Consider the following 114,017-nt stretch of genomic DNA (forward strand, 5'->3'; position numbering starts at 1 on the left):
CTAAAATTAATAAATTTGTGAAATTACTCTCTTAAAATTTATCTTTTTATAACACTGCTGCCAGTTATATTTTCATTCCCTGCATTTATTAAATAAAAAGAATAAAGGATAGAGATGTCAAATATTTAATTGTTTGATGCATTTTAATGTTGATTTTAAGAAATCCTTTAAACATTTAAAGAAGATAATGCTACAATTAGAATATGGATCATGAAAGTTTTAATATTTTCTTGAAGTACTATTATTTTTAAGATGTATCTGATTATCGTCTGAGAAAAGTGAGATGAATTTTTTTGGTTTTTTTCTATCACAGTGGAAGACAGATTATAGCAGCGTACTCTAAGCTATTATCTGTCTTCCACTCCGAATATTTTAAGTCAGCACAGTGCTGAAAACAGAATTTGTATCGACCAGTCAACGCTGGGATTAAAACCTGGGTCACCTCATTTGGAGGGGAACGCTCCCGAGTCACTGCGGCTCTGTAAATGATGTTTGTCCAACAGATTTATCCTGCTTAGTGTTCAGCCTACACTTGCTTCGTTAACCCTACACACCAGTAAGAACAAACATTCAAACTCTGTCCTCTAGTTCTCGTCATCTTTAATATTGAGGTATGTTATAATTTTAGTTTTCTTTTTTAAGGATAGTTTGTAAACACGTTTTTTTTAAATCCAATAAATTTTTCCATTGAAAGATTGGAAGAAATATCATAATTTTGTTTTGCTTTTTTTTAATCATAGAAAATAATTTTTATGTTCAAAAATTTTGTCAGTGAAAAATACATAAAAACAAACGCAATTTTTGAAAATATAAAAACCAAACTAAAAGATTTATAATATTGAATTACATATTTGAAAATGCTAATTGCATAAATGTTTTGTAACAATTTTGTAAGGAAAATGTGAATTACTGTGGGCCACCACATCTAATTTTGATTTAACAATTAGAATGAATACTCTAAAAATATAAGCGCAATGGAAAAAAATAAAAAGTTTAAATTATATATAATTAATTGCTTTAATACTTAGAGTTCTGTTAAAATTTTCAAGCTTCCAATTGAGAGAACGACACTTATGTCACTTTATTTGGATGAAAATTCTAACCTATATGTTGAAAATGCTAAATTCTGGCACCATTTTATCAGTAGTTATGAATAGATTTTGATGCTATATGTACTCTTTATTTCATTCGTTATAACTTAACATTGTTTTGTTTTTTTCTAACGAAAAAAAATTTATTTATTAATTTTAACAGAATTTGGTTTTACATAATTACTCTCATAAATTGTGAAATATATGTAAATTTTAATACTTTTGCTTTAATTCTCAAAGAAATACATAGAATAATAGTTCATTCATATTTGCATTTATAAATTTCTGTACAGAAATTATTTTGAAAAATTCTGAGCTGATTATTTCTTTGCTTTCTTCTGTAGTATGTGATTGAATAACGGTGAAAATAAAATTTCAAAACACTGTTGAGTAAATCAAGGTAAAAAAAACAAGCTAACAATAAAATGTTAATTTGTTTGTGAAAGCTGGGGAAACAAGAATAAAAGTGAAAGATGAATTGCTACTCTGCTAAAATTGACTTCCATTTACTTCTTTGAGAAGCCTTTAAGTTAAATATTTACCCGACAGATGACACTACCAGATGAGAAAGCCGAAAATAATTTCTCTGATTTCCTTCAAGTCTCAGAAAACAATCCAGAGATGGCAGCACCATATGCCTAAATAATATATTTTAATTTTTCTTTTATGTTTTTTAAAATAAAAGATTCGATTTTTTTCAATAAAAATTAAATATACGAAAGGAAAATCGTTATGTTTCTAAATTAATTATTAAAGTTTAGTGTACATTATTGCATTCCTGCTTTTCCTGTCAGTTATTTTATGAATTTGCATTATTACTCTATATAATTAATGAATTATTACTAGACCACGTTAAAAAATGTCGAAAAAATTTCTAGTCTATGCTAGACCCCATAAATTAAATTTCAGAAAATAAATTACCTGATGGAATACAATTAACATTTATAAACTATTCTAAATTTATTGTAGTTAATATTTCCTTTAATGAACTGATGAGAATTTTTTTTTTTTTTTTTTCGAATTTCAAAATTAAGCGTTTCTGATGTAAAGAACATTGGATTGGATATTCTGATATAACTAATTCCTAGTTTTAAATTTATTTAAAATTTTAAGTTCAATTGAATATATTTTATTTTACCTTTCTGTGAGAGTATAAAATTAAACAAATACATGTTGTTACTTATTCCATTTGTCAATGCAAGCAAGTTTGCTGAAACAAAACGAATTTAAAGCGGCTGGAGCGTTTCTTGTTTTTAAGTGGCGCCATCTATAGCCAAGAATACGAACTCAATCACTCACGTATCACAGCGGATCGTAATTTTGACCTGAACCAAAGAGCGATCAATCTGCAGTTCAGTACCTCCAGAGGTATCAATTTGTTACGGGAACTTGGAGTGAGAAAAATACTTAAAGATAGTTGCGAAATGTGAAAAGAAGTGATAGAGAAATTTTGAATCAGAAAATTTTTTCAAACACAATTTCAACAGCTCTTTTAAAAAATAATGATGTAAACCGGAAATTCTTTTAATATTATCAGTCATCTTTTAACAATTGATGAAAGATAGATTAGGTTAAAAAATAACTTATCAATTAGTTTATCATTATTATTAGTATTATCATTAGTCATTATTATTGGTATTATCATTTATCAATGAGTAAAACATGCAGATAGTTATTCAATTTGTAAAAACAAGTAGATTTTTAATTTATGGGACTCATAATGATTAAAGAATTTTATTTGTATTCAGTAAATACAACTATCAAATATGAAGGAAAAAAATCACCATTTTAATTTTTATCTCGAACATTATAATGTATTATATTTTAACACATACATGAGGTATTTAAAAGGAAAGAAAACAAGTCTACGAGTTTTGTAGTAAATTAATTTATCAAATTGCTTCCTTTTTTTATTGACATAATCCATTCCTTTGTATTCTCCATCATATTTTTATTGGTACCCTTTTTAATGAATTAGGGAATGATTGTCAAATAAAAATTATAAATAGCATAGAACTACAAAGCTGAAATAAAATATAATATGGATGAAAAAATATGCCTAAAATGATTTCCTGAAATTCGATTAAATGAATTTTATTGATAAAATTTGATTTGAAAATAAAATACATTTTATTTGATTAAATGAAACAATAAAACTACATATTTTTTTAAATTAAGGAAATAAATTAAAATTACTCTATTATTCAATTTAATAAATTTCTTAGTAGCCCTAATATACTCTTTGGAGAGAAAAAAGAAAATGAGGGCGAGGAAAGAGAATAAAAAATTAAAACCAGGATATTGTTTATCATTCGTAAATTTGTTAAACATGCAGATAATTATTCAATTTGTAAAATATGTAGATTTATAATTATTAATATGTAAAACATAAAGCAGATTTTTATGGTTTAGGCAAAATACTTTCGATTATGTTTTTAGTAAAATTGCTTTGTTTGATTTTTATTGCAGTTATTTTTTTCATATAAATAAACTCAGCTATTTTATAACTCAGTTATTGTAATATATATATGTATTTTGTAACATATACAAAACATTATAAAACAACTGTTTTTCCTTCTAATCTTCAAAAAATGATCATACATGAATTCTTGAAAAAATGAATTAAAAAAATACACATTATTATTTAAACATTTATCTTTGTTTTTGTAAAAAAGAACAGATATGTTTTAAAAATAATCATTAAAACGGTATAAAGATGAGTCAGATAAAGTAATGTAATAATAAAATATGACAACAAGGCATTTATGACAATAAAGTTTTTAATTAATTTTCTGGAATGCATACATATAATTTTCTTCACCAGCATCTTTTTTTCTGATACGTATATAACAAAAATATTCCATCTAGAGAACTAACAAAAATTTTCTACAAAAATATCGTATACAACAAATGCATCACCTAATGATTTTACGTATACAAAGTGACTAAAATGAACTTAAAGTTCTCAAAATAAATAATAAATTAATAAACCTATAAATTCATCTGACATGCAAATTTCTGCAATAATTCGTCTGATAGGGAGTTCGAAAATTCAACCGATAAATTTAGATAATAAAAAATGACATCACGAGAATGAAAACTTATCATGGAACATAAGAACAACTACGTTTTGACAGTGAAAATCGCGAAAAATTGATGGACGTGGGAATTGATGGATTGATGGACGACACGCACGGGATCCTTTTCATTGTCTTCACGTTCGCCCGATCTTAATGCAAATTTTTCTACGAATATTTTTTTTAAGGGGTCACCTGAACTCACAAGCTTAAAGCAACTATGTGGATACACTAGAGAATCTTATGTCGTTTACGCAGACATCAAATATCGAACTGGCCTCTGTAAAATCATCCGGGAATCGTTTTTATGTCGTTATACAATGTAGAATGGCGTTAACTGATGGCACTTTGAAAAACTCTTGTAATAATTAGCTAAATAAAACATTTTGTAGTTCTTTTCCAGCTTCGAAACATGCATGCATTGCCCACGATTTTAGCCTTCTCAACGCGTTTGGAGGTTCTATGTTTCCATGACTTTTACTACCCGTCAAAATTTGTCAGTTCGATTTTGGAACACCCTATGTGTGTGAAGCAATTGGATTTGACACCAACTAAATCCAATTTGAAATATTTTATTGTAGAGACATTCCTTAGAAGGAGCCGCAGCTTATGTTTGTTTTCTTCTAAATTTACTCTTAAGTTGTAATTAAATTGTTTCTTATGTTGTGGTAGGAAAATTTCTATTGGGAAATTTCAGTTTTCGCCTTAAGTTGTAGAAACATTTTTTTTTTCCTGGTAGGAAAAATAAATTTAGTTTCTGCATTAATATGTTGTTGAACTAAATTCTTTTAAATTGAGGGAGAGAAAAGAAAGCGAGAAAGGGGGTGGGGGTCATGATTCCTCTTTCAATTTAGTTTTTCTTTTTATAACGAAAAAAAAAAAAATTTGATTTAAAATATTTTTCTAAATTAGTTTTGGCAAGATAATTGTAACAATAATAACCTTGTTATTTCTGCTTTATTTTGATGTAAAGCTGCGTTTTTTAAAATACGTATAAGTAAATAAAAATTCAAAAAAAAAAACACTTCTTTTCGAATATTTATATCTGTAGTTAGCACTAAAAATGTTTTTAATTGAAATTCCAGTTAAGTAATGAATTAAAAAAATTAAAATAATTTTAAAAATTTGAGACATGTCTGCAACTGGTTAGAAAGGTTAAAAAGATATTGAATTTTGCAACTATAAAAAGCAGAGAAAAAAAAATTCACAGTTGGTTTAGATTAAAAATGGATTGAACTAAATTTTGAAATAAGGGCCTTATTCACAATCGCGAAGAATTACATAAAAATCAAATATTTAAATTACATAAATTTTACAGTTTTGTTATACAAGAAAAAAAAACTGCGAAATGATGTCCCCATGCATCTTCAAGGGATTTATATCGTTCGAAAGCTATACTGTTTACAAATACATGCTAAAAATCTAAAATTTATGCTATAAAAAGCTAGAACATAAAAAAAGCTGTAATAATTTAATCAATTCCTTGATCATAACTGTTTGATTAGAAAAAAATATTTGATTATTTACGATCTGTCTATCAAATTCAAACATGCAGTTTCTGCAAAGTTAGGCTTAGTATATTTTTAATAAATATTTTTATATACAATCAATTTTGTAATATGAATTATTTACATATTTTCTGTATTATATACAATTTCGGAAATTTCCAGAAATTTCCATATAAAATCCACAGCAAAAAATAGAAAATTAATAAATTTTTTAAAACATAAGGCAAGGAACTTTTTTATCGATTTCTGATGAATCTCGCAACATGGAATCAATCAGATATATAATATTCTTTTTGTGTTCTTAGTTTCAAATGGTCTGCAGGAAAACTTTTGGCAACATAGAAAGTCATCGAACAAACACATCCATACTGCATTCCTTAAAATCGAAACTGCATTTGAACGAGTTAATTATAAGAGGAACTTTCCACATAAGGTATTGTTTATTCATGATAACACTTTATCAGTTTAGCCTTCTTTAATATACTTTCAGAATAGTTTTGATGCTCTAAGAAAGCATATAAGAAAGAACAGCACTCGTATTTCAAAGCAATAAAACTTATATGAATCCATGCTTCCCAGAGCCAGCAATGTTTTTTTTTTTCTCCATCTGTTCCAGTTCTAGAACGATCTGCCCATTCCCGATAATAACTGTAAGATTCTTTTATTTCTGTATATACCAGAACTATCTTATGTAACTACTATGCGTAGCACCATTAGCACAATTTCAGACCATCTCCCGCCACTAATAAGTCGTTTTGCAATGAGAGTGGTTCCTTTAGATGTAATATTATTAGTCGTAATGTTTTGCACATTTCAATAACATTTGAAGACATGTATCATGAACCGGTGGGGGTTGTTTCTACTATTGTCACTGGAAATAATCATACACATTGATGCTGAGCGACTTTCTCAACGCATGTTTTGCATTTAACATCGCAACACCATTCAAACTTGCATTTGCAGACACTCTCCACCACTACAGTTTTCACTTGGATGTTATATCCGCAAGCTCTGCAGAGTGTTTTGCAACTTGCTCTCTCTGCGTCTGAGACATCACTTCCCGTTCTTCTCGAACATTGCCTTCCAGACACTCCAGCAACGCCAGCTGTTTTGTTCCCCACACAATAATTTGGTGAAATTTCATTGTAGATTAGCTGGTTCTTCGGCAACTTAGGCCTCTGTTGATAATAAATAGAATTTTCGTGGTGATGCCTGCGCCTCTTTACGGTTCTTATTAAGGCATTATCGTTGTATTCGACTGGAACTGCTGAATCATAAGCCTTTTTCAGAAGTTCCCCAATTGGCTTTAATTCCTGAACTCTCATCCAGCACGTCTTCATCTCACAGCTCCCTGACACTCCATGGCATTTGCACATTCGACGCATGTTTCGTTTAACCATCTAAAACAAATGATAATGATGATACATTATTGATGATGCATAATGATAATGATGATACATACATATTTAAAGGCTCACATTTAGTAAACATATGCACAAAATTAATCAGTGTACTCTTCCAATCATAATTCTGCCTACAATACCCTATAATAATTTAATGGATAGGAAGAATTGATATAACGCGGGAAAGAAAACAAAATTTAATAAGCTTATGGGTTCCCAAATTCTGTAGTTAAGCAAATAACCCTTCTGGACATTTTTTCTACAAAATTTTGATACACAGTTAAGGGTAGTTGTGTCCATTTCTATATCAAGAATATGTCCAATTCTGCTTTAGACAGTGAAAATGATTCCCTGATTCGTAAGCATTGCGCTAAGTGGTACCACGAGTGTTCTATGAGTTTTAGGTACTGAGAAGGTCAGAGAAGATGCTTTACATCTATAACTAGATACTTCTATTTGATAGAGACTATAGACTGCATGGCAAAAAGCGTTGTCATTCTAGAAATAACCTTTGTCAACTCCATAAAATTACCAGAATGTTAAATGAACTAGATCGCTTAAAAGACCTATGCAGACGTTGGAGTTCAAATTACTAGGATCAACTTACAACCATGCCCTGAAAACACGTCTAAACGTGCAGTCAGATTTGAAATAAATCAGCTGGTATCCGGTCCATTATTATAGGGTAGAGTATGAAAGCAAAATGGCACATATTTGAAAATGATTTAATGGTATTAAAAATGACCTTAACTAATCAACCACTCGCAGTCTTTTCTTCTTTTCTCTTTTTTTTTTTTTTTTCTCTTAATCTGAATGCTCAAATTATTTTATCACATCAAATAAAAAAAGTAGTAAAGTTCTAAGAATAGTATCAATATTATATGCTGACTGAAGTGTGAATTACAGTTTAAAAAATTTCATAATATTATATAAATAGTAATTTATAGTAAAAAAAATCTAAGAATCTGAGAACAATATTATTTACTGACTTAAATGTGAATTATAGTGGAGAAATGTGTTCAAATGAATGTGTTCAGTTCAAATGTGAACTTTTTTTTGACAATATTTTACCGTGTTAAAAACAGTTATCAAATGAATGCTAATTAATTTAGGCCAGCAAGGAGATAAAAAAAATAATAATAAGTTGCATTGTATGACGCAACAGAGAGAAATCTTACTCCTTGTCAAAATAAATGCCTACAGCTCTTAAAATGGTCAGTTTCGTTAATTTTTGCATTTATTGAATCTTCTAATATCTTTGCATACATTTTATTCATAAAAATATACAATTCACAATTCAGTTAAATTTAAACTTCAGGAATAAGAATAAGTAACATTTCAAAAGAAAAATGCATACCATTCTTCCAACTCTGTTGTTATGCAAATTGATCATGGCTTGTATATCTCTTCCATGTTCTTTACTGTCCATATAATGTTTGGCCATTTTGTTACCAATTTTAACATTGTCACTGCATCCTCCCCATTCCCATCCTGCGTAACCTGTCAGAATAAAGTAATTCCCATTTTAAAAAAGTATATTGAAAACAGACATTAATTCATGCTAGAAATATTGATGCTTAGGAATTTAAAATAACATGCAGAGATGCCAACTTGCTCCCGACAGCAAATATATATTTTAAAGTGGTAGTTTATCAATTGTGATTCTTGGTTAAATAAATTCAATTTAGTAGATTTTTATCCACCACTATTTCTAAATAATTCGTAGGCTTATATGATTCACCACTTTATAGTACTTATGTCATGCTATACCTTTCGAAAAGCGAGCAAAAATAGTCAAATATTTTCAAAATTTACTTTGTAGTTATTTACCGCTTATTTAATTATTTTGGAGTGTCCGGAGCAGTTGGCATCTCTGAACATGTGATAAAATTAAATTTTCGGACGAATTGGAAAATGAAATATTAATTTACGTAAAAGCTCTGTTTTTTCCTTACCTAAAGGTCCTTTTTTCGTTTCATCACATCCACATGAGTTAAAATGGCCCAAACTGCAATTCCGAGTCAGAGTTATGACTATCGAGGCACTGATCATAGCGTGAATGAAAGCCATTTCTTTTGTTGCTGTAAATAAAAATATTTATTTAAGTTTAACAGTACTATTTCATACCTTATAGAATAATGAAAAAAGTTTGATTAACTAAACAAATAGCACGTAGTTCAAATTCAAGACTAGCACATTAAAGTCGTGGGTTAATGTGTACGGAAATGATATATTAATTTATTAACATTCTGTTAGTCACGAAATTGTGAAGGCTTCTAACTTCCAGGATTTAATGTTCTTAAAACAGAAAGAGATTCCCTAATTGAAATAGTTTTTTTTTAAGATTACTAGATAGGTAAAGCAGTGAGTTTTCGAACGATGAGTAAAAAACTTTGATGCCAGTTTTTTTAGTTTTCTCGAGAGGTCAGCTATTTGTATTATTACTGATTAAGCTCGATATCGATTTAGAATTCAGTTTTTGATATTGACAGTATTATTGAATTGTATGCTGGCATGCTTTTACCATGTTTTGGATTTTTATTGCTCATGAAAAATTGTACCAAAATAAATTTTAGTTTATAACTAAAGTGTATTTTTGTAAAATCTTAGTGTTCATTTGTTTAATAAACTGATTGATTTTGGTAAAGTATACTATTTTGAAAAGTGTAATTCTGCACATGAAAATGAAAATTGTGAGAGAGTTACAGGATTAGAAAGGACTACGATCTGCGTTATAAGGTTTTAGAGATAACATTTTTATTGAAATGTTAGCGCAATTCTACATATAAAAATGAAAATTGTTAAAGCGTTGCATCAGTTAAAAGGACGACGATCTGAGTTTTAAGGTTTTAGAGATAGCATTTTTACTGAAATGTAAGTGTAATTCTACATATAAAAATGAAAATTGTTAAAGCGTTGCATCAGTTAAAAGGACGACGATCTGAGTTTTAAGGTTTTAGAGATAGCATTTTTATTGAAATGTAAGTGTAATTCTACATATAAAAATGAAAATTGTTAAAGTGTTGCATCAGTTAAAAGGACGATGATCTGAGTTTTAAGGGTTTAGAGATAGCATTTTTATTGAAATGTACAATTTAATTCTTGAACTTTTCTTTGATTCTGCCGGCAGTTTCTGTTACAAGTAAGTACTTGAGGGTTTCATATTTTAAAAGTGAATTATAAAGTGATTATGAAAATTATTCAGGGTGACATTTTGCTTAGCAGTTCAAATTTTATCAAAACGTTTAGTTTTCTTATTTATAAAAATGAACTGAAATTTAGGGAAAACATTTTAAATCAGAAAAAAAAAAAAACAAATATAGAAAACTAGCTTAATAATTTTTTTTCCATGGAAATTCCATTTATGCAAATAACAAATTACAGAACTGTATGAACATGAACAAATTAGGGTCTTAGAATACCATTTTACTCAAAATAAAGGGATCGGTTTTGTTTAAAATCCAGAAATTTTTCTATGTTGCCCTTCAAAATAAATTTTGACCTATATTGCCATTAAAATTTCGAATAACGCCCTTAGTGTTCATAGTTTAAAACTATCATTAGAGCACATTGCGCAAATTAACGCTTAGAGCTTTTCATAAGGAACAAAAGAACATCTTGAATGACTTTAAACGTAAGTGAATGTTTTCAGACAAACGAAGTCATTTTTCTGCAAAAGAAACACGGTTCTTAAAACATTTTTAAAAGAAACACCCATTTAGAAGCTTAAAAAGGATTCTAAGTACAATAAATTACAAATGTTTGCGTGTTTTGGAATGCGTTTTTGATTCTAAGGAGAGGTTGAGAATGCTTTTATCTCAAGAACTTTACTTTTTGTGGTGAAATTAAGGCAGTTGGCTATAACAATAAAAATTGTTATTTAATTTAAACTCGCTTGACTTTCCGAAAGAATTTAATTTTTGCAGTTCTTATCGTTAAATTTTTTGATCTTCTCTTATTTTAATTTTTTTTTCTTGTCTGTGCCAAACGGAGTATAAAAAACTAGATTATTTCTTAGCGTCCTGAGATATCAAAGAATTTTTTTTTCTGGGGAGGGGGAATGAGATAGTAAAAGCAATAGCAAGATATCGTTTAGGGAAAATGGAACAACTAAAGCAAAATTTCTTGATTACTTGATGCTTAGAAAAATTTAACAACTGAAGAAAAAAAAATTGTTTTAGAATATGCTACAAATAAGAATAAAATGTCTTGATTACTTGATATTTAGATATATTAAGCTACAATGAGATATTGATAATAATAAAATAATAAAAATAATACAATAACAATAATAATAATAAAATGATAAGCATAATAATAAAGTAATAATAATAAAAAAATGATAATAATAAAAAATAATAATAAAATATTAATAATAATAATTAAATAATAATAATAAAATAATTGATTATAACAATAAAATAATTACAACTTACCTGGATATTTTTGGGATCTTAAGAAGACGTTGTAACTCTCTTTTGGACAGCCCCAGGGCTCCCACCTGAATTGGTTTCGACATTCCTCCATACCTCTTTCTGCTGCAATAGCAACGCTGTCTGCATAGATATCCACAGCCTATAATAATAAGAAAAATTATAGCACCCAATTATTCAAAATCCGCCTTTGTTCTTTATCACTCAAAATTCTTTCTTAGAAAATTCATTTGATTTGAAATTTAAAGGAAAATATAAGTAAATAAAGAAAACAAATATATAGCAAAGAAAATAAAGTTGTAAGCAATGTAAAATTTCTAAAGTAAAGGAATACAATTTTATACTTGAATGTATCCAATACAAACAATAGGGTAAAGGGTTTTCTTTTTATTATCAGTATGAATGTACTAAAAGTGAATTCCTTTAAAAACACGTGTTTTAGTGATAGAAAAAGGTGAAATTAACGTTAAATATATAATTCTTTCTTTTTAAAACAAATAGCGGATTGATCGTTGCAATAGCTGCACACAATTAAGATGATACTTTGCAGACACATTAACAGGCTTTGTAGACTATTATGAAACAGGATTTTAAGTAATTTAATTTAGGTTAAAAACACAGATTTTTAATTTACAATTTTGAATTTGTATTGATTTTTTACCGTACAGTATGAGGTAATGCACGGAATAGCAAACCAAGAACGTTTCCTTCGAAGTTTTGCATTAGTCGCCATTCTTGACAATCATTTTGCTTAAATATAACCGAATTCGATGATGCAGTGTCCAATATTTCTTCGTATAAAGCGTGGGTGGCTAAAGGGCTTGTTGTCATAAACTTTTTTTTTTTAACAAAAAAAGACTTACGCTGTTAAATTACATGATTTATACTACTAACTCTGATTGACAAACTGGAAGCTATACGACTAAAAATACAAAAAAATTAAAATAGATCAGCTTTGTTTAGAAAAATGCCTTTCTTAAGAGCCAGTTTTTGCTCCGATGTCTTATGCGAAAACCTTGGCTGCATTTTATTGCACAATGGAAACGTTGGTAGAAATTATTGCTCAAATGGAGCAAAATTCTAATATTGTGTGAATTGAGACAACCTTCATGTCTTTAGAGAATTTTTCCATTAAAATTAACATTTTCTTACTTTTTGAAATAATGAATGGTGAATTCTAGAATTAGAATTCTAGAATCTTTTTTATGCGTTTAATCGGGTAAGATTAAATCCTCATTTTATGAAATCGTTATATTATGTTGACATCTTTAAATATTGTTAAAACTAGAAGAATCATGGCTGAATATTGAGTGATAATCAGGTAAATTATTAATATTTTTAAAAAACTCACAAAATCTACGTTTTAAAATCTAATCTTCCCGATACTTTAATTACAATTGATACTTTAATAAACCTTCAATCTCCTACCTCAGAGCGCCGTTTCACCACGCTTGTTACGTCTCTATTGTGAGAGATAAAAAAAAATAATAATCTCACATCTCTTCTTTGGAAAAGCCTTGCCACGGAAACAATGTTATGACAAATATCGCCGTCTTCTCAACCACTCGTGAATTAGTAATTATTACCTTTCAGTATGGGGGGAGGAGAGTAATCTACGTTACAGGAAGCAATGAAATTCCATTTCTGTCAGAAGAGAAAAGGAAGAACTTTCTTCAATTAAGACATCACATTTTTCCAAATCAACCACCGCCGACAGAATGGAAAAGAGGGTGGGGGATGTCAAAATAAAATACCAAACCCTGAATGGCAATAAAATAGGAGGGAGGGAAGAAAAAAGTAAAAGATATAAACGACTCGTAGCAGGTAACGTGTGAGTGTACACGGTTTGGGCATATCACGATTTTTTTTTAATTAACTACCTAGGCTAAAGAAAATAAAGTAAAAAAAACAAAAAATACTTCGAAAGCACCATAGCTTATAAAGACCTCCAACGTTGTGAGGCAACAGGTTTAGGCAGAAGAGAGCTAGAAGCTGGAATGAAACCTGGACTGTCCAACCAAAATGAAAAGCGCCGCAGGTAAATTAGGGACCGCACAAGTGTTATTCATTATGGGATAGACGGCCCTTTGGCGTTTATGGAATCAAATTATCTCTATTAGTGGTTGTGCGATCAAGAGTGGTATTACTTTATAGAATTTTTTTTACCACTCTTTTCTTTTCATCCTGTCTTTATGGAAATCGTTTTTCTAGACCAACGCTTCTGGTGGGCTGTTTTTAGCGGTGGGCTAGTAAGAAGGAAAAAAAGAAAAAAGAACGTGTTGGTTGAGCGTAAAAAGGCTGTATTTTCTCCGTCAAAAGTGAATTTTTTTTCACCCTAACCCTATGATTGTTAATAGAACGTGTGAAGGGGTGGTGCCCTTTTGATTGGAATTGGCATTCTGCCTCGTCGCCACAGAAATAAGGTTTTTCTTTTCTTTTTTTCTTCAGAATTATTTTCGTAACTCAAATATACCTCATCGTTAATAGCTCAGAGCAGCTGTATTTGATTTTTAGCTGTACCCTAGACTCTAAATAATCATTTAAGATTTCGCGTGCGTTGAATTAAGTGTGATGTGCTCGGCGATGATGAATTTGATATCTGTTTTTATTTAAGGGTGATCAACATATGTTTATACAAATCCAGAAATATTAAGATCTTGCTTTTGATTTTGGGCTCGCTTCATAAAACAATTTTGTCACGATTTATCTTCTTTATTTATTTATTTATTATTATTATTATTTTTGAGTGCAGTTAAGTATCAGAGTTTTGTCAATTTAGAAGGATATGTACTAAATGCCAGTTGAGGACCAACAGCGCGAGCTTAAAGGGCCTTAAAAATTAAAAATAATGTTTTTTTTCCCATTGAGAATTATCTATTAGAAGTTTGAGCTAGTGAAAATTGAAGTAAATATAAACTAAAATTCTCGTATATTATATATCATTCGGCAAAAGCATTTTGTACACAAGCAAGATGTTATGGTTTAAAGTTGCGATCAGGGAGCCCGTGGTGGGTGGTTCTGTGCCTACTGTCTTTGAATTTTTAAATAAGTCCCAAATCTATTTAAATATCTATTCAAACTAACGTATTGTAATGGGTTTTAAAGTTCTGCGATAGACCAAAATAAAACTGATAAATTTTTATTTGAAGTTATGCTCAAGTTGGTGTTACAATTGTTGTCGCCAATGATTGATTATTTTATGAATGAAAGGATATAGTATCATAGCTTTATATTTTATTTCGTCGTACCTCTGGGCATGACACTTTGCACTTTTATATTTAGTAGCAAGCGCCAGCGTAACGATCCTCACGTACCCAGAACAAGTCTTGCTCAATGTACTACTGGTCGTTAGCAAAGTTATAGGAGGTCTCTGTCATTTTTCTTAATAGAAAATTTAACAGAAGAAATACTTGTAGAAAAAATTTCATCAATCTTTATTTATTTACTAAATAAATCTGACCCCTGTAGCAACTTGAACGATAAATGTTCTTTGAATATCTGAAGTCATTTTCAAAAATCCGAATCATATTTTACAATAAAATATCGGAATCTTAAAAAACCTTTTCCAAAAAAAAAAAAACAGTCTTTCATGCCTGAACTTTGTTTAAAAACATAAAAAAGAATTTAATAATAAACAATAATAATTCAAATCATAAAATCATTCAATTAAATTTATTTCTTCTCCGTAATGAGAGAAAAAGTATGAAAAATCTAAAAGAGCACGATTAAATTTTGAGTGTTTCTGGCTTTATGGAAACACCAAAGAGCTCGATTTTTGCTGAAAAGCTTTAGTAAAATTAACAATAAAATATAGTTTTACAATATGTAAAAAAATTTAATAAATGAGGTAAAATTTTATGATTTTTATCATACTATAAAGCAATGCATAAAAAGCATTTATTCGGCTAAATTTACTTTTCAGTTTCGTATTTTTTAATAAATGTGGGGTAATAAGAACTATAATTTTAAAAACCAGAATTTCCTGTAAACTGTCACTAGATGAACGGAAAAGTTACCAAACGATCGGTTTAAGTACAGTATATTTAAGTTCTATTAAACAGAATTATGCTTCTTTTTTTATTTATTTATTTACTTATTTTTTTCTTTTACCAAAAATATCATTACTACATAGAAAGGTAACTCTACCAGAATTTTTTCTCTGTGCAGGTTTTACTCAGTTACAGCACAGAAAGTATCTTTTAACTATCAATTTTGAAGAACCTGGTTCAATATACTCGTATTAATGGGCGAGAATTTAGTGAGACTTCGTGTTTTTAAATAAGTGCTATTTCATTATATTGTATACAAGATTTCTTAGTTACCGGCGTTGACAAACTAAAACTGTTTTTAGTTACTTTTTGGTGTTTCGTCCATGGTCTAAAATTGTTTTTGTGGATGACAGTTTTAGGTGCTATCTCAGAAATTTAAAAACGTTTGCTATAAATAAAATAACAACTCTAAGAATTTGATTAGAAAAAATGAATTCCGCTCCTGGCTCGCACCGACCACAGTGCTGACATAAAATATCCTCATTGGTAGGGGGATCCTCGATTAAATTCCCCTGGTCGTCAGGCCACCAGTGGAGAGTTTTCGCAAGTTTTCCTCTCAATATAACGCAAATGCGGGTTAATTCCATCATAAAGTTCTAAACGAAGGCATATTTCTCCCAGTACTTGATCCAAGAGTTCCCATGTCTTCCAGATTGGATTCAAAATTACAAGGCTACAGAGTTCAACAATGGTAGTTGTATACCCAAAATTGAATCGGCTGTTTAACGACCGTTATAAAATTAAATAAAACGTCCTGGTATAAAAGAATGTGGATATTTTAAAAAGTACGTTCTAAGGTTTTGGTAATGTATTGGAAAATATAATTTAGCTGTTCCATCTTTATATCTTATAAATGTTTAATATTTGAACATTTAAACACGAGTTAAGTTAATCTTAGGTGCTACAGCAGAGAAATCCGATTTATTCTCTAAATAACGATAGTTAAATTTTTTTTAAAATAAATATTGTCCCATATACTTGTGAAATTTTCAAATTTTAACAGGGACCGAGGAACCATCTTTCACTGAGCTTTTCAATTGTGTTAGTTGAAAGAAAAAAAAAAGTTTTTTAAATCCAAACATTATGAAATGCTTATAATTATTGAAATAAATAAATAAATAAAAAAAGCAAAAAAAACATTGCAGTGTCTGTAAGGCCGATCACGGAATAAACAATTTTTAAATCTTTGACCTAAATTAGAAAGTTCAGAATGTCAAAGAATAGCAATAAAGCAGCTTTAATCATGTATATAATTTTTTCTTCTAATGAAGAAAAAATTAATTTATTAAAATAAATAAAATAATACCACTTAAGAGGTTTTTGTTATAAATTAGGCATTTATAACTTTATTTGAAAGCTTTTAAAATTAATTTTAGAAGGAAAATTTAGTTTTAATAAGGAAATTAATTGAACAAAAACGTACTTAGATCTACTTTTAAAAGAAATCGGCGAATGGTCAGTATTTCAATTAAACGACGTTTCAAATTAGAAATATTATTTTATTGTCGATGCTCAAGCATTAAAAAAAAATTAATTTTGAAATGCATGCAATAACTTATAATTAGAAACCTTATATTGATTCTTTAATATTCAACTAACGGTTTTTCAGTTGTTGTTTTTTTAAATGCACACTAGAATTCTGGAATACGTTGAGTTTCCGGATAGTTTTTCTTACACTTAATTACAAGAATCGTAATGTAAGTTTTTGATTAATCCTTCCTAAAATTTCATTATTATTCTTCATGGAATATCACAGCCTGGTTTACTTAAAAGAAAAATTGCTCCTAATATGACTATTTCATAATTAATAATCGTTTCTCAACCACTTGAATTTAAATTTAACGATCATAATTTAAAATTTTCTCATTTTAAAGCGATTTAAATTTTTCCCCCCCAACAAATTGAAAGTGCTAATAATTAGATTCGAAAGAAGAAAACTTGCAAAAATCCGGTTTAATTCAAGAGGTAATGACTTGTAAATTTTGTTCGCAAATCAGTCAACTCATTGAAATCCATATTCCACACCTATAATTTACATTAGGTTAATGTCCAATTTACACCTTCGCGTTTAGACTGTTTACGGAAAAGGTATATAATAGCGAGGGAAAATATTCACACCTTAAGTTCTTTAACAAGTTTGCGATAAGAATTAAATTATTTCATGAAATAATTAAAGTTTTGAGTTCATACGCAGTGAGTTCAACAACATATATCAAAAATAAATTATTTAATAATTACGTTAATTTTATTTTTTAAAGGATTATTTGATGAGAGAAACGTATTTTTGGTAAATTAAATTCAGCTAGCATAATCTTATTTACAACAGATAAGGAAAAATTAACAATATAAATGTAATTAAAAAACCTAATTTCAATTTCAGAAAAGGCAATATTATTTGCCAATAGCTTCTGGAGTTTAAAAGTTGTATTTAGAACTAGAAAACGGAAAGAAGTAAAGTCTGAGATAAAATCCCAAGCAGAATTAGAAAAAAAGTTTTTAATTTTTTTTAATTTTTATTATTACTTCTTTTCTTAGTTTAATCAGTTTCTGATGAGTTTCACTATTGTTAAAAAGATCTGGTTGAAATTATGTTAACTCTGAAGTTAAAAAAAAAAGGGGGGGTATTACTCTTATAAATGTATGGACTGAGAAAAAAAAATTTCTCTCATCATTGATATATATCTTCTAACATAAAGTCCTTCAAGAGGCAATGATGATTTTATAATAAACATAAACATATAAGTAAACATTAAATATTTAAAATAACAATGCCCTTCCAGAAAGAAATCCCATCAAAATTGATTTGTCACTGCTAAAGATACTTCAATATTCAAGTATCATTCCAAAGTTGAAAGGATCCCGACAGTTCTTGAGGAGTTCTTATACGCTTTCGGGGTTCTTTAGGACATGGAGCAGAAATAGCCCCATTGTTGTCTTCGAGGAAGTGTAATTTAGAGATTATCCTACCTTTTACCTGTAGGAATCTTAACAAAATACCTTTAATCCATCGAAAATCGCCAAAAATCTCTTCTCCAATTTCTTCTGTGTGTGTTCACTACACCTTCTCGCCAGACTTCATAAAAGTGATACTTTTAAAAGTGAATAACAGCCTGGGAGGTAATTCCTGATGGTGGACCCTTGAAACTTTTGTTGCTTATGTTTGCCTTTATATTGAGGAAAAATACCTCTCGTCCACCAAAAAACAGGAAGGGTATAAACATAATCGAACCTTTTTGCTCGTGCGACGTGAGTTAAGAGATTCTGAAATGCTCAAGGATTAAAGGCGTAGAATCACTTGGGATTTCCTAATTGGACATCAAATTCCGAAATGTCCATTCTTTGGCAGTGAATGGCGGTGAAATTTTACGGTTACTTGATTATTCAGCTTGCAGAACTCACACGTTGGCTTCCTGGGTCTGGCTTCATTGTCATTTGGCTCATACTTGGCAGTAAACGGTGCGTTGGTAATATGTTCCCGAGATACGAGTGACATTGGATTGTGATTTCAAAAGCCGAAGATTATTCCGCAAATGGTGCTATTTAGCTTTGTTGCTTTCCCAGGATATCTAAATTTGACTTGGATAAAGATATTTTGGAACTATTATATGTTAAAAAAAGGGGGGTCATGTCTGATTTGTATTAAGAAGATATCTTGCACTGAATTCTTGAATAGACTTTTTAAGACGGAAGTTGTTGAGATCCATAACAATGCATACCACGGGAGCCGCGATGGCTCAGGGGATAGAGCGTTTGCCCTCCAATGAGGCGAACTGGGTTCGAATCTCAATCGATACGAATTCCGCATCCGGCTTGCACCGATCACAGTGCTCACTTGAAATATCCTCAATGGTAGACGGATCATGGGTTAAGAATCCCCTTGCCGTCAGGCTAACAGTGGGTAGTTCTGGTGGTCTTCCTCTCCATGTAACGCAAATGCGGGTTAACTCCATCAAAAGGTCCTCCAAGAAGGCAAATTTCTCCCAATACTCGATCCAGGAGTTCCCTTGTCTTCTGGATTTGGTTCAAAATTACAAGGCTGCGGAATTGAATATTAGTAGTCGTAAACCCATGAAATTGGGTCGACTGTTCAACGACGGTTATAAAATAAAATAAAATGCATACCAAGGATGAACCTAAATTTAGCGTCTCGTAATTTTCTTAAATATCTATCAATCATGGTTGTTAAATCACATTTCGCTTGTAATTATGTTTCCAAAAGTAATAAATTATTATCTGCCTTCATATGCTCACATGTGAAAACAAACTATTTCACTTCAAATGATGTTTTAAACTATATACGTTATAGAATTTAATTTAAAAAAAATATTTTTAATGAAGTTCATATGGAGTTGAAAGGAAAAATTTGGCTCTTCGCAGGCTATATACTTGAGAATTTTTTTATTTAGCTTCATATATTTTATGACTCATATCAATGATGCCAAACACCTTATGTCTAGTGGGAAAATATACAAATCCTTGCTCAATCGGTTTGTTCGCAAAAGGATTTCACTTATTGTTATATGATATTAAAAAATCAATATAATTTATCCGGATTATTTTTCATTTAATTTCGCACAATTTTTTCATTTATTTATCGTTGGCAAGAATTAATATTTTTTAATAAAATGTGTTTTGCTTGCATTGCTGTGATAAAGATGTATCTTTTTTTTCTTTTTTTCTTTTAGTAGATATTTTTTCCGATCCAAAATATCGATTGCAATTTTTCTGTTTTAAGTAGGAAAAACTAAGCTGTAACTAAAATAGATTTTTAAAAAAAGGAAAAAAAAGGATATTAGCAAACTGAATATTTATAATTTAATCTCACTTAGTTTATTAAATCAGGGCATTTATCTTTAAGTTTGAAGTTTAGAACAGGTTTTATGTTAAGTGAGAAAATTGATAAAAGTAACTTCAGCTGTTCAAACTATTTTGATTGATAAATATGTTCTAGCCATAGTGTGGAAGTTAGGCTTAATCTCGATTCTCATAGATTGTTATCGAACTTTTTCTATAAAAAAAATAATTTAGTTTAATATTCCTTTAAATTTTACTGAAAATTTAGATAACCGCTATCTTAATCTTTATGATCATAATATGAAGAATATTAAATTTTCTGTTCGATAAGAAAACACAAAAACTTTTATGAGAATTTAGATATGGATTTATCCTCATCTATTTCGTATATATTTATCAGAGTTTAATCGATTTAAGGATAATGGATCGATGTTTGCGTTATTTTAATAACAGATGCTATATGAAAGTATTGGGGCAATATAGAGATAAGTTACACTTTTTCCGGTAGACACATTGGTGACATTTTTCATAGAGTGTAACACAGGAACACTCTTTGGAGAACACACATTTTTTTAATACACAGAAACAACTTTTTGTCTACACGAAAATTATGTTTTTCCCCCTCCCCCAAACACTTTCCAGAATAATTTGAAAATATCTCAAATAATTTTATTCTATGAAGCTTTCAGTTGAATTTAAGAAATTATATTGGAAAATATATTATATTTCATTAAAAATTATTTTTTATTAAAAAATTATGATAAAAACAGTGAGTGTTTTTTCAAAAGAAGCGTTAAAATGTCACAAGATTTAACATTATAAATCAGGAATTTGCTAGAATAATAATAAATATTTCTGAGTGACATAACTTTTTTAAAAAGTCGTGTTAAAATTTAGTTTTCTTAGCCACTCTAGTATTTCGCATGAAAGATATCAGTGCGTAATTGACAAAATTATGAACCAAATCAAAAGTTTTAAAAATATCAATCATATGCTTGGATTTTGAACATTTTCATTAAAATTTTATTCGAACAAGTACGATACACGTTTGAGTCTTAAGTTTAATTGAAATCAGGAAAATCAGGTTGACTAACTTTCGATCGAAATTAAAATTTATTTATTTTAGCTAGTACTTAAGTTTTTTTGCTTGAAAGATATTAGTGCGTAATTGACACAATTATGAACCAATTCAATTTATTTATTTTAGCAACTTTGGTTTTTTTTTTTTGTTGCAAGAAAGATATTAGTGCGTAATTGAACCAAATCAAATGTTTCAAAAATATCGATCATATGCTTGGATTTTCAATAATTTGTATTAAAAGTATATTCGAACATGTAAGATACACATTTAAATCTTAAGTTTAATTGAAATCAGAAAAATAAAGTTGACTTACTTTTGATCCGGACATCATTATGTTGCTGAGAGACCTGAAATAGATAGAAGAACTATTACCAATAAACAAATTTATAACTCAAGGAATTGTGATACTTTTTTTTATAATAAAATTCAATGTTAGAAAAAATGTTTACAAAATACAATTTTTGTTAAAAAAATTTGCTTCGAAACTTAAAATTTTAAGAATTTATTTTTTCTTTCATTCATAACATGCTCGTTAAGGAGCATTTTCCAAAGATTGTAAGTTAGAACTTATTTAAACGCGAAAGAAACAATGTTTTTTTTTTTTTTTTTTTTAAATACTTATGCGTATGAAATCGATTTTTTAGTTCAGGCCCAGTTATGAGTTTTCGACCTTCAATGTTCAACTCCGTAACATTTATTTTATTTTATAACCGTTGTTGAACAGTCGACCTAATTTTATGGGTTTAAAACTACTAATGTTCAACTCCGTAGCCTTGTAATTTTGAACCCAATCCAGAAGACAACGGAACTCGTGGATCAAGTACTGGGAGAAATTTGCCTTCGTGGAGGACTTTTTGATGGAGCTAATCTGCGGAGAGGAAGAACACGAGAACCTCCCACGGTTAGCCTGACGGCAAGGGGACTCTAATCCATGATCCGTCTACCACTGAGGATATTTCACGTCAGTACTGTGGTCGGTGCAAGCCGGATGCGGAATTCGTATCGAATGGGATTCAAACCCGGTTCGCCTCATTGGAAGGCGAACGCTCTATCCCCTGAACCATCGCTGCTCAACTCTGTAGCATTGTAATTTTTAACTCAATCCAGAAGACAAGGAAATTCTTGAAGCAAATATTGGGAGAAATTCGCCTTTGTAAAGAATGTTACGATAGCAACTGTTCAAATAAACTGTATGTGTGAATCAGTTCCTAAGGTTTTCCTACTTATTTTCATTTATAAAAATTTTTTTAAATAGCAAAAAGTATCATTATTATTTTCTTTGTTGCGCTTGTCATTAAAAATTAAATGCTTTTATATATTAGAAGCAAATGTTAATTTTTTTTATCTATAAGTTTAAGGAAAGAGCTGGGTAAAAGAAAATTATTACTAATGAAAAGTAATAAATTTAGGTGTTCATTATTAATTTTTAATTGTAAATAAACCTATAGGAACTAGTTCCTAAAGCATTTTAAATTCAAATTTTTAATATGATAATTTCTACAAGGAGGAGGAAAAAAACATTTTGGAATAAGCATTATATTTATCACTATTTTTTTCAGAGTAGTTAATATCCATGATTTCAACATCATTAGAAAGAAGTAGCAAAACGTAATGTAACGATTATAAAAGAATTTAAATTTCAAAAATCACGAATTTTAAAAAAAGTATTCTAAAAGAAACACTGAGAAAAAAGGTATGGTCAAAACTACCAAAATGAAGCTGGTTCTATGGGAACACGCAAAATTTGATAATTTTTACCGAAGTGTTTTGATAATTATTTTGGTAAAATTAACAGTAAAATAATGTCCTACAGTATAAATTCGATAAATGCGGTAAAATTTAGTAATTTTATCATGACACCTTAGAGCAATGCATAAAAACCATTTATTCGGACAAATTTACTTTCATTTTTGTATTTTTCACTAGAACTTTACTCACGTGTGGTAATCAAAACTATAATTTCGAAAGGAAGAATCTCCGGTAAACTATTACAATATGAATGGGGAAAAAATATTAAATTAATGGTTAAAACACCTTATATTTTTGTTTTACTATTGTTGTTTTTTTTACCAGAAATTTCATTACTATACAGCACGGTAATTTTACCATAATTTTTTTCTCCGTGAAAACAGATAAAATATAGATATATATTTTTTAATACATTTAAAGAGTATGCAATGAGCTAAATAAAGAAGTTAAACTTTTCATTTATATTGCAAAATATAATATTTCAACAACTCGAAAAGAAGCAAAAATTTTTTAATGGTGCAGCTTATTTATAGTTTTTAATTTTAAAGCGCTGCATTAATGATTTCAACTTAAACTGAGTTTATCAACATGAACTTGGATGAATAATTTCAATATAAACTGAAAGGAAATAGCAAAACGTAGTGTATCACGAAAATACTAGCAGTTGAGAACAGCAAATGAATAATTCATTGTAGAAGAAGTAGCGGGGAAAAGAAATTTATATCTATAAAAAGTATGCAGTAAAAAAATCAACCATTTATTTTATTTATTTATTTATTTTTAATGCAACATTCAACAGCGATCTTAAACAACGCTTAAGGAAACATAAAAGATTTTAGAAGAAACTGCTTATTATTACCAATAAAAATGTAACTTACATAATATATTTCAGTCTAAACAAACTTAATCTTATGCTTACAAGGACAGGGTGAAACACAACAATTTTGAAGACTACGTTTTCCAGAAAAAGCAGCAAGTAACAATGTGTACTTCACATGGTAAGATCTTAACATAAACTGACGGTATTTTTTTAAAAGGAAGAGTAAACAGTTACACTTAACCCCTCTGCCCATCAAAGAATACGAGGAAGAATACTTTAACCCTTTTCTTTGTTAAAATTCGGTGGCTATAAATTATCAGGTGTCAGTGTAAAGCATTGTTTGATCAGTGAGTACTCAAACAACAATACTTGAGAGTACAATAAAAATATCAACTCTTTGTTGAAAACTCATCAAGTACTCAAAAGTAAGTTTCTTTTAAAAAAAAAATGCAAAATCCTGTTTCTCCTTGAAGAGGATTACATCCTCATGGCGGGGCTCTTTGATACGGAAGTGGTTAGTGATCCAGGTATTTACGATGTAACAGAACCACCTTTAGTAATCAAGATATGCAACAAGGGGCGTAGGTACATCCGTTCTCATATTGTCAAAAAAGGCGCCAGGCCTGTCACCTCGCAGTTGAAGACAATTCTGTCTTTTGTCCCTAAATGGCTTTAGGTACGATATGGTTAGTAATTGCTCACACCTTGTCAGAGCGGCCACTTACAAGTTTAAAAGAGCTTTTTCTTTTTTCTTTTTTTCATGCGGCACCAGCTAAGCAAAGAAAAATCACTTATGCTAGTTGGCAATTCTAGACCATTGCCCATGGGCTTTCGAGTTCTTTTTAAAAAGGAAATGACCATCATGTTGCACCTGCATACGGAATGCACCAGAATGTTTACATTTCATGATGCTTGTTTCTGTGTATCTTGTTTACTATTTTTTTCTTTTGCATTTTAACTCTATAAACATGGTTATTATTAAAGAAAATGTATATATTTGAGTGTGAAAATAAAGCACTTGGGGAAAATTGCTCTTAGAAATAAAAATAAAAAGTGAAAAAAAATTTTCAATCATACTTCATTGCTGTTATAAAAGAAATCATACATGGAAATATAACTTTTAAAAATAACGAGTAAAAAGACAAGTTTTCTAAGAAAAAGTAACGATTAGAAAGTGAAGATAACAGACTTTGAAAAGTAATTAGTGAAATGTACAATTAAAAGTAGGTATACCGACAGAAAATGAAAAACTTTTTAATGCGAAAGTACTTAAAACAAATTTCACGCAGTAATTTAGTATTTAAAAGTACTGAAACGTAACAGGTAACATTTCAACGTGACGTAAAGGAAGCAGACACATAGCATTTCTAATAAACAACAAGAACTTAAAAAATCAATAATTTTCGGAAATTATGCTATTTTTTAAAAAAATTTTCCTTTAAATTAATTTAAAATTTGAATTAAGTTATCATACTTATTTAAAACTCAAGAATTAAAGAAAGAAAAATTTATATTGATTGGTTTTTAATGCCATAATAAATAACTTTTATAAATTTTAGAAAGTATTTATTTTAATAAAAAATTTAAATCACAATATAAATACTCAACTAAATATTTTATGAATGAAATTCAACTAAATATCTACATGTTTTACGTGAACCACTTTAGAAGAAAAAGAAGAAGAAAAATTCAACGAAATTAAATTTCCTAATTTTACAAAAAAAGAAATTTTTTTGTAAAAATTCCACAAAAGGAAAAGAAATAAATCAACAATCACACTGAGGAAAAAAGTTGGGTCAAAACTATATTTTAAAATTTATCATGTTTCTGGCTCTATGGCAACACTAAAAAGAAAATATATATTTTCTTAGTGCTGAAATGTGGTAAATGAAATAAAATTTAGTAATTTTATCTTGATAACTTTGAGCACGGCATAAAAACCATTTATCCAGCTTGAATTTACTTTACAGTTTTGTATTTTTTACTAAATGTGGTTTAATAAGAACTATAATTTTGAAAAACCAGAATTTTCGGTAAAACGTTATCAAATGAACGAAAAAATTACCAAATGAATGGCTTAAATACGGTAAATTTTGGTTTCATTAATCAGAATTAAACTTTTTTTTAACTATAAAAGTCATTACCATAAAATAAAACAATTTTGAAGGAATTTTTTTAGTTAAAATAAAAAGTGATAAAATATATTAGAACAAATCCCACTTAAACTTCTGGGTATTGCAAAAATATCTGTAAATCCAAGCGACTTTTATTATAAACATTTATTGAATCGTAATATGCAAAAGAAAAATAAAGGAAGAAAACAGTTTTAGTTTATCCATATCACTTTTATTTTAAATTTTTTTACAGTAAATATTACACAGAACGTAAGACATATGTATAAAATAAACGTTTTTTTCTTCTGAATGCAATGTTTCAAAAAGAAAAAAAAAAACTATAAATAACACCCTTTCTAACGCAGTTAAGAAATATTATTTTGAATTTTTTAAATAAAAAGAACTCTTTTCTTTATTATTAAGTTAACAACTTCAATTACGTTTTTTGAGAAGGGAATACTTTGTCATTATTTTATGTTAAATGAATTCATCTGATGACGTTTAATGAATGGATTATCTCATTTCATTCAAATTCATACAATTATTTTTATGCCCCAATTTCTATAACGACAGCTGAATTAAAACTTTTTTTATCTGACTTTTGTTATTCTTACGAATTAAACAAAAAGAACTTTTAAAAATGATAGCTCATAGTTAATGCTTCTGTCTTGTTATGAACTATACTTTTTATTTTAACATAAATATTATATAAAATTTTTTTACCTGCAATGTTATAACAGATTTTGAAGTTTATTATTCAGAAAAAGTTGTAGTAGTAGCAATAAATTGCTTTAAAAAAAAATTATTTTTTGAACTATAAAGGGAAAAAATATGTTCATTCAAATGAATTTTAGAAATTGTATGCATTATTGCTTTTTTCTTTCTGTTACAAGGAAATTTTGAAACAAAAACCACAGGCTCTTTAAGAAACATATTAATTCCTTTCTTTATTCATGATTTATGACATAATTATATCAGACATTTTCTACTATATGTTATTTTAAAAAAAAACTAAGTAACATTAGTAACATATCTTAACTAGGGAAAAAGAAGAGAACGTTTACTACGCACGTACCTAAGAACGTAATTAAGGAAAAGAAAAGAAAAACGAATTATATTTTTTCGTATTTTTACAAATGAAGGTTTCACATGTTTGACACAATTTATTTAACTATTTTTTTCCTTAATAATATTAACTTTCTTAATATGAATATTTTTTTGAATAATAATTTTGAAAAAAATTATGTCAAGGAGTCTTTCTGAAACACTTCATATGCTAAATTACGATAATTATTTCGATTATCCTTTACACTATAAAATGTTTTTGAAAAAAAAAATTAATAAATTGCTTATATATTATTAGAAACTTAATAATTAAAAAGAAAGGCTTTAAGAAAGGGAGAAAGAAGTTGAAGTAAGGAATTGATTGATGAACTGAAAAAAAATGTATGATCAAAACTACGAGAATATGGTGAAATTTACCGTGTTTTGGCTCAATAACAGCTCCAAAAATCCGAAGCACTTTGGTAATAATATTAGTAAAATTAACATTAAAATAAAGTTTTCTAGTATGTGATAAAATTAGGTAAATATGATTAATTTTGGTAATTTCATCATAATATTTTTACGCATGGCATAAAACCATTTATTCAATTCCATTTACTTTTCAGTTTCTTATTTTTTACTAAATGTGTAATATCTAGGCAAACCAGAACCAGATTTTGCACACCTAAATTTTCGGCAATGAAAATTAAGTAGTAAAATTTCCGGTAGTAAAATTACCAAATGAATTATTCAATTTCGTTTTGCTAAACCAGATAATTGGTTTTATTTAGTATATTTTGGTTTTATTAACCGGAATTACGGCTTTATTTATCAGAAATTTCATTACCATAGAATTCGGTAATTGTAATAGAATATTTTCCTCCGTGAGGGGTGAAGAAAATAAGTAAATGCGTAACAATTGAAAATAAATAATTGTGGAATAAAAAACAGTTTTGATCAATTATCACAGATTCTTTTGTTTATGTCTCTTATATTTATATAAATTTTTGCTGTGAGTCTCTAAAGGAATAAAAGAAATGGGGATAGATTGCAATACTGAATTAAGAAGATGAACGAGATTCTATTTTATTTTATAACCGTCGTTGAACAGCCGACCCAATTTTGAGTTTACGACTACCAATGTTCAACTCCGTAGCCTTGTGATTTTTAACCTCACCCAGAAGACAAGTGAACTCCTAGATCAAGTATTGGGAGAAATTTACCGTCACAGAGGACTTTTTGATGGAACTAACCAGCATTTGCGTTGCATGGAGAGGAAAATAAAAAATGCCTCCCTCGGTTATCCTGACACTAAGAGATTCTAACCCGTAATCCGTCAACCACTGAGGATATTTTAAGTCAGCACTGTGGTCAGTGCGAGCCCAGTGCGGAATTCGTATCGATCATCCATCGCTGGAGTTCGAACCCTGTTCACCTAATTGGAAAATGAACGCTCTGTCCCCTGAGTGACACCTAAAGTGCCGGTATTTAATACTGAAATTCGATTCGGGATTTCTTACAGTGCATTTAAACGTTGGAAAGCTTGATTTGTTTATAAGTATTTGTTTATATTGTAGGCTTGATTTATTTATGAGATATTTTCTCATATAGGCAAAACGATTTACTGATATATCGATCCTAGGGGGGAAAAAAGTCACGTTCGTCAAAATCAGGATCTGATACAATTTTTTGATGAAAATTTTTTTTTTTCTAAGTTTCGATTTTGTCTAGTTGATTTAATTAAAGATATAACTGTAGATCAATTATCTTAGAAAACGCTCCAGTTGATTTATTGCACATTCTATTAGTATAACTCAGTATAACTTATTCTATAACACCTCTTGATGAGTCATAATGGCCAACATCAATAGCCAGAAGCTTGCTACGGTTGCAAGGCAAAGAAAATCGTTTAAAGCTTTAAAAGAGACAATCTCATTATGCGTCAATAAAGGTTTATTGCATGGAACGGGAAAACAGGTAGGGAAGACGACTTTTGTCTGAGGTATTGCACCATTTCGATGAATTTTGGCCTACTTTTAGAAGGTAAAAATAAACATTTGTGGAATAAATGGCATCGGAGAAGTTGAAAGCGATTTTAACGGGAATAATGTCTCCAGAATTCACAGACACCATTATTTCAAGGACAAATAGTACAAGAATATGTTGCTACTTTTGTAATAGCAGTCTTAAATCAAACTGTAAATAAAAACGCTGACAGGACAAATTTTAAAATATGCTGCAAATGATTTAAACTATAGTGTATCCATCAAATCAGTTCTTGAATTTCTCGCCAATTATTTTTATTATCAAACTGGAAATAAAAACATGATCAGGGGAAATTTTAAAATCTGTCGTATATGATTTAAATTACAGTGGATTTCTTGCTAATTATTTCTATTTAATAACTGCTCTTTTATAACTTGGGAAAAAAATTTCCTGAAAAAAAAAATTCTTTTAAATTTGATTTAATTCAAAGATATTATTAAACAATTCAGATGAATTACTGTGTTGAAATAAATACCTACTATTTTTTTCTCTTTTATTTTTTCTCTCTATAGAACGGAAATATGAGTCCAAAAAAAATAAGATTAAAAAAGTAAACGTTACTTTTAAATTACCATTAAAATTCATAAAAATCTCTTCGGAAAACTTAAAATTAAAAAAATATTTTCCCTTATTATTGTTCACATTACTGATAATAGTTAATTACACTTAAATCAATGAATTTAACTTTTTTGAACCTGCAGGATCCAATGAAGTTAAAAAATTTTAAAAATCCTTATGCAGGCTCATGCATTTCATCAAGTTATCAGGAGACATAATTTCAAGATCTATAAGATTTCAGAGGCAACTTTATCACTATACAATAATATTCAGGAAGTTCACGCTCCTAACGGAACTACAAGTTTCAACTTCGAGTTTCTGAAATGTAATTTCATTCAGCATGACGTTTCATGAACTAGACATTTTAACGAACGAATAATTAATTAAATTTCAATTTTTTGAGAAATCAGAGGAAGAAAAAAAACGAAAGAAAAAAAAATTCCGTTTTGAAAGATAGTTTTATATTATTTTATGTTTTTTTAAAATATTAATCATTTTTTTTAAATTTTTTATTTGTTATTTTTCTTTGGAAAAAAAGTAAAGAAGAAATAACTCTACTATGAAGAAAAAATATATCATATAAAATGAAATTGAACAAATGTGTATTTTTTAAATTAAAACAACCGTATTCAGTTTCAAAACTTTTCTCATTTTTAATTATTAATTAAGGAGTATTTTCTTGACAGTTCTATAATTAAAATTTAAGGGTAGGTAAATGTTATATCGTTGTTTCCTTTAATTGATTTATTTATTTATTTATTTTTTTTTGTCTTGTTTAGAAGACAACGTTATAAGCAAAATTGTAACTAAATATTAAAAACGAGAAAATTGTTTTCATTTTTCCGTTACAATGATTAAGCTCGAATATTCATATGAAGAAATTTTACGATTTTATTTCCTTATAATGCCGATTTCGAAGCATCAGTCTTTTCATTTAATGTCTATTATTTGTAAATTTAGCTGACAATTCGGAAAACTAAAATGATAATAAATTGTCAAATGACACAATACCATGAGAAACTACTCAAAAAGTGGAAGCGACTGTCGATTTCTAACATTTCAGCGTGTGCAAGACAAAATTTTCTCTTTTATGTCTTTATAAGTTCAAATGTATATATATTATTTTACTCCCACTGAAGCGAAGTAGTTCCAACGAAAATTTTAGATAAAACGAGCATTAACAACAATTCTGAGTGAGTTAATTTACTTATACTTATTCTGTCGGATGTTGTATAAATATTAAAAAATGAAATATTTCATACTTAAAGCAATGTTAAAAGACGAGATACATCGTCTTTCACTTTCAACATATTATTGGTAGGCGTGCTACATCATCTTAAAATGCATAACAGGTAGACGAGATATCTCGTCTTGCAACTCATTCACACAATACAAGGTGTCTCGTTTTTACCCCATTGAGGAAACTCGCTTAGCGTGAAGGATTGTACAACAGATAAACAAAGAAGTACAAAAAAAAAAAAAAAAAAAAAGGTAGGGAGAAAAAAGAAAGAAAGGAAAGAAAAAAAAAAGAGAGGGACACTTTTCATATTATTTTACACATATTGAAATGTGGAAGATTTTATAATAAATTAAGTATAAAGAATTGAAAATTAAATTTGAAATGAAAAGGATTCTATAACAATGACTGATAGTTACAAGCGAAATAAGTCATATAACGAAACGAAATTACTCAGAAAATCAATTCAGCCAATTTGTTTCAACCAGATTTGGATAAATGAAACAATTATTTTTTTTCCCTTTATAGTATTGTGATAATTGAGTTACAAGAAAAATTTATATTTATTGCATGTAAGTAAATTATAGAGATAAAATGGTCTTGATAACAATATTTTGAATACAAATTAAGATTTAAAAACGACAAATAACTTTATTAAATTAATGGCGATGACGAGTCGTCAACAAAATTACGGGAATTATTACAACCACGCAACTGAAACATATTTACGGTAAGAAATTTAAGAATCAAAAAGTTATAGAAAGATTTTTGTTTTCGATTAGGCGCGGCAGTGAATTAATGAGTCTGCATTAGTAATGAAATAAAAAGTATCCGTTACATTGATCGATAAAAAAAAAGATTAAGTATTTTATGTTCGCTTTAAAAACTCTTTGATTTAATTTAAATATAATTCGATTAATAAAATAAATTTAAGTAAAAAAAGGCATTTTAAAAGTTAGAAAATATGTATTGCCAAATGCGGCATGACAATTATATATTAAGTCGATGTTGTAGACAAAATTTAAAGTTTCAGTATAAAGTTCAGTATAAGTACCTTTTAGTTTTTTATGCTTAAAAAAAAAAGCAAATAATTTTTTGCCCTTCAGTTTTTTTTTGTGGTGCTAAAACTGTTGATATATAAGTTTAAATAATATTTCAAATAAATATAAATTGCAATGAATGGAAAAATCACAGTTTAAATTAATTAATAAAATTACCAAGGCATAAAAAATAATATTATTTTGATGCAATATGTTTTACTTTTTCGAATATGATTAGAGAATTAATAGTTTAAACAATGTAATATCTTAAAATGTTTAGAATACAATTACCAACGAAATATATATATATATATATATTTAAAAAAATCGAATTCCATATTTTTGTGCTTATAAAATGATTTTCTTAAAATATCCTTTATATTTTTTAAGGAAATTAATATATTTTTTGTCAATTAAGAAATGCAGCTTAAGTTCTTTAGTTAAAATGAAAAAAAAAATTTTTTTTTATATAATCTTGATATTGCATAAATATACAATTATAAAAGAGAATTAAAATTAACATAAGCAGTTAAGCGCTTAAAATAAAAATGTTTTTTACACCCAAAATATTTAAGTTAGGTATACACAATTTTAAATTTGATTTCATAAATTTCATTGCGATATTTGAAAATTTATTTTATAAATGTTTCTTATAAATGTGCTCTTATAAATAAACAATGTAATTAATAAATGTTTCTTTTCTGAACGTGATAACTTATTAGACATATATTAGTTGAATTTATGATACAATTTTAAATGAATTGTAAAATCTATAACTCTTACCAAATAGCCTAAATTGTCATATTATTTCGTATAAAATACCGTAGCTATTTACACATTTTTCATTTTAAATTTGTATGAAAATAAACTAAAAATGTCATCGTCAAAATAATTTTTAATGAATGATTAATATGTTTTAAAATAAAAGAGTGTTAAAAATTAAAATTACATTAATTTTTGATCTAATGAATAATTAAAATGTCTTACCATGCTGCTGATTCCACCAATATTCCCAATGATGCTATTATCACTTCCGTGATTATCACATTTAATTTGAATATCCTCATGATTTTGAATTCACAGAGTCAAAATAACAGATGAACAGTTTTAAAAATGTTTTTGAGTCTTTTTTAGTCTTTTTAAATCACACGAAACAGAAACTTACTAGTCAACCACTCATTAATAGTCCAGTTTCGCTCAACTTTATAATCTTTTTTTACGATTTCAACCAGTTCTGTTATTATTATTTTAAAAAATCTATGAGCTCTGGAACGAGTTCATTTTCACAAAATCCATCTCACAATATGAAATTTCTTTTTTCTTATTCCGGAAAAGAAAGTCGCTGTTTGAAATTATAAATATATCTTCTCTGTTCTCTTTTCACTTAAAATTTTATAACTTTATTTAATCAATAAAATAATTATTATTCACTTTATTAATTCAAATTTTTAAATAATAAATACTTTAACTACAATTTTTTTTAAATGAATAAATAAAATATTTTTTTAAATTTAATATCAATTTTTTATGTAAACGAATAAGCTCTTATGTAGTGAAAAACAGTCGCGTTTTCAGTTTCGGTTTCTTTTCTCCGCTATAAATCCGAAATTAGCCGCCAACTAAACTCACACGTTGTTGACCACAAGACTAGAACCCCAGTAGTACCAAGAGTTGTAAGTGAGGTTTAAATGACAGATTCACACCGTTAAAACAGATTTTGTCAAGTTTCTTTACTAAGCCGACAAGATTTTACACCCTCCCCGGCCCCTTTTACCTTTTGCGGTATCTTCTATGGTTTTCTCAAGACAAGCCACACCTCAGCGGCAACGTCATCAACTATTACGCTGTTTGATTGGTCCGTTGAAGGAAAGGTAGGAATGATCACGCCTACATTTGCTTTAGGGTATTCTATCCTTATCCAAGCATGTGATGGGTATTTACAGGTACGCCGACATCACAATTGCTCATAGTTTACTTTTTTAATTAAAAGAAATCTTTCATGAGATTGCTTCTTGTTGGATCAGTCTTTGGCGATAATTTACTCATGCTCTTAGATCCTGAGAATAACATACTTGGCTCCTTTTTCCTTTTTTTTCTAACCGGAAATGTTATTACCATAGAAGTGTGGTAATTTCTTTTTCCATAATTCTTTACTCCGTGCTCATATATTGGGAAAACAGGCTCATGTCTTGACAGATCACGACTTATGCAATATTTTATTTTACCCTGACACTTGAAAACTAAAGATAAAATTGACTGAATTTTTTACATCACATTATTTATTGGATGTATTGAGAAAACAGATAATTGCAGTCATTTCAGCAATCCATTTGTTCATCGTTTAGTCTCTCAACTTCTTGTTGGATTATGTCTTTAGCATTAATTTATTCTGACTAGTGATTTGAGCTGCAGAGAATAAAGTACTTTACTCAATTTGTTTCACGAAACATTATTACATATATAGGGGAAACAGACACATTCCTAGTCAGATAAGGAGTTAAACGATATTTTAATTTATTCTTACTTCTGAAAATTATATAAGCTAATTCGATTGAATCATTTTCACCACATTATTACAATTATTAGGGAAGCAGATATCTGCAGACATCCAGTGTTCCATTTGCTCATAGTTTACTCTTTTAATTTAAAGAAATGTTTGTTGAGTATTTTTCGTTGTATCGTGAAAAATTGGATCTGAATTATCCTGATTGATGCTCTTACTTTCCCAGAATGATATACTAAATTAGCTCAACTTTTTTTTTCCAAATCATTATTAAATGTATTAGGAAAATATATTTGAAATTTAATTTTTTTTTAAAAAATAATTTAAGTTCAACTTTGATTTACATACATGAATATGCATCATCATCCGCATGACATAATTAAGTTAATGTTGCGACATTTAAAAGCAGGTGTTTCCCATTTATGGTACATGTAAATAATGGTGCCCTGGAAAGATCACACGTGATTTACAATTTACAGGATACCTGGTATAGTATGCCTGGTATACAGGATACCAGACCCAGCACTTCAAATGATCAAACTAAATGATTCTGTAACAAATTTTTAAGCTAAAAAATAATCTGTTTACTTTTATCCTCTATATATTTTATATTATTATACAGTTTCAGTATTTTTATTCATGAAATTAATTAATACATCAAATTTATTATGATAATATGAGTTATACGTAACTATAAAATGGATTAATAATATTATTGCAAATTCTACATGAAAAATACTATTTTCCTTAACTTTTATGTTAAGCCAGTGAGCTTTATATAGAGTTTATTATAATGCAGATTGAACTGCATTATCGTCTAAAAAGATAGCACTGTAATTGGTGCAAAATAAATATCTCGTACATTTATTTGAACAAATATGTGGATAAGATTTAGATATTTACTGGTGTACTTTTAAAAAAATCCATCATGCGTCGATGACAAGATGGCACATTAAATCGTTTGAATTGATTGAAGACACATTTACCGGATTTGGAAAAGGATAAAACTCTAGAATAGATAATACGACGAGTACACCATGTTAGAAAGTTTAGATAATAAATGGAGAACACAATTTTAAGCTTGAACTTGCTTGTACCCCCTCTAGGAATATCCCCTCTAGTTTAAATAACGTTCATTTTTAAAAGTAATTCGTTTGCGCCTGTTGTACTATTTCATGCTAAATTTCAGTTTTCATTTTGCATCTTAAAAACATATTTTAAGTATTCAGAGACAAATCTCTTCGGAATTGCATTTCAAAATCAAGCGTAATTTTTGAGCTTTATTTTAATACGTTTTAATATTTTAGTAACTCGTAATAACGTTTAGAACATCACAAATACCATCAGTCAATTATCAATTCTTTTAAAACTTAGTAAAGGTAAGTTACTTTAATTATATTCTATAAAAAATGGTAACCGATTTCAGAGAACAATGGTTTAATAGATTAATTATTTGCTTTAACAAATATCATTCATTTAAATCAACTGAAATTTGCTTTAGTAAATACTATTGAGTCACCAACTCAGATTATAGAAAATTTCAGGCCTGGACTATAGATTATTATATTATTTACCTTTAAATCAAGTACAAAGTTTCTATGGGATATATGATTTATTATATTATCAACATTTAATATTAAGTACAAAGTTTATATTATATTACGTTTTATATAACGGTATATTAAATCGAATGTAGTATTCTTATTTCTTCTACTGATTAAATTTTGCTAATTTGATGAATGTAAAAAGCGATTCTACATTAATGGCGTAAAATTAATAGAAAATATAAGCAATTATTGTTTACTGAAAAAACAATATGAGGACTTTTATTTCCATTCTTTCTGACATCTCAATAAACAAAAATATCTAATATAAAATATTTCCGTATCATATTACGGTAAAAAGTACCGACACACAGCGTACCGGTACTTTTTTAACGTAAAATCCATTCTTACTGAAAACATTTACGGAAAAAAAATTCTATTATACTGTAATTTTTACTGTAATAGTTACAGTAAAATCACTGTGAATCACTCTACTCAAATATGTATTACTGTATAAATTACGATGTAATAGTTATCGGTAAAGAAGGATTTTAGGGTACAATGGATTTTACGTTTGATGCCCCCAAAGTGCCAGAATTTCATACCATAATTTGATCCGGAATTATTTTACTGTGTAAAAAATTCTGCTGTCTGTTTGTCTTCCATGAGGAATTCTTCACAAGCGTGAATTTATTTTGTTCACCCCCCCCCGCTTCTTTTTTTTTCTTCTTTCCTTTTTTTTAAAAAAATCTTTGCGGCCAATAAAATACAAATAATCCAGTTCGATTATAAGAATGATTATTTTCAAAAGGTATACAAAAGCATTCAAAAGATCTCACTCTGACCTAGCAAGAAAAGTAGTGACGTATAATTCAGAAATTATTTTGTTGTTATAATAAAACGAAATCATTTTTATTATAGTAGGGTATATCATTATTTGTCCATCACCGTTCGTTTGTTGTTGATAATAAATATTGGTAAAAAAAGAAATTAAACATAAATATTGTTAATTACAGATGGGCTTATTTCATTTTGAATATGTTTTTTTAATGTTATCATTAGAATTAAAAGTAATTTTAATATATAAATTATGGTAATATTTTTATTTTAGCAAGAATTATAATGCCATTTCTAAATAAGTTACTAAATACCATATGCTTTTTTTTTATCTCCAAACTTTCATTATCATTATTACTGTTATTATTATTTTTGATGTTATTATTATTGTTATTACCAATATTTTTGAATATCAATTTAAGTCAAATATATGTATATAATCTACGGAATTCTTGATAATTGTTAAAATTTAAATAAATCAAAACACTATAAAATAATTTATGTCGTATAAAATGACTCTTTTCAGCTTATGTTGTATTTTTAGAACAGTCCTTAAAAAAGGGCGCTAAGTATTAATGGATTACTGTAACTTTAAAAATAAGAAAAGGGCTGTTTGTTATTGTTTTAATCTTTCATTAACTGCTTATAAATCAAGATGTCATCCCATGTAAGTTGTCAGCGAGTCAATAGTAGATCTCTTTTCGGCTGCTGTTTGTGCATTTACGCCTAACAATGCAACAAAAGAGGCACTTAGAAAGGGAAATGCCGACTTTTCTTCTGGAATTCGGAATTACACGGATCTGCTTATGCAGAGTCATTAGTTATTCCCAAAAGTGACAATGAAACACGTTTGTGTAAGGTATAGGACTGTTACAAGACTCACACTTAAGTCTCACCTCTGTATTCTTTACTTGAGTTTCAGTTTAGTAAAAGAGTTTTAATATTGAAGTTAAAAATGATTTAAAACTTAAAAATAATTTTAAAGTTAAAAATAATTTAAAAGTTAAAAATTAAATAAAAAGTTAAAAGTTAGAATATAATTTTAAAATTAAAAATTTACTTACAAATTTTTGACAAATTTACTAAGCACGAATTTTAAACTATTAGACTTCTTTTAAAATTGTGGAGAGCAGCAATATATAATAAATTTAAATATTTAAATTTTTTAACATTATTTAAATTTTTTAACATCTTTACATATTTAAATTTTATAATGCTTAACATTTTTATGCTTTCAATATTTTATTTCCATTAATAAATTAATTATAATCGGAGATAATGCTCATTCGCATTTAGAGATATAAGAAATTTTTTACCAATTTTTAACGTAAAAATAACTTATTTTCTGCAAATGAAAGTATATATTTTAAAAATTGAAAATTGAAGCAAGAACGTGCAATAATTAATAATGTAAAATAATTCTTCTCTGTATTGATGTTATGATTATTTAAAAGCTAAAAACTGTTTTATTTATCAATCAATTAGCTATGGATTAAATATTAGCATTTAAATCTCGCTTTATTTTAAATTTTAATTTCCATTTTTTTTCATTTGGCACTTTGCATGGAGTTATCAAATGAAATTCAACGCTTTTTCAGAATAAAATTTCTGGATATGTTTCTCTTTACTAATTTTTACGATGGTATCAGAAAATTTTGAATAAATAAGCAAACTATTGTAGAAAACTTGTACACAACTGCGCATTAGTAGGCAAATTAATATTCTTATTTCATTGTAATGTTAAAAAAATGAAGAATTTTAAATAATAAAACAATAATTAAATGATTAAAACAATGTCAATTGAGAAATCTAACTTTCCGATCGATTTTTTTTTTCTATTAAAAATAAGTATAACTAAGATAAGTTTTAAGAAAACTTTTTTAATTTTATATTCATGTTAAATCTTTAATAATTTTTTTAAAAATTTTTGGAGCTGTGATCATTAAAAAAAAAATTTGAAGATTAATTAATTTTACTAAAAAAAGGGAAAAAAATCTAGATAATTAGCGAATTTGAAAGATTAATTTCTAATAATGATTTAAATTCAAACTTTGAAAGTATTTACAAACTATGAGTATTTAATGCTTGAAATGAACAACATTGCACATTATTATAAAATTGCTTATAGCACAAAATCATTCTTAATCTTTAATCAATTTAATTTTATCGTTATCACCTTAACAACTGTATCAAGTAGACAAAGTAAATTTTACTGTGAGTTTTATTATATTTACATTTTATTATAATTAAATTCCAATATAAGTTTTTATATGTTTTATTATAATAAATTGAAACAATATGTCAATATGTTATTTAATAATAAAGTGCACATAAACCAATAAGTCAAATTATTTGTTTATTAGACTATGATACATTCAGCACATGAAAGTGCATGAAACATTTTGAAATAATATTATAATTTTAAATGTTTCAAAATAAAACTTACTAAAGCTAATATCATTTTCAATAACATTTCATAACGATGAACAAGTTAAATTTGCACTAAACTAAATATTATCAAAGTATTAATAATAAATAATAATTTTAAATCATATTAAGAAATTGCTTACTTCATATAGGATTTAAAAAACAGTCCGAATATGTCAAACATTAGAAAAAAATATTTTGATCATCGAAACAGTACAACTCTGTTTAGAACAAAGCTTTAATCGTGAAATAGGCTGAGTCTTCAATATCATATTACATATCTTTTTTTGATTCTTAATTATAGACCGATAAAAAGTTCAGTGATCATTCCAGTGAATCAAAGGCTATTGGTCAACTGTATGATAAGCAACAGCCACCAATAGGTAGACTCAGTAGAATTTATTTGTACAATTAGTTAAAGTTGAACACTATACAAATAATGATAATTTAATTTACATTAACATGATGGTAATGAAATAGCCTGATAAGCAATGAGTGATAAAGGAAATAATTTACGAATAAAATTTAATTTTGGGGATGTTTTACTTATGTATTTGAATGGTTAATTACAAAAATAATATTAATAATAACAGCAAAAATAAATAAATAAATAAATGAGAAGAGAAATTTTTTTCACCGACAAATTAAAATATGCACGTTAAAAATATAACCATCATTAATACAATTAAGAAAATCCTTAATATCACAATAGTATAAATAAATTAAAATAGCTTACTGCATAGTCAGTTTCTATAACGTGTAAAGGTTTAATTCAAAATTATGAAAAGAAAGTTCTTTTTTCAATCACATTATAGGCTTTAGCAAAATTTTAATTATTTTCTAGATTAGCACATGCAACATTTCAGGAGTCGATAAGGCATTTATCAATTAAGCTAAAACTGACCTTTTCGATGTACGTTTTCTAAGAAACAATTAAAGATATCACTTTGAAATTTTTTGGGTATGTTTGAGATTATAACAGTTGTGTGCTGTAGTAATGTTTTGGCATTAACAGGAGTACTTTTGTGTTATGAAATATTTTTGATCAAAATTTTGAAAAATTAAAAATTCTCAGTTCATAATTTCTTAAAAAACTTTATACCAAAGATATGAATTAACAGTTATCAGAGTGCAAGTATGTATATGTAAATATTCAGTGAAAAAAAAACAGAAGAAATATCTTATTTAGATGTTGAGAAAAGATACATCGAAAAAGGTCAGTTTTAGCATTATTGGTATATGCCCTACCGACTCCCTTCAGCGTGCTCTTTAACTCTTAAGTATTAACGCTCTGGTAACTTAAGACAACGCACGGAAACCAATTAAAGACTAACCCTAAACCATTATTATTAATATTATTATTATTTTATTTTGTTTGCATATTGATTTTTATTTTGGCATTCGTAAAAATCAATATGCAATAGGAGCTTACAGATTTATTAATTAAACTTACATATCAAACACAAAGAATATTTCCCTGTCCTGTTATTGTTTGCCTCTTTATCAACAACTGTTATGAAAAACAACATTAGCAAAAAAGAATATCATAATCACAGTTGGTAGTAAAAAGTAGGATTGTACAGATAGCTAACTTCGCAATCACAATTACTTTTTAAACATAGCACATTAGGAAATGTACCATTAAGATTAAATAAAAATATATTTTTTCAATATAAAAAAGTTATGATTATAAAATAAAAATTTGTAATGCAATGTTTATTATAATTCCGGAAACACGTTCCACCGTAGTAAAAGCTACGGAACGACGTGTCGACGCGTTCCGGTCACACTACAATGCTGAACTCCAAAGATATAAACTAATTTGTTTCAACATTGAAATTCGGGCTGTGAATTTTAGGTTAGAATTTTAGTAATCCGTTTAGTTTCAATAAACAGTCCTTAATATTTAGTGGTCATTCTGTGAGTTGTTAGGCGTGAATGTTCGATTATGCTTTTCAAGAAGCAAGAAAATAACTATTTTCTTTCTAAAATTATTTATTACTCTAACTCTAAATTTTTCTCTACCCTCGAACTCTGAATTTTTGATACTGAAGTCGAAGAGAGGGAGAAAAATTACCAAGGTTGTGCAATGTTTGTTATTCTTATGAGTAAAAAAATCATGAAAAAAGGATTTGAGAGAAAAATTACGGATCCTGACTTAATTTCATTTTAAAAATGACTTGCTACACTGTTAAGTGGACCGTAAAAAATGGATACTTAAATATCACGAAATTTTCTTCGTTTTTTGACGAAACCGTTTCCTAGTAAATTCTCCAAGTAAATTTTTCGTCTGAGTGATGAAACAACTATCATCACTTCTTCGAAGAAACGAGTTTCGTCAAAATTAAAAAAAACATTTCGCAATTCTACTTTTTTTACGAATAAAACAACAATTTGCAATGCCTAAATTATCAAATTTTTCTACTTATCCTTTTATCGCAAGTACCATATAGGTGAATCTATGACAACCTAATAAGACAAGAAGGACCGATAGATAGAACGTAGAAATGAATTAAACCCATGCATGAAGCGGGATTCGGTACCAACTCCTTGACCACTATACATCCAGTCGGCTAACTTAGTCACTTCATTTTCGATCGCCTAGCCTTCATTCTAGATCAGGGGTTTCCAACTGGCGGTCCGAGGGCCGCATCCAGCCCGCGAAGCCTTTTTTTGTGGCCCGCGAACTAAAATATATTAGTTGTCATTTTTTTGCGAACAATTTTCGTAAGGAATCTATATGGGTTTAAAATACTTTTATCATTAATAAAAACCTAATTTCTTCGTTTCTGTGAAATTTAACATACCAACGGTGCAAATAAATTTATTTTTCAGGTTTTGCATCCAAGAAAATATTTATTCAAATACAAAAATAATCGTGTATGTTGCTCGCTTTTTATTTCATTTTTTTCGTATTTTGTGAATATAATTTAGCATGTGCGTATCAGAAATTTTCTCGAAGAAATTCTCCGATTTAACTTTCTGAAACCACTCATTTTGGACGGAAATATTTAAACACACATTTGTAAATTTTAAATTTAAAATGTAAATATCTATTCTCTGGTAGTTGCAGCAGACAAACCTCAATTTTCTTATTGAATATTTTGTGTGCTGCTATGTAAGTTTTAATACCTTAACAATTAGATATCTGTCGCACATTAATTGTTCAATTGTGCACTTGAAAGTTATTGTAGCCCGAATTTTTATTATTTATTTAATATTTTTTAAAATATTATTAATAGCAATTCAATTTTTTTTTAAATCTACTTCTTATTTTAATTTGTAATTCAATACTCTTGTTTTGTACAACTTGATAAAATTCGGACAGTAATATTTAATGTTCCTTCAAACATAAAAGAGTCCTACAAAAAATTTTGATAAAGTTGCTGCCCACCATTTGATTAGTGTTTTTAATTGTGGCTCCCGTCCTCATGTAAGTTGAAAACCCCTGTTCTAGATGATGATGTGGTTTCGAGTTGAGGAAACTTTTTCGCCATATATTTGAGAGTTCGTTTTATTTAGAAGGCTATCAACTATGTCCTTGAATTATTATCTTAAAAGCGAGGGCATATACTACTAAATTAAGGGTAATTGTAATTAAAAAAGCAAAATTTTAAAAATTTCATCAGCTTTCTTTGAGAAAAAACATTCCTAAAATATGAAATTTTACTTTTTTCTCTAGGTCTGAAATTCAAAGTGTATGTGCTGTAATCATAGACACTCATGACAAATTGCAGACAATTATTTTAAGAACAACATGAGATATAATGTTTAAGGTGGTGTATAAAATGTGAGAAAAAAAAACTGATTTTGAGATAAACGTATTTAAATACTTAAATTCTATCCACTGTTAAGACCTTGCATAAAAACTGCTATAACTTTGCAAATAAATAGAGTATGAATAAAAGTAAAATATTTTTGGAAAGCTAAGAGTACATGAATTTTAAATATATTACAAAATTAATCTATAAAATGTTGCCCAAAATTATGTTTTTACACTAAGTCAGATACCTTAAAGAGCAAAACGAATTTCAGATCTACAATTCACACTTCCTAATTAAGCAAAATTTAAGTATTTGCGTAAATACAACAAAAAATTTGTTCCTCAATGACATCTATTATTCCCTTAATGAAAAAAATTACTTTAGGTTTTTAAATTACACCATATTTCCGTGCCTACAACATTTTTGCGTGCATTTAAACTTTCACTCTATTATTTGTTCATAATATTTTATAAAATTTTACCATTAATTGAAAAAAAAAAATTCTTCGCTTATCTCAATAATTTAACAATATTTTTAATTGCAATTTTTTTTATTTGACCAATTTCGTATATTTTTTTATTTAGTCAAGACCCACTTGAATATTTCCAGCAAAATAAACCCAATAAAGAAAGCATAATTCAAATAATAACAATAATATATGTATGAAACAACGCTATAATAAATTCTTATTAAATACAGCTCTAATTCCAAAAATATCAATTTATGTGGTAATGGCGTTCTCAAAAGTTCGTGCGTGCAAAGAAAGACTTACTAGTAGCGATATTCTATTACTTTTATATTGGGAATTGGGGACTTTGTAATATCATTAGGGGAGATTAAACACTGTAACAACGAATAATATATGTTAATCCAATGAAATAAGACAGGAAATGGACGTTTAGAATCTATGAGAAATATTACGCCAAATGCTATTATCATATTTAATATTTCCTTTTTCTGAGATTGCAATAATGTTTATTCTGGGTGGGAATTTTTTCTAAGTTTCGTGTGCGTTTTTTTCTATCATTGTTTATAAATTCTATCAATTTGTAAGTTCGTGTACATTTAAAATTTATGTAATTTCAAATTTTAAAAAAATCTTTCAATAATGTTTCAATAAAAAGGTAAATGTATATATAGAGGACTTTTGAAATATTTTTTAAAATAAAATTTTTCCATTTTAATAACTACATTGTATCTGATGAAAAGTTAAGTATTGGTTTAAAGGTGCATATTTTTTTTTTCTTATTATTATTCTTTAAATTGTTTAAATAATCCATGTACTAGTAGTGATACTTCGGTATCTTGATGACAGTTCCTATTTCTATCCAAATTAATTATTTATCTGCTATTATCATTAATATAAAATATTAATGATGCAAATTTTCTAAAAATAGAAATTCTAAAAAATAGAAATTCTAAAAATAGAATTTTCTAAAAATAGAAATTTTCTAATGATAGAAATCTAATATTTATCTGATGAAAAAGTTTCTCAAAATTTTTCAATGACGAAATACGAGTCGTATCTTTCGAGAAAATTATAGTAATAAAATCATTAAAGTTTATTTTAACCATGTCAGATGTCTCACTTTACATAAGGTTGTAAGGATTTATTGATTATGGGAGTGGATTTAAGGATCACATGAGACTTTCTGCCTTTTTATTAAAATAAAATGTAACTATTAAAGTAAAATTAAAATATTAAGTAAAATTTAAATATTTCATTTTAAATGATTTAGGACAGATTATGAGGTATAGTTATGTCTAGATCCAAAATTTGATTACCTAAAAAACCCTATAAATGCCATCAATGCAAATAATGACATTTAAAACGCAAAATCCCTTTAAAATGATAAATCTTTTCATTCATGTAAGAATATATAAAGCAATGCAACACACGATCTACGTTCATTAAAATTTGAAATAAGTGATGTATGTTAAAGTAACGTATCAAAGGAAAAAAATATTGACTCCTGAACATTTTCTCTTCGTACATAATTTTAGTGAACACATAAACTTCTACCCTTACTTCATATCAGAATAATAAAAAATGGAAAAAGGATACCACAAAAACTTTAAAAAAAATGACATAAAAACCTATAAAAATGTCCATAAAGAGAAAATATGTCCAAAAATGCAAATATCATAAAAATTCGGGTTTTAGTTATGTCACAATTCGCAATATATTAGAAAGTAAAATTATAGTCATGAATCCTTTGTTATAATTTCCTGAACTTTTATTTTTATAATTATAAGAATTACAGACGTTGTTTGTTACTTATTGCACTTTGCTTGAAGGACAGTAAAGTACCACAGTTCTCAAAACAGGCGACATATTCAAAAACGAAGGCGTTGTCACGAACTCTTTATGGTTACAAATTTTCAAGAATTCTATGCACCGGTCAAAATGCCACTTCTTCAGTTGACTACGGTTGGATATTAAACAAACGCTTTCCGTTTTTCCTTTTATTCTCATTTCAGGTTAAAAAGATAATTGTTTTTCTTTAACGCAAATGGCTTTAGGTTAATTATGCTTACATCATAAATTTTTATAATGGAAATACAAATGAAAACTCAAGAAAACTTTACAACAGTCATGATGACACTTTTACAGCTGGTAAATGACCATGGTCAGCAGGCATCTTACAAATAACTAAACCCCCTTTTAACTTTCCTTTCTTTTCTTACTTAAGTTGAAAAGATAATTTGTTATTAAATGCACTTTGCTGTAAGAATTGTAAAGTATCACAGTTGTTTAAAACAACAATACTTTTAACATGTAAAACTGTGGTCAAAAATTACTATTGGTTACAAGTTCTTAGAAATTCCACACATCCATTGCGGTGTCGAATTCCTGGTTGACCAGAGTTAAATTGTTTGCAAAGTCTTTCCATTATTTCTATTTTAAGTTCAAAGGAGGGTCACATATTTAATTCAACTTGCTTTACGACAGATAAGGGCTGGTTAGATCACAGCTGTCTATAATGGTAAAGGTAATGCAGTCAGGAAGACTTTACAGAAGCCATAACAACACTTTTAAAGCTGGCCATGGCCAGCTTACAAATAACTAAACCCTTTCCTTTTTCTTATTTAGTTGACGAGGCAATCTTCTATCTCCTACATCTAACCAGGGTTGCATTAGGACGATACGCCCATCTGCCACATCTAGACATTTGATATAGATATTCCACCCACCTAAGGAACACCTGCGACCCGGTGTCCGTGGGGGTCACGAGTTTAACACTTTAGGTAACAATAGAGACAGAGGCCCTTTTTATTCTGTACATAATGGGGAGAAAAAGGGCTGAATATGGTAGACAGAGAACATCATTTTAACAAGGTATGGGATTCTCAAGAATAAAGAATACAGAAATGTGTCTCTGTGTCCATCCTTTGTCCACTGAAGTTAATTCTGGGGTGAAGAGGCAAAATAAAATGATCTCTTGTGGGGAGATACAAAAAGTAAGTGACCATTGGTTAATTTAGATAGATGCCATGGGACTGAATGTCCAGAAGGCTATCAAGTAAATTTAACCCCTTCGAAGAAAATGAAACCAGAAATGAAGCGTTTTGCATGATATCATTTGACTGGAACATGTTTTTTTACTTTTGATCTTTTTTAATTTATTTACAGTAAATTTTTTGAGAGCATTGTGATTTCGAGCAATGTAAGTCTTTTTTTATGTAATAAATTGACCGAGGAAAACATTATACAGAATGTACCATCCTTCCAATTTTAATGCGAAATAAGACCTATTCTAAATAAATAGCTAATTCATGTTGCTTGTACATCTCCATAACGCTCTGTCCGATTTTGTTAATTTTCTTTTCATGACTTAAGTATAAATTTGTGACACCTCATATGTGAATTTACATTACTTCTTTTTCACGAGGATTCAAAAAATGCATTTTAAGGGTGGTGAGAACGGATCACCCTATATGTATGATTATTACGTTTCTTTTCCTTGATCCAGAAGGCTTTTTGTCTTATTTTTCACAAACTAGTTGTTTTACAAGCATGAAGAAAAATAAAGGATGGAAGAAATAAATGAAGGAGGTGTGGAACTTGTTTATAATTTGAAATGATGATGATCATTTGTAAAATTTGAAATACGAATGTTAGAAGGTTAGATGTCTTTTTTAATAAAAGCAATTACTTATTTTTTAAACAATAATAAATTTTTGTAAAAAACTTGCTACCTACTAATTGACTGTATTTTGTCAATATTTTGTAATAATAATATATATAATAATAATACTAAAAACAAACCAAAATGAGCAAATATATGCAATTGTGTTGAATAACAATAATCAATTACACTTATAATAGGCCTTCTTAATGGCATTCTTTTGTCATTATAATTTTTTTTATTTTTGAGAAATTAAAGTCGTGACCTTTTTTCCTAGGGAATAGAGCATTCCCTTCCTAGTGATGCGACTTGATCCAGTTTCGAATCCCAGGGGTGGCTGGTTGATACAAATTCTGCTTCCGGCTCACACCGATCACAGTGCTGACGTAAAATATCCTGAGTGGTGTTCATGGGCTAGAATCTCCTTGCCGTATGTCTAACCGTGTGTGGTTTTCATGTATTTCCTTCCCATGTAACGCAAATGCGGGTTAGCTCCATAAAAAAGTCCTTCACAAAACTAGTTTGTCCTAATAGTTCGGAAGTCTCCTTTTCTGGGTTGGGTTCAAAATTTCTAGGCTACGGAGTAGAATATTGATAGTAGTAAACTCAGAATAGGGTTATAATATAAAATAAAATGTTGGTTATAATATAATATAAAATAATACAAACTATCTCGATAAGAAAATTAGTAATTTTATAGAATACCTAAGTAAAGCATGTAACGGTCTCCGATATCATACTTAACCTTAAAAATGCCATGCATTTTGTAAAATACCAAGGTAATCTGTAGAATGGCAGCGTTTCATACACTGCCTGTAAATTACACTTTAAACTGAGGGCAGAAATTTATTATTTTTTGAAAATAACATTCATATTTCTGAGAAATAAACATGTTTTTAATGTTAACCGTATCGTGACCCTTATTTTGCATACGTTGCCAATAGAGGACTTATCATTCTATAGAATGCCTAGGTAATACACACAATAACTAGATACACACAATAGATAATACACACATTAAAGTAAAATTTATTATTTCTCTTCTATTTTAAAATTTGCTTAAAAATGCCAGGCATTATTTAAAATGCCAAGGTATTCCAATAGAACGCTGGTAACATAGAAATTTTTTATAATTAGCTTATTCAGCTATAAGTTGGAGCTTTGAAGGGCTTTAACTATTCAACTTTAAAACCAAGCGAAAGTGACATCTATCGGCAAATGTTAGGACTATTCAACTCTTAAATTAACACAAGAATTTTTTTTTTTTTTTTTGAATAAACTGTTTTAGAGTTTTAGGATATATAATGAAAGATGTGGCATAATAAAGGAGCTTAGTGTAACAATATTATTAAATTGCATTTTAAAAAATGGAATTTTGAAAGTTAATTTATATTGTTAATTTCTTAACTAGAACATTTTTAATGGAAATTTGTTATTTATTGGTCTTGCTACTGACTTTATAAAAAGTTAATTTCGTCAAACTGTCTTAATGATGACTTAACATGTTTGATTGTTAATAATTTCGTAGAATGTAATTTAACATATTCTTTCACTAAATTCTTCTTTTATTCTGGTTTTTAATTATTTCGTAGGAACTGTTTCGCATAAAAAATAATTATTAAATTTTTGAAAATTGAATGGAAATATTTTTGAAAGTAATGAGTCATAAATTCCGCATGATTTATCCTTCAAACTATTAGAAACTTTCATTCGAAATATTATTCATTCTTCTTTTCATTTGAAACGGCTTTTAAAAATATGCTTCATTTAAGAAAGCAATTTTAAAATGATTGCCGAACCTTAAATGCATCCATAACATACTTTTAAATGTACAAATGTATTTAGAATCTGTAATAAAAGGAATTGAATATTACAGCATAAAATTGGTTATAAAAATTGTTTTAACTTACTGAAAAAAATTTTTTAATCTCAATCGAAACGCTATTTTTCTTTATACTAATAGGTCAATTAGTTACTTGTATAACTTGTATTACCTCATAAATTACTAAGTACGCTTTATAAATACATAAAAATAGGGTTTATTTTTTGAGAAAATTAAAATACTTCGGTTAGAAAAAGTTTAAAAAAATTTCAATAAAAAATAAACATTTAAATAAATTTGTTTTTTCTTTCTTTCTGAATCCAAATTAACAACATCAATTTATTAGCAATTGGTTTTTAAAAAACCAACTGCTTCTATAATTTTAAACTTGTGCAGATGTATGCTTAAAAAAAAGAAATTTTTTTTTTTAAACTTTTCTTCTTTAAAGGAGCCATTAGCAGTAAACATATAGTTTTATTTATGCAATTATTTGAGGGAAAAAAAATAGATATTACTGAGGCCTAAATAAAATAAAATATTTACGTTGTCACTCTTGTGTGCAAAAATAAGCTTCTTAACCAAAATTATTATCACACAATAAAACGTTTAGTGATGTGTATTATTTCGATTTCTTTATTTCAACAGGCCTATTTAAAACCACAAAGGAAAAGCAGGTATATTTTTCAGATAACCTTTCAATCTATTATTTTCTTCCTACTAAAGTTTCATTCACATTTAGGGGATTATAGCCCCCTAAACGCCCCTTAGTCTTCAGCTTTAGAAGACCACCGTGCGTCTAAACGCCGCCCTAAATTCTTAAAAGAGCAAGACACTAACCACCCCCATTTTGACCAACGGTCAGCGAAAGTATGTAGAGTTTGATTAGATGGAAGTAATATTCCAGTATGTTGCCACGCAGGTGGTCTTAAAATCGTACCCCAATTTGAGAACAGAAACCGCCAAACGAGAAGAAAAAAATTTTGAAAAATGAAAAAAACGTCTTCATCTTGCGGCTGCATTATAGAGGTAGGTAGTCTTTGCAAAACACTTACTAAAAGTTCCGAAAGTCTTAGGGTGTCTTTGATGACTATTATTTTGCAACGGATGTGTGAATTCGAGTGTTAGACGAAAAGGGTCTTCCCGCAGATTCTTCATTAGGGGCGTTGTTTTCGGTTGGTTGAAGTTCCCTCTAAATCTCCTTTAACAAAATAATAGTAATAAAAGGATTTGTGACTCCTACCAAATGAAATTATCGTTCTGAATATGCTCAATTATTTCGAGGTAATTTGGTGATAGTGTAAACGGAGGAAATGACGTCTCCATTCAATTAGAGAATTGAATCAGGGTCATGGTAACAATGGGGTAACTATTGTTAGAGATTTTAGAGGAAATTTTAAAAAAAAATCAAGAAATTTTAAATTTTGTAAATGGACATTGTAGGAATTTTCTATTATTTTTATTATTGTACTCGTGCTAGTCGTTTTAAAAGCAAATTAATTTCGTAAATACCAGCAGTTCTGAAAAGTAAATGGTATAATTGAAAACACAGTAAAAAAATTCCGAACCAAATTACGGTACAAAGTAGCTGCATTTTGAGGGCGTCATTCGTAAAATCCATTTTTGCTGTTAAATACTCTACCGTAATTTTTACAGTAATATTTATTTCATTAGAGTGAATAAGGGATTTTACAGTAATTATAACTGTGAAAATTACTGTGCATGGAAGTAAATATATAATAAAATACCCCACCAGAGGAAATAATTTTACAGTCATATCTGTTTCATTAGAGTCATTAAGTGATTTTACAGTAATTATTACTGTGAAAATTACGGTGCAGCAGATTTTTTGTTCCGTAACATGTTCCGTAAAAAATGGGTTTTGCGAATTAAATTAAATTAAATTAAATTAAATTAAATTAAATTAAATTAAATTAAATTAAATTAAATTAAATTAAATTAAATTAAATTAAATTAAATTAAATTAAATTAAATTAAATTAAATTAAATTAAATTAAATTAAATTAAATTAAATTAAATTAAATTAAATTAAATTAAATTAAATTAAATTAAATTAAATTAAATTAAATTAAATTAAATTAAATTAAATTAAATTAAATTAAATTAAATTAAATTAAATTAAATTAAATTAAATTAAATTAAATTAAATTAAATTAAATTAAATTAAATTAAATTAAATTAAATTAAATTAAATTAAATTAAATTTGTGTAAGTAAGAAACGCTTGGATGATAACAAAATTCACCATTTTCTTTTTCAATCATTTATTGAACATTTTATTTTGCTTTAGATGATTTGTAAGCTTTAAAATGTCACGCGAGTTTAGACTTTCTCACATTTCTTAGCAATGTATTTCATCTTGCTCAGTCATTTCAGTCACCATTGTATCTTGGAACTTAGTAACTCTTATCCCAATGCAATGAGGGATAAATTGAATATTATCTTATAAATACGATAACAACTATTTAAACATTAAAGAAATTATAATGTAATTTAAATTTCATCAATCTTCGCTTTTGAGAATCTATCACTTTGCTCTTTCACTCCAATGATTGATTGAATTTGACTGTTTGAATAACATACTCAAGTAAGACTGCTTACTTAAAATCCAAAGAAGTGTTTATGGAAGGAAGAGATTGAGCTTTGTTATGGAATTTTATGAATTTTGCTCAATATACTTGATTTTCCTTACCTCATTTACTACAAAAGTCATACAGAATTTTCTGTTTGTTTTACTGTTACAAATTTTAATGCTAAGAAAAAAAGATAAACGTATTAATAACAATAATAATATTTAATTTCAAAAAAGTTATTGTTTTATTATATATATATATATATATATATATATATATATATATATATATATATATATATATATATATATATACAGTGGAACCCCGATTTTACGTTGTCCGTTTCGTACGTTATCCCGCTTCTTACGTCATTTTCTGCTGATCCGTGAAAATTGTTTATACCGATAATGTTAAAAAATCCCGGATTTTGCGTTACTCCTTTTATGAAAATCCCGTTTGATGCGTTTTTCTACAAACAGATCAAAATTTTTTTTTTATTCTATTCGAAATGGTTTTACTCATTTTTCCGGGCTAGCATACCAAATGAGATTTTTAGTCGGTTTTGTTTGAGTTTGAAAGCTATAGCATTTTTTCTCATTTTCGAAACCTCAGTCATCGTGTTCTTTTCTCGAAAGAAGATGTCGAAACTAAAATGCTTTTCTCTATCCGAAAAGGCTGAAATCATCTAAAAAGCTAAAGAATTTCATGGCACTAAAGATGATCTTGATAAATCTTTGGGTATTGCTTATTCAACTTTACAAATGATTTTAAAGCAAGAAGCTTCAGTAGAACTAAACGCTGAAAAACTCGGAAAATGTGCCAAGATGAGAAAAACCCTTTAAACATCTCCGTATGATGAGTTAGAAAACATTTTAATGAACTGGTTCAAGGAAGCCAGAGCAGCAAAGATTCCTATAAATGGATCCATCCTGAGAGAAAAGGCGCTTGAAATCGCTGAAAGGCTTAAACTCCAAGGCTTCAGTGCATCAAATGGCTGGATCGATCGATTAAAAAAAGAATGGGAACAATTTATGCTTCAAATCTATCTGTTGCGAATCCGATAGTGTGGATATGACAACTGTGTAACTTTTCCAAATTTATTAAAGGGCTATAATCCAAGTGACATATTTAATGCGGACGAAACGGGATTGATTTTCAACCCATTGCCAAACAAGACATTGACAATTAAAGGTGAAAATTGTCATGGAGGAAAGCTTTCAAAAATGGGCTCTACTGTTTTGCTCTGTGCAAATGCCGATGGAAGCCAAAAGTTGACACCTCTTGTGATCGGTAGAGCAGAGAAACCACGGTGTTTCAAAAATATCGAAAGTTTTTCTACCGATTACACTTCAAACAAAAAAGCATGGATGAAGCAAGCATTATTTAAAAAATTTTTTCGAAAACTGGATAAGAAAATGAATTTTCAAAAGCGCAACATAATTTTATTCCTAGACCAATGCACTGCTCATTTAAACCTTAAATTGAAAACCATGCGTGCGAAAAACGTGCCAACAGCTGATCAAGCGATACAAAGTATAAAACTCTAAAACAATTTTTACTTGCAAATGTAAATCAAGAAGCAAATTTGCAAAAAAATTTTTAGTATTGAACGAGCTGTATACGAAATTGTAGCTAGAAACGAAAAGCAAGTAAAGATTACTAATTTTTTCCATTAATTTAACTGGTAGGTGTCAATTTTTAAAAATATGCATAGATTTTTCTTAACCCCGATTTTACGTTATTCCGCTTCGAACGTTTTTTATCGCTAGTCCGACAGAAAACGTAAAATCGGGGTTTCACTGTATATATATATATATGCAAACTTAATGTGAACCTCATTGCACGTAACTAATTGTTAAATTCAACAGTGTTTTAAGCTTGTACGGTTTATTTGTCAATCAATTATAAACCTTGTTAGGGTTTTGGAATAAAGGTTGTTGCTACAATAAAATCAACCCAGCTGGGGTGCAATGCTAGCTATGATATTTTAAAACTCAAAATTATAGTTTATGTATTATTAGACTCTTATTTATTATCAACATCAGCTTATTTAACTGAAAGTGTTTACAGTTCTTCTTATTTATATTGTAGCAAATTTATCATAATTATAAAGTTGAGGAACCTAGATGAAGAAAATAACTTCTGCATTAAATTATTGCGATTTTCACCTTTTATAATTCATGAAAATATAATTTATAAAAGCATAATTTATAAAAATATTATTTATAAAAATTTAATTTATAGAAATATAATCTATAAAAATATAATTTATAAAAATATAATTTATAAAGCATAATTTTTAAAAAATATTTCTTATAAAAACATAATTTATTAAAATATAATTTAAAAAATATAATTTATGAAAATTTAATTTATAAGAGTGTAATTTATAAAAATACAATTTATAAAAATTTAATTTATAGAAATATAATTTATAAAAATATAATTTAAAAAATATAATTTATGAAAATATAATTTATAGAAGTGTAATTTATAAAAATATAGTTTATAAAAATTTTATTCATCGAAATATAATTTATAAAAATATTACTTATAAAAATATTACTTATAAAAGTATTACTTATAAAAATATTACTTATAAAAATATAATTTATAAAATATAATTTTTAAAAAATATTACTGATAAAAACATAATTTATAAAAATATAATTTAAAAAATATACTTATAAAAATTCTTTTAAAAATATTTAGTCCGAAAAAATTATTTTTAATATTTTATTTTCTTTAATTTTTTAGAAATCCTTTTCCCATGACCTAAAAGGATAAAAGGATTGACTACTAAACATTTCTTTGACTGACTAGTTTCGAAGTGCTAGCTGGATTACCATATAATTCCCAATTCATTTGAGATTAAAATAAGACCCGTTTGGAATGTGAGAGTTTCCTTATTACGAATGTCTATTTGTATCACAGACAGTAATTAAACAAACCTAGAACATACCTGCATGTATTATTACCCATCAACACAGTTACAAAGTAATCCATGGACCACACACACTCACCGATAACAGAAATACAAAAGCAGCTTTTTGTCTACTGTAAACAAGTACTACTTCTCACACCTTTCTTCATTATCAATATTCACATATAAATCGTTCGAAGAATGTATTTGCTGAGTTGTAACTTCGAATCGAATGCATCACGGAGTTTGGATTTTCTAAAACAGTCATGTTTGCATAAGTTATTTAATGAAGACCACACAGAAGATTCCAATACGGATGCACTTGATATGATTATTTTTCTAAAGAGTAAATATGATGTGTAAAACCAGGTTAGAAAAATTTTTTCGGATTAGGGAAAAAGCGTTGTATCGTTGGATGTGAAAGTTATTGAGAGTAAGTATACAAGCTTAACCCCTCTTGGAATGTATCATACGAGACAGTTCTTTGATGTATTTGACAATAATACAAAGGAGTGGGGAAAATAGAAGAAATATTACTCATCAAATTATAGGCACCGACATTTAGTTTTTGGTACCTTGTAGTTTTGAGCTTAGGTTTCTCGTGGGGGAAATGGCACTTTAAACTTTTGTTTTGAAGAACAAATATTTGTAGTAAATTTTTTTTATGAAAATTTAATATTAAATTTTCATAAAAAATTTAGTTTAAGAAATATAGGAATTTTTTCAAGGGGATATAAATTTATGAAAAAGAACTAAACTGTTTTTTTTTTTTTTTAAATTCTTTATCAATGAAGATTTAAATTTAGGTTCTAAATACTTTTATTTGGCCGGGATAGCCTGGTTGGCAGGGTACTGGACTCATGTATGTGAGAACGGGAGTTCAAATTCAGCCGGCCGAAAACTCCCCGTGTAGTTAATGGTGACTGGTGCACGTTAAATCAGACGGGTGAGCCGCGATGGCTCAGGGGATAGAGCGTTCGACTTCCAATAAGGCGAACCGAGTTCGAATCCCAGTCGATACGAATTCCGCATCCGGCTTGCACCCACCACAATGTTGACGTGAAATATCCTCAGTGGTAGACGGATCATGGGTTAGAGTCCCCCTGCCGTCAAGCTACCCGTGGGATGTTCTCGTGGTCTTCCTCTCCATGTAACGCAATTGCTGGTTGGCTCCATCAAAAAGTCCTCCATGAAGGCAAATTTCTCCCAATACTCGATCCAGGAGTTCCCATGTCTTCTGGATTGGGTTCAAAATTACAAGGCTATGTAGTTGAACATAGGTAGTCGTAAACCCATAAAATTGGATCGGCTGTTCAACGACGTTTATACAATAAAATTTTAATCTATCGGGTCACAAAGTGCTCCATGTTCCCATAGCAAATTGATCCTCTGGAGTGCTAAATTGGAGATTGATCGTTCTCTGGTTCAGGTCAAAATTAAGATCTGTGGATGAATGACTGTATGAATGGGTCCTCCCTGTAAACGGGTAAGACGTATGGGTGTGGCAGAAGTAAAATTCCTGGCTATAGATGGCGCCATGGGAAAACAAGAACAATCGCATCCCCTCTGACTTAATAGCCGACAACAACAAGTACTTTGCCTTCAAACAGTTCCTTCACCGAAAATTATAACAACCATACGATAGGAAAAAATATTATTTAATTGCATTTGTTTCTAGAAATTATAGAAATTCTCGCCGTGTGAAAGCGAATATGATATAAAGTATTTATTTAAACAAAACTGTTGAATATTTGAATTTTGTCTTATAAATATTTAATTATTCCTCAATGATGTATTAGAAAACAACGATAAAAAATTAAGAAATAATGTACAAGAGGAATAATTGCTTATTTTCGCTAAGCTCTTACATATTTATTTTTATGACATTTTTTATTTTTTTTTAACTGGCTATAAAGAACGTTTAATTATCCCACATTTTTTTAAAAAGAGATATACATAAAAATTTAAATTGCGTATATTTTTGCACAAATGAGTTTGCGCAAATGAACATCTAAATTAATTTTGTTTAATTACCTGAAATTTGATGAGAGGTGATAAAAAAAACTCTTTTTTTATCCGGATCACAATAGAACTCATATTTAAAAAAAGGAAGGTATCAAAAATTGTAGCTACAGAAAATCTTACTACATAAACTTACCAATACTTTTCGTTTCCAGTTTATCTACGTAAACAAAATTTTACACTAAGGATAATAACTTAAGTCAAAAAATTGGAATTACATTACTAACTTACTGGAATTAGAACGTGTTACGAGTTCTACAAAAAATAACTTTATACTATTCGTTTTGCTTGAGTAGCATTTTTAAACAAAAAAACTTAATTTTCACAAATATTTCAAAAATTAAGATTGCAAATAAAAGAAAAGAAAGGAAACACCCTTTGCTCCTTCCTTTTAAATGTTTTCACTGGGGGATCACGACTATAAACAATACTAAACTCACATAAAAAAAAGAGAAAGAAAAATAAAACTGAAAAAAGTTAAATTTTAAAAAAAAGTAGAAGCCCAAAACCTAATACCATGTCAATCCCAGAGTAGCCTCTATATTAAGACAAACGAATATTCAGTCAAATTCCGAAATTCGAGAATAAATCAATAGCAGTCATTAAATTAGCCGAGCCTGTCCGAAAAATACATGGACAATAAACGATCACGCATCATTTGGAAACCGGTATTCGTGGGTAGGTAATAATTATTATCAAACGGTGCAAAAAATTTTCTGAAATGATATCGTGATCATAAATTTTTAATAACAGAGGATATTACTGTTGATTTCTTTACTATAAAGTGACTTTATCATGATATAATCAACCAAAAGAAAATGTCTAATTTCTTATCTTCTAAGAATAATTAACCACAAAAGGATGTATTCCGGAATTTAATCGCCCATGTGTCAATGAATCAGCTAGGATTTTTCGTTTCCGGGGCAATAATTTTAACCTCTGATACTTTATACACTTAAAAAGGGTTTTTTATATCACTTCTGTATGAAGATTACTGGTCTTGCATTGTTCTTCTGTAATCACTAAATTGTAAGACGCTCTTAGCTTTTGGTGCTTGCGGTAAAATATATTTCAGTAGGATTAACCGAGACTACTTCGAGCTACTTTTTCGTGTTTCAACTTTTGTATTCATTATTGAAAAATATGATAAATGGACAATCAAATTCTGAATTTATTTAAGTCACAAAATCAGACTCAAAAACGTACTTTCTCTGGATAAACAATTCGAATTGCTGGCCCTGAAATTATGGGGATGGCCGCAATCAGGAAAATATCTTTTAAGACTGCTTAGTGTTAATTTTACTCTTTGTGCATTTTTTTATAGCTCGAAAAATTTTTTAACGAATCGAAAAAATTTTGAACAGAATTATAAAATTCGTTTATCCATGCAAAAAAAAAATTTCTAATAATTTTTTACTATTTTTATAATTTTAAATTAATGGTTTAATGGTAGTCGAAGCAATTTTAAATTATAAGGTATACAAATTATTGAATCATTCTAAAGTATGTAATTTTGAATCCCAAAATACAAAATTAGAATAAAATTGGTCGTTTTGTTCTTGAGAAATCAAATTTTAAAATATACTACATTTTTCTTTTTTTTTTTTTAATTTTTAACTCTGAAATTATTCTACCAATATCGTCCAAATTTTGCATTTTGACTTTTAAAACCGCATTCGTGAAAGTTATATAAAAATTTGAATGCTTGCAATTCAAAACTTTTTCTATTGTCATTAACTAAAATAACAAAAATAAATGCGTAAGTATTGAAAATTATTTTTCAAAAAAAATTTCATCTTTGGGTGAGCTAAATTTATAACTATATGCAAAAAAAAATTCGATTTGCTAAAAACATTTCAGAGTAATGGCGAAATATGCAAAAAAATAACATTGACATCAAAGAGTCCAAATTTTTGGACCTCCACCTGACCAACTATTGAGACCATACTTTCCAAAATGTGGTAACCCCCCCCCCTCCCCAATTAAGGGTCAAAGGTGTGAATAAGCAAAAAAAAAAAAAAAAAAAAAAAAAAAAAAAAAGATAATACATTTTTGTGTCTGAATTTGTAACTTAAAATATCTTCTGCACTAATTAATTAGCATATTTAAGATTAGGATATCCAAATTGCGGTGCCCTATATTTTAATAGTGGGTCAGGTATCCAAATCCGTTGAAAAAAATAAATGTTTAGTGTTTATTCAGAGAAGGTACGTTGTTTTGTCTGGTTTCGTAATTTAAAGCACTGTCTTACACCAATTATTTGACATATTTGAGGTCACCCCTCTAAACCAATAAAATTAAGTCCACGAACGTGAAAATCCGATTATTAGATCAAACGTAATCCGAAATATTCCTTCTTTCTTTTCATGCGAGCTCTAGAGTTGTATATCAGTAAAATGTAATCTAAATAATTATTTTTTACTCATTTGCTATTTTCAACAACAAAAAAAACTTCGAAAATGAGCTAAAAATCTAGTCGTAGTATTGCAGCTCAAAATAAAGTTGTTCTTTGTTTCAGAAATAAAAATATGCATATTTATTAGTAATAAGTCAAAATAATGTTCTCCCCCCCCCCCTCCCTTGATTTAGTAGTCGTTGCGCAACCACAAGAAAACAGAGGGTAGAAAGAATGTTGAGAAGCAAGACAATGTTTTACCTTCTTTTTCGACCCCCCATGAGAGGGGCAGCGTGTGTAGTCAATAATTTACATGCGATAAGGGTTAAATCTGGAGTATATTATCACCTAATGAGATGGTTCTTGTTTTTCTCGCTGACGGCTCGGGTGATAAAGCTTTCACTTCTCGCGTTTTTTCGTCGTCGCATTTTTCTTTTTCCTCTCAAGCATTTTTACCTCTTACATTTGTCCGAATGCTGTGTTGCTCTGAGGGAAAATATAAACATTAAACACTCTATTGAAAGTTAAATGGGGAAGTTCAAAATTTAATTTTCAACATTTAATTACAGCAAATGCATAAATTTTTATGGATATTTTTATCTTTGATGTAGATACATTTCATTGTATACATAAATTAATTTCTTTCTATTTTTATAAATGTCGAACATTGTTTTATTGGCATAAAATAAAATAAAAATACTTAAAATAAATATTTAAATGTGTTTTATTTCATGTCACCAAAAAGTTTTCGTGCAAAAAATAAATAAAACTAATAATAAATAAATAAATAAAAATACAAATCATTTCGGAAATGTGAATATGATGGGATATTTTTTTTTTTTTTTTTTTTTGAATTGAAGAAAAGATACAAGCTACAATGCTATACTGTTTTATACTATATGTTCGTTTTTATGTAGGATACTAAAATATTTTTCCATATATTTAAAATATTTTTCTTTCATTCAAAACATTTTTCTTTTATTAAAATATTTTTCTTTTATTTAAAATATTTTTCGCATGTGACAACAGCACAATGTTAAAAGTTACGAAAATATTTGATTATGTGCTCATGAAAAATGATTTGAGGATTTTGATGAAAGATAATATACAAAAAATTCTGTAAGATAATATTTTTTTCGCTTTATTTTATTTTTAGAGTGTCTCTGTTTTTACATAGAAATTATCGCGTTTTTTATACAAATAAACACCTTTTTATTACAAATAAAAATAAAAAAAATGCTGAAATATGTACACGTGAAAAATTGTACATAAATATATGATTAAAGGTACAATATAGCCCATACAATACACAAATTTTTTGTTGTTGCAATATCTTTGATTTTATAGTAAAAGTAATAATATTTATCTAGTTTATCGTTCTTTTTTTGCAATGTCAAGACGAAATACTTTCCTAATTAAATATATTTTTCGAATTTTTGAAATTAAATTATTGAAATTTACAAGGTAAAATGCACATATAAATTGAAATAACAAATTCCAGATTTAGAAAAAAGAATTCTTATATCAATTTCCCAAATAAATAAGTAGAGCTGCAGTTAGACCAATAGAAACTGACCATCAAATTGCACACATCTAGCTACATTCGTGGTTTTACTCTTCTTAATTATTTAAGTTGATGATAGTGTCTTTTCATTTCAGTCGATGAATAATATGGCTTTGATATTTTTAATTCTTAGTATTATTGTTAAGAGAATGAGAACTCAAATTTTGAACACTTTATTAATTTTCATTCATTTATTTCATCCTTTTATTAAATAATTTGTCCAATAATCTGACCTAAAGTTTAAAAGCTTTCCAGAATAAATGGTATGAGATTTCTCTATTAATTAATATCGAACATTTCAAATATGAAATATTGGCTGAAAGAATTAATACGGATGGAATAAGATTTTTTTTTTTCCATGAGTGATATAGATTTTTTCCTGCATAATTTAAAATTACGGAAAAGATTAAACGTTTCAACATGGATGAAATGACTTTTTCTTTATTCCATAGACTAATTTAGATTTTTTTTTATTGTATGTTTTTGAAATACTTTATTAAAAGAAATATTTTAAACGTAGACGGAAATAAGATTATTCGCCGTGAATTGATTTAAATTTTGTCATTACTTGATTTGGAAGTGCTGAAAGAAAAAAGAAACATTTAAAACACGTAAATACAATGAGAGTTTTGATCTTAGATTGATTTGAATATTTTCTCTTAACTATTTGAATTGGTAATTCTGGAATGAAAGAATTTTTTCAACATAAGTGAAATAAGTTTTCTTTTTTCCAAATCTCGGTTTGGATTTTTTTTACCAACATATTCCCAATGTGCTGGCGTGGAAAAAAACTTCAAAACGTGGTAGAAATGAAATTTTTCTCCACAGATTGGTTTTGATTGTTTCCACGTCATGAATTGAAATTGCTGGAGTTAAAGAATCTTTTCAGTATGGCAGGAATAATATTTTCTCCATAGATTGATCTAGATTTTTTCCCCAAATGATTTTACTGAAAAAGAAGAAACATGGTGCAATATATGTTATTTTATAAAATCTAAAAAAGATTGAAGAAACCAAATCCCCTCCACCCATAGATTGATTTCTTTGAATTGGAAATGCTGGAATGAAAGATCAGTTTCAAAGTAGATGGAGAAAGATTTTTCTCTATAGATCATTTTCCATGCTCTACATGGATAAAAATTGATGAACTGAAAGAGATACTGCTGCAGAAACTAAAACAGATGTATGGATGAATAAACTGCTAAATTGATTTAAATATATAGATTAAAGCTAATGATCAAATATTTATGAAATATCAGGAAAATTTTGGTAACTTATTAAGTTTTCGTATTTGCCTTTTCAGGACGGTAAATTCGACTCGCTAATTTGTTTTTCAACTTCTGATTCCCAGATTTATTTACTGCAGTATAATGGCCTTTGAACCCCTCTAAGAAAAGCTTCACCACAGATGGAATAAGATCTTTCTTCATAGATTATGCTCTAGATGAACAAAAATTGATGAACTGAAATAGACTTTGCTACAGAAGCTGAAACAGATGTATGGATGAATAAACTGCTAAATTGTTTTTAAAATATGGATTGAAACTGATGAACAAATACATTGAAATACCACGAAAACTTAAGTAACTAATGTAGTTTTCGTATTTGCCTTTTCATGAAAACATGAAGACGTACTGTAAATTCGACTCGCTAATTTGTTTTTCAGCTTCTGATTCCCAGATTTATTTACTGAAATATAATGACCAAAGACAAAGAAACTAAGAAAAGTTTCAACATAGAGGGAATAAGATCTTTCTTCGTAGATTAATTTAAATTGCTCTACATGGCTAAAAATTGATACATTTGATTGATGAATTGTATATAGACTTTGATACAGAAACTAAAACAGATGTATGGATGAATAAACTGCTAAATTGTTTTAAAAATATGGATTAAAACTGATGAATATTGATACTGATTGATGATATGGATTAAAACTCTTGGGCATTGAAATACCACGAAAACAGTATAATGGCCTTTGAACCCCTCCAACAAAAATTTAAACATAGATGGAATAAGATCTTTCATCATAGATTAATTTAAATTGCTCTGCATGGATAAAAATTTATGAATTGAAATAGACTTTGATACAGAAACTAAAACAGATGTATTGATGAATAAACTGCTAAATTGATTTAAATATATGGATTAAAACTGATGAACATTGATACTGATTGGTGATATGGATTAAAACTCTTAAACATTGAAACACCACGAAAACTTTAGTAACTAATATAGTTTTCGTACTTGCCTTTTCAAGAAAACATGAAGACGTACTGTAAATTCGACTCGCTAATTTGTTTTTCAACTTCTGATTCCCAGATTTATTTACTGCAGTACAATGGCCTTTGGACCTCTCTCTTAAGTGATGAACCGTTAACTATCTTAATCTCATCATCGATATCGGCCTCATTTTCTAAATGGTTTTTTCCAGCTTCTCCAATCGCTTTCATGGATCACGATTTCGCATAACCGTAAATAAATCGAGAAGAACATTTAACTCTCGATAAAAAGGGAACTGAAAGAAATGATCTCCCACTCTTAAGAGTGTTTTAGATAAAGACTTACAGTCTAGAAAATAGACCCTACGTGAGTCTATGTAGATGGAAATGTAAAAAACACAGTCAAACAATTTGAAGGTATTTCCCACGCTGTTGACTGTAGCACTCGACCCTACTGCGTGTGGTTAGAGATTATTGACATTTTCAAAAAGTGGGGTGGCCCACGATGTTTCCCTATATATTTGTTTTCAGTTTTGATTTGAAGAGAGTGTTTTGTTGTGAACACGTGATAGGCCCGAAATTCAGCGAGATTTGGAGGTGCAGATTTATGAACGTTTGCCAAACATCCCCACTATAGCATCCCCTTCTCATTTTTGTTGACCCCTGTTTGGTTGTTATTGTTAGGAAAGAAAGAAACTTGGAAAGTCTGTTGGTTAATAGAGATTAGAGTCATATCATATTTGATAGGATTTCTTATTAGGAAGCTTTCTGATCTATTCTGATATGATCTCTGTTCAGAATTATTTTGATAAAACTATTATATTTGTATGGCGACGTGGTTACAATATTTTTGTTAAAGTTATGGTTGTAATGTTTTTAATGCGAAAGAAAACTGCTGGTTAATACAGATTATAATTGTTTTATGATGAAATTTCTTCTTAAAATGAAATTATAAGTTGTTTTAAAATTATGTGGTAAAATCACGGTTTTAAAAGTTTTATATTAGGAATAAAACAAATAAGTGACTTGATGAAATATAAAAATAAAATGTGCAGCAAAAAAAAAGAAATTTTTCTTAAATACTTTTAATAAATTTTTAATAATTTAGAACTAGATAAATAAAAGGGAAGAAATAAAGATGCACACCAAGTTGAGAGTTTAAAATTAATCTTTTATTCCAACAAAAATTAGCTAATAAATAAATAGAAGTAAACTAATAAAAATTAATGAATAAAAATAAATGAATAAAAAAATCGGGTTGAAATAAACACCCACCCCACTAGAAATGGGCATGTTTGAGTTCGAATATAAGTATTTTCAATTTCTTATAATGAATATATCGCAAGTAGGAAAAAAAAAAGAGCAATATCTGAAAGAATCAGCGAACAAAGAAAACAATATTTTTTTTTCTTAATTTTCTGAACTAAGAAAATAAAATTTCATAATTTAAGATATTAGAGAAAAAAACTGAAATCTTCTGATCCACTTGCATATGTAGTTCGGAGGACGATAATTTATAAACACTTAAAACCTTAAATGATAAAATTTTTTCTTAAAACGTATACACGTTTTGGTGTTGCAATGGTACACTTTCATCAGGATAAATGTCATATAGGAAATAAACAATTTATCCTACTGAGAAAGGTATTTCATTGAGATGCTGAAACACGTATAAGTTTTAATAAGAAAATTTTACCATTTGTGATTTTAAACCTTAATTTTAATGAAATTCAATTTTTTCCCAAAAAATTAATCGCTTAAATGTCCATTAGCAAAATAATTATTTAATACCTACAGTTCAATTTTTCATGTAACTACTTTCTAATTATAGTGTTGTTGTAACTGCTAGCGACATTCCGAAACAAGATAAATATTACCGCTATAATAAATCATTAATATTTTTACATTCCTTACATTGCTTACGTAAATTTGATTGTTATTTAAATTCTTCTTATATGAATACTTGAAGAGAAGTAGACAATATACCAAATGGCTAGACAGTATCAGGAGAAATAGTGAACCAGCTATTCTGACTGTTAGTGACATTCCGAAACCAATTAAATCTGACCGCTATGATGAATCATTAATATTTTTACATTGCTTACATAAATTTGATTGTTACTTAAATTCTTCTTATATGAATACTTGAAGAGAAGTATCAAATGGCTAGACAGTATCAGAAGAAATATTGACCCATTGAAAAAGTACTGTGGTTGATAGACTCCAAACAGCCCTGACCTGTTGCTAGGTGTTAAGTTGAATTAGATATCTGAATTCTGTCATATGCAAAGGGAATCATAGTAGACTCAATTCAACTTCTTTAATGAAGAAATGGGGTTTTGCTTGAATTATTTGGTATTCTAACTTAATATAAACATACGCTTAATCGGCATTATAAGTGTGACGTCACTGACAGTTGTAATTTTTAGTTATACCTCTTTTCATTTATACCTTGATATACATCGGTCCAATTGAAGGGCTGTTAAACAGAGCATTACTACTGTATTAACAATTTAGAATGCTTTACTACCCGATTCCGTCCAGTTTCGTGTTGTATTTCACCGGTAAAAATGGCAATAATAATAATTGACTAATTAATGATGAATCCTAACATGTATTTTCAGGTACCTTAAAGTAAATTTGAAATTGTGAGAAAGGTTTTGATACCTTACAAAGCAATAACCATAAAACTTACTACAAGATTATTGCATTTTTTTTACTTCTCATTTCACGATTTTTAAATTATCATGAAAACGAACATTTGGCAATTTAGATAAGTCCCTGCAAGTTCTATTTCCAGTAACTACCGAATTAAAAAAAAGAAACATAAAAGAATAATTAACCATGTAATATAGCGATCGTAAATTTAACAAGTACCGAAATAAAATCGACAAATGGAAAAGACGAAGATATAATTTATGTTCACGATAAAGCAGGTAAAGTAGTGAAATAAAAGAATTCGTGTAAAATTCGACCACCGGAAAACTATCTATGATTTTTTTTTTTTTTTTTTTCATACCAGGACGCGTTCCGTTACGCTTAATTAGCTGCAACCTAACAACTAAACTCTGCTCTTGAGAACAACAAGTCGCACAAGAGCGCCATTTAACATTCTTCGGATATAGTGGGAAACATCTTTCTTCTTTGACTTAAAAGTTATATTTTACTGTTCAGAGAGGGGGGATAGAGAATAAAAAATGAAGCGTGGAAATAGTAAATGAAACGGGCTTTGGCATCATTTAGTTCCGAAGTCCCGCTAATTGGCGACCGCCTTGGCACGTATTGTTGTAAATCATTCCACGAGCCAGACTGAGGAATTTTAGATCTATGGATTTGTTTAAAGGACTGTATACAAAATTATGCAAAAGTTAATCGATAAATATCCAAGACTAAAGTACACATAGAATTCGAGTAATTTTTTCTTAGTAATTAAAAATCTAAAACTGATAACCTCTTACATCACCGTTTTATAAGATTGTATTAAATGTATTCGAATAATGATGTCTGAAATTAAGCAACTGTACCAACCATTTTAATCGAATAAGTAAGTAATAACTAGGGTAATTCATGTAAAAAGCACCTTAAACCCATTATTCGTATTAACTTGGACGCGTTAATTGTAAAAACTTAAACTCATATACTTAAACCATATTCGAATAAGAACTTCCAAACTTAATTGCAAACCATTTTGCTCAAATAGGTAAATAATAACTTAACTAATCCGCGTAGAAATCAACTAATAATAACTTAAACCCATACATTCAAAGGATAACCCCTGAGCTTAATTATTTGTAAGCCATTCTATTCCAATAGGCAAATAATAACTAAGCTGATTCCAGAAGAACTTGAGCTGCAAATTTAACTTAAACCAATCTATTCAAATATTTAATAATCTTAATAAATGTTGAAACTTATTCAATAATATCTAAACTTATAATATTAAACACAGATTTCCAATTGACAACATATTTACCTATGCAAATGTCATAACAGTCGGTTAAACGAAAACAGTTTGAAAAATGTAACTTTCAAATTATTTGGGTAAATGCTGGGTTTAAAATTTAAGAAAGCTAATTAGTCGAAGTTTTTAACTGTTGAAAATTATTTACATTCATTCAATAATTTCTGCAAGAGTTATTTATGCATGAGACTATGAGAGGATAAACTGATTTTTTAAAATTTTTATTTGAGTTAAAGTTTTGACGATTGTTTAGTGTGTGAAAGTGAAATAAAATATTTAAGAATGAATTAAATATCTTTATGGTTAATGTGTAGGCTTTCAATTAGGCTTAGAGATTGCGTTTTTTAATCAAAATTAGTTTATAGTTAAATCTATTACAGCAATTATTTGATATCGTATTAACAAATGAAAAAATGAAAATCCTTCTTATTAAAAGATTTTTTTCTTGAACTATATTAAAGGTTCTATAGTTAGAATGAATTACTTTTAAATTTTTTCTTTAAAACAAATTAATAGCAATTATTATTTAAGAAAAAAATTTGAACTGAAATTTTTATTTAAAAAAAATGACTTGCACTTTTTCTAGTAATTCATTAAAGTTTTATTTTTAAAGTAAAATTCATCAAATATTAAAAATTTTAATTTATGTTCTTATTCTCTTTCATATCTCAGTATGTTATCCTTTAAATAACTATTCAATGTTTTAAGGTGGCATTTATAGCATAAAATGTAGTAGTTCGTAAAGAAAATTTTTTTTTACAGAAATTTAGCGATAATTTCAGTTGCTTTTGAAGAATTTTATAATAATCCTTAAGATAATCCTTAAAGAGATCCTTCAAGAGAGATGATCATCCGCGGTAGCGATGCACAAAGAAAACAAGCCGCATTGACCAAGTGAAAAGCCCACGTTACTCTGTTTATGCAATTGGTTCCTGTTTTACTGTAAAATTAAAGAAAAGTAAAATAAATTTTAATAAATAAATCCTTAATTAATATCAGCATTTAATAAAAATTTTAAAGATATCAACTCATATTAAACCATTTTTTTGCATAAAAAGCAATTACGTAGCGAATATGGAAATAAACCGAAAAAGTAGCTGTCAAATCATCTACGGGTTTAGTATAATGAATTGAATAAGCCAAAATCAATGTACATATCTTTTTCTTTTTTTTTCAAACATACAAATATCTTTCTGTTACTTTGCCTATTATAACTTCACCTTCGATTGTTGTCCAAATACTAAGAGGGTTTTTCTATAAGTTGTTGAAACCTCCGAGCGAAGGAAAAAAAATGAGAATTTCATCTGTTTAATGACTCACAAACTAACAATGCTAGTGAACAAAATACACCTATAAGTTTGTTTTTTTGATTAATATTTCTTTCTTTCTTCTTCTCTTTTTTTTTTTTTAGAGTTCGGCTAACCAAATACACTTGTGCCTATTTTTTACATCAAATATTCAAACCGCATGAATATAGAAACATATAACTGCATGAACAGAAAAAATTTACCAAAAAAAGAAAGGTTATAGTCAAACCAAATCGAGGTTTTGTATATTTAATTCAGGAAACTTGAATAAAAATGCAAAACTCTGACCATGCAACATACAAAATGTCTCTCTAATTGCTCTGTGACTTCGCCGCCCATAACCTCGCCTTCAATTGTTGTCCAAATACTATGTGGGTTTTTCTATAAAAACCTTAAAACATCCGAGTAAAAGAGAAAAATTGAGCATTACATCGGTTTAATGACTCGCAAACAAACAATGCGTTATGCTTGCGAACCAAATACACCTTCGGTATATTTCATTCCAGAAGCCAGAATAAGACCAGCAAAAATCTGACCACGAAATATACAAACGTTCGCTAATTGGCGATTTTTTTGCACTCTGACACTGCGCCACAAATCAAGCCGCCCGGTGTGGCACCTTACCTGATACTTCTATCCCCTCTCATCTGTAAAGTGTGATGAACATACATACAGGTTCGAGAGCTGGGGTGGGGTGGGGGATTAGACACAACAACACAAGGGATCCTTGACTTCCCACCAGGTTTACCAAGTGGGAGGTCCTGTACAATGAACCCAGTAGAAAGTTAGCCGATCCATTGTAGCGGACTATAACACCATGTCCGAATTAAGATAAATGGTTTCTACCCTGGCCCGCTTTGGCTGAAATAGATGTGCCCTTACATATGCGTTCCCCTTAAAAGGTATTTTCTCATATTGTATGCCTCATGTAGAATTACCCCCCTTTTTGCACTACTTGTTCGCACCCCTCAGGGGTTTTGGTATATTTTTTCATTCTGTTTTTTTGGGTTCTAAAGGGGGAGGGGTTGATCTTGTGAAACATTCTGGTGGTCTTTTTCTGATGATGACTTAAGCAAAAACTTCCAGAAATCGAGATTCTTTGGGTCTGAGAATTTATAGGTGAGCCAGTTTAGTTTCGGTTGATATTTGACAGATTTAAATGTCTCCAACGTCTAGCTTATTTTACGTAATGAACTGGACATATTTTCCTGGTGATTTGCAGTTTGAGATCTTAAGTATATACACGTGTGCATGTTTATTTCAGAACTTGACCTTGACCATTTATTTTTCCTGGAATGTTTGGGAGGAGTACTTCAAAACTGAAAATGCTTTTTATTCTTAAATTTGCTTCGGCAATATAAAAATATTAAAAGTCTTAAAATTATTTTAAGTCTTGCGAGTACCACAGAAAAAATTAAGAAGGAACAATTTAAATTGTTTAATTTAATCAACCAATACAGCTCAATAGTTTTACTGCTATAATCGAGTCTCAAGTTTCTCGAAAGGTTATTTAATTCTAGATATTTTAACTTATATCTACGTTACTCTGTAATAATCATTCGACTTAGTGTACGAATTAAAAACGTACTTAGTTGTGTTGAACTTTCGTATATCCAATATTTGTGTCAAATCAAATAAATTACAGGAAATATTCATAAATGTTTATTGAAATAAAAATAAGTGACAACCACTAGTCACCGTGTTAAGACGAGTGTTAAAACATTCAACTTTACTTTTCAATAAATACTTCTTCTCTTTTCTACTCCCGTAAAGGGTTTTGTTTTTTATTTTGTAACCATCGTTGAACAACTGACCCAATTTCATGGGTTTACGACTACTAATGTTCAACTCCGTAGCCTTGTAATTTTGAACCAATCCAGAAGACAAGGAAATTCCTGGATCAGTACCCCCAGAGGTTTTGATTTGTTATGAGAACATGGAGGACTTTGAGACTCGACAGATTTAACGTGCATCAGTCACCATTTACTACACGGGGAGTCTTCGGCAGGCGAGGATCGAACCCACGACCTCTAGGACATGGGCCCAGCACCCTACCGACCAGGCTATCCCGGCCTCCCATAAAGGGTTTACTAAAATTCTTTGCAGCAAAATCAGACTCAAAGAAGTTCAAGAATTATCGTCTGTGTCGTCTCCTTTTCTTAATTGTTCACGCCGTGCTGTTTTTATTTATGCTTATGCTATCCGGATGTTTTTTTTAGAGCTCTTTAAGTGTGGAATCTTTGATGGTGTTAAAGTAACACAAATAAACGATAAAAAATTAATTTAAAGTTTCGTGAGTACTAGAATAAACATTAAGAACGAAAAATTTAAATTGTTTAATGTAATTGACTATCTCAGTTTAAATGTTTTACTACCATAAATAGAGTCTCAAGTTTTTGGGAAGAGTGTTTAACCCCAGATAAAAGAAAATTCACATCTGTTACTTAGTAATGAATTAACGATTTATATTCATTCAATTTACATTATAATCTTTTTTATATATATTTCCTTTAGCTTTTGTAACTAAAATGATGCAAAAGGAAATACACTTATGTTTGTTTTAAAAAATATAGATACGTAAAGAAGAGTACCACTTTTAGTCTTTGAAAGTTCAAATAACATTTGAACTGTAGTCTATTAGACGTAAGTATAAATAACAAGGGTTTGAATATGAATTATTTCAAAATATTAAAAATTTTACTTTATCGTAGGCTTTAAGAAATGTAACAAAAAGTTTAAAAATTGATTAAAACCTAATTGATTATAGTATTTTTCTTATCTGTTCTTCGATGGATTTTTGTTATTTCAAAATATTAAAATATGAGTTATTAAATGATATGAGTTAAAATATGAGAAATAACTCACATTTTTAATATTTTCAAAATATTAAAAATTTTGCTTTATCGTAGGTTTTAAGAAATTTAACAAAAAGTTTAAAAATTGAATAAAACCTAATTGATTATAGTATTTTCCTTATCTGTTCTTCGATGGATTTTTGTCACATGAAATAACCCTTCATGACAAACAATATGCTATTTTCATAACTGTTGTCAGTTTAAATTCGCAGTATCAATGTGAAACTTCTCTATCTTTCAATATAAAGTCAGGTAGCTTATCAATTAGAATGGAGGGGGGGGGGGAATATCTTGAATATCTGTTTGAAAAATAATAAAATATTTTGTTTGAAAAATACTCTGCAAATAAAATTGTAAAAGGTATATTTTTCAACAAATTGCTAACAATTTATTGTCGTAAAATTTTCTAGCTAAATTTTTCTGAAACCAAGGTTTAACTTTATAAGCATCACCTTAACTATTTATAATCCTCACCAACATACATCACCTTAACTATTTATAATCATAACCAACATGAAGTTTTATTTTAATAAAGGTAATATTGATTTACTTGTGAGAAAAAAATTTCAGGAATTTTATAATTTTTCCATACCATTTTTTTTTCCAGCTAAAAATTTTATGGAATATTTCTGTAATTCAATTCTGCAAAATGCATTTTAGAAATTTCACAAACAACTTTAACGAGAAATATTTTCGTAATATTAACATCGATGAGTTTGAGAAAAGTTTAAAAAAAATTTTTTTTTCTGAAATTTAGCCGCTAAATGCACATTTTAGATTAAATTCCTCTTAATTTTTGAAGGAATTCTAAGGCCAAGATTCGACAAGTAGGTAATTTTTTCCCCTTCTAGTAAATAAGTGAGTATTTCCTGACAAATTCATCTTGAATCCACACCCACAGAGAATGAAGAATGACCGAAAATAAAAAATAAAAGTACCCCGCGTTTTGGTTATGTGCTACCAAAAATCTTCTCGCAGGTATCAACCACACAGGTTGCATCCCCTACCTATTTATGCGAGGAAAGAGCTTTCCCAATTTATTATTATTACTATTATCAGCGATTCGACGCGCACAAACACATGCACTCACAAAAGAAACTGAAATTCCAAAAACTATTTTACCTGAGGGTAGGGAGAAAAAAAAATTAGGAATTGGGGTGTAAAAGAACTTCATTCCTTACTAAAGTCTTCAGCTTCCTTTAGAATAACAAACGGGTATACGAAACTATTTAGTAGAACCGATTTCGTGAAAATTGAGAGTAAAAACACCATCAGTTTTTCAACCCTCCCCCCTTGAAAAATCGTTTTCAACTTTTTCAATCCACACCCTCTATTATACAATCAAATAATAAATTTCCTCGAGAGATTTCAGAAAAAGGATGGAAAACTTCATGACGTAACGTGATTGGTAGGGATCGTCTGGAAAATTTTGTTCGAGTGGAAATAATCTTGACAAATAACAAAATACTTCCTGGTGTTCGTAAGTAAACTTTTCATCTGTGCAGATAAATTTTAAAAAATAGCACTATTTATTAAAAAATAACCTTTGCAAGTGTCATCGCTATAGATCGTGGTCGTTTTGAAAACACTGTTTAATTATTGTCCTTATTTATCAATGCCATCTGTCGATGAACTTTTTAAGTAATTTTGTAACTTAGTGGAAAGAAATTCTCAGTTTCTTAAGCAGAAAGCAGCACTTTAAATCTATATGATACCAACTGATTTTAGTTTCGTTTCTGTGGAATATTAAATATGTTTTGCTATATTTGTCAAAGATGCTCTTCGGATCATAAAAAATACTTGTAAAATCCCAGAAAAATAAATATAACTAGTTTTTTTTCTCTTTTTTTTTTAAAATCAATTTAAACAATCTCCCATGGCTGTTTGGTGGTAACGTACACATAACCCCCTAGAAACAAAAAACTCTTAGAATCTCGGCTTGATGGTTTTAAATTTCTGATGGATTATATTCTATTTCATAAAGTTATTATTTCATTTAATATAGATTAAATATAATTTTGAGCGAAGCGAGTAGGGCAGGATTCCCCTGATGCCACCTGTTATTATAAATAAAAAACTGCACTCACGAAACTTAATTTTTTTTTGTTATTGCTTTATCGATATCATCCAATATCATCAAAGCAACGTTTAAAACAAGCTCGTGAAAATATCATCGTCATTTTGAATGCGCTATTACCGTTATAGAATAAATTTGATATTGCCTCGGATCCAAAATTAGCCTTCATAAAACTAGCATATGTGCCCTAAGTTCTGTCATTACCACTAGAAAGACGGAAAATTAGTATATACCTATATTGCCCAAAAGCAGTCAAAATGACTGGATTGTGAATGCGCAAATAAATTTGCTTAAAATTAATTTTAACATTTTTTATATTATTTACAGTTATATAACAAGTTATTAGTAAATATTAACAATAAAAAAATATATATGTTGTACAAAAAGTCACAAAATTCTAAGAAATTGTGTCAATATATACATCATTGTTTTTCTAAATGAAATTAAAAGCAGGCAAAATGATTTCCTTAGGCAATCTAGTGTTAAACGCACGTTTCTTACAATTTTACTAATTTGACTGACAAATATGTTTATAATATACTAGAGGTTTTTTTTTTTTTTTTTTTTTTGCGCAGTATATTACAAATTTATATTCAAACTGCCTTTAATTCATTGACAAATGCAGTATGTTGTACTGAACTTTTGAGAAATTCTGCCATTGACTCCATAAATTCGTGCGCAGAGTTTTGATTCCATCACTTTGATTTGATCCCATCACTTTGATTTGATCCCATCATTGGGGAACCAGACATCTCTATTATATAACATCATTTATAGAAGGTTTATTATTTTTTGCCTTCCATCTTGCATATACGATTCTTCCAAAAGTTCTTAATTGAAATAATGTTTGGTATATTTCCTGGCGAATCAAGTAAAATTATTTTGATTTTCCATTATTAATATCTTGAACATTTTTAAATTATGGCAAAAGAGTCAAAACATATTAAATTGTCCTCACAAATATCTGCATGACTGAAACTATTCTACTTTGTATAATTTTTACATTTACTTAGTATCCACCTAACATGTCGTTTATATTTCGTAATCTCTAAAAATACCTGGCATGGGCAGATTAAATTATTAATACTTTTTTAAGTTCCCTTTTTGGTAGCTATTTTATTCCTATAGTTTACTTCAAGCATGTTTGTCCGGTGTTTATATTTAGCTAATTTTCGATGTGAAATTTAATTTTCTTCGGAATTTTGTGAATATTGAAATAAAAATATTTAAACTTCTTTTGATAAAATTCTTTTTTAGTGCAGTAAAAATATTCTTTATGTATAGTAAAAAAGAGAAAAAAATTGAACTAATATTTTAAAATACCATTTTCTTTCTCCCATTGTTATATTTTGCTCCAGAAGTTACGCGCAATTCCTCCGAAACTTGCAATATCCGCAGTAAAATCTATCAGACCAAACAGACACCTATTGAACAAGTGACATAGTCCACAATATTTCCCATCCGTAAGGTGTTTCATTCTTTGAAAGTCCACAGTGATTGTGGTTCTGTTGAAAAGGCAAAGAGATGAGTTGAGAAGGGACACGCTCAAAAAGGCGAATCTAATCAAGTGAAAACGCTCGCTTCAAATCATTAGACAAATTTAGACCAAAGGAGCCGTCAGAACTAGGCAAATATCTCTGGGCATTTTGCAACTTTGGACATCAAGAACTACCGCTGGCTTGCATCTGCCCGTCTTCTGAATAGTCCTTCTCCCTCTAAATGACCGTAGTATTCAAAGAAGATGGTATTTTTTCAGTGCGTTTTCTTAAAATACCAAATCAATACCTAAAAGCCTGCATATTTTTATGGGGTGGCGGAGATATAAAAAAGACTCTTTTTGGCGCAAGTCGGTACCTCAGGTGCCGACAAACGGATTGAGAACACACACTAGTGTCATTTAATAACTCTAAAAAAGAATTTAAGAAGGTATCTTTTGCTTTTTTTTGGCGTTTTTTGGAAACTACAGCGATATTGGCAAGCATTTTTATTCTTTCTGTTGCTTTTAAGGCATCCAATTTCTTGAAGTGAAAAATTTAAATTGATTGGATTGATATTTGGAATGTGATTCTGGAATTTGATTTGGAAAATGTCCCTCATAGAAAATAGGGTAGAAGCTATTCAAAGAGAACTGTAAAGATGTAAACCTTTTTATGTTAACTCGGCTTTCTCTTCTTCTTTTTTGGCATTGCATTCAATACGCGCATCCTCTATTGCAAGGAGCAAAAAAAATGCTAAGTACATAAAATAAACTTCGGTTACTTACAACGAGTGCATTTAACGTGCGCAGCATATTTCATTTATATCATACATATTTCACTAAGAATTTATTTTGCAGGTAATCGAAATATTTGTTTATTGATGTTGTTTCGAATGATAATTAAATATAGTTTTTTTTGATGATAATTAAATACATCTTAGTGTTTATACCATTGCAAAATAAATTAATAACTCAACAAGGAATTTGTTCGTTTTTTTCATTTCCTATAACCAGTCGCAAATTTTTCAGTTAGGGAAAGCTAAAAATTTGAATATTTTAAGCACACTTAAAAAATAAGTAAATAATTAACGTGTAGAAATGAATACAATCTTTTGACTTGAGCAACGTTTGATTAAATGTATTTAAATTAAAACCATGTAACTTAATAAGTATAGCAATTTAAATTCAATGCATATTTTAATACTAAAAAAGGAATAAGTAAAATATACAAATAAAAAGAACAGTTGGGCTTGTTAAATGGCTCTTTTGAACTTAGGCCTATACCTTGGACAAAAAAAAAAAAAAAAAAAAAAAGAGGTGATTAGAATTGTGAATCTTTCACAGCGGTGTGAATCCTGCTGCAGCAACCTTAAGAAAAGAGGCTGCACACAGAAATTATGACACAGCATTTGAAAAAACAGTATGAACAGTATAACATTAAGAATGAGGGGGGGGGGGGGAGAGAAAATTTAACTAATGTTAAATATTTGAAATTCTGGATTAACCAGTTTAGAATTGAATTTTAGTTTAAGAAATGAGTGATAGATTATTATTTATTCGCTCCCTATCATCCGGAAACATAGAAGACATTAATAAATTCTTGTCCCGATAGAATAGAAGGAATATCGCATTGCGGATTTTTTTTCCACATCGATGGAAATGTTTCAGAGTTTTATTCAACTAATAATATAGCTAGGTAATTTAATCCCATTGCTGCTTTAAAATATACTTCAGTTTTTTATGTATTGATGGAATTTATCCTAGAGTTATTTTCATTATCCTAAAATTATTTGATGGAATTTATCCTAAATTTTAATATAAAAGAAAAAAAAAAGATGCTTAAAAATCACGAAAACAATACGAATGACGGGTTACAATTGAAAAATTTCTTATTTTTAATTTTTGAATAAAAACAATTAGAAGCTTGAAAAGATAATGAATCTTAAGTTTTTCCATTTTCATAAGTCGGAGACGTTATTTATAAATACTTTTTTTTTTTTTTTTAAACCTTTTATTTGTGTTCGTGCTATATAATGAAAATACGCTATTGATAGAAGAATAAAAAAATTTGGATAATTTAAAAAAAATATTTTTTATCTGAAATCTACTGTGAGGGCACTTGATTTTCAACAATAATGACATTTACAGCATCTTTAGAATTCATATAAACAATTGCAAGGGTGATTTCAGTAAAGATAATTAGCAATTTTTAAAGAATGTTCTTGTCTCAGCAAAAGCTTAGTGCTGCCATCTACAAACATAATATGTAAAATTAAGATTTAAAGAAAAGGGAGGATTTTTGAATTGTTTGGCTTTTTGCTTTGTTTATTAAGTATTATAATATAACAACATCAAAAACCTAGAACAACGTGTAAAACGTTGCTAAATAAATTATAACTATCTACTCGAAAAAAAGAAATTACATGATTTAAATTCACGTTGTTTTACTATTTTTATCATTTCTTTTTAAAGAAACATACATAGTCATAATATTTTTTTGCTAATCACAAATCGTTATTATTTATTACACAAAACAAATTAATGTTAATTGATATAAATAAATTAAAACCATTTCTCATTATGTTTTTACTTTAATTTTTAAACTAAAATTATGAAATAAAGTAGCAAATTCAAAATAAATTTTTTCTCTTCTTCGTGTAAAATAATTAAAGCTGACTTAAACGGTAAAGAAAGAATCAACAAAAATCATAGAGTTTATTCGTTTATGGTCTTTTTTACCTCACATTTCTTTCGATATAAAAGTAGTATTAGATAGTGGGAGAGCTGTATAGGATTACTCGATGTAGACTAGAGAAGATGGCAGCAATTTCAGAATATTGCTGATCAAGGAAAAAGCATAATACTTTTTAAATAATTGTCTTGTTTTACCCTTCCCCCTAGTATCTTTGATTAATTTTTTCATAATGCGAAAGTTGTACAGAACACTAAATTGAATTAAATATTAAACCGTATGTTAAGACTTTTCTTGAAGAATGCCATTCAAAATTCACAGAATTACAAAAAAATTAGTCTAATTACTGTATCTTCAACAAGCGCAAAAAAAAAAACAAAAAAAAAAAAAAAACTGTAGCCCTTGAATACATTTTGTTTAAGTGTAAATTTCAATAGGTCAAAAGATACCTGTTCCCTGAAAAACTATCCTTTCCTTTGACAGATTTGGATTTTTGATCTTCAAAGTCACGATCTTGCGAATATGGTCCTAATAGTTTTGTTAAGAGCGTGGTCTAAAGTTCGGGCCCTGGTTAAAAGTAAAACTAGCAGCTTTACTTTTAATTATTTTGTTATATTTTTTATAAATTTTTTATTTCCTTGATTAAAAAAAATTCCTTTATATGCATTTCTGGATTAATTTATATCAGTGTTCGTCTAATGAAAATGCATGCCGTGAGGGATAATTATCAAATGCATACCATTTGATAATTTTGACAACATACTTTCAAATTATTATTATCTTTTTTTTTGTTGATAATATTGTAAAAAAAAATATACAAAGAAAAACTTTGGACAAAATTTTTCACTTTATTTCTTGAAAACTACAGAAAACTGTATTAATAAAGGCAATGATAAATACCTTTATCAATACCACAAAGAGAATTTTGTCAACTAAAGTACTTGAAATGTACTTAGAATTACAGCTTTTATTTAGCGTAGAGAAAATAGAAGCAAAACAATGTGTCATACAAAGCATTTAGTTTAAGTATTTTAAAAAAGATATATAATATGATTTTTAAACAAATAGAACAAATTTTTTATTTATATTTCCTTACTAATGCTGTTGTTAGTGATAAAGTACATAGTAATGTAATTTATGTAATTCAAGTAATTTATTTGAAGTCATTACTACTCATATAGTCTCCTCATAAAAAAATCTTTTTCTTAAAAAAATATGTATCAAATTGTTGCTGAAAGATGTAAAGATGTGTGATAATGTTAAAATGCGTATACCTTGATAGTATCACTAAATTGAAACTCTTTCAATGCACACAGCTTCAATTTACATATAATTGCAAATAATTATATTAAACTATAAGATTACCTAGATTTGGAGACCTAGATTGGTAGACAGGATACGGATAAAAGTGTATGAAATATTTTAATCTTGAACTAGGCATCTTGTTTACATCTTTGTTGAAATAAGTATTTTTTGAAGTTATACTTCTTATGCGACTTCCAACAAGGTTGCGTTAAACGTTTAACGCTACATTTTTATTGGCCGGGAAATCACGTGGTAGGATCCAGTTTTCCCTCATTCATTTCCATATTGTTTTGGTTCTCACTAGCATAAAAGTCATGAAAGTATTGTTTCTCTATAAGTATTTTAGTTTGATTTGATACACATATAATTTAATAGGGTAGTATTTTTTATTTTCAAACTTAGTGGATAACAATTGGGTATACTATAGCCTACACTACAGATCGTGTTATTCCTACTAAATTTTACTAGTAAACAGCATTTTCTGCGAACCTGATTTCTTGCAACAAGTAAGCATCAAACGAAGTGTCTTGTTATAAGTCGTTACTCGCCAGGTTGGAATTGTATTAGTCTAGTTCCTTTGAAAATAATTTATTTTGTTGTTTTACATAAGTTTATGAATTTAGTAAACATATTTAAAACTCAGTTCATTAATTAAACTAAAAGGCAAATGTTATTCTTAGTAAGTGGAAGTAGTTGGCTTTTTTTTCATACACTGCTGGACAATTGCTAAGGACGGATAACACTATCATCCATAGCAACCACAAAATGAAAGGAAGCAAAAGGTAGAAAATTAGAATAAGTGCGGGATATAGTAAGAAGAGGTATACGTAAGCAAAATTTTTTTCCCACGTCTTTTCATCACGTGATAGCGCTGATAAGAGTTTTAAAGGTTTTGACCCGTGTGGAGAGTTGTTGTTTCAAGTCAAAGTTCTACAGGAAAGATTTAGTTGACGAACTTGAAATTTTCGGCATGTCTTCCCGATATCACTTGATGATTTTAAGCGTGGTCGAATTATTGGAAAGATCGAAGAAGGGCGAAAAATAACAGATGGTGCCAGGCAGTTCGACATCACTCACGGCGTTGTTTCACGGCTGTGGAAATCATTTAAAACTACTGGAATGTGTAGTAGGCGGCACGGGGAAGGTCGTGTTAGAAGTACGACGCCTGCAGAAGACAGATACATCGTCCTATCAGCAAAAAGGAACAGGCGCACCACAGCTCAGCAGGTGTCAAATCAGTTTCTTGCTGCCACAGGAAAGCAGATCTCCCGAAAAACTGTTGCCAGACATTTGAGGGGGTGAGGACTATATGCCCCAGACCTATTGTGTGTTTCCCATTGACCAGACAGCACCGTACTGCCTGTTTGCAATGGTGTCGTGAGCATCACAATTGGACTGAACAGGACTGGTCATGCGTGCTATTCTCAGATGAGAGTAGGTTCAGTCTGTCATCGGATTGTAGACGCCCACTGATCTGGCGCGAGAGTGGTACTGGTTATCGTCCAGAAAATATCCAGGAAAGGGACCGATATCCGACACGCAGTGTCATGGCGTGGGCAGGCATCATGATCAATGGCCGCACGCGCCTACACGTGGTTGTGAATGGGACTATGACGGGCCAACGATTCATTGATGAAATTCTACTTGCTCATGTTCGTCTTTTCCGTGGAGCTGTCGGTGATAAATTTGTTTTTATGGACGACAACGCAACATGTCATCGAATACTCGCTGTTCAGGATTGTCTAGACAGCGAGGGTATTCAACGTCTCGTATGGCCATCACGTTCTCCAGATCTAAACCCCATTGAAAATGTTTGGGATGCTTTGGGGAGGCAACTTGTTGGTCGAAACTATCCTCCGACAAACAAGAACACCCTCATCCGTGCACTGACAGAGAAATGGGATAAATTGCCTCAACAGCTGTTGGATAATGTTGTGCAAAGTATGATACGACGTGTAGAATGTTGCATCACACTCCACGGTGGACATATCCCGTACTGACATCTTTCTTCAAGTTGCCTGCTGACATTTAGATGAATTGTTCCATTTTTCCGTACGCAGCATCAAGTGAACATTTTCTTACTTTCAGATGTTTCATAACTTTTGTACTTTCCAGAACAATGAATATTCCTTATTCCAATGTCTGAACAGTGTGGCAACTATATTTTATCCTACTAGGCCTCATGTCTCGCTTAATGTTATGCTACATTGCAATTTGTGATCCGTCCTTAGCAATTGTCCAGCAGTGTATTATACCCAATTGTAAAAAATGAGTGAAAACAATCCCACGGACAATGCGACGGATTTAAGGTTATGTCAAGCTACGTCTCTTGTGAATATCAATTGATTGTTAGGTTTTCTCTTTTCTAATTACTATTTATATTTCCCCAAATGCAACCATGAGGGATATTAAATTATTTATTGCAAAATTTTTATTGCCACTATCCACTGCAGGTTCACAAGCTCTGGCAGACGTTACTGGCGAAGTAATTGATTATTGTGAGCGGCCTGTGATCCTTGCATGAGATTTTAATGTAAATTTCTCGTTTCCTGAAGCTGAAACATTATTTACCTTCCTTAAAGACAAATTTGGATTGTAAATGATAAATGGTAGGAATGATCCAACAACCAAAGAGTTAACTACCATTGATGCAGTTTTTGCAAAAAATATTGAAAAAATAGAACTCAAACATTTCGTATCTTACTTCAGTTATCATAATCCCATTGTAAATGTTATAAATTTGGATATTTCTCCACTCAAAAATGATAATTAAAAGATGCGATCAATTGTGAATTGTAAGCATTGTTAATAAAGTTTGTCTTAGAGAAACAATATGATTTCTCTAAAAATCAATTTCAACCCCTTCCTATTTTCATTTCCACATTACGAAGTTTCACTTCATCCCCGCGGAGGGACTCCAAGCACTATTTTTTTTAAAAATATCTTTTAAAATTTTTAACGTGAATGTTAACATTTATCTCTGCAAAACAAGTGATCTCTTTCCCTCTCTTTTAATATTAAAATTTAAAAAGTTACCTTTCAATGGACATTGTTTCCAATGTTTTCTAATTACTTAACGAGATCTTAAATGATTTGATAAGATTTATTAAATCTTCCATAACACCTTCAAAATTTCTCGCTTCTAAGTATTATAGTTTCCGGGCAGAAAAACAAAATGTAACATTAAGTTAAACTCCAAACATTGCTGATGGAGGCTTTGCTGACATAGTTTGAGTATAATGTGATATATTCCTCTTCTGAAGCACTACAGCCTGTTGCAAACCAAGGCTGTCTTCAAAAGTTTCTTTCATTAGGAATTATCAGCTGCTACCGTTCTTCAACGGTTGACTCCAATTTCATGTAATGTTTTCTTAACTGTATCGAGTCATCGAGTCCTCTCTGTTTTTTTCTTTATAATTTAATATTTTGCAAAAAGTAAAATATTTTTTCAATTCAAAATAAAATTGTTTAGTATTTTTTTTTATCTTTGCATTGATTTAAATATCAATTATGATGGAGAGAGAATATTTTTACCAAAAGGACAAATGTAAGATAAAAGCATAAAATTTGAAAAGCATGCACGATTTCATGATTTCAGTGTATAATACTTTCAATTTTAAATAGTTCTTTAATTAGCCTGGATCGAGATAAAATTCAATTCTGATTAGAACTGAAAATTTATATTTAAGGAACAGACAAGATAAAATAAAATATCTCGTACTTATTTTCGCCTGAAATTGAATATTGATATTAATGCGGAGACAAAATGTAAATTAAAAGAGCAAATAAAAGAAATCAAATTTGAAAAGAATGTAAATTTTTATAGTTTCATTGTATAATATTTTTAATGCTATCCTTAAATAAAACAATATTGTTTATACTACTTAGTTAATCTCGCTTGAGACTAAAATTCAAATTCAAAATGCGTTTTGATTAGATGATTAAGTAAGATACTTAGATACTTAAGCAACTATACCGGGTGCCAGTCGAATTAACCAATTATTTTAAAAATTAATTAAAGAAAAACTGAAGCAAACAGAAATGCACATTTTGTTGCGTTATACCAGGGCTGTCCAACTGCAAAGAGCCCAAGGGTCAGAATTCCGGTCACCGATCACCTGGTGGGGCGCAGTTTGAAAAAGTTGAACAATACCCTCTTACCTCTTATACAATAACAATTAATAGTTGAATTATTAATTATAAAACAATGGTTCAGAAGGATTATAAAACAATTTGCTTACATTTTAATGGGAAAACTGAGGCCGATCAGACTGAATAAGAAGTTGGCGGGCCACACAATATGTGTTGGCTGGTCACATGCGGCCCGCGGGCCGCCAGTTGGACAGCCCTGCGTTATGCTAAAGTAATCAAACGAAAAAAATATTTTTATTTCCGAAATTAGTTACAAAGTCCGTCAACAGATGGTTCTGAAAACCTATAAAACATTGCTAAGCCACTTGACATAAAACTAAGACGTTCGCGCAATTTGTAGGCAACTAATCTGATATGGATCAGAAGGCATTTGTTGTATAACGTTTTGAGTCAGAAGTGTCGATTGTTGAAGAACAAATGATCGGTCGTTTTTGAGATAAGTGGTATCTTTATGACTAAGATTCCTAAAAAAGTATAATTTAATTATTTTTATAGGTTCTACTGCATATATTTAAAAAATAAATTACCGTTTCTATAAATTCAAACAAAGCTAACAAAGAAAGACCGAGCCACAAGGACAGCTCTCCACCTAAATTGCTGAAAATTTCAGATCTTTCAAACATCGGAAGCTGGGTGTATATTTCCTGCACCAAACTAGAATAAAACACTTTTATTCGGACATACTTCATTTTAGAATTCTTATTTACGTCACCAGTGTAATTACACGGTTCAGCAGGTAAAAGAGCTCTTGAAATCTCTTTCTCATAAAGCACTGAATAGCATGATAATGGGCAATTGCAAGATAAATTATTTTGGGTGATACGGTCTTGAACATTATCCAAGCAGCACACATTATCTTCGTTTTTCATATCACAATGTTCTTCGTTAAGCATTGATGGTATTGTTGGATCCAGACAACCGCATATTTTATAGCTATGTTCTTGTACGCATAGCCTCATGCATTCTTCTTCATTACTTTGATTGGTGCGAGTTGTGTAATCTATACACTTATCACGATATGGTGCTGGTAGACGTTGAATAACCATTTGTTTAATAGCAATGGAGGTCTCGAAACCTGGACTAACATCTACTCCATACTCTTCTGGAACAGGTATTTGCAAAGCATCATGGATTGAAACTCTCATTCCAATGGTTGGAGAGGCACGCATGTAATGTTCTAATTCTGAAGCTAACAGCAGCTCTAAGCCAGTTTTGTATCCAATTTTTGTCGACTGTAAAAGGTTTGTGATGTTCTGATTTGCTTTGTTGAATGTGAAACAATTACCATACCTCAAATTCTGAAAATGGACAAAATCTTGAAAGGAGCATGCTTGCGTTTCAAAAGAGCAATATTTGATAATATCTTGCGCTTGATGTCCAACAAATTGGCGATTTTTGCTATCCATTTTCATATATTTGGCAAGGAAATCTAGCTTTTGGCTTGTTTCTGTGCTATAATTTTTGCTAACTGCCCCAGAACATGATAGAAGGCTACGGCGTTCCGATATTGTTAATGAACGTGACAAGATAGGTCTTGGGGGTTGACATCCTTTTTCCAAAATATCAGTATTAACGCAATTTTCATACATTAATTTCATTCGATTTAAGTTACAAACTGTAACAGCTGGAAAGTTTAATATTCGCTGTTGGGGTTCTTGAAGTGAAACCACCACTGGGTAAGTGAAGAAAATCGAAAAATATTCTTGAGTTTTATAGATGCAGCCAATTAAACTTATTAAAAGAATCAGGAACCAAATTACTTTGTGAACATGCGTATTTGCTCTTCCAATCTGCGAAATGGCAAAAACTGATGATTTATTCAGAATTTTATTCGAGACGATATGACCCAGTTTTGAAGATTTATTTGCTTTTCTAAATACTTCGTTTCTTACATTATGTATAGGGTAAACTTTTATAATTTTCTGATGCCAAAGTTTTGAATTTGTTTCGTTTTGCCGTGAATTTTGGTTGAAACTGTGTTCTTTCATTGGAAATAAGAATTGGTTTTCAGATTCAAGTGTTACAGTCTTTATATTTCATCCGAATTATTACAATTCATGATCAACCACTCTGTAGTTTATGATGTTGCTTTTCACTTATTTGAAAGGTGACTTTTTCTGAAATTAAATGAGATTTATTTTAATCATATAAACTAGCTGAGAATTTACTTCACTAATCATGCATATTAAAAGTAAATAAGTTTAACTATTAACAGGATGCTATAATGGGAGGGAAATGCTTTCGAACAAATCCTGTGCTGCTTACATTAATAATTTAAAATTTAAAGTATAGCAAAAAGTGAGTAAAAGTAAATAAGTTTAATTATTAATCGGAAACTGTAATGCGAGAGAAACGCTTCATGACAAATTCTGTTTTGCATACATTAGTAATTTAAAATTTAAAGTGTAGAAAAAAGTGTGTAAAAGTAAATAAGTGTAATTATTAATAAGATGCTGTTATGCGGAAGTAACGCTTCTTGGTAAATTCTGTTTTACCTACATTATTAATTCAAAATTTAAAGTATAGAAAAAAGTAAGAAGGTATGAGAAGTAATGGTTTTATTATTAATAGGACGCTGTAACGCAGGAAAAACTCTTCTTGACAAATTCAGTTTCATAATTCATTTAAAATTTAAAGTATAAAAAAGAAAGATTAAAAATGAAGAAGTTTGATTCTTAATAGGACGCTAAAAAGGCGGAGAAACGCTTTAAGCCAAATTCCGTTTTTTATGCATTAGTAATTTAAAATTTAAAGTATATAAAAAAGTAAGTTAAAGTAATATAAGTTTAATTAATAATAGGACGCGGAAGTAACACTTCATGGTAAATTGTGTTTTACCTACATTAATAATCTGAAATTTAAATTATAGAAAAAAGTGGGTTCAGGTAAACCAAGCGACAAAGCGTTTTTAGAGTGTTGAATCTTTTTATTATTATTATTATTTTTAAATACCAAAATGCAACCAAGTTGTGTCAGAATTACTCTCTTACGGTATAACGCTGAGAAATGATGCCATAATTACCCTGTATTTAGATGTTTGGTTTCAGTGAACTCACTTTTTAGTTACTTAAAATTTCAAATTACCAATGCAGGTAAAGCAGAAATCGCCATGAAGCGCTTCTCAAACGGTATAGCTTATTCTTGAAAAGTAATTTTCACTATTTACGCAGATTAGAGAAGAAAAAAAAGGTAACTAAAATGTCAAAATATTAAGCATAAATCAATAATTTTTAAATTTAAAATAAGTAGGAAAGTAATATAGCAAGATGTCTAAATTCAAACTGAAATAATTTCTGATCTATATTATACTTCTGAACAGCAATACGCTTTATTTCAACAGAACAAAAATACAGAAATATTTTAACATCAGCTATTTCATTAAGAATTTAAGAATAATGATATCAATAGTTTAATATTCACACTGCAGTTTATTCGAATAGACTAAAATAGAGGATTATTCTAAATTATCTAAATTAATATTCGAAATTATCTATTCAAACTGAGCTAATTTCTGATCAATATTATGCTTCTGAACAGCAATACGCTTTATTTCAACAGAACAAAAATACAGAAATATTTTAACATCAGCTATTTCATTAAGAATTTAAGAATAAAGATATCAATAGTATAATATTCACGCTGCATTTTATTTGAATAGACTAAAATAGAGGATTATACTTACATTTTAATTTAAATGCAGTTTATCAGAAAGTGAGCTTTAAAAATCAAGCTAGTTGTAATAATTTTTAAAAAAAATATTTTACATTTTTTTGTAACTAAATGCCGTTGCTAAGCACAGATATCCCCAATTGATGCATAATTAAATGAAATGTTTAGATATTTTTGTAGTCCTTTAAAATAAAATGTTTAACACTGATATGTAATTATTTGTTTTATTATTCATACTTCACTAATGGGACAAGAGCTCGTATTTCTTTATTGCGACACAAATTATCTTCATTATTGCAATTGCCTGACTGAAAAGATAGTCACGAAATACTTCAATTAAGTGTGAGGAACACGTGATCAATCGACCACGAAAATGGGAAATATATAATGTTAGAGTAAAACAATGTTATTATAATTAAAATTGATCTTAGTTTGAATAGATTATCACTATCACTAAATGATTAAAGGAGTACCTACTTTTGTGTACACTGTTTATTAAGAAGTTTTTAACATGATTTTGTAAGCTGTTTATTAAGAAGATTTGTTTACTTAGAAGAATAAAAACTTTGTGAATAAAAATAAAAGCACAACTTTCAAACAATACATTTAAGATGTTAAAATTACGCACAATTTTCGATGATTCGTTATTGCAAAAATAAAGAAAAATGGTGTTCAAAAATATTACGTTAACATTTTTCAACAATTATTTGGCTTCAAAAATTGTATTGATTTGTAAAGTCTTAACGCTGTGCTTTTATTTCTCCTTACTGTTTATTTTATATTCGTTTTAAATAGTCGGTCTAACTGACTGATAAATTAATAGATAATAGATTTTTAAAAGAAATGTGGCAGTGGCATGGAGCGCTGTGAACGATGACGGAAGGTGAAAATAACAACACACAAAATACTAATTTTTTAAATTTATTGTAACTTTTTTTTATAAATTATATATACAACTAATTCTGAAAATATTAGTAAACAATATTAATCTCTTAGTGCAATGGAGTGTACAATATTTTTTGTCATTCCGTCTTTTGCTAACACAAATAAACTGGATGGTTTACCCACTCGAGAGCATGCCACGTATAATTGTCCGTGTGAAAAACATGGTGTGCTCAAATCTAAGCCACAAACAGACATTGTTTGGCCTTGAGATTTATTAATAGTCATTGCAAATGCCAATCTAATGGGGAATTGAATGCGTTTAAATTGAATTGGCACATCTGTGGGTATAATAGGGATTCGTGGAAGTAATACACTTTCACCCCGGAATTTTCCGTTTAAAATAATGACTTCGATAACGTTGTTCATTAATTTTTTAACGACCAATCGCGTGCCGTTGCACAGCTGTGGTGGGTTCAAATTACGAAGCAAAATAACAGGAGATCCAACTTTAAGTACTAAATTATGCGGTGGCATGCCTGGTAAATCCAATGAATTTAAAAACTCTGTTGGAAAATATGCAGCTTCCATAGGATCGCAAACTGCATCAACGGATTTGTATGTCACCATGTTACCTGGCAATAACTGTTGTATTTTCAGATTCAATTCGTTGACGTCCACATTTTTTGCTGCTAAAATCGCCCTTTCTGCAAGCCACTCATGATTAATGTATTGCGTGTGTAAATCGGGAAATATAAGGTTAATGAGAGCATCTTTTGAATCAATGATTGTGCAGAAATCCTCCGGTAATTTTATGCATCCTGTCTCATCCTTGGTAACTTTTCCATCATCGATATCTAGCAATTGTTTTGAGAATGTTTCAGCAGATGGATCCTGAAGCATTTGGACTCGCATATTTACTGTTAGTTGAACTTTTTCAACATTATACCACAGTGGAGATGATTTCAAGCAAGCATTGATCTCATCAGCGTACGTTGAACGCGGAATGACGGGAAGTGTTTGCCTGAAATCACCTGAAAGGAGTAGCAGAGTGCCGCCAAATAATTTGTCAGCTTAAATACTGAATGAGCTGTTCTGCCTCCATCCAATAAAGTTGCCGCAATGCCAGATGATGCAACGGCCGACGCGATGCCATTATTTGATCGTATTTCAGCGAGAATTAGCGAAATAATAAATGTTTTGCCAGTTCCACCTGGTGCTTCCAAAAAAAAATCCACCTTGACCTGCCGAAACTGCGAGCATAATGCGGTCATATATGTTCCTTTGTTCCTCATTCATCAGTGGAACATTGCGAGTCACAATAGCTGCCATTTCTACTGTATTGTAATGAAGTTCACGATTCATGTCATTGTTTAAAAAATCAGATGCACTTCGATTTGGCGAAAGCATACCGAAGTGACTGAAAGGCAAGTTGGCAATAGTAATGCAAAGATCCTCAATAGCAATCAGTGCTTCATTGTACATAGCATCGCTGAATGCTATCGTTAGATCGTTACAACGTGTGCGATGGTGATACAGTATATCATCAGTCATCGAATCTTTGTGATTATCCCATAAAGTTTCTATTCTGCCCGGGAAACATGTAGTTAATACTATAGCGAATAGTACACGAATTTGCTTAGCAGTACAGTTCAATGCTGCTTCAGCAAGCATACATTCCCACTGGTTGTCATCTTCCAGCAAGCCGAGTGCAAGGCATGCATCTTTATACGTTGGATGCTGATGCCCATCGACTTTACGTATATCGCGAAATGACAATGAGCCGGTGACATTAACCAACAACAGTCGAAGATAAAAGCACTCAGTCTGCTTTGGATTGACTGTAAATACTCTCCCCAAGGCGTTTGATTTGAATAAACCGGGACATGCTTCAACCGGTGTGCCTTGCTTGCGGGGTATCCATTTTTTTGTTTGAGACCATATGAAATAGTGTGGTACTTCTGAGTAAAGTAATGTCCGTGCAAAAGCATCAGCACGATTACACAATTCAAAAAATTCGGTGAGTGTAGTTCTTGGTGGATTTATAGCTCTGTCAATCGCTGTCTCGTTCGTGAAAGATACGCGCTGACCGTTTTCAAGATGGACGGCTAAATGAATAACGGTTGGATCCCGTTCATGAATTGGGAAACCAAAGATACGCCAAACTGCTTCATTGGAGCTGATGTACCGGCCAATTTGGTACAGCGTTATTTCATCGCTGTTATTCACTGGAGGGGCAGTCACATTGGTATTTTCAACTCGAAATACTGCCATATCACTGCCTTTATTCACATACTTGCAAATATATTTGATGCTCTTCACTGAACTACAAAACTCTACATTAATATGAGCTTGGAATATTTTGCTCAGTAGAGGTGAATAAGGCACCACCCAACGATTGTCAATGTCAATGTCGATGTTGCTGATATTTTTAATAAACGATTGTCCGCCATTATCGGAATTTCTTCGACGATATATTGGATATCCGTCAACATTTGTGATCGTATCGTTAGTGAAATTTTCGGGAAACCCTTTGGTACATTTTCCATTTGCCATACACGGCGATAAACGATTAAAATTGCCGCATGGGCCATGAATCATGTTAACTGTAACAATATCAAACAGCAATTGATCAGTAGACGGATTTGGAATTTCCGCAGAAATTACACTATCGATTTCTTCAGGACGTATTTTGTTGATTAACCAAATCAAAATGTGCGCATGAGGTAATCCCCTCTTTTGCCATTCAACCGAATACATCCAACAACGTGTAGGACCAAATACTTGTAATTTCGTAATGGAACTTGTTAAAGACTTTAACTTTTGTCTGAATACACGTGCTGTAATGTCATGACGATGTATTGCATTTTGGCCGGGAAAAAGCAATGATGTAATCTCTGGCCATTTAGGATTACACGTGAACGTGATAAACAAACACGGTCGTCCGTACTCGCGCACGTAAGCCAGAGCATCCTGGATATATTCTTGCATATGACGTGGACTGCCTATATACGATGATGGTAGAATGACCGAGTTACCAATTTCGGCGGCATCGGCGCTGCTGACAATAGCGTCTCGCAAGTGAATGTATTCTTCAGTACGCAGCTGTTGTTGATTATATCGCAAGTATCGTAGTCGTTCACTCTCTATCTTCACGTACATGTCGACCATGAATTGTTGACAAAGCTCACGATATCGTAGAATGATGTTGTCCTGACCGCGTCTATTCATCAACTGATACGCATAATAATCCTTCGCACTAACATTCTCGTTTGTTTCGGCTCCTGTAATAATATATACTAATAAATATAATTATAAATAAATAATAAAAATATAATTATAAATAAATAATAAAAATACAATTATAAATAATTCATGAATAATTATAAATCATTAATAAATATAATTGAAATTAATTAACAATAGTTTAGTTTGATAAATTGAAATTAATTAAGTTCTTTGTTAAATGAGTAATGTTCAAGTCCACAATGAATGAAGTACCTGTTGCGGGATCACGTTGTTTAATATTTACGCAATATCCATCTTGTCCCTTCCAAAAAATTAGCGGATATTGGAGAGCGTCATATGAACGGTGTGTTTCAGCAATGAACTGGAGATTATTATTTCTTCTACGAATCACGATTTGTCGTGCAGTTGTTCGATCGCCAACCATGATTCCAGCAACGTCGTGAACAACAGGTGCATTGAATCTACGAATATGCTCTCCAACAGGTGTTTTATCAGGGCTGATGACAATAGCGTGATGATCACTTTGTAATTTAGGCAAGTGTGATTTGAATATTTTCAATAATTCATTGTGCTCATTCAATAGAGCGTCCAGCTCACCAACGATGCGTTTGGCAAAAAATGAATTGAGGTGATTGTATTCACAACGTGCGTCTACGCGCGCATCTTTGCCGCCCATGAAATAGATTTGCAAAAATTTATGCGCTTCGTTTGGCATTGGCAGCAATGAGCCCACTTTGTGATAAATTTGACCTTTGACTTTAAATGTTGAATTGAATTGTTGACCATATACCGTATTATTTTTAACTATTTCTGTTGCTCCGAATGATGTCATTTGGAAACAGGAATTGAATGTCCGAATTGATTTCAGGAACACATTTGAATCTGGATTCGTGCCAAACAGTAAACCCTTTAATGGTTCAGGTGGTGTATCAATTACATGTAGTTGTACCTTTCCTGATGAGCAACACATCCCGGCTGGCTCATTTTTGAACTTAAGAGCATTGCAATGCAGGCATTCCTTGTCCATAGCACCAATTATGACTTTTGAATGAGCATAATATTCAACATTAGGCTCATACTCGAATGCTAGGCGCAGGAAAGACTGAGAGTTAAAAGATCGATGTGCCTGTTGGCGTTGTTGTTCATTTACTCTTAGTCTGTTAAATGTGAGTCGGCGCGATCGTCTTTGTTCCAATCTTCTTTCTTCATTTCGGTCAGCTCGTGCATCTTCTGATTCTACTTGATGCAATCGTGCCATGCTCTCACGTGCATCAGTATTGTCTTGCTGGATTTGTTCTGTGTTTCTTTCGGCTCTTGCATTCTGCATGAATGTAGCTTGACATGTTTTACGGCCCAAAGAAGCCCCTCTACGTCGTTTTGGCATTGTTTACTGTTAAAAAAATTTAAATTACTTAATGATGAAAAAAAGTATTATGTATTTATTTATATTTAATTTAAGTTATAATTCTTTTGGAGCGTTTGGATGAGAGTAAACTTTGTGAGCTGCGCGCGCAGAAAACGACAGGATAAAGTTAGCCATAGAATGAAATTACTTAAAAATATATATTTTTACTTAAATAATACCTTTTTGATTGATTTTAATATTTATATTTGATCATTACAGCATTTTTATTATTTTAAATTTTTTTCCATACGCCAAAAAAGTATAACTTCTAACGCATATACATAAGTACACACACACTTTTTTAATTTAACATACTTTTCATGATATTTCTCTTTTGAAATAACAGAGCAGAATTACTCTATAAATCAATAATTGTATCAATTATTTATAAAATAGGAATGAATAATGACAGCTCTGCAGATTAATAAATTAATAAAAATTTACTTGAGAATAACACTTAAATAGTAAAATGATATTTGTAAACGTATGATGAAAAACAGCATAGTAGTAATGTGTTTATTTATCTTTTATTACTTAACCTACCTTTCACAATATTTTTCCTTCAGAATAATACAGTAGAAATACTCTTAATATTAATAATTATTATTAATATTTACAGCACTGCAAATTAATAATAATTACACGGAAATGATAATTGTAAACGTCACAACGGCGTTCGATGTACAAACAATAATAATGGCCGAAATTTTTCCGAAAACTGCGTGAGAAGTTAGATACTGCTTATTGCAAACCTGCCAACTTTTAATCCTTTTGAGGATGATTTTATCCTGCGGTAGTTAAGCGGAATTTAAATTATAATTTTAGACAGAAATATTCGCTGTATTTAAATCAAGCTTATGCGTACTTCTACAATAGTATTACATATTAATTTATATGCTTAATTTTTTTAAAAATAGTAGTGGATCAAAAAGATAATAAATTAAGTTTATAAATGCAAGGGATATATAGAAAGCATACATTTTGCTACTAATTGAAATAAAGAAATAAAATTCTACCTGGTTGTCGTCTTCCAGCAAGCCGAGTGCAAGGCATGCATCTTTATACGTTGGATGCTGATGTCCATCGACTTTACGTATATCTTGAAATGACAATGAGCCGGTGACATTAACCAACAACATTCGAAGATAAAAGCACTAAGTCTGCCTTGGATTGACTGTAAATGCTCTCCCCAAGGCGTTTGATTTGAATAAACCGGGACAACGGCCTTCATCGGTGTGCCTTGCTTGCGGGAAGTCCATTTCTTTTTGTTTGAGCCCATGTGAAATAGTGTGGTACTTCTGAACAGAGTAATGTCTGTGCAAAGGCATCAAACGCATACGCACGATTACACAATTCAAAAAAATTCGGTGAGTGTAGTTTTTGGTGGATTTATAGCTCGGTCAATCGCGGTCTCGTTCGTGAAATATACGCTCTGACCGTTTTCAAGATGGACGGCTAAATGACTAACGGTTGGATCATGAATTGGGAATCCAAAGTTACGCCAAACAGCTTCATTGGAGCTGATGTACCGGCCAATTTGGTACAGCGTTATTTCGTCGTTGTTATTCACTGGAAGAGCAGTATTTTCGACTCGAAATACTGCCATATCACTGCCTTCATTCACATACTTGCAAATATGTTTGATGCTCTTCTTTTAAGGGTGAGCATAAGTATTAAAGTTTAATATGACTTGTTGCAACGTGCGTGAATATTACTTTTGATTTATCATGTCTCTATGTCTCTTTTGGATCCGAATACGATTAAATAAAGATATATTTAAAATATACGTTAAATTTGTCCAAAAAATGAAAAAAAAATTAGTTATAAACCTATTCTCAGACCTACTGAATATACGTATAAAATTTCGCCAAAATCGGTCGAGTCGTTTAGGAGGAGTTTAACCACTAAAACTGTGACAAGAGATTTTTATATATATATATATATATATATATATATATATATATATATATATATATATATATATATATATATATGTACGCATTTTAATGTTTCGCACATAGGGCCATCATAGGAGGAGTGTCTGCACTCCATTTACAAGCTTGAAGAAGAGGTATTTCTCATCCACAGAATGAATAATTGCATTGCAAGTCATGACCAGAAACGTCATCGTTCGCCTCTTAAGGCGCCACACTATTATAGACTGGCTACTCGTGCGCAATTGAACCACTACTTATATTTATCTAAATTTCATGATTACAAATTATTTCAAATTTTATAACATTATTTTTTTTCATAATATTATTTCATACTATTATTCAAGTCAAATAAATCCAGAAATATAAATTTTATCACAATTTAATTTTCGAAGTTGACAATCAAATCATAAAATTGCAATAAAATAGTTATTTCTGGGTCTGTTTAAATGTACTTTTGGACTATATAAAAATAAAAAATATTTATTTTCATGTCGTTAAGTTATTTATTTAAGTATAAAATTAAGATATTTTTGATAAATAAAAGCAAAAATCCATAGTGGAGTACGATATTACGTTGGTTATTAGGAAATTCCGAGTAATGTTGATGTCTGTCTCTTGTCTTACCTCACATCTTCTTCAAGTTTAAAACACGGAGTTTATAACAAGAAACTATAAAGAGAATCCAATACATATATATATATATATATATATATATATATATATATATATATATTTATATATATATATATATATATATATATATATATATATATATATATATATATATATATATATATATTATATATATATATATATATATATATATATATATATATATATATATATATATATATATATATATATATATATATATATATATATATATATATATATATATATATATAATATATATATATATATATATATATATATATATATATATATAATATATATATATATATATATATATATATATATATATATATATATATATATATATATATATATATATATATATATATATATATATATATATATATATATATATATATATATATATATATATATATATATATATATATATATATATATATATATATATATATATATATATATATATATATATATATATATATATATATATATATATATATATATATATATATATATATATATATATATATATATATATATATATATATATATATATATATATATATATATATATATATATATATATATATATATATATATATATATATATATATATATATATATATATATATATATATATATATAGGGGAAAGTCAGGTAGCCCCGCCCACCTAAGGAGTATTGCTTATATTTCTGTATAATATTGAGTAATCATCAATATTTTTGTTTATTTCTATTCTTTTATAATCTACTTAAACAATGCAAGAAGAATAAACCAAAAAAAGAATAGTTTAACTTAAAAAAATAGAAATTTAAAAAAACATGTTTTTCAGCTCTTTTCAAAATGTGTCGGGTAGCCCCGCCCAGTTACAAAAATTATGTTTTTTGACTGTTTTTTCAGGTGTAAATGAAAATGACCAATGTATTGACAATAGATAAACCTCACTTATCATTTTTATCACAAAATTATTTTATTTATTGCATTAATATACTTTTAGTGAATTCTATCATTTAATAACAACAAATATCATACTTTGTATTTTTATTATTGTAAATTAATATATTATAATAAATATATATATTTATATTAAATATTTAAGGAAAATAATTTAATTTAAGTAAAAATAATTAATAACTATAGTTGTTTCTAAATATAAACTTATTTGGTTGATCTCTTCTTATAAACTCGTTTCAATTTGCATTTTTAAATATATAAATTTATGTTTCATACAATATTAAAACATATATTTGTTGTTAAAAATGCATGTAACATTCAAATTTGAAGCAATAAAATAATAATCTTTGTAACCGTGCATTTATCGACGAAATAAAATTAGGTGGTGATACCGTGACCCCCGAGAACAAACCACTAATGACTGACCACTTCTTGGGGGTCACGGTGATACCCGACATTCATGTGAGCTGGGCTACCCGATATCCATTTTTTTGTTTGTAAATTTGTAATTACTCGAACAATTTTTCACATATAAACTTCTTTCTTCGTGCAAATTAAACTTAAGACTACATACTTTAATGCTGCATGTATAGAAAAAATTATTTTTTTAGTATTAAAATGAAGTTTAATCGAAACATTCAACCAATTTTTCTTAATTTAATGACTACTGTATTCAACATATTTTTAAAACTATTGTTTACCATGTTACCAGCTACATAAATGCTTGAAACTTTGAAAATTTATATTCTTTTTTCAATATAGCAATTAATGTCCGATGGCCCATTGACTTGAAAAAATATTCTATACATATGAAATTGACAGTGGGCGGGGGTACACGACACTGCCTATATATATATATATATATATATATATATATATATATATATATATATATATATATATATATATATATATATATATATATATATATATATATATATATATATATATATATATATATATATGTATATATATATATATATATATATATACCGAAGAGTCATTACATTTTGACCACCCTCCATCTATAACAATGGGCTTGACCCGGGTTTCATGGTTTCTCGCCCAGGAACAATGTTTTCATGGGGCACATTAGGACCCATAATCCTCATAGAAGAATCCCTGACGTTTGTAAGCTATTTGAACATAGTTGCAGACCAGATTCACCCATTCATGGCAACAGTTTTTTTTGCGGGGGATGGTGTTTACCAACAGGATAATGTACCATGTCATAAGGGTCGAATCGTCATGGATTGGTTCGAGGAACATTCCAGTGACTTTCAAGTCATGTCTTGGCCCCCAATTCACCTGACCTTATTTCAATAGAGCATTTGGGGTCCTACTTGGAAAACTAAATTCGTGCTGCCACGCTACCCCCTCGAAATATGAGGGAATTGTAGGACCAGTTGGTAAGAGTTTGGTACCAGATACCTTAGACTACCTATCAGCACCTTATGGAATCAATGCCACGGCGGGTGCTAGCAATTTTGAGGGCTAAAGGTGGTCCCACATGTTATTAGCAGGGTGGTCATAATGTAATGGCTCTTCGGTGTATATATATGTTATTTGGTATTGATTCGTGATTCTTTGAAACAGTACCAAAATAAATTGGTAGGGGAGAGGGGGGCACATGTGAAAAAAATTTTTTATTTCTTCATTTTTCAAAAAATATCATAAATTTCTCACAGTAAAGAAGTTCATATGTTTAAGTAGTCTTTTCTTCGTCTTATGGAATTTTTTGAGATTTTTTAATAAAATATTTTTTTACTTTATGATATTTTAAAAAAATGACTTCAATTGTTCACATATATATATTCACATATATATCACACATATTCACATGTGCCCCTATTGGGGGCACATGTGAATATGCCTGGGGCACATATGAACAAGATTAAAAACGCAAAGCAATCATCATATTTCAAATGGAAAAAATCTTTAATATGACAGATATAGATACGTATTATACTGAAGGGGTTGTAGCTTACTATGCGAATTTAAACTGTACAACAGTACTGTCAATAAGAGAATAATTTTTCAGCTGTACAATAATTTTTTCACTGTTGGGTTTTTCGCAACTTCATGTTCCTCAGGAGTTGTAATGGGCCTTTTTCTTTCCTCTCTGATACTCTTTCATGCTTTTTTTCATTTTTCTATCTTTTCATCTGTAGTTTAGCAATTCTATCTTTCTCAATGCGTGATGCGCGATCAACCATTTAATAAAAAAAAATTTTTTTTAAAGAAAAAAATAATAAATTAATTATGGAAAATTAAATAATAATAATTTTAAATGCATACATATTTTTTAAACTTATAATATCATGAGGATAATAATCTTAATACTATGTAGGGGCACATGTGAACTGTTCACATCTGCCCCAGATGATTTGTTCACAAGTGCCCCATCATCCTTCTTAAACCTTACTTGAAAAATAAAGAACTTTTAATTGAGTAAAAAAAAAATTAATTGTCATAAACTTACCTGAATGTTCATATAATGGTCTGCAATAGTTAATTTCAGTTTATTAGTTGATTTATACTATGCTTTCACTTGAAGAAGCTAGTGATTATAATATATACAACACCAACAGATACAAAGAAATTGTCAGAATAGAACAACAAAATGTCTCATTGTACTGAAAGTTTCGCAGAGAGGTAGGACTAGTACTGCCATCAATTGAAAATTTTTCAAGATTTTTTATTTCAAATCATATTGGTAAAACATACCATGTTCACATGTGCCCCCTGTTCACAAGTGTCCCCCTCTCCCCTACTTTTGTAAAAATCAATCAGTGCTCTTATTCAACGATGATATGTGAACTGAAACTTTATTTTGTTGGCTAACGATTTTATTTTTCTAGATTTTTACCAAAAGAGAATGGATTTTAATAATATTAACTGTTTTATATTTATATCTAGAGAAATAATTTTATCTAAAATAATAATATTAGAAAATTAAATAAATTAAAAAAATACAATTACGCTAATGACACTTCTAAAGAACAAAAGGACAGCTTTTCTAAACAATTGAGCATTTTTTGCAAAAAATAAATACAAACATTTATCCTGCTAATTTTACTGATAAATTAAAACACAGTTTTGTCAGTCAGCCATTTATATTTCAAATTTATTAAGGAAATTTTTTCTAAAAAATTTTTTAAGACTGTGTATTGAGACCCAAGTTATCACATGAACTGATTTCAGTCTTTTATATGTGAATATTAAAACAAGTAATTAAATAATATCTTATGTATTTTTATTTATTTAATACACAACTTGAGTAGAATTTAAGACTTAGCAAATAAAGAGGAATTTTACTAAAATTTATTTTTCTCTCTATTTGGGATTATTAGATGTGAATTTGCGTATGCAAACCCAAAGAAATAAACGTGAAAAAGAATGAAATTGTTCGTTAAATTTTTAAAAAAATGTTTAAGTTTATTTTTGAGTTTGGTGAATTCCAAATTAGTACTTCAGTTATTATCTAAATTTCCACAGCATCTATTTCGCGTTCTGGCTAAAATGATATAACTTTTAATAAGTTTTGCAATTATTTGTATTAAAAAAATTTTCTTGCATAAATATCTTTATATACATTCAAATTATGTAAATGAAACAAAACAAAACTTGTTATGTTCTTCTAAATAAATACTTCTGTGTAACCGACCTAAATTTCGAAAAAAAAAAATGTTTTATTAAAATATCACATATATTTCGATGATATTTTTTGTAAAACTCAAAAGTCAATAATCAAAGAAAGTTTAAAAAGTTACCTTTGAATAGAATTTTTTTCCTATTTTTACTAATTACTTCAGGCCTTAAATGCTCGGATAAGACTTATTAGAGCTTCCATTATTTCGAAAATGGCAAACAGGGAAAGACCCAACCACAATGACAGTTCACCACCTAAGTGACTGAAGATTTCAGATTCTTCAAACGTTGGTGATTGTTTGAAAGTATTTTGGGTGAAAGTGGAGTAAAATACCTTCAAACGAGCGTAATGGTTCATAAAATTGTCTTTTGATTTGTTCGACAAAATACCACCAATCTTTGATAAACGTGATTTTGAAATCTCGTTGCTGTAAGAGACTGCATAACAAGATGGCGGACAGTCACAGGATAATTCAAGTCGAGTTGTGTTGTCTTGAACTCCATCCAAACAACAGATATCACTCATGTTATATATATTACAATGCTTCATTCCAGGAATTAGGATTAAAGTTGGATCAATGCAACCACAAATTTCAAAACTCAGTTCTTGAAGACATAGCTTCATGCATTCTTCTTCACTGCTTGCATTAATACGCGAGTTGTAGTTGATGCACCTATCTTTGTATGGTGCAGGCAGACGTTGTATGGCCATCTGTTTTAGAACAATCGATGTTTCAAACCCTGGATTTATGTCAACGCCATTTACTTCAGGGTCTGGTGCTTCTGAAGCATGATGAACTGAGATTCTCATTCCAGATTTCGAAGCGATTGACGTGTATTCATTTAAACCCAAGTTTAGTAGTAGTTCCAATCCACTTTTGTATCCTGTTTCAGAAAACTTAATATACTTGTTACCATACTTGCTGGAACTATTAAATGTATAACAATTACCATATCTGAGACTCTGAAAGTACTTGAAGTCTTTCAAAGAACATAACTGCATGTTAAAACTGCAGAATTTTACTAATTCTGATGCGTTATATCCAACAAATCTTCGATTCTTATTGCTCATTCGTAAATAATTGAAGATTAAATGTAGTTTTGGCAAAGATTCGTTATTAAACGTACCATTGCAAGAAAGTAGACTGCGTCGTTCAGATATATCTTGCTTAACAAATGAATCTATACCTAGTTTTTGACCACCAACTTGTTGGTTAATTAAAACTCTGCAACCCTTTTCCATAATGTCGTCGTTAATGCAACGTTCATAGAACGCTTTCATTCGATTGAGGTTACAAATAGTAACGGCAGGAAAACCTGATTCTAAAATTTGTTCTTCTTGAAGAGATACTATTACAGGATATTCGAAGTAAACAGAAAGAAATATTTGAATCTTGTATGCACAACCAGATAATCCAACTGATAATATGAGGAGCCAAAATATTTTGTGATAGTTTGATTTTGAAAATCCAATTCGAGCAATCGCATATATTGATGATTTCTTAAAGATTTTATCTGCCATAATGTGAGTTTGCATTGCGATATTGCTTCTTTACTATTAAGTGACGGGTTTAGTAAAATATTTTCTCCGGTTTTTTCTATTTTTTTTAATGCCGTGAAAATTTTAAACTGCATTCATTTTTCAAAAGCTTACCTCATGATTCAATGATTTACCAAATAAATAGTCGTTACTCCTTTGGATTTAGTTTCATTAACCATCAATATTCCCCTCTAACATTCAGTTTCAACATTTCATCTTAGTTTACCAAAAAAACACGAAATTATTTTCCTTTCAAAGCCATTGACTGAAAGGTTTTGTCGACGACATTAAAAGATAGCTTTCATATATCATTTCATTAGTATTAAGTGGAGTTTAATTCGCAATTTTTGAAAGAAATGGCGAATGAATATTTTAAGTTACATCCAGCATTAAAAAACTTTAGCACGCGATTTTACAATTTCCTTGAATCTTGTTGCTAAATCTTTTAAATTTATTTTCACTAGTCGCCAGTCTGCCACTCTAAATTTTAGTTTCAACTACTCATTTTAATTCATCAGAGAGCAAAAAGTTATTTTTTTCCAAACCTTTCGTTTAAAAATTCTGTCAGCGATGTCATTAGTTACCAGTGTTATTGCAATTGATTATTTATTTTAAACCAATTCCAACAATTACAAAAAATCAATATTTTTCAGAGGATACAGCGTCACATTTTTTCTATTAATTTCGTTAATCAGTAGTCCTCCACTCTAATATACAATTCCACGTGCACATTTTAATAAATCAAAACCATTATTTTGTTTTCATTGCCATGAACCATAAAAAGCAAGCTGAGAAAATATCTGAAACACGAAGAAAAATAAATATGAAATTTACAAATTCAGTAATAGTAGTTACGAATCAAGAATTATATATGCTTCCCCTATGAGGAAAATTATTTTAAATGCTAAATTTTTTCTGAGGGACTAAAGAGTTGAAACTTCCTAATACATGATAGTTGTAGCTAGAAGGGGGAGTTTGAGGGGATTTTCCTCCTCAATCGCATAATTTTGAAGAAAATGGTCATAAAAGTACTTGCTTTTTTATTCAAGAAAATTATATAAAATTAAGTGTATGTACAGAGGGCAAAAATAAATGAATTAATTAATAAATGGACCATCCTAATTAACTTTTGATCTAATGATCGGACCTTCACGTTCTTGGACTCAATCTTAATAATTCAAGAAAGTGAGCTCAAATGCAGACATTATTTTATGTTACGAAATCAGGCAATACAGATCGCATTTATTCTGAATAAACATACCTTTTTTTCGTCGGATTCGGATTTCTGACCCCAAAAAAATTGGGAGTAGCTAGCCGAAATCTGTGATATATATGGTCCAAATAATTTGGTCCGGAGAATGGTCCAAAGTTTGGACCTCTGAATGTCAATTTTACTTTTTGCGTATTTCAAACTGTCTCAAGAACTTTTTAAGGGAATTGAAAAAATTTTTGCACCCAATCATAAAATCTTTTCATTCAAATATAATTCCATGCAAAATGTAACTTTTTGAAAATCTTTATCATTTTATCTAATAACAGCCCAAAAATTTTGAAATGTAAGGTATACAAATTTTTGAATCATTTCAAAAAATGCAATTTTAAATGGCAGAATACAAAATTAAGAAAAATCGGTTGAATAGTTCCTGAGAAATCGGAATTTTAAATGTACGTTTTTTTTTCTTCAGAATTCGATTTCTTAGGAACTATTCGACCAATTTCGCTCAAATTTTGTATTTTGTCATTTCATATTATATTCTTTCAAATGCTATACGAAATTGTATACCTTGCAAAAAAATTTTTTTTCGACTTTTATCGGTTGGTTGGTGTCGTATCCTCTATTGAATCATATCTCATGGTGTGCTTGAATAGTCTTTGCTATTTCTGGGGCATTAAATGAATATAAATCTTCTTCTGTAGGGTAGTTTAAGAGGATAAGGCCTGCAGGGCAATTAAAAACATGATATGGTGTAGAATTTTATTACATAAACTAATAAAAAATAATAAATATTTACTATCAATTAATATTTGCTATTAATAATAGAAAATATTTATTACTATTAATAATTATTATTAATAAATATTTTCTGTAAAATTTATACAAATACTAATAAAAAAAAATAATAAACATTTCAAGACAGTCAGATATTTAAAATTTGATTTCTAAGGATCTGTTTGAGCAATTTTGCTCAAAGTTTGTATTTTGTGATTTAAAATTATATTCTTTAGGATACGAAAATTGCGACGAAAAGCTTGAAAAATGTAACTTTTTTTCATGATTATTTTTACAATTTAAGAATGCAAATCACACCTATTCATTGCGTGCTAAAATTGTTCACGCATTAAAACTTTTCAACTATCCGTTCTCTCGCAGGTTTCCCGAAACATCCTCACACCCGCTTTAGTCAGAATTGAGGCTACATATATAGAGGAAAAACGGTGCTGAAAATTAGCGCATGCAAAAAATCAGATAAAAAATTCGAGAGAAAAAAACTGATAAATTTTTAAGATTTTCATTTACAATCTAAGGAAGGGGGGAGGTATGTTGTCGAAAAACAAATGGTATTTGGGGGGGAGGGTGTCGTATTCAAATTCAGGAATCCATTTTTTGTAAGAATCAGCGAAAACAGTGTAAAAGTTTAGATTTTTTTTTATTTTTATTTATTTACTTTTTTTGCTGTACAGTGTAATTTACAAGTACAAATCAATATTTATTTACTTCGGCCTCGAGATATTTACAATATATAAGCGTTAGCAATCAAAACTTTATTTATTACGATTGTTGACTACAACTTTATCGGGAAAATACAAAACAAACTTTCTTCAGAATATTCGAGTTATATTTAAAGTAAATTTGCTTAAAATGCATATTTTAGAGGAAAAAAAAAGTTTTTTTTTAAAACCTAGATTAAATAAGCATTTTTTTTTTACTTTAAAAACATGCTATTCTAAAAATAAAAATAAAATAAAAAATATTTTACATTTAGTTAAAATATACAAAACAGAAATTCAAGTTACTAGTTAATAAATAAAAGCATAACTTTCAAATGCACAAATCAATACATTTAAGATGTTAAAATTAAGCACAATTTTTAATTATTCTTTATTGTAAAAATAAAGAAGAATCATGTTCAAAAATATTACATCACCATTTTTCAACAACGATTTGGCTTCGAAAATTTTATGGATTTGTAAAGTTTTAACGCTGTACTTTTATTTCTTTTTACAGTTTATTTTATATTCGTTTTAAAAAGTCGGTCTAAAAAACTGATAAATTAATAGCTTTTAAAAAAAATTATATATATATATATATATATATATTAATGTTTCGCACATAGGGCTATCATATCTAATTATTTAAGAGGAGGGTCTACACTCCATTTAGCATTATTTTTTTTATAATATTATTTTACACTATTATTCAAATAAGTCCAGAAATAGATGTTTTATCGCAATTTAATTTTCACGAAGTTGACAATCAAATCATAAAATTGCGATAAAATAGTTATTTCTGGGTCTGTTTAAATGTACTTATGTAATTAAAATATTTATTTTATGTCGAACGTTAAGTTATTTATTTAAGTATAAAATTAAGATATTTTTGATAAATAAAAGTAAAGGTCCGGAATACGATATTACATTGGTTATTATGAAATTCTGATTTATTTTTATATGTCCTGTCTTACCTCACCTCTTCTTCAGGTTTAAACAAGGAGTTTATATCAAGAAAGAAACTGTAAAGAGAATCCAATATATATATACAGTCGAACCTCGTAAACTCGAACCTCGATTTCACGAATTTTTCGATATCTCGAAGAAAAAAATTCCCTTCAAATTTCCTATACACTCAATGTTAAAAAAAAATTGATTTTACGAATTTTTTTTTTATCATCCCTCGATAACTTGAATTTTTTTTCTCCATAAGTAGCGTAGATTTTTCTTTTGAAAATTAAAAACTATTCCAAAAAAAATAAAAAAAAATTTAAAAATAGAAAACCAATTCTCATATTAATAAACTTTTTTTAAAAAATGGGCATAAAGACGTCAGTGGCATGGAATGATGTATCTTTGTCTACAATAATAAATGGCTTCAAGAAAGCTTGATTCATTAAAGATCACGAAATTAGTCAAACAATCAATATCGTTAATTCTGCTGAAAACTACCCCGAAAGTGATTGGGACAGATTGCCCGGACTCATGAAACTTGATGACATGGAATTTCATGACTTTGTAAACGTTGATGATGCAGTAACAGTGTGTGGTCATTGGGATGACAATGATATCATCGCTCAAACGAAAGCTTCTTGTGAACTATCAGAAGAAGAGGATGCGGAAATCGAAGATTTGCCACCCAATGTTACTAACAAACAAGCACTTTCTGCAGTATGCACTGTAAGGAGATTTATTGAGAGGCAGCCGAATATGTTAGAGAAGACATTTAAAGCTATAGTCCACTTAGAAAGTGTTATAGACAAACTTTCTTACTACACATCTCTAAAGCAGACAACAATTGAATCTTTTTTTAAATGAAAGTGTAATAATAAAGGACATTTTTCTTTATTCTACCATCGATAACATGCGATTTTCGATAATTCGAATTTTCGGTATCTCGAATTTTTTCTCCTCTCCCTTCAAGTCCGAGATATCGAGGTTTGACTGTATATATATATATATATATATATATATATATATATATATATATATATATATATATATATATATATATATATATATATATATATATATATATATATATATATATATATATATATATATATATATATATATATATATATATAGGTTATATGGTAGCAATTCCTTTAAACAGTAGCAAAATAAATTGGTACTTTTGTAAAAATCAATCAGCACACTTATTTAATGGTGAGATATGAGCTAAAATAATATTTTACGGGCTAACGACTTTATTATTATAGGTTTTAGCCAAAAGAGAATGGATTTTAATATTATTGACTGTTTCATATTTATATCTAGAGAAATAATTATATCTAAAATAATAATAGAAGAAAAATTAAATAAATAAAAAAATATACAATTAAGCTTATGACACTTTTAAAGATCAAATGGACAGCTTTACTAAACTATTAAGCATTTTTTTGCGAAAAGTAAATACAAACATTTATCTTGCTAATTTTATTGGTAATTAAAACAGAGTTTTGTCAGTCAACCATTTATATTTCAAATTCATTAAGGAAATTTTTTCAATAAAATTTCTTCAGAATGTATATTGAGACCCAAGTTATCACATGAATCCGATTTCCGTCCTTTATAAGTGAATATTAAAACAAGTAACTGAATAATGTTTTATGTATTTTTATTTATTTAATACACAACTTGAGTAGAATTTAAGACTTAGCAAATAAAGAGGAATTTTCCTAAATTTTTTCTTCCTATCTATTTGGGATTATTAGATGCGAATTTGCGTATGCAAACCTAAAGAAATAAACGTGAAAAAAGCATGAAATCATTCTTTAAATTTTTAAAAAAAGATTTAAGCTTATTTATGAGATTGGTGAATTCGAAATTGGTACTTCAGTTATTATCTGAATTTCCACAGTATCTATTTCGTATTCTGACTAAAATGATGTAACTTTTAATAAGTTTTGCAATTATTTGTATTAAAAAATTTATCTTGCATAAATATCTTTATATACAGTCAAATTATGTAAATGCAGCAAAACAAAGCTTGTTATATCCTTCTAAGTAAATATCTCTGTGTAACCCACCAAGATTTCGAAAAAAAATGTTTTATTAAAATATCAAATATGTTTCGATGGAGTTTTTTGAAAAACTCAAAACTCATTGATCAAAGAAATTTTAAGAAGTTACCTTTGAATAGAAACTTTTTTCCTATTTTTACTTATTACGTGAGGCTTTAAATGCGTTGATAAGAATTATTAGAGCTTCCATTATTTCAAAAATGGCAAACAGGGAAAGACCCAACCACAGTGACAGTTCACCACCTAAGTGACTGAAAATTTCAGATTCTTCAAACATTGGTACTTGTTTGAAAGTATTTTGGGTGAAAGTGAAGTAAAATACCTTTAAACGAGCGTAATGGTTCATAAAATTGCCTTTTGATTTGTTCGACAAAATACCGTCAGTCTTTGATAACCGTGCTTTTGAAATCTCGTTGCTGTAAGAGACTGCATAACAAGATGGCGGACAGTCACATGATAACTCATGTCGAGTAGTGTTGTCTTGAACTCCATCCAAACAACAAATATCACTCATGTTAAATATATTACAATGCTTCATTCCAGGAATTAGGATCAAAGTTGGATCAATGCAACCACAAATTTCAAAACTTAGTTTTTGAAGGCATAGTTTCATGCATTCTTCTTCACTGCTTTCATTAATACGCGAGTTGTAGTTTATGCATTTGTCTTTGTATGGTGCAGGCAGACGTTGAATGGCCATTTGTTTTAGAACAATCGATGTTTCAAACCCTGGATTTATGTCAACGCCATTTACTTCTGGGTTTGGAGCTTCTGAAGCATGATGAACTGAGATTCTCATTCCAGATTTCGAAGAGGTTGACATGTATTCATTTAAACCCAAGTTCAGTAATAATTCCAATCCACTTTTGTATCCTGTTTCAGAAAACTTAATATACTTGTTACCATACTTGCTGGAACTATTAAATGTATAACAATTACCATATCTGAGACTCTGAAAGTACTTGAAGTCTTTCGAAGAACATAACTGCATGTTAAAACTGCAGAATTTCACTAATTCTGATGCTTTATATGCTACAAATCTTCGATTCTTATTGCTCATTCGTAAATATTTGAAGATTAAATACAGCTTTGACAGAGATTCTGTATTAAACGTACCATTGCAAGATAGTAGACTGCGTCATTCAGATATGTCTTGCTTAACAGAAGAACCTATATCTTCTGGTTTATCACCATCATCTTCGCCAATAGAATGAATGCAACCATTTTCCATTATGTCGTCGTTATTGCAACTTTCGTAGGACGCTTTCATTCGATTGAGGTTACAAATAGTAACGGCAGGAAAACCTGATTCTAAAATTTGTTCTTCTTGAAGAGATACTATTACAGAATATTCGAAGTAAACAGAAAGAAATATTTGATTCTTGTATGCACAATCACATAATCCAACTGATAATATGAGTAGCCAAAATATTTTGTGATAGTTTGATTTTGAAAATCCAATTCGAGCAATCGCATATATTGATGATTTCTTAAAGATTTTATCTGCGACAATGTGAGTTAGCATTGCCATATTTTTTCTTTACTGTTAAGTGACGGGTTTTATAAAATATTTCCTCCGATTTTTTTTTTTTTTTAATGCCGTGAAAAGTTTAAACTACATTCATTTTTCGAAAGCTTACCTCATGATTTAATGATTTACCAAAAAAAATAGTCGTTACTCCTTTGGATTTAGTTTTATTAACCATCAATATTCCCCTCTAACATTCAGTTTCAACATTTCATCTTAGAGTACCAAAAAAAAACCACGAAATTATTTTCCTTTCAAAGTCATTGACTGAAAGGTTTTGTCGACGACATTGAAAGATTGCTTTCTTATATCATTTCATTAGTATTAAGTGGAGTTTAATTCGCAATTTTTGAAAGAAATGGGGAATGAATATTTTAAGTTACATCCAGCATTTAAAATCTTTAGCGCGCGATTTTGCAATTTCCTTGAATCTTGTTGTTAAATCTTTTGAATTTATTTTCCCTAGTCACCAGTCTGCCACTCTAAATTTCAGTTTCAACTATTCATTTTAATTCTTCAGAGAGCAAAAAGTTGTTTTTTTCCAAACCTTTGGTTTAAACATTTTGTCAGCGATGTCATTAGGTACTAGTGTTATTGCAATTGATTATTTATTTTAAACCAATTCCAACAATTACAAAGAATCGATACTTTTCAGAGGATACAACGTTACATTTTTTCCATTAATTTCGTTAATCAGTAGTCCTCCACTCTAATATGCAATTCCACATGCACATTTTTATAAATCAAAACCATTATTTTGTTTTCATTGCCATGAACCATAAAAAGCAAGCTGAGAAAATATCTGAAACATAAAGAAAAATAAATATTAAATTTACAAATTCAGTAATAGTAGTTACGAATCAAGAATTATATATGCTTCCCCTATGAGGAAAATTATTTTAAATGCTCAATTTTTTCTGAGGGACTAAAGAGTTGAAACTTCCTAATACATGATAGTTGTAGCTAGAAGGGGGAGTTTGAGGGAATTTTCTTCCTCAATCACATAATTTTGAAGAAAATGGTCATAAAAGTGCTTGCTTTTTTATTCAAGAAAATTATATAAAATTAAGTGTATGTACAGTGGGCAAAAATAAATTAATTAATAAATGGACCATCCTAAATAACTTTTGATCTAATGATTGGACCTTCACGTTCTAGGACTCAATCTTAATAATTCAAGAAAGTGAGCTCAAATGTGCTAATTAATTAATGCAGACATTAATTTATGTTACGAAATCAGACAACGCAGATAGCATTTATTCTGAATAAACATACCTTTTTTTCGTTGGATTCGGATTTCTGACCCCAAAAAAATTGGGAGTAGCTAGCCGAAACCTGTGATATATATGGTCCGAATAATTTGGTCCGGAGAATGGTCCAAAGTTTGGACCTCTGAATGTTAATTTTACTTTTTGCGTATTTCAAACTGTCTCAAGAACTTTTTAAGAGAATTGAAAAAATTTTTGCACCCAATCATAAAATCTTTTCATCCAAATATAATTCCATGCAAAATGTAACTTTTTGAAAATCTTTATCATTTTATCTAATAACAGTCCAAAAATTTTGAAATGTAAGGTATACAAGTTTTTGAATCATTTCAAAAAATGCAATTTTAAATGGCAGAATACAAAATTAAGAAAAATCGGTTGAATAGTTCCTGAGAAATCGGAATTTTAAATGTACGTTTTTTTTCTTCAGAATTCAATTTTATAGGAACTATTCGACCAATTTCGCTCAAAATTTGTATTTTGCCATTTAATATTACATTCTTTCAACTGCTATTCGAAATTGTATGCCTTGCAAAAAAAATTATTTTTTTTACTTTTATTGGTTGGTTGGTGTCGTATCCTCTATTGAATCATATCTCATGGTGTGCTTGAATAGTATTTGCTATCTCTGTGGCATTAAATGAATATAAATCTTCTTCTGTAGGGTAGTTTTAGAGGGGAAGGCCTGCAGCGACTGCAGGGCAATTAAAACATGACATGGTGTAGATTTTTATGACATAAACTAATAAAAAATAATAAATATTTATTATTAATTAATATTTGCTATTAATAATGGTAAATATTTATTACTATTAATAATTACTATTATTAAATATTTTCTATAAAATTTATACAAATACTAATAAGAAAAAATAATAAATATTTAAAGACAATCAAATATTTAAAATTTGATTTCTTAGGATCTGTTTGAGCAATTTTGCTCAAAGTTTGTATTTCGTCATTTAAAATTATATTCCTTAAAATGATACAAAAATTGCGACGAAAAGCTTGAAAAATTTAACTTTTTTTCATGATTATTTTTACAATTTAACGATGCAAATCACACCTATTCATTGCCTGCTAAAATTGTTCACGCATTAAAACTTTTCAACTATCCGTTCTCTCGCAGGTTTCCCGAAACATTACATCCTCACACCCGCTTTAGTCAGAATTGAGACTACATATTTAGAGGATATTTGATGTAGAAAAACGGTGCAGCAAGATAGCACATGCAAAAAATCAGAAAAAAAATTTGAGAGGAAAAAATTGATAACTTTTTCAAGATTTTCATTTACAATCTAAGGAAGGGATTCCCCAAAATCTTTTTCTTTACAATAAACAGTTCACGTTGTTGAACTCTTCACCTCTCTAGTCCTTTACACAAAGTTTAATGGCAAAAAGAATTCTAATTCATATCAAATTCATGGCCATAAAATTATGGAAAAGTGTTAATTATAGGGGTATGTTGTCGAAAAACAATTGGTATTAGGGGGGCGGGTGTCGTATTCAAATTCAGGAATACATTTTTTGTAAGAATCAGCGAAAACAGTGTAAAAGCTTAGATTTTTTTTATTGTTTGTTTATTTCCTTTTTTTTTGTTGTACAGAGTAATTTCCCAGTAAAGAACACTATTTATTTTTTTCGGCCATGAGATATTTACAATATATAAGCGTTAGCAATCAAAACTTTATTTATTACAATTGTTGACTACAACTTTATCTGGAAAATACAAAATAAACTTTCTTCAGAATATTCGAGTTATATTTAAAGTATATTTGCTTAAAATACATATTTTAGAGGAAAAAAAATTTTTTTTTTTAAACCTAGATTAAATAAGCATTTTTTTTTTACTTTAAAAACATGCTATTATAAAAAATAAAAATAAAATAAAAAATATTTTACATTTAGTTAAAATATACAAAACAGAAATTCAAGTTACTAGTTAATAAATAAAAGCATAACTTTCAAAAGCACAAATCAATACATTTAAGATGTTAAAATTAAGCACAATTTTTAATTATTCTTTATTGTGAAAATAAAGAAGAATGATGTTCAACAATATTACATCACCATTTTTCAACAATGATTTGGCTTCGAAAATTTTATGGATTTGTAAAATGTTAACGCTGTACTTTTATTTCTCTTTTCAGTTTATTTTATATTCGTTTTAAATAGTCGGTCTAAAAGACTGATAAATTAATAGCTTTTAAAAAAAAATTATGTATATATATATATATATATATATATATACATATACATATATATATATATATATATATATATATATATATATATATATATATATATATATATATATATATATATATATATATATATATATATATATATATATATATATATATATATATATATATATATATATATATATATATATATATATATATATATATATATATATATATATATATATATATATATATATTTTAATGCTTCGCACATAAGGCCATCATATCTTATTATTTAAGAGGAGGGTCTACACTCCATTTACAAATTTGAAGAAGAGGTATTTCTCATCCAAAGAATGAATAATTGCATTGCAAGTCATGACCAGAAGCGTCAACGTTCGCCTGAAAATGCGCCACACTATTATAGACTGACTGCTCGTGCGCAATTGGTACAAATATTTATCTTAATTTAATGATTAAAAATTATTTAGAATTTTATAACATTATTTTTTTATAATATTATTTTATACAATTATTCAAATAAAATAAGTCCAGAAATAGATGTTTTATCACAATTTAATTTTCACGAAGTTGACAATCAAATCATAAAATTGCGATAAAATAATTTTTTCTGGGTCTGTTTAAATGTACTTATATAACTAAAATATTTATTTTATATCGAACGTTAAACTATTTATTTAAGTATAACGTTAAGATATTTTTGATAAATAAAAGTAAAGGTCCGGAATACGATATTACATTGGTTATTATGAAAATCTAATTTATTTTTATATGTCCTGTCTTACCTGACCTCTTCTTCAGGTTTAAACAAGGAGTTTATAACAAGAAAGAAACTGTAAAGAGAATCCAATATATATATACAGTCGAACCTCACTAACTCGAACCTCGATTTCACGAATTTTTCGATATCTCGAAGAAAAAAATTCCCTTCAAATTTCCTATACACTCAATGTTAAAAAAAAATTGATTTTACGAATTTTTTTTTATCATCCCTCGATAAACTTGAATTTTTTTTCTCCATAAGTAGCGTAGATTTTTCTTTTGAAAATTAAAAACTATTCCAAAAAAAAAAAAAAAAAAAAATTTAAGAATAGAAAACCAATTCTCATATTAATAAACTTTTTTTAAAAAATGGACATAAAGACGTCAGTGGCATGGAATGATGTATCTTTGTCTACAATAATGAATGGCTTCAAGAAAGCTGGATTCATTAAAGATCACGAAAGTTGTCAAACAATCAATATCGTTAATTCTGCTGAAAACTACCCCGAAAGTGATTGGGACAGATTGACCGGACTCATGAAACTTGATGACATGGAATTTCATGACTTTGTAAACGTAGATGATGCAGTAACAGTGTGTGGTCAGTGGGATGACAATGATATCATCGCTCAAACGAAAGCTTCTTGTGAGCTATCAGAAGAAGAGGATGAGGAAATCGAAGATTTGCCACCCAACGTTACTTACAAACAAGCACTTTCTGCAGTGTGCACTGTAAGGAGATTTATTGAGAGGCAGGCGAATATGTCAGAGGAGACATTTAAAGCTATAGTCCGCTTAGAAATTGTTATAGACAAACTTTCTTACACATCTCTAAAGCAGACAACAATTGAATCTTTTTTTAAATGAAAGTGTAATAATTAAGAGCATTATTCTTTATTATACCATCGATAACATGCGATTTTCGATAATTCGAATTTCCGGTATCTCGAATCTTCTCTCCTCTCCCTTCAAGTCCGAGATATCGAGGTTTGACTATATATATATATATATATATATATATATATATATATATATATATATATATATATATATATATATATATATATATATATATATATATATATATATATATATATATATATATATATTATAGGGGAGAGTGGGGTCAATTGTAACAGGGTACGATTGTAACAGAGCAAATATTTCGAGTGTCGGGTTCTAGATTTGGTTCCTAGGTGGCGCACAAGGTGTATTTAATAAATCTACATGCACACCCCTGCTGGCAACCATTTTTATGTACTTTTGAATGAGTTATATCACAAAAGATATTTTCACGCTACGTAAGTACTTTTTTTGGTGTTAGAATATTATATTGTAACATATTAATTTTGTTTAAACAAATAAAAATTATTAACCAAATATGTAAGTGGATACCTTAATTAACATTTTAAGAAAAAAAAGATTAGTTTTGTTAATTAACAAGCATTGTTTTTAACAAATGAAGCTGAAATGGCGACTTGGGGACGATTGTAACAATAAGTAAAGGGACGACTGTAGCAGCTGAAAATAAATAATCTTATGTTTACAAACCATTACTTAACTCTTTAAGAACCACCTATAGTTTCCTATATCATTTATATTATGTTGCATGTGCATTATTTCATTTGTAACCTTTCACAGCATAAATTAAAATTTTTAACTGCTTAAAATTAAAAGTTTAACCCTTTAGGTCTCTGCTCATTATTATTTTTACTCCTAAAATATTATTACTATTTTGATCAATAAAAATATATATCACAACTATGATAATATGTATAATTAACAGTGTTTTAGTTGAATTTATGAACTGTTACAATTGACCCCGTAAGTGGGGACAATTGTAAAATGTTACAATTGACCCCACTCTCCCCTATATATATATATATATATATATATATATATAAGTAAAATAATTGTTACCATATAACCTATATATATGCAATTCCTTTAAACAGTAGCAAA

General features: G+C 29.0%; 5 protein-coding genes across 12 annotated transcripts; all 5 read right to left on the reverse strand.

Annotated features, from left to right (window-relative positions):
• Positions 1–3,853: 3,853 nt before the first annotated feature.
• Positions 3,854–54,721, reverse strand: LOC107453612 (protein Wnt-8b-like). 8 transcript variants are annotated; one of them, XM_087165264.1, is made up of 6 exons: positions 54,624–54,721; positions 21,750–21,783; positions 11,516–11,654; positions 9,035–9,160; positions 8,437–8,579; positions 3,854–7,076 (listed from the first exon to the last, which is right to left on the reverse strand). In XM_087165264.1, the coding sequence occupies exons 1-6, from the start codon at positions 54,665–54,667 to the stop codon at positions 6,558–6,560; spliced, it is 1,005 nt and encodes a 334-aa protein (XP_087021390.1). In that variant the 5' UTR covers positions 54,668–54,721; the 3' UTR covers positions 3,854–6,557. The 8 variants fall into 8 exon arrangements, with proteins under 8 accessions (XP_087021390.1, XP_087021388.1, XP_087021391.1 ...); XM_087165262.1 differs by having other exon boundaries at positions 21,750–21,801; positions 54,624–54,682; XM_087165265.1 differs by lacking the exon at positions 54,624–54,721 and adding an exon at positions 39,499–39,620.
• Positions 54,722–82,718: 27,997 nt separating this feature from the next.
• Positions 82,719–86,434, reverse strand: LOC107453602 (degenerin mec-4-like). The gene is made up of 2 exons (XM_087166612.1): positions 86,296–86,434; positions 82,719–84,730 (listed from the first exon to the last, which is right to left on the reverse strand). The coding sequence occupies exon 2, from the start codon at positions 84,599–84,601 to the stop codon at positions 83,093–83,095; it is 1,509 nt and encodes a 502-aa protein (XP_087022738.1). The 5' UTR covers positions 84,602–84,730; positions 86,296–86,434; the 3' UTR covers positions 82,719–83,092.
• A 75-nt stretch (positions 86,435–86,509) lies between these two features.
• Positions 86,510–91,797, reverse strand: LOC147807703 (uncharacterized). The gene is made up of 3 exons (XM_087166762.1): positions 90,666–91,797; positions 89,505–90,448; positions 86,510–86,590 (listed from the first exon to the last, which is right to left on the reverse strand). The coding sequence occupies exons 1-3, from the start codon at positions 91,795–91,797 to the stop codon at positions 86,510–86,512; spliced, it is 2,157 nt and encodes a 718-aa protein (XP_087022888.1).
• Positions 91,798–99,175: 7,378 nt separating this feature from the next.
• Positions 99,176–100,537, reverse strand: LOC122269943 (degenerin deg-1-like). Its single transcript, XM_043045380.3, has one exon. The coding sequence runs from the start codon at positions 100,535–100,537 to the stop codon at positions 99,176–99,178; it is 1,362 nt and encodes a 453-aa protein (XP_042901314.3).
• Positions 100,538–106,426: 5,889 nt separating this feature from the next.
• On the reverse strand, positions 106,427–107,350 carry LOC147807704 (degenerin deg-1-like). Its single transcript, XM_087166763.1, has one exon. The coding sequence runs from the start codon at positions 107,348–107,350 to the stop codon at positions 106,427–106,429; it is 924 nt and encodes a 307-aa protein (XP_087022889.1).
• Positions 107,351–114,017: the final 6,667 nt, after the last annotated feature.

The sequence above is a fragment of the Parasteatoda tepidariorum genome, chromosome 6, assembly GCF_982258835.1.
Source record: "Parasteatoda tepidariorum strain Cologne lab strain chromosome 6, Ptep-v5.0, whole genome shotgun sequence".
Classification (NCBI taxonomy): domain Eukaryota; kingdom Metazoa; phylum Arthropoda; class Arachnida; order Araneae; family Theridiidae; genus Parasteatoda; species Parasteatoda tepidariorum.

What these genes read in the sequence shown, in the direction of transcription:
- LOC107453612 (NM_001323831.1), bottom strand. Translation starts at nt 33,111, where the DNA reads ATGAGGATATTCAAATTAAATGTGATAATCACGGAAGTGATAATAGCA. An exon ending in TAATGATGTCCGGATCAAAA is followed by an intron (nt 11,655 to 21,749) that starts GTAAGTCAACTT and finishes TTATTATTATAG; the next exon opens with GCTGTGGATATCTATGCAGA. An exon ending in AAGATCCCAAAAATATCCAG is followed by an intron (nt 9,161 to 11,515) that starts GTAAGTTGTAAT and finishes TTTTATTTACAG; the next exon opens with CAACAAAAGAAATGGCTTTC.
- LOC147807703 (XM_087166762.1), bottom strand. Translation starts at nt 91,797, where the DNA reads ATGCCAAAACGACGTAGAGGGGCTTCTTTGGGCCGTAAAACATGTCAA. An exon ending in ACAACGTGATCCCGCAACAG is followed by an intron (nt 90,449 to 90,665) that starts GTACTTCATTCA and finishes ATATTATTACAG; the next exon opens with GAGCCGAAACAAACGAGAAT. An exon ending in TATTCCAAGCTCATATTAAT is followed by an intron (nt 86,591 to 89,504) that starts GTAGAGTTTTGT and finishes CTATCTTTTCAG; the next exon opens with TCAGGCAATTGCAATAATGA.
- LOC122269943 (XM_043045380.3), bottom strand. Translation starts at nt 100,537, where the DNA reads ATGGCAGATAAAATCTTTAAGAAATCATCAATATATGCGATTGCTCGA.
- LOC107453602 (XM_087166612.1), bottom strand. Translation starts at nt 84,601, where the DNA reads ATGAAAGAACACAGTTTCAACCAAAATTCACGGCAAAACGAAACAAAT.
- LOC147807704 (XM_087166763.1), bottom strand. Translation starts at nt 107,350, where the DNA reads ATGAGCAATAAGAATCGAAGATTTGTAGCATATAAAGCATCAGAATTA.